The 137431-nt window shown below is 37.9% G+C and overlaps 2 protein-coding genes across 2 annotated transcripts; one reads left to right on the top strand and one right to left on the bottom strand.

The window, feature by feature from the left end:
• Nucleotides 1-18615: 18615 nt before the first annotated feature.
• LOC306876370 (DNA-binding protein SATB2-like) lies at nt 18616-65027 on the top strand (the record flags this gene model as incomplete). Its single annotated transcript, XM_079427474.1, is given in 15 exon segments — nt 18616-18689; nt 18691-18738; nt 20292-20479; nt 29331-29546; nt 33686-33868; nt 41303-41429; nt 42493-42616; nt 43318-43420; nt 44541-44582; nt 44695-45272; nt 46099-46311; nt 50781-50867; nt 51677-51829; nt 54324-54518; nt 60326-65027. Coding segments are annotated over 15 exon segments (2952 nt in total). The 3' UTR covers nt 60947-65027.
• Nucleotides 65028-118657: 53630 nt separating this feature from the next.
• LOC306876367 (inactive phospholipase C-like protein 1) lies at nt 118658-136489 on the bottom strand. Its single transcript, XM_079427470.1, has 7 exons — nt 135872-136489; nt 133041-134732; nt 127505-127867; nt 124219-124422; nt 122800-122875; nt 121125-121234; nt 118658-120112 (listed from the first exon to the last, which is right to left on the bottom strand). The coding sequence occupies exons 1-7, from the start codon at nt 136436-136438 to the stop codon at nt 119945-119947; spliced, it is 3180 nt and encodes a 1059-aa protein (XP_079283596.1). The 5' UTR covers nt 136439-136489; the 3' UTR covers nt 118658-119944.
• Nucleotides 136490-137431: the final 942 nt, after the last annotated feature.

The following is a 137431-nucleotide window of genomic DNA, read 5'->3' as shown; positions in this document are numbered from 1 at the left end:
CCGCTCACCAAACCTGCATTTGTTTGATCTAAAATACAGCAAAAGCATTAATATTGTGAAATATTTTTACTATTTAAAATAACTGCTTTCTATTTGAATATATTTTAAAATGTCATTTATTCCTGTGATCAAAGCAACATTTTCAGCATCATTACTCCAGTCGTCAGTGTCACATGATCCTTCAGAAATCAATCCAATATGGGGGGGGGCAGAAATTAATACTTTTATTTAGCAAGGATGCTTTAAATTGATCAAACGTTATGATAACGATAATTATAATGTTACTAAAGATTTCTAGTTCAGATACATGCTGCACTTCTGAACTTTCTATTAATCAAAGAAATCTGTTAAAATGTTTTCAATATAATAATATTAAATATTTTTTGAGCAGCAAATCGTCATATTAGAATGATTTCTGAAAGATCACGTGACACTGAAGACTGGAGTAATGATGCTAAAAATTCAGCTGTGAAATCAAAGGAATAAATGACATTTTAAAATATATTCAAATAGAAAAGTTATTTTAAGTAGTAAAAATATTTCAAAATTGTACTGTTTTGCTGTACTTTGGATCAAATAAATGCAGTTTTGGTGAGCAGAAGGGACTTCTTTAAAAAAAACATTAAAAATCTCACTGTTCAAAAACTTCTGACTGGTAGTGTATATTATATTGTTATTAAATTATTGTTAAATATTATTTGTATATGTATTGTATGACTATATATATATACACACACACACACACACACACACACACACACACACAAAATATGATACCTTGTACGTATTAATGACTTTATGACATTTCTATTATGTATTTTTTTTGTATAGTGTGTGTAGAAATGCGCATATATATATATATATATATATATATATATATATATATAAATTACATTATTTATAAATGATAAAGTTTCATGACGTGAAGGCAATCCTACATTTGTTTCTCAGAACTCCAACATATTTAGAACAGAGTTATTAATGCCCACATTATAGGATGCATTAATTACAGCTCATTACAGATCAAAGGCTTTTGCTGTCTTTAATCATGCAGTGGAATCCCACCCAGCTTCATAAGACCTACTGTGCTTGTGAATGCCTTGTGTGCATGTGACCTTTTGGTAAGGAATAAACTCCATATACTGATCACTCCATATGGAGATTGATGTGTGTGTGTTTGCTAATCAGTGTCATGTTTGCTGATAATACAGTGTGTGTGTTGACATTCAGAGTTGAATGCGTGTCTGCTTGTCTGACACTGAGTTCACCCGTTACCGTAGTGGTTATGACCTCTGACTGCACTGCAGGTGGTTTTACTTACGCTGCGCTGGAGGCACCGTTGCGCTGAGTCAGGCCTGAGCCCTGCTCTACGTGTCCGGGGCGAGAGAACGGGTGGTCGCCCTTCTTGGGGAGGTCGTCTGTCAGGGTGTAGCCTGGAACTATTAGAGGAATCTGTTTGTATGACTGTTTTACAGTGTGGTTTTACATGTTGTGAATTTCCCTCTGTGTATCTGTGAGGCTGTGTGTGAACACTGTACACATGTTTGTTAGACGGAGTGACAAGGATGAAGAGAATCCGTTTGAATGTAAAGGACAGTCAAAGCAAATGTGTATACGAGTGTTATGAGCATTTGTAATTAAAGGGATGAAATAAGGCGTTTCCTTGAGGGTCTTGTAAGCAGGATAAAATGTGTACGCTTGGAGTATATGGGGGGTCTCTCTCAAACATCTCCTTAGCATCTGCTCTGTAGAGTCATTCACCCACAACTCCAAGCCACAAACTTCTCCATTTACCCTGCTATTTACCCTGCTTTAGGTTTCCTTCAAATCATTCTCAACCAAGACTTGTGCCGCTCTTCCTCTGTTTTTCCTCTCAACTGGCCTCCGGAATAGATTTTCGGCATTCCATTTGGCTGACTGCTCTCGCTGTACAGTATATTTGTATTGAACTCCCACAAATATTAATACTTAAGAAGAGGGAGTTTCTACTGGTGGTCCACCGCAGGGTTGACATAGCAGTCGCTTGAATCTGGTCTCAGTCTGACTGATTTAATAACCGCTCATGTTGTTCACTTTCTTGTCATTTAGCTGTGGTCTTCAGCAAATATAACTTCAGGCGTAGGTGCAGCAACAGACAGAGCTATAATCTTGTTCACCCCTTGTCCTCTGTATCAACAAACAAATTAAACACTTTACTTGGCAGTTCTGTAAAAGATGAGTTCATCACAAAAAAATACAATTCAGTCATCATGTACTCCTCCTGATGTTATTCAATACCAGTATGATTATGCTTTCTCTCACACAAAACAAAAAAGTGAACATTTCTACTGGTCGCTTAATAGAAAGGGGACAGAGGATTTAACTTTAAAAATGGCACAAAAGCTCTGTAAGCATATACAAGTCCTTCTCAAAAAATTAGCATATTGTGATAAAGTTCATTATTTTCTGTAATGTACTGATAAACATTAGACTTTCATATATTTTAGATTCATTACAACACAACTGAAGTAGTTCAAGCCTTTTATTGTTTTAATATTGATGATTTTGGCATACAGCTCATGAAAGATCTCAAAAAATTAGCATATCATGAAAAGGTTCTCTAAACGAGCTATTAACCTAATCATCTGAATCAACTAATTAACTCTAAACACCTGCAAAAGATTCCTGAGGCTTTTAAAAACTCCCAGCCTGGTTCATTACTCAAAACCGCAATCATGGGTAAGACTGCTGACCTGACTGCTGTCCAGAAGGCCATCATTGACACCCTCAAGCAAGAGGGTAAGACACAGAAAGAAATTTCTGAACGAATAGGCTGTTCCCAGAGTGCTGTATCAAGGCACCTCAGTGGGAAGTCTGTGGGAAGGAAAAAGTGTGGCAGAAAACGCAGCACAACGAGAAGAGGTGACCGGACCCTGAGGAAGATTGTGGAGAAGGACCGATTCCAGACCTTGGGGGACCTGCGGAAGCAGTGGACTGGGTCTGGAGTAGAAACATCCAGAGCCACCGTGTACAGGCGTGTGCAGGAAATGGGCTACAGGTGCCGCATTCCCCAGGTCAAGCCACTTTTGAACCAGAAACAGCGGCAGAAGCGCCTGACCTGGGCTACAGAGAAGCAGCACTGGACTGTTGCTCAGTGGTCCAAAGTACTTTTTTCGGATGAAAGCAAATTTTGCATGTCATTCGGAAATCAAGGTGCCAGAGTCTGGAGGAAGACTGGGGAGAGGGAAATGCCTGAAGTCCAGTGTCAAGTACCCACAGTCAGTGATGCTGGTGTTGGTCCACTGTGTTTTATCAAGGGCAGGGTCAATGCAGCTAGCTATCAGGAGATTTTGGAGCACTTCATGCTTCCATCTGCTGAAAAGCTTTATGGAGATGAAGATTTCATTTTTCAGCACGACCTGGCACCTGCTCACAGTGCCAAAACCACTGGTAAATGGTTTACTGACCATGGCATTACTGTGCTCAATTGGCCTGCCAACTCTCCTGACCTGAACCCCATAGAGAATCTGTGGGATATTGTGAAGAGAAAGTTGAGAGACGCAAGACCCAACACTCTGGATGAGCTTAAGGCCGCTATCGAAGCATCCTGGGCCTCCATAACACCTCAGCAGTGCCACAGGCTGATTGCCTCCATGCCACGCCGCATTGAAGCAGTCATTTCTGCAAAAGGATTCCCGACCAAGTATTGAGTGCATAACTGAACATAATTATTTGAAGGTTGACTTTTTTTGTATTAAAAACACTTTTCTTTTATTGGTCGGATGAAATGTGCTAATTTTTTGAGATCGGAATTTTGGGTTTTCATGAGCTGTATGCCAAAATCATCAATATTAAAACAATAAAAGGCTTGAACTACTTCAGTTGTGTTGTAATGAATCTAAAATATATGAAAGTCTAATGTTATCAGTACATTACAGAAAATAATGAACTTTATCACAATATGCAAATTTTTTGAGAAGGACCTGTAAAAATGTCCCATGTGTGTTCTTAAGTAGGCCTATGAGAAACACTTCAATATTTATTGTAAGAAAATCTTGATATTCGTCCATCTCTCCTCAGTACGATAATGGGAGAATTTAGCGATATCTGGTTCTTTAACAAATGATTCTTTTTTAGTGAATGAACCATACACTAATCGGACTGCTTCAGAATGATCCGGGCACAAATGTTAACAGCCGTTAACAGGGCAAGATTAGGCCTATAGGTGAATTACGACACACGAAATTGGAAGTTTTGAAGAATATAGAATATTTTTGAAAGTTGCGTCCTCGTTTATTTGAACGAAAACAGCAACCATCACATTCTATAGTTCCTCCTGTGTTACACGGAAGAAAAGCAGTCGAACAGGTGGTTTAGAGAAGCTTTGTTAATTAATTGATGGTCGAATGGTTGGTTTAATCTGTCCTAATATTTTATAACAGACACATGAGCCACAATAGTTTCCTCATGAGGGCAGCGTTCTCTTTACAATGGTAATGCAGGAAGCATCTGTCACACATAGTTGGGAACTTGGGATGTGTGCCACCGAGTGAGATGAGGTCTGGGAACACGCCTGAACACTGCTTTTGGGAACACTTTCTGAACAGATTCTTGAGGTTCAAAACAATCCTGTCAGGCCGTAGATTTTAATGGCACAATTGCAGAGACTTCCTATAGCTGTGCTGGGTCACAGCCACTGGCTTACCCTGAGTTTGCTGTATCTCTTGTAAATGATTTATCGTTTATAATTGTTTCATTTTTAATCATTTTGCTCTTTTTTGTTTTGTTTTGTTTGAACCACGATAAGGATGTGTTTAATTTACATGGGCTAATTTATTTTCATTCATTCATTCATTCATTCATTCATTCATTCATTTTAATGGCACAATTCCTGGCTGTGCTGGGTCTAAGCATTTCCACTTACTCTGACTTTGCTATATGTCTAAGGGGTGGTGATGGCGCAGTGGATAAGACACATGCCTTTGGTGTGAGAGACCCGGGTTCGAATCCACTGCGAGACACCAATGTGTCCCTGAGCAAGACACTTAACCCCTAGTTGCTCCAGAGGCGTGTGACCTCTGACATATATAGCAATTGTAAGTCGCTTTGGATAAAAGCGTCAGCTAAATGTAAATGTAAATGTCTTGTTAATAATTGTATATTTTTAGTTGGTTCAGTTTAATTTTTATCATTTTTGAGTCTCAGACAGGAAAAAGATTATTTCAATTTGAATGGAGATTATCTGCATTATATGCAGATTATAGTTTGAATTTTATAAATCCCATTTAACTTAAAATCTGTATTATTATTAAAAAATAAATTATTAGGGGTTTTAATAATAAACCTGCATTCATTGTTGTTATTAAGTATTATTATTAGATTTAAATAACATGGATTCTTTAGACAATTTATATATTTGCAAAAAAAAGTATTTATATGTTTTATAGCCTATAGTTTGTATTTTTGTGGTGCCTTGGGATGCCATGTACTCTACATCCTATGGTATGTGAATGCATCAGTCAGTACTATGGTAGGCCTATATTCAAAATTTCATCTAATACTTTACTGTACCATAGTACAGCCACCGTATGTTTTCCCAAGGGTTCAGCTATTACAATAACAATCTGTGTCATGTTTAACTGCTTGTGGTTATCAGTTCTCCAACAACATACAGAAAACACATAGTGTGGAAAAGCAGGGTATCCAAAATAGCAGTATTTGATGGACAAATCCAGCTATTTTGTGGCCGGAAGCCTGAAGTGAACAAAAGGCAGCACTTGTGTAGAATAATACATGTCAGTTGTCTTCAGCCCACTGCTGCTTTGAAGGCGGCCACGCATGGCCAGCACCATCCCACGGCGCGGGGAGCCTGTGTGCGCTGTGCTACTATATAAAAGACTGTCGATTCAAAGGCAAAAAGCCTCAACTATTTAACAGCGAGTTGTGGGCTCTAATTATGGGAAACGCAGGCAGGAAAAAGTGGCTTGGGGTTTTTCAGTCCGTCTGTTTGTGAGGACGAGATGCTGTTTATTGAAATATTTTCAGAGCTAAACATAGACAACTGTCATTATGGACGGCCTCCTCAGAATGTTTCAAATATACTGCATCCCTATTTCACCGGCTAATGTGACGCTGTGGGGACTGAAACTGGACTTCAGCATCCACATCCTCAGGAAGAGGAGGTAGAGTCGTGTGAAGCCAGAGACAAAAACAGCGCTCCGACCACTGTCCTTGATTAAAAGGACTCTGACTGCATTTGACGCAAGGTTAAGCAAAGCATTTGTTGCCTCCAGGCACATACGGGCTACTGTACAGAAATTTACAGGGTCATGTTGTACTAATATCCCATAATGGTTTGCGTTCAACTGGAACCGAGTGAGGCACTCTGTCCCATTTTACCTCCCTCAGCTTTTATCACCAGTGACATGGTTTTGAAGTAATATGTAAATACCACGGTACATGAATATGGTAATCATTCATTGCCATATTATATACAAAATGAGCACTGGTAACACTATTTGATACCATCAGTGTACCATGGTATTCCACAGTATTTTTTTTGTAAGAGTAGGTTGCCCGTGCATGAGTTGGTGGAGTTACCCATTTTTGAAATTCAAAAACTCCCACAAGATCTGCAGGATTTTTAAAAATGAGGTCAAATGTATGTATGTGAAAGTACAGTAAGTGTGTATTAGAGATGCTTGAGGACTGGAGTGCTGAAAGCAGTCTTTGTGTGGGTGTGGAGTCCATTCTAAACCCTCCCCGCAGCCGCGGTGCCCGGGCCCTGTGGTGGCGGATCACAGTTAATAACTTTGTGGTTGGCTGTCAAGAGCACTTAGCCTGATGCTGGGCAGGCAGGACCTACGAACAGAGCTTCCTCTGGCCGATTGAGCGTGTGTGTGTGTGTGTGTATGACCATGTATACACCGGTATCTTGACCTTAAAGCAGAGGAGAAAAAACTTACATCTGAAGGTGTTGAGATGATTCTGTATTTTCTTTTTGAGTTTAGGATGCTTTTATAGGAGTTTTTGACGACTGTTACTGATTTGTATGCTAGCATTTTGCATTTCCTGAAGCAGGCTACAGTTACTGGCTGTTTTACAACATTATGATACAAATATGAATAGAGTCAAATCAGTGTCCAAAACTCAAAAAAAAAAAATTATAAAAATCTATTAGCTGATTTACCTTAATATTAATTAACCAGTACGTGAAAACCTTATTGAGTGATACAGTGAAAATAGGATATGTAATTTCGTTATAAAGTACTGTAAAATGTATGGGTCACCAAATAATTTACAGTTTAAATCTATATAATACTCAACAGGAAAATGTTTTACAGTAAATTGTTTTACTGTAAAAAATTACATAGTTTTGTTTTTAATCAGTTAAATTGGGGTGTTTTTTGAAATATTGTTTTATGTAGTTATTTAAGTTTATTTTTTGTTTTTTATTATTATTATTATTTATTTGTATTATTATTATTATTTTTTTATTATTTTTTTACAGTGCTGGTACCTGTATTCTAAAGCAATCAGAAAAAGCAGACAATAGCATAAAATGCAAAATGCTAACTAGCTGTTCTATTGTGTCTCTCGCCAGTGTGAGCTGATACTTTACACGGACCTCCCAATGAGGAAAACCTGACTCAAATGGCTTTTATTTTGTAGTCAAACAAAGCAAGCTATATATACGCTGTCTGTTTGGGATTCAAAGTCCAGCTCATCCTCAAGTGTGTAGATTAGATAAAGACACGTATAGATACCCGGCCTTCAGCTGTTTGCTCGGCCCCATTCCTAATAGCATCTGATCCTGGTACAGATAACATGGGGACTTCTTTGTATTGAAAAAAGCTAGACATTATCTGTACAGTTGCTTAGGTTTGGGAAGCACATTGACAGTCACAACAATAACACAGTACTATGTTGCTATTTCAAATATAGAATTTAGCATGAGTGAAAATGTGTGATTGAGCAAGTGTTCCCTAAATAGCTTTTGGACTGCCATTTCATGGGTCTAAGAAAAGCACAATATTTTTGTCTCATCGATCATAGCTCATTGATCCCTTCCACACCTTTCCGCAGCCCCTTTTCCCAGATCGCTTCATTGGTTACTGCTGCATAGGCTGTCAGTCAGCATGCTCCAGGGCTCCTGTATCAGACTCCCTTGGGTGGAGGCTGGAAAAAGTTCCCTACAGTCAGGCCAACAAATTAGATCCCAATCAGTTAGAAAGCCCCAAACACTGCTTCTAGCCAGACCCCCAAGCCTGCAAACACAAGCCACCTTGCAGCTCTGATTCCACCTAGAGCTGCACAAAGCAGAGACAGCTTTGGCCTTGTCCCTGACAAGACCCCTGAGCTCACCACCATTCCCTTTTCCTCTCCCCACTCACTCTTCCTGAAAGAAACCAGGTGCTACAGAGGCTGAAATAGTGTTGGCTGTTCTTCTCCTTTCACCCCTGGAACTGGTACGCCATTTCCCACTACTTGGATCATTTGCACTATCACCTTTCCACTTGATTTTTCAACTTCTTGCTTTCCAGTTTCAAACCGACAGGCTTTATTTGTAAGTCACTTAAGAGACGTCAAAATTGCACAGTGCAAATTAGAATGTAGAAAAGGTTCAGCTGGGTTTATCGAATAGGCAATTATTTACAACAACTCCAGGTTATGAGGACATGATGTTTTGTCTGTAGAATAACCAGCTTAAAAATGGCATATGGATACATTTTGCAACTAGAAATCAAAATGCAAAATTAAAATGTTTCATATTTGTCCAGACTAACTCTGGATTGTTTTCTGTCAACTTGCGTTACCCCCAATTTTAACATTTGGTAAAATTTTTGGTAACACTTTTGGTTTTCTCTCAATAAACTCTTAATTACTGCTTATTGATATTAAGTAAGGTAGTTGCTGTAGTAGTTCTGTTTAGATATTGGGTAGAGTTAAAAGATTAGAGAATATGAATTTTCTAGAATGGATCTAGAATGGATCTAGAATATGGTCATGCTGAATAAGGCATTAATATGTGCTTTATAAGCACTAATACACAGATAATATGCTAGTAAAATGCAAATAGGTAATAGGAAATGTGTTCCCTAATCTAAAATGTTACCAAAAATTGAATGCAGTCCTTTTTTTCAGAATCTACTTAGCAACTATAACAACAACTTTGTCACTTGAGTTGTTGTGCAAGTTATTTATGAACCATATTTGGCTACATTTATTGTAACTAGTGAACACTGTCTCTATAAATGATTGTGACAGGTTTTCACATGCAAAGGCTGAACAATACAATGTAATTGATTACAAATTTGGCAGTTAGTTGAACCAATTTTTTTTTTCAAACTACATGCCATATTGTTAATTGATACTGTTTCAGTGAGAATGGACAAATATATCAACAGATGTGTGTCTGAACAAATGAATAAGGTGAATTGTCAGATATGGTTAGTTAAAAGCTTGTAGTTGCACGACACTGGCCAAAAACTGGAGCCAGGTTCATGTTCCTTACTTTTCCTTATTGCCACTCTGAGATTATATTTGTCATTTGCTGGAACATAACCAAGTTTTTGACACTTCCAAATGTTTAATTCTGCATGTCTTGCATAAGAAACCATTACATTTTCCTTTGACAATACTTGTGTTACAGAGTATAAAAATCCAAGTTATTATTCAGTGCCATCACTCAGATAATTCATTTCATTAGACAGATTGTGCTGAACCGAAGTCAAGCAGTTTGCATAACCATTAATGTACTTGCTGTTGGACCCCACCCTTCATCTGAGAGTCTTTATCCTCTAAATAGTTTGAAGGCTATTAAGTTAATTAATGGCACATGGAGAATGAGGATCACCCAGAATCTCAGTCTCATGCAGTTTTCATCCCATTGTTTTCTGTACACTCTATTTTTTTTCTTTTCTCAGTTCTTCAGACAAGTCCAGTACCCTAAATACCTCTGTTCCCAATCCAGGCAGATCCAATGGTCAAGTATTACTCATTCAGAGATTCCATTCCTTTTAAATATGCCTCTGGCTCCACCTTCCCTCCTCTTGCTGCTCAATCCTGCCAACATCTTTTTCTCTAATGAACTGTGGGTATGCAGTCATTGTCCAAGAGCTGAGTGTAAAATGCCTTGGGAGCGAAACTGACATGGGGACAAGCCAATACATGGCAAGAGGGCACTGCTAGGAAGTGAAGTTATCTCACGTGGTCCATGAGATGGAGTATCGAAGAAGAGGAAAGTGTCAAGAATGTGAGAGGCTAAGCAAGGAAAGGGGGGTTAACATCAGGGGGGAGGGTGCTAAACTGGTCTGGTTTGCTCTCTGATGAATATATCTGTATGTGATTATTTTGACAGCATTTATAAACCCATAAGGCCTGGCCCCAGTTCCTGCTCTTGTTGATTTAAACCACTGAGCCCCATAAATAATGGCTGATTAAGTGGCTGCGCCAGCTCTCTTAGCCCAATTTACCGCTGCCTGGGTCTAAGTGCTGCGGCCCTAAATGTGTTCTGCATTAGTATTACTGAAGAGGACTGGGAATGCGGGCGACTGGTCCCATGAGCTGGAGGAAGCTCTCAATGAAAGAGAGCATCTTTCAATAATCATTTGAGCAGACCTAAACTGTGCCTTGATTCAAAGGAAACATGGCAGAGATATACTTATGTCATAAACAGTCATAAATATGTCACGCTAAGTAAACTCATTAATTACAGAAGTCTGATATTTTTAGATGAAAATACATGTACATTCGCTCTAACTGCTCTGTTTATGCCAGTCACTTTTTACACTGTGTATCAACAACCCAGCTGCCATTTTTTTCAATTATTTTTTTTTTTTACTTAATGTTAACCATTAAAATACTGTATTTTAACACACCTTGTTAAACATAATAGCAGCTCTCAAAATGAATATCCATTTTTTTCTAACTGTACATTAAAATGTAGTGATGCCTTTTCACTTGAATCATTAAAAATATATAGTGATTTATAGGGATATATCACTATATATCATTATAATATATCATTATAGTGATTTATTTGTAATTTATTTAGATGTAATAGTATGGAATTTAATTAATTATCTGCCATTTATTGGGTTCATGCCATAACATAATTATGTAATTATTATTATAATTACACAATTATCTGCCAATCAGTATTAAATTAATTTTAATGTAAAAGACTTTGTGTATTGTATAAACACTCCAAATTTCTCTACTTTCTACCATGCATAATAATAATAATTATTATTATTAATAATTATAAAATAAAGTGTAAGAGCAGCTCCTGACATGTTTTCTTTAAAGTAATACATAATAATTGTTGAAATATTAAGGGTCATAAGCTTAATATATACAATTTTAAGATGGTCTATATATTCCTTGTTTATTTCAGCTTAGTTTTACTCACAATTTTACAGCAGACTTTGAATACTACGGTTGCCCACTGAAGTGTGAGAGCTCCCTCCAGCTGTCAGTTATCCTGTTCAACAGTGCAACGACTTGGTGAGCAGTCTTTCTGACAAGGGAAGTAGGCGCAATAGTGGTAAGTGTACTTTGAAATTTCATTTCCCCCTCTTTAGTGGGATAACATTTCACCACTTTAGATTAGCCACCCCAGGTCCCATCAACACATTTAAGAGGGTGACCTCCACCTTCCCCCTCTGTGGCGCACAGTGAGACGTCTGAGATGACGGCGCTGTGTTAACCTGGCCAAGGGCAGCATAGCAATAACAAACACAGGATCACAGAACCAGTGTGACCCCTGACCTCACAGCCCTTGCCCAACACCACATAGATTATTATCAAGAAGAACGGCTTCAAAGACCCAAACAAGACAGGAGGACAGAGATAGTCACACATTAGGAAGTATTTTTATATATTGTTTTATTTTCATCACAATAAGCATATAATAGTCAGTTTTGAATATTTTTTATGAAATATCATTTGCTTAAATCATTTGTTGATTTCAAGCAAACATAGCCATCCTTTTCAACTTTTAATCTTAAATTACTGTTTTAGGACAGTGGTGGAAAAGGTCTCTTTAGTAACGCGAAGCATTGACTAATGCTACATATCCATTTTGACTTTCAAAATAATGCAAAATGAAGGATACTCTGTGGTTTGCAGCCAAATACTGTAGCTGTTTTCTTCAAATCTGTGATACTTTGCATTAAAACATGTCTCTTGTGCATGCCACTGAGTCATAATTGTAAATGAACTGAAATGTAGACTACAAACATGTCACAGAGAAAGAGGAGGATCAAATTTTGTGGTGCTGCTCCAAGCCGAGTCTGACAGACTGCTCTAGTCCAGAGCTCTCAGACCTGATTGAGGTTTTAATAAGTAAGAGTAATATGACCTGGCTCCAGTCCCCGTTTCTCTCTTTCTTTTTCTCTTTGTATTTTCTCTGTCCTTTCACTCAGTGTTTTAGTGCATCAGAAACACACAAATCTATTCCAGCTTTGGGAAACTTCACAGAGCCAGTGACGATTTAGAACTGAGAAGGTGGATCAGTGATGTGGAATAGTGCTCACTGCTATAATCCTCCCTACTTTAACAAACACATCAACTCACGTCGCGGTCACATTCGACAAAAAACCCAGTTCATCTAATTCTGACCTCCTTTGGCGTAACTCTTCATTTTATTGAAGTTTGTCAAGAATAAACCATCAGTTTCCTACCGAAAGCAAACTGTAAATCAGACTCTTTGACAGGCGACAAGCCAATCAAAGAAATTAGCTGGCAATGGCTCGGTTCTTCATTGGTGAGTGACAGTAAATGATTCACACTAAGTGTCATAGTTCCGCCCCGAGCCGTGAAACCAAACTTGTGCAGGCCACTTGCTTTCATTGATTGACTAGGCCGTTCTTCTGCCAAACTGCTGTTGGCGAAGGCTGTGAAAGACAGAAAAGCCAGATGGCCTGATGAAGAGTGTCCAGAGTCATCTGCCCTTACGTTAACAAGTGGTGAGTAAAAAGGGTAAGACCATTTCATTTGATATCTATCAGTTTGCATGTTTGCCTGAGGATATCTGGTTAAATGTTTCGGAAGCATTCACCATTTCATTAATTGTAAAGCCCAAATTTACAAGTGGGATTTGCTGATCGATGCAACAGTGTATTGCTTTGAACTCAAGGGTGTGTTTAAGATGTGTGGCTGATTGTGTTTGTGGGCCTGATTCCTTAGGAGTTTGTTTATTGTCCTGGTCACTAAAGAAAGTGGACTTTGGTCCCTATTAAGCTAGTGACGGCACAAATGGTATCAGCATCAGTAGCTGTAGACTACTCCTATCCGTCCTGTCCATCACCTAAGTCCCTGAGACGAACCTTTGATAAGAGCCCATTCTCCTTGAGTGTGGTGAATGTGTCTGTGTAAATGTTGATCCTTTGTCTAGACATCTACTGGCTTGCCTGTTCTCATGCTCCCTGTGGTTTTCCTGGAGATGCAGAGGAATGATCCACTTGTCTTAAGATGACTCTCAGGTTGGATTGTTGGGGCGTAAAGGATATTGTCAGGGAGGGGAAAAGGATGGATGGGCCACTGAAATGAAATCATTGCTAAATCTTGTAGAATTTGGTGGGATCAGTTTTAAGCTGCTTCAAATGTTGGTCACAGTTTTTTTTTTTTCATAATGTGCTGTTTAAATTTATTCATTCATTCATTCTCACACAAACACACACACACACACAAATACATAAATAAATATATCCCTATTAGCAAAGTATTTAAAAGAGAATATTGTTGCATTGATTATGCCTTTGTAACATGCATTGAAAATCAAATAAATACATTGATTTTGTCAGTAAAATTCCAAATTCATTGTAATGTTGGTTATAATTTTGTGTTTTCAATTAGAATGTAATTTTATTAAATATATTGCCTGAGGGTTTTTTTTTGCCACTTTTTTCAATTATTTACAAATACAATTATTATTATTTTTATTTTATTTTTAAAGGGAAGGTGCACATGTATTAACATAAGCACGTGTACATCATGTAAATGCGCCAGATTTAACCATACAGGCTAATTTTCATCTGCATTACCTATTAGTTGCAACACATATGGCATTAGCAAATGGCATCTATAAAGTATTAAATTCGGAAGAATGAAATAGGCTGACATTTCAATCAACTACTTGTTAATATTCGTATAAAACATTTGTACATGAGTATTTATCATACTCAAAAAGCATCCGTATTTAAGATCTACTTCATAAAACATTTCCTTTTTGAGCAAGGGTTGTTAGATCGACAAAAAACATCTACATTGCACACCCACAGCCATAGCCCTTGACTTTATATGTTCCCCTATAGTCCAGTAACTGTGCTGTGATTCTTACCTTCAGCACAGACTTGCGACGTCCCTTGACGAGGTTCCTTATCAGCTGAACTTGACTAAATTCATTAGGAACAGCACTGCGCGAGTTATGCGGTGGGTCAAAAACTCATCTTGCCCGACAGACGTCCTGCTTTTCATGTTAAGTGGGCAGATCACATTCTTAAGGGCCCCTCCTCCGCTTTCAAACGCGGGATCAATTTCTTTTTACTCTGTTTATGTTATGATTTGTAAATCTTACCAGAACTGGACCATGAGGCACAAGGGGGAACTCATACACAGCCTAATGAAGTATTTACAGATCATTCCATCTGTCAAATACTTTTGCCCAATGACATAGTGCAGAGTGCTCAAGCTTAACAACTCGCATTTGCTTTCCAAGCCCCTATGAATGTCTCAGGACGGGGATTTCATTACAGGTAAATACTAATTCGAGGACCTGCAGAATCCGTAGCTTTTACTTTTTGAGGGTGTTTTGCGGGGGTTTAAGATTGCAGTATTTTATTTATTTTTTTGCTTTTTTAAAGAACTTCATCCTAGATCCCAGTGCTTTCAAATAGTCTATTTCGTGTTCGTTTCAATTTATTGTAATTAATTTAATAAATGTTAATTTAGGTATTTTTACAGTTAATTTAGGCTATAATAATAATATACAATAATAATAACCTATTACTACTATTGAATTTTTTTTCTCCTAAAATCTTGTGAAAGATGCAGACATGATGGTGGAACCATTACAACGGGGGGGATCGTGACCTCTGAGTGGAAGTAATTAGTGCCCTTCCTATTAGAGTTTCGTTTACAAAACAGATGGGTCTAACATATATTTGAGGTGTTATTTTGTTTTCTACCAAATTCTAGTTGGATACGTAGCATTATAATATAGCAATATTATCATGACTTTTATTTTCGTTCAGGCCAAATAGCTAATATAACGAAAAGAAACCAATTAAAGACTTGTATTGCACCAGAAGATAGATTTCGAATTCTAATAAGGCCAAGTACTATTGTTATTTCGGAAATTTAGACAATAAAATAGGCTATTATTGATTATGAATTAATTTTATTAGTAAGACATAATACAGATTTGATCAATCTCAGTGCTCAGCTAATGAAAGGGCTGTATAATAACACTGTAGCGACTGCCATAAGATGCAATGAAACATACAAAGTTCTCCCTTAATTTAGGCCTGTCACGTGGCATGCACGTGCATTGTAAAGGCGATGTAACGATTCTCGAAAATGGTGCACATTTTCTTTCCAATAATCAACATGCATCAATTTTTAATCTTGCATCAATTGTAGTCTTGTACGCTGAAAGCAAAACTATTACATTTTAAATGTTCTGAGACTATGCATTCTTGATTTAGGCTTTTAGTAGGCTAGTAGTAACAGTAATAGTAGTAGTATTGAGGAGGAATAAATGTGGAATGATAACGGATAAAATATGCTTTTATTATGTAGTACCATTTTTAATGTAAACAGTAGCCTACAGTTGGTTAAACACGATGCGCATTGATTTACATAGACAACAGAATTAATATTTATTAAAGAATCTGTGTAGTGAAAAGAATAAAATAAGCACAATTATTTTGCTGATTGTCTCTATAGCCTACTGGCTTCTTATTTTACTAGTCTATTGTCTGAAAACAATTGATCAGAATCTGTTTATGGGTTAAACAAACGTTCTTCATTCAAGTTCGTTTACTACATTAATTTCGCAAAATGTGTTTGAACGTTATGTTAACAAAACTTGTGCGCTTTCTTCCATATTTGATCATCACCATTCGTCACCTTTGAGGATTGTAGTTTACCTGAGTTTCCATCTACACTATTTAGGTGGATTATCCGTTTCTGCATATGTTTATTGGCTGTATAAATTAAGCATGCATTCATTGTTGAATCTCCCAACACTCACCCCTGTGTATAAGCATAAAAGATCTCACTCAATACAATACGATTCAATACAACTACACTTGCACTGGAATCACGGTATTTGGAGGTGTAGTTTTGATTCTGGCCCCTAGACGATGCTATTTCCACATTTACTACTTCTAGATCAGTCAGTGTAATCACAGCAATGAACTGGAGGCACGATCCCCTTTTCAACACAGATATAACTCATACAAAACGACTAACATTTGTGATTCGAGATTATGCTGATGTTAGCTTTTGTCAGGTGAAGTTTGTGTAAATCCTGTGTAAATTCACGTTTTCATACATGGTGATTTGCGAAAACTGATAGGCTACTTTATTTTTTATATATATATATATATATATATATATATAGCCTATATATATATCTATATACAAATTGTTACAGTTTTTTCTTAATTGATTTAAAATGAGACTTTCACTGTCGATCTGCATTAACTAGCCTTAAACCTGTGTATATTTTACGACTTCCCCAGTCGTTTTAATTAATTATATTACTGGGACGTTATAGAACGAAAATAGTATATCAGACAGTTTTCATTAATGGCCCCATATTTTCAAAAATAAATGGTTAAATCTGTGATCTGTTCATTACAGTGAATACAGCCCAACGCGTTGCAAACCGCCACGTAATTATTGTCTGTATTTACAGATTCGTCGGGGAAATGGCATCTTTTCAATTATTTACTTTCTCAAACTGAATCGTTTTCTTGTTTCTGAAGTCTCGGGCATATATATTTGTAATTGTTTCACGGTTTGACTCTTTCTGCTTGAATGTTGTTTTGACTCCAAGTAGTCAGCTAATTTTAGATCCCAAGTTACCCAAGAAATGGAAAAGAGAGAGCTCATGGGGACCGTAAGAAAGATGCTAAAAAGGGTTCCAAAACCAGAGCTCAATAATTTAGTTATGCTCAAGACACCAAGCTTTTGCATGCAAGAAGTTAACATTAATTAGAGAAACATATTCTACGACAAATATACCACAGTAATGTTCATTCACATTTGGTTAAAGAGTGTGTCCATGTTCTTCTACGGGAAGCAATAGCAATTTATGATTGTTTTTGTAATATTTATACAAAATCAAATTAGTATGAATATTTACAGAGCATAATTGATATTGTTAAATTATTTGGATATTTTAACCAATATAATGTAAAAAATATAATATAATACAATTTAAAACAGAAACACTGAAACTGTACTAAGTTTATATATGGGTCAGATAATAGGTAATTATATTTTCTAGCATAGTGACAGTTTTGTATAGCCTATTACGCCTTCATAATAATCTATCTATCTATCTATCTATCTATCTATCTATCTATCTATCTATCTATCTATCTATCTATCTATCTATCTATCTATCTATCTATCTATCTATCTATCTATCTATCTATCTATCTATCTATCTATCTATCTATTCATTCATTCATTCATTCATTCAGTTCATGCTCTAGTTTATTTACTCATCTGTAAATCTGCAGTTATGTGGCCCATGCGATAAAATATTACATTTCTCACGGAAGTCATATTTACGGAACACAGCAGAGTTTCACTTTACATTCAAATACCAACAGAAACTCTATTCACCTGCAGAGAAAGCAAGACAAATTGCGCGCTCTCTGATTTCAGGGTAGGCTATAAGATGTATATGATTTTTATTGAACATGTAAGATATAACGAACAACGATCTAATAATTTTGGATTAAAATATTTACCCAGATATTTAGGTTATAATTTTGGTGATAATTATGATTGTTTGTCTCCATATTACAAAGGCTTAAAATGTGCGGTTTTTCAAAAAAGAACGAGACATGGATAATCACATTATTATTATTATTATTGTTATTGTTATTATTATTATTATTATTAATGTTTAACTTTTGTTTTCTGTTTTCCTATGTAGGTTATTATAAAGACATGCTATCTAACGAATTAATTGTATTTTTAACCATAATGTTACATTTGATTAGTTGTGAAAGTAAAAAAGTATGCTGTTGAAACAAGCAAAACTTTAGCTGATGGGAACATTCTTGTAGATGTTTTCATACTCTCATTGACCACCAACTTGTATGCCACTATACATCAAAATAGGAATTCGCCTAAGTTTACACGAAATTAACAGGCATCATGCTGTACTGCATATTTTATTTCATAGTTTAAGAAGTGACATCCTACTAATATATGCTTTGTGTGGCTTCATTCAGACCAGCGGACCACCAGAATTTCAAGTTCCACATTTATAGCACTGCATTATTTAGTTCCTATTAACAACACAATTCCATTTTGCATTTTACCTGTCACGCAACGCTGCAACACCATCATCATCGTGATCATTATCTTGTATTATAACATTGACGAATGAGGTTGGAGAATCAGCCAGCGTTCGCTCACACACCCCAGAGTGTCTCAAAGCAGCAGAGCAGCCAACAGCACACACCATTGTGCAGTTAATGAGTTCTCATTAAACCATCACAAAGGTAAGTGTGTTTTTTTGTACAAACATATGAATAATGCCTGTAAATCTGAATGTCTGCATGCATTTTAATCTTCATGTGATGCAGCTTATATGTAGCTATAAAGACTGTCAAACTAAGGCCATAGTTGTAGAAATGACCTAACCGTTGTGAATGATCTGTTTAGGAACTATATTGTCGAGAACGAGTGTTCAGGTTCAGATTTGACAGCTTGAATGTTGTGAAAGCATATAATGACAGAGAGACCCTAAATCCTTGGGCTTCGACATGCACCATGCTCTTTTTTTCCCTGTGGTCCAGTATTGCTCGTTCTCTTGGACACCACCGCTTCCAGTGCACATTACAAACCGTTTCACAGTCTAGAAGATTTTCAGTCTTTATAGTTTACGACTTGTTGAGATTGTGTCATTTGTGCTGTTGTGAGTTGTCCTCTCGACTTAATACCACCAAAGATGAGTCTGTCACTTCCAATTTGCTATGATAGAGCAATCTACCATTAGAAGGTGATTCCGTTAAAACAATAAGAACTCCGCTATCGACACAGAAACTAAATTAGCTTCATTTTAAGTAGTCGGTGTTCACGTGAAAGTGCCTCATCCATCATTTCCAAAAAAGACTTTTCCATTATCCGTTTTAACATTAAGCCACAAATCCAGCCGTGCAGTTTTCCCCCTGCACAAGAATGCACGTTGCATGCTTTCTGTTCTCATCTTTAACTTCTGTAGTGCAGATCAGTCATCATGTCTATGTCACTTCATTGGGTTAACAAGTGAACATTTAGCCTATAAGACAGCGATGCATTCAGATCGAGTAAAATGCATTGAAAAGAGATGCCGGTGTGCAATTGAGCTGAAACAGCTATTCAATAGAAATGCAAGCTATATTGAGGTAAAATTATAGCTATAGCTTTTGAAATGGATGTCAACACAGACCGCACCAAAAATAGCCTATTTTAAAAAAATATTGTTAAGAAGCTAAACAGAAGTTCAGCTAAATCGCTGTATTGATAACTTATACATGGAATGCATTAATTACTTACCTTGGACAGCCCCGTCCCTCCCTCCCTCCCTGTCACACTTCCACGTTTGCTCTCCAGTCCTCATCCCCTCCCACTCCCCACTCCTCTCTCGGCTCTCCGTCAGTCCGCGCGCCGCGCAAGGGAGAGATTGAAAGTGACACACTCACATTGTTGCTCTTGAGATTTTACGCCGCTGTAATAGGTAATGTCCGCATCTCACAAAGCAGATACTTGACGTCTGTTTTATCTTGGGTTCTCTTTGAGTGCATGCAGCAACATAGATGGACGTTTTCAGATTTTGATGCTTTCTTTGCGCCCGCTGCTGAGGTTTTCAGTTCTGCCACGGACACTCGTGACTCAAACTCGCGGTAAACGGTGAGCAAGATTCTGTACTGCCGGAGAGATTGCCGTCGGTCGCTTCTGGGAACTTCTCGGATCTCTGTGCTGTGTTCAATCTCGTGCACTGTCCTCTCTCTCTTTCTTTCTCTCTCGCGCGCTCTCTCTCTTCATGCTGTCTATCTCCTGCTACCTGTACCCCTCAGCTCGGAGTCTCTCAGTTCCAGTGGCTCAGTCACAGCGCACAGTGCACGGAGCCCAAGTGTCCAACACCGAACCCGACCGTATTCAGTCCTCCGCGAGGCAGCGAGAAGCCCAGCCCTGGATTCAATACTTTTAATCAATGGACAGAGCCCTCTCAACGGCCAACCGAGGTACCGACACGCCATAAGCAGTAAGTGCCACAGAAAATAACTTTAGTCTTCTTTCATCAGATGCTTCCCACTTTCATGTTAACTGCTACTGTAACAGCAGGTTCCTTTTGGAACTAAGTAGCATTTCAAACCGAAGTAACTATTTTGAATACAGATGAACATAAATGCTGTGTTTGAAGATAAGAGGTAAATTCGTTGAGGCCTACATTTATAAAGAAAATAAATGTAGGCCCATTAAGCAGTTTAGAAGGCCAGGGATGTTTTATATATTACTTCTCCTTAAGACACGTGTAGCGCCTTTCTCACGTTATTTTCTTTTTTAAAAAGTAAATAATGTTGCTTAAAGTTATAAAACTTAGCTTTGATATTGACTGACGTTGAAGAAGTAAAACGCAGCGGACGAGAGAAAGACTTTTGTCAATGGAAGGTTTCTATTTTTTGATAGGCTATTCACAAGAATATTCATGCTTTTATTAAACAGCCCAATAATAGGCCTAACGTTTAAGATATGTTTCTGTATTAGTTTAATATGAAAAATAACTGCAATACACGAATTATAGCATCGTGCAATTATGTTTTATTAAGTTCAGAACAAGAGCACCAGAGTCATGCACCTTGTGCATTGGCGATCGTGTGGAATTTTTTAACAATGACCTTTTCTTTGAAGAATATAACAATTTGTATATTCAGTTAAAGTTAAACCATTCATTTAATAAACCTGTCGAGATTGTCTGATGAATTAATACTGTTTTACTGACGAGAGTGTTTATAGCGTTTTGAGCCCTTGAGGTGGAAGTGGTTTAAAAAACAAAAAGATTTTAAGCTTTTTTCTAATTACATTTTTTACCAATAAAAAAAAATATTAGACGTTCTGAAAGCATTTTTAATGGGAAATCCTGTTTTTACTCCAGCCCCAACAAGATTAGGCCTCAAGTTTAGCTTCACACGTGTGTGACTTTTATGTCTGTGGTCTCTTCGCCCTCAAGTCGTGTGTGTGTGTGTGTGTGTGTGTGTGAGAGTGTGTGTGTGTGTGAGTGAGTGTGAGTGTGTGTGTGAGAGTGTGAGAAATTGGCATTTTCAGACTTTTTTTTTTTGAGAGCCTAATTTTTCTTCTATGAGAGGACTCTGAGACTCAGTTTCGAAAATGTTATGTTCGTTGTGTTATTTTGTAAAATAAATGAAAGAACACCAAAACAAAAACAAAGCTATTACTCTGTTCAATGTGTCAAATAATTTTTATCCTTGAGAAATTGACGCTCATGGTTTGTTTACCCGCAATCCTTTTTTTTTCGTTTAACAATATTGTTATATTGCATTGCTATTTTTTTCAGTTTTTTAAGAAGGTTGTCACATGTGGTAGTACACATTAAAAGTATAGACAATATTTAATGGTTTATGTTTTGTAAAACCCCGTACTTTTTGTTTTAAGTAGGCTATCTCAAGTTGTTAAACAACTGCTGATTGAGTTTTTATTTTTTATGAGGAGAAGCAGCCTTTAAAAGGGGAACCTGAAGCAAAAGATCGGGCATGATATTATGATCGCTTTATTTAACAAAAAATACTGTTACTCTCTTGTGTTTCGATTAAATTAAAACGGATTAAAATCGATTAAATTACATTTAGCATTTATTTAATTTGTTATTACTATTATTATATTATTATTTTAAGTGAGTCTGGAAACTCTATAAAACAGTAATTTAGGAGTAAAATCTAACACAGATTACACAGACATGCAGAACATAATAAATCAGAATAAGACAACCTGACAATGCATTTTTATAAGCATCTGTAATTTCAAGATATTTAAATTTCCTAAGTTACTCATAATTGCAATGCGACGAAATAAACCTGTGATCTGCGTCTGCTTAGCAGGTAGTCTGAATCATTTGGGCGCAGAAGTAGGCTAAAAGTCAAAGACTTCATGTCACTGTTTTTCCAGAACGCACAATATTCCTCTTTAAGAGTACAAATCTTTGAAGTGAAAGAGAGTGAGCACTTTTCCTTACGGAACCCGTGGATTTCTCTTTAATAAAAGGATGATGGAGGTAAACTAAATCGTCTTTGGTTGAAGCCAAAAAAAAAAAAAACACTATGAAATGAAATCGCTATCCCACTGTTATCGAAAACAATACATATTACATGCAAATGGAACCACAGTCCAGAAGACAGTTGTACTCTTATTAGACTCTGAACTCTGAAGTAAATAGTTAAATTAAAGAACTAAAAAACACATGCCGAGTGCACATGATTTGTTATTATATTACATGCGATATTTTTCCCCTGTCAGTTCAAACTCTGAATTATGTATACATAACTTTAAAACTTTACAGCAATGTATTTGAAGAGTCACTCACAAAATCATGCCTGTGCAAGAGGGAGGTATGGTTGCTATATAGCTGCCATCAGCGGTAGAGATCATTCTGTTTCTTTTTAAAGTTACATTGATGTATCCATGATTCCTTTGCACAAACTTGGCCCCCATAGCCAGCGGAGACGTTGTCTTAACCAGGACCAAAAGGAAAAACAAAACGTTAATTAGTCTCCGTAACAGAGAGGCTATATACGTCTCAGTAATTTTGCAATAGATGGAAGCCTCTGAGGATACTTTAATCTCGCGCTTTGGGGAGCCCATCAAAATGGATCAATTCCAGCATTTATTCACGGCATGTTTTCTCCAGCCCTACCTTCAGGGACTTCAGGGAGAGTTCAGCGCCAGATTCTTTTTACTTTCGTCTATACTTACAATACCTGTTAATTATTTTGTCGTTATATCTGTATGGAAGGCGGATACAGATTTTAGGTGCCTAGAAATGACAAAATAAAATAAATAAATAAATAAATAACCTTCACGCAGCGAGAAACCCCATGAGCCTATTTCAATATAGCAGTCTTGTTACTTTTATAAACAGTCTACTTCATAATACTGATATTTGACGCAATTTCAGTAAAGCATTAGCCTTTTATTATGCAAATACTTAAAACGTCATTCTTCCGCTGGAAGATATAGTCCCTGACCGATTAAACCGGCCTATAGGTTCTGAGCAGTGATTCACAGATGCACATTTGTGAGGTTAACAGGTGTTTGTGTCATTGCTGTTTTTATATTATGTGTCTTAGCAGGATTGGAACACTATACCGGCCGACCAGCTCACTGGACCAGAAATATTCGCTTAGTAAAATAGGCCTAATATTAATTCGCCGCAAATAGCTCGTCAAGGCCTATGGATTTCGAATTTTGTGACATTAGAATTTGGCAAATTTATAATTTTTTAAACAATATTATTATTATTATTTAAATAAATAACCACACCTTTTTCTCTTCAGTAGGCTAGATTTATTTTTCAAAGTCTGTTTCTGGATTGCATACATCAAGTCTTGGCTAAAACGAAAGCTATTATTTCCATCATTATTGCACATGGAAAGATACTGTTCATGCAGTTCATTTCTCATTATGTGGATAAGTTGTCACAGTTAAAGCTGATATTAAGCAGCCTATCAGCTAACTTTTTAGTTTAATAAACAGTGATTTTTTTTTGTAAAATTCAAACTGTAAAACCATAATAATAATAAAAAAAAAATTCTCAAAACAGCAAAAGTGTTATTGTTTTGGCCAGCAAATATTGTGTTTAATATTGTAAGAACATTTTTTGTTTTTATTAGTTTTTTAAACATATGAGGGCTTGAAATTTATTACAGCCTTGTAGTTCTGAGGGCACAGTTCAGCCTTTCACATAAAATCTGTCATTATGTAGGCTATTGACTCTTACTTGAATATGCAAGCGTGGTTTTATTGGTATCGAAAGCTATCTGAAAGTTTAGTTTGGAGGATAGAATTCACAAAAATATTCTAATTTAGATGGGTTCTGAACTAGGTGTTTAAAACCTTATAAAACCACTGCTAGAAAAGTCACACGTTTTTGTAGCTTTTTTTTTTTTTTACTCAAAACCTTACTGAGATTTAATCCCTATGACTACTTTCCTGCATGACAGCTAGCCCCTATATATATATATATATATATATATATATATATATATATATATATTATCAAACCATTTAACACTACATACCTAAATTCAGACCGCAGTCACCGACTCTGTGTGTATGTGTTCATGTGTGTTTTATAGCCCTGCTCAGTGTAGTCTACCATGTGTGATTTTTGTGAGTCAATGTGTGGTCCCTGGAAGTGTCAGTGCAGTGAGCCTGCTCTGTGGTTTCCGTGTGTTGAGTGTTTGTGTACACTTGTGTTTGTCCGTTTTTGTCTATGTGCGAGTCAGAGAGCAAGGGATTTAGGGAGAACATAATAAACTGCTACTCACTCTTTATCTTTTACTGTCTAAGATGTTTATTAGCAAACTAAACGTGCTTCCCGGAAGATCTTTCGAACCCTCTCTTCGTATCTGAATTGACATATTCTCCACACATGTCCAGTAAATTTGCAAACACTCACATTATGCCGACTATATTTGTCACTTTCTCAATTCTGTAATATCTTATGAACACTTATTCCTTTCTATTTGACATGACATGACTTTATTGCTAATGTATATGTCTCATTGCCTTAATGTCAAGGGTTTATTTAGTTTCATATAATCATTGGAGATTTTGTATGTATACATATATATATATATATATATATATATATATATATAATGTATATATTTACACATACATCCAAGGAAGTCCCAGTATCGAGCTTGTCGTACTGTAATCATCTGTCTTGGTTACAGTTTGATCTGCCATCAAATTCATGGGTGATAAGGTGCTATCTATGTATTCTTCCCTTCCCAACGCACACACCTGTGAGACACAGAGGGGCCTTCAATACGATTCCCTCAACCATCTTCACCTGCTTTATCTGTACCCTGACTGAGCCGATGTTTTAATAACCCTGCAATAAATGAGTATCACAGCCCTATTCCCTGGTCAATAAGGTTAACGCCTTAACATGTTGTCAACACAAAGATACCATGATACCACCAGGTTCTGAACAACACACAGCTTTATCTCATTGCTCATTTGCATGCGTGTCCCTATTAGTTGTTATTAACTGTTGTCGGGTAAAGGACTTTTATTACTCTGAGTTTGAAACGAGCAAGAAATTGGACACTCTTGTCCTGCCAAACAGCCTTTTCTATACCTAATTTGTGAAATTGCTTTTTATGTCATCTTTGTAGTCAACGTTTCTCCTTCTCTTTTCCCAACCTTCTGCCTTTTTTTTTCTCAGTGTCTCTCAGTATCGTTCTCTTCTCTGTGTATACTGACTGACAGTGTGAGTATAGTCAGATCAGCAGTGTGTCGTTTACTGCCCTCAGTTTCCTGTGTGTGGTACAACTGGCAGAGGCCACTCTCATTGCCAAAGAAAAGAGAGCAATGTGGAGGGGAGAGGAGGCTTAGCAGAAAACATATATCGCATGCTTAGGAGAGAGTCTCTGCAGTGTGGTCGTCGTAGTTTGGAAATTTGAGTCTCATGGGATCGGAGTTCTGTTCCACTCCCTCGTCTGGCTTCTCTCATCTACCCCTAAACATAACAGTCATTAGTTATGTTTGTAATGTGTGGCTGCAAGCATTACAAATAAAAATGGAACGGTGTATCTGGTTGTGAATACCTATTGGTACAACTCTCCAATGTAAGGTGCTGTGTATCTTTCAGTTCCATGTTGTGTCTCATTTGTCAAGTGGGCTGGTTAGAATGTATGCTTTTTATTAGCATAGCTATAAAATAGCTGTACTATTTTAAATGCTATAACCTGTATTTCATAGTTCTTCCTATTATTAATCGCCTTACTGTAAGAGATTTCTTAATCTTGAATCAAGATCTTGCTTTCATTTTTTATCTTCATAATCTTTGTTGATTATTCTTGATAAGACTTCTTGATTTGACATTTATCTCTATTTCTAATTGATGTTGAACAGTTGGAAGGACATGGATTAAACAAGTCCAATCACACTTTTATGATGACTGTAAATTACATTAAACTCTGTCATCATTTACATAACTTCATGTTGTTCCAAACTTGCATGATTTTTCCTTCTGTGGAGTATAAAAAAAGAATAAAACAACAACATTGACATTTTCAATATATCCTCTTTTGTGTTCTACAAAAGAAGAGAGTAAATAAACAATGACAATACATTTTGGGGTAAACTCTCCCATTGATAACCTAATGTTATTCAACTGATGATTTTAAATTGAAATTACAGTGGCAGTATTAATTCTTTTATTAATAACTGTCCCATTTCTGCTTTATAATCTTCTAATGGTTCGTTTTAATTTAGAAATAAATGAATTAGTCATTCAGTCATTTTTTTCCAGTCTATTGATGAAATAGAGGAATACACTCTCTGATGATAAAGCTTTGATGAAGCCGGCTCGCCATTAGCTCAGCAAAATCTGGATGAGATCTTGTGGTGCTGAATTACAGAGCTTTTACCAGCATAATCACACAATCTCTTTCACCTCGCATTTAAGTTCATGAATTCCAAAACCTTGAATCACAGTAGTTTGTTGCAAAAGTATCCAAAGTAGTGTATCATAACTGTTAGTGTACCTCTTCCCTAGGCTTGTATTGATTTGTTACAGCAGGTGTGTATTGACCAGAAGAAACTTTTACAAAACCGTCTTTTCATAGCCACTGCCATCTTCATACATGAGTGACGGGCAGACACACTGGAACTGGTTTTATCTCCCCATCAAATATTTGCTGGGGTGGAGGAGGATCAGAAAGATAGAGAGAGAGCGAGAGATATTGGCATAGAGATGGGAGAAGCGATTCAGACAAGGTCTTGATTGGGATCGGAAGACTCATTAAAATCAGGCAGGTTTGGACCTGTGAAGCCCAGTAAAGGAGGGAACAAAGACAACTCATCAGTGCCAGATGAACTAACACCGATAAAAGATTTTAAGGGGTGGTAATACAGTGCGACTTGCAGGCAAACGGATGAAAAGCTCTCAGCGTCACTTATGGCAATGAATGCATCAAGTACAATGGCCATTGTGTCCGTTTGCGGTTTCATCCGTCAGATTTCTCGCTCTGTTCCGTTCAAGTATATGAAACATCTCAAGACACTTTTTGTGAAGAGATTTTATTTTACCCCTGGGACTGCAAATCTAATGGGCATGCCCGCATCGTAGACGAGCTGTTAATTAAAAGCAGATCTGTTCGCCTCATACAGTTAAACTGGATCACAGTGATTTTACACATAGCAGTGGGTTATGTCTGTTATATTTTAGGACCTTATCCTGTTATTGTTACTGAAGTGCAGTATTTTCAAACTTTTTGAAAATTATGACATGACGAGCACAAGAGAAATTAGAAATAATAGCTGCATGTACACTGAGGGAATATCACTTTTAATTGGAAAGCTGTGTTTAATGGGTGCTATTAATTTTGTATATACATGCGAGTGTATTTTCATAAGCATGCATGTCCATTGGTGTAGTGTATTGTTCACACTTGAGCTCTATTAAACTGTCTCAAATGGCTCTGTAAATCTTTTTCCTCTGTCTGTGTGTGTGTGTGTGTGTGTGTGTGTAAGTACAGTGTGGACCATCAGTTCTTGTTCCCTCAGCAGCACACTAACACATTTCTTTCCATTCAAATGTTCTTAAAGTGTTTTTCCTCCCACCCGCTTATTAAACTCTAAAAAATTCAGACACTTGATTTCTGGACCCGCATTAGGTTTTTAATCACGCAAAGGCTAATGTTTTTAATTTATTATTCATTTTGAAAATTTAGCTCCAGCTTGTAATTCTCTTTGGACTTTTTTATGTTCCATGATGATGTTTTTCTCATCAGTGCCAGAGAAAAGAATAATGTTTTCTGCATAACCATTGTGAAAAGAATAGCAGAGAGGGTGGACACTGAAATCTATCTATCTATCTATCTATCTATCTATCTATCTATCTATCTATCTATCTATCTATCTATCTATCTATCTATCTATCTATCTATCTATCTATCTATCTATCTATCTATCTATCTATCTATCTATCTATCTATCTATCTATCTATCTATCTATCTATCTATCTATCTATCTATCCATCCACCCAGAATCCCTCTGTATTTAGGAAGTAATATGCAAATCAAAGCACTCCAGTGGGGAGTGTGTTCCTAGTCTTTAACTTCTGGCATGGGCTCAATACATCCTGGCACTGACTCTGATGGACATTACCAATATTAAAGGTTTGGCTGAAAAACAAAGACCCCTAAAAGTTGTCCCCATGGAGTACAATGTGCGTTCAGAAATACTATATTTGCACGCATGCGCACACAGATATCATTTGAACAACTTAAAATAACTTAATAATTCCCGAAAACATTTTGAGCATCTTTACTGTCGTATTTGCCTTGAGGTCTGTCATTTTGGCTACACACACACATTTAAATTCACATACATATTAGTTTACATTCCCCAGACGCTGGAGCAGAACGAGACACTGGGCCTCTGCATTTTTGTTTGCTGATAGTGTTGATAAGATGCCAGCATCCTCTTAAACAATTCTCTGTATTTTAGGACATAGAGTTTGATGTGATTGTGTTGTTGTCTGTTATTGTTCGGTTTGTGTAAGAGTCAGCAACAGTGAACCTTTGATTTGAGAGAATGATTATGATTTAGACAGGCCAGAATTTAGAGAGATGCATTATTTTATAAAATATTTTTTTTAACTATAGCAAGAGATTTAAAAACAAATAGGCCTAAAACAATGTGCTGTTATGTATTATGTCGTGATATGATTTAGTCCCATTTTTTTTTCCAACTCATTATTTTTGTTATTGAATATACAAGTAATGATGTTCATATGAAAGTATATGCATTGATATTCGCTGAGATTTCATTAGGTCTCTGTCTCCCCCTCTCTTTGTCTCAGGTCCTTATCCTCTGGCTGGTATTCCCCCGGTAGTGTGGAGGGGGATGGAGCGTGGCGGAGGAGAGAGCCCTCGTTTACGGGAGAGCCCCGAGCGACGTGGGAGCAGCAGTCCTGATATCGGCGGCCCCCCACCAAAGATGGGCCGTCTGGAGCTCAATGGCAGTCCCACAGGTCACCGCAGTCGCCACAATGGGGCCCCACAGAGACCTCTCAGCGGTAAGACACTCATAACCTTTACTGTCCCTACATTTATATTATGTATATGTTTTTTCCCTCTTTCATTAGTTGTATGGTGGAGAAAGACCGCACACTAGCACCGCAGCTTAATGTGCCTAGAACACAAATTCTAACCACTACACCACTGCTTCAACAAATATATTGTTCTTTAATCAGTGAGATAATTGTCAAAGCTTAAAAAGTGAATAAATATCAAAACTACATATCTAGATATGCATTTAGCCTGGTGCTTAATTTTATCTGACATTATTAAAAGAGCTGCCAATAGTGCAAGATTTAATCAATTTAATCCCATACTCCACTGTTGTTCTGCTCAGAGGAGTGTTGTGGCCTCTATAAGCTCAGTGAATTAAGTAGAAGCACATAGACCTGATTTATTCTCCTTGGCCAGTTATTGACTGCAACAGTAGTGTGTGTCAGAAGGGGGGGTCATATTGATTACAGTGACCCCAACGCATTGCCACATACAGTGGTGTGGTTGCAGCTGTGATTACTGAATGGCTTTAAATGTGTCTTTACACATGGGTAGTTGACACATAACATGGACATGAACTTTTTTAATTCAGCATCAAGGTTTTCATAACAAAAAGACAAGTCAGATATTGAAAATAATTTAGACAAGCTTATTTGTTTGGTGTTCAAGTAGAGACTTGCATTTATTAAGCATCATACTACTTTAAAAAAAAAAAATCGGCGCAAAATTATCAACGAGTATCTCAAGATGTTTTTACTTTTAATCAAAGGTCATTTAATAGTCCTTTATTATATATATATATATATATATATATATATATATATATATACACACACACACAATAAATTTGTACTGTCAAACAATTAATCGCGATTAATCGCATCCAAAATAAAATATTTTGTTCACATAATATATGTGTGTGTGCTGTGTATATTTATTATGCTTATATAAATACACACACATGCATGTATATATTCAAGAATAATATGTTACGTTTAGATATTAAATATATTTATATATGATATAAATTATATGAATATAAATATATACATGTAAATATTTTCAAAATGTATGCTGTATGTGTGTGTATTTATATATACATATTAAATTTACACAATAGACATATATTATGTAAACAAAAACGTTTATTTTGGATGCGATTAATCGCAATTAATCATTTGACAGCACTAATATATATATATGTATGTACGTATATACACACACACACACACACACACACACACACACACACACATATATGTATGTATGTATGTGTATATATATATATATATATATATAAACAATAAATGAAGGGTCATGTGACTGGAATAATAGCAGCTGAATAAATTATATTTTAAAATATATTAGAATAGAAAAAAATTCTGTTAAATTGTAATAATATTTCAAAATATTAATGATTTTACTTTATTTTGATCAAATAAATGCAGCTTTGGTGAGCATAAGAGACCCCTTTCGGTAATTAAATTGAATAATTATATAATCATACCCCAATGGTAGTGTGTGTTTGTTTGTTTGTTTGTTTGTGTGTGTGTGTGTGTGTGTGTATTGTAAGCATAGTTTTAGATGTATAGCAAACCATACTACAGGATACTGCTGTTACTGCTTCAAATATGTAAATTACCCATGTACAGTTAACATGATATTGTCCTGACAATAAAGCAGTTATACATTGTTAACAAACAAAACATACAGTCTGTGTCCAGTACCACGCAGCCTCAGTAAAAGTGTTATATGTCTCACATTGGGCCAAAATGTCACCAAGGTCAAGCTGTAATTCACCTTGACAGTGAACAATGTGTGTAGCTAATCAATAAGTCACATATCAGATATAGATTAGATATTTTTAGAGGCCAAAATGCTAACAATACTTTCTGTGTGTTTGTTCGTGATTGTGTGTATGTGTGAGTATCTGACTGTACATCTCTGAGGCAGATTTGATTTGACACAATATCTTAGTCAAACTTTTCTTTAAAATGTTCTGGAATAGGTAGTAGAGGAAATTAGTGGGGCTCTCTCTTCCTGAGCACTGGCAGATAGGCCAAATTGTTAGTTTTAATAAGAGGTTGTCTTGAAACAGTCTTTTCCAAACCACAATGGAACACTAAAGTGTGGGCCACACACGAAACAGACATGGATTCAAAATCACTCAGACACATGCCTGCAATGCTAAAAATCATTAAAAAAATGTTATCTTTTGTCTTGTCCAGCTAAAGTATCTAAAACAAGAAAAGGCATTAAAACTGGTTATCAGAAAATATAAGTTTGTGTTTTAATGAAGTTTGTGTTTTATCCCATCAGCAAATTATTTTAAAATAATTTGCCAATGGAATAATCTTTATGTAATAATGTTAATTCTAAAATTTTATCTTTATACTTTCTTCTTTATTCTATTTTTTTAAAAAATCTAATGCATTAAATGTATCTTATTTTAAGGCTGTTTAGTTTTCTTTCTGGGAATCAAGACAAAAATTTGAATTTTTTTTGTTTATTTTTGTTGTTGTTGTTGTTGCTTGCAGTATGTTCTTTACTGATATATTTAAAAATATTTGAATATTTAATGTTGTTGCTTTAGTCAACTGCAGAGTCACACCTTTATATAAAGTTTAAAGCAAACGATTGATTATGATAACAGATATGCTTACAAGTTTATAACAAATGACACCCTTCAAAATTGATGCAAAACTCTAAATAAAATGTTCAGGCATTAACGCACATTAAAACAGATAATTAAATAGACTCAAAGACTTACTCAGAGTGAGCGTTGCACAAAAATGAAACACTGACACACACACACATAAATGAGTCGGACTCAGGCTTCACACACGTGCTGTTATCTTATGATGAAACCGTGCTCATACAGGGTACAGGGATGAGCCCATGGGAGCTAGCGGAAGAAAGAGTGAGAGAAAGAGAGAGGGGGACTGCTGGGAGCTGCTGTGTGTTGACAGTTATATTTCCCTGTTGGGGGAAATTCACTTACTTGAATTGGCACCGGCCCCTGGCCTGTAATTCACTCCATAAGAGCATTCTGAACTGGAAGCCAGGGTGATTAATGGAAAGGAAATAGAAATATAGGAATTGACTGATTAAACCAAGGGGCTCGGGGAACTGTGCGTGAATGTATATGTATTTGCAAGGAAGTGTGTGTGTGTGTGTGTAAATTAGGAGAGAGTTTTGTACTGCTCTGCTCTTATTAGTACATCTGGGATTTTACCTAATGCTTTCAGCCTATAATTTCTAAGGGATATTAATTAATAGTCAGAGGGCTTTTGAGCACTTCAGGGAAATTGAAAAAACCAACGCATAGGTTAGGCCTAGATTAACCAGAGGAAACTTGGGTGGGATGTGTGTTTTTCAGGCATCATTAGGTACCGCGTACTATTTCTCAACAAGCTGTGAATGACTATGCATCTTGACATCCCATTAAAAGACGGGACTCTGTACCCACTGAATCACTTGCCAACATATTTTACGGGTTAATCATAAATGTTTTTAACTAAAATGTTAACAAAATCAACACTACTAAAATAATGTGTTAAGTTACAGCGCAATGAGCCGTAACCTCAAACACTGAAGGCAGAAGGGTTTGCATATCCGTTGGAGGCTCATGCAACTAATTTTATTAAGTGACCCTGCTGTTAGCACGCAGTCCGTTGACTTGAGGAGATATCAGCTCAGCTGCCCTGACAAAGTGAAGGGAGGCACCATAAAAAAATGATAACTTTAATCAAGCATAATGGAGCTGGTTTGATGGTTGGTTTGATACACAATCTGAACGGCTTGTTCATGTTGACTATTTGCATTGGGCTGGGAAACTTGAGACAAGGGATTGACCCTGGCCACCTTATTCAAATGCAAGTAATGAACCTATTAATCATTAATGATTTCGAATGAAAACACTTCTCTTGCGAGCTATATTATTCAAAATAATGCCACGCTTTAGTTGCAAATGAGATTTATACAGGAATATTTTTTAAAAACTGTATAGAAATGAGTCACATTTGTAGAATATCAGCTCAGTCACTGGACTTTATTTTTAGCGAATATTAAGTAATTCAGCTCTTCTCTCTTGACCATTGTTTTGCTAATGTTTTCTATGCCGTGCTGCTCTCCTGTATTGCAGGTCTGATGATACCAGTCTTCTGCGTGGTGGAGCAGGTGGATGGAGGGATGATATCAGATGGAGAGAGCCGGGAGGAACATGCCGAGTTCGTGCTGGTCAGGAAAGACATCCTCTTTACTCAGCTGGTTGAGACTGCACTTCTGGCCCTTGGCTACTCCCACAGTTCTGCAGCCCAGGCACATGGTGAGTTCAACATTGGCCCAGACTCAGAGTGTATGTTCAAAACAGTTGATGAATTTACATATTCAATTAAAGTTAATAAAATAAAATATAATAAAGAAAAATAATTGCTAGAACTTGACCTTCCATTTCCAGTGTGAAAAATTTGAACAATAGCAGGTATTTCAACATTTTATCGGGAAAAAAGGCCTCTTGAGTGTATAACTTTCATGACTTTTTCCCAACACACTTAAGTACACTTTTAAAACTTTTAAAACAGTGCACTGTATAATGATGTCAAATTAAAACATTTACTTTAAAGCACATTTACAAATGAAGCCAATTGAACCATATTTCAAAGACAATAGAAGTAATTTTAAAATTACATATAAAAAGTAATTCAGTTTAATTTGCAAAATATCAATTTAAATAGAAATGAAATGCAATTAAGTATCCGAAAACATTAAATTTATTTCCCACTTAAGTATACTAAAATTAGCATCTTTTCGCAAATTTCATTCATATAGCTCATAATAATGTATTCTACTTGAAATCCCAATGTTTAGAAATAAAAATAAATCTAGAATGCTGTAAAAATTTGTTCATTGCTAGTTTGTGATGCCTAATGCATTAATTAATTTTAATGAAATTAACTTATGAAAATGCAAAATAATCTTATTTATTTCTGATATAACTGGATGCCATGCAATTGCATTAATCTTAGTAATCATTACATAATAAATACTCTTTCGGTTATATATCAGGCAGTATGCACTGTGTGCTGTATATATTGCACAGTATGCAGTAAGCAATTTGCTAGTACACAATTCCTCACAGTTCAGAGCGATTAGAGTGGCATGGAGTGCAGAGAGGAGGTCCGGGTGTTGAGATGTTGACAGGAAGATATACTGAATGTGTCTGAGAACACTGAGGAGAAAGGGCATTTGTTCAACATAACTGAATCACAGACAGTCTGAAAATCTCATTAAACAAGAACAAAGGAAATGGCGAGGCAAAGAATGCGGTACTTTCACGTCACCAAAAGATTTGTGTGTAGAACTGTATTTGTGCATATGTGGTAACTGTGGGAATGCATGTTTGTGTCTGCTCGAAGTCTTTGTGCTCGCATAGTACGCGTTCATTTTCTGTGTGTGTTTGTGTGTGTATATGGAGAATGTTTATGAGTGTGTGGGCCAAAGAAGCAATATAATGCTTTACTTTATTGTTGTACACATGATTGTCATCTCCCAGAAGATTGAGAGTTTACTTGTATTCTGTGAAGTATGAAGAAAATTTAAAACAGTCATTACTTCATGTTGATCCGCGGTAACAAAAGACATCACGATTTACTTGTATAAATATGTAGGTTGAGCATTTGGCATTTTTTATGTAATGTTTGTAGTCACAGTTCACGCTCGGTACGTATGACTAGAATAGAGTTTTTTGTGCGATTTGATGGTGCTGTAGTTTATTGAAAGCATTGTCAGAAAACAGAGCGAAAATTGAAGGCCACATTTCAACCTTTAATTAAATGATCATTTAAGTCAGGCTGATGAAATGTCTGCTACGTTTTTGTAGTGATTGTAGTTTTTAAAATTAAATGCTGCGTGGTTGTGTTTGTGTGTGACTGCAGCTTGTTATTCATCAAAAATAATGGTAAATAAGCATCCTTTCTCTTTTTTTGACAACTAAATATACGTAGTAGAAAAACATGAGTCACTCGTAGGTCAACAGCGTGCCTTTAAATTCACTCGAAGCACCCTTTAGAGATTCCTTTGAAGAGCCAAAAACAGATCAATATGTTACCCACACAGCGACTCGAGTCATTTGTGTAACCTCCAAAAATACCGTTCTATGCTATAAAATTAAACAAGTATGCAAATTGATAGAAGCGGCATTATGATTGGAAAGGCAAAATAGTCCTGTCTGGCCCACACAATGGCGCCACATCTGTTAGGAAGTCCCAGACGCTACTCCCCTAAACACAGAAACACAAGCGGTCACCTCTGTACGGTCGTAAAACAATATCAAAAGGACACAGAGGAGGACAGGACAGCAGTGGAAAACAAACTGTTTATAACCCACACACCCTCACAGTGATCAGTTCAGATGAGGCCAGATAAAATAAAAGCAAGGGGATACGGCTAAAATCATGCTCCCACACTCGCACTGACACATAGATTCTCTCATTGAGGAGAACTGCACTGACTTCAGTTTATTCCTAAAATGAGCAGAGAATGAGTGATAGAATGAGAGAGAGAGAGAACTCTCCTCTCAAATGAATACTTTTTGTTTTTAAAGTAAGCGTTTATGTTAAATGAATAATTTCTGGCTTAAATTATACATTTTTTCCTCTGCGGTTCACAACCAAAATTACACAGAGTCCCATCTATTTTCTCCCTGTTTGAATTGTGTCCTGCATAGCTCTCTCATAGTGGTATATTTAAGCTCCTCTCCCAGCACCGCTGCCTTTCTTTAATTAGCCTGACCAGTAATTAACTGGAAGATATTGTTTATTTCAATTATAAGGGTCTGAGTACTTTTATAGAATCGTATGGACAGACCTGTACTTTAAGGCTTCAGACAATTAACAGTGGTGACGGATTACAGCACGAGTGCATTGTTGTGCTGCCACGTTCGGCATGCAGCCACGGCGGGTCGAACTGGGGCAGTTTGATGAAAATACGCTCTGCTGCCTGATAGAGGCTGAACAGTCCCTTCACATAATTTGAGCAATGACAGGTAACTAATTCCAACCTGTAGTGGGAACATATATGAGTAGCAACATGTGCAGATGATGTAATGATTATCTGCCTTATACTTATAGGGATAAATCACACAAAAATTAAGATTCGGATATCATTTACCTTATGTGGGTCCAAACCTGTGTGCTTTTTTCTGTGAAAAATTGCAGGAGAGTTTCCAAAGAATATTCACGCTTCTCTTTTTCATACATTGACTGTTCATTTCAACTACTGTCATGCTTCAGAAACAACTAAATTAATAAAATTTTACCACAAACTAACCTAGCTGCAAAATGGAAAAACATAACAGTGAGTAAATAATGACAGAAATTCTATTTCTTACTGTTTTGGTTTAAAATGCAATTTAAATACTACCTCTGTCCTCAACAAAACCTTAGATTTTTGACCAAAGCCCGTTAGCTTTCCATCTGCCATCTGACACACCTGGCAGCCTATCAGAAGCAAGTCAGTTTTGTCACTGTTATTGCCAGGGGTCGTCAATGCTCTGTATTGTTTGGTCATTTATGACAGCCCAGTCTTTCCCATACAAACTTTTATATTATGGTTAAACTTCAAAATAAAATTAATCTGTCCAATCTATAATCTGGAGCATAGTATAGGGCACACACTTTTTAACACACTGTTTCATCATGGCCCCCCAAAAGGTCATTTATGAATCTATAATATTTCCACCAAAATACTGATATCTTAAAATATATAAGATGCTTATATTATGATATTATAGTGAAACCATAATACAGTGCATTCTGGAAGGACAGATTATTTCACAGGCCTGCCTTTCCTATTTGATTTATTAAATCTATATAGATACATTATTAATGATTTGTTGTAATAGTCTGTAGTCTTCACGACTCATATAGTGGGGCGTCCCTTCAGAAAAGCAAACATTCGGACTTCAGTGCATCTATCCAGTCTAGCTCTGAAGAATAGCGTATGTGTGCTAGGGAACATTTTCAGACTGTGTGTGAGGTTGCGTTTTTGTGTACGAGTGTGTATGGATGGATACACATAAGCTTTAGCCAAGCCACCAGCCGACCACATGAAAGCCCAGCACTGGGAGGAGGAATTTTAATGTGGCAATGGGAACAATGGTTTGTACTGGGGGAGGAAAATGACAAGGAACAGAGTCTTTCCAAGTTCAAAATGATTCATTAATGACATTACCACAGGCTCTGTAAGATGCTAGCTCATACTGTAAATAGGAATACATTTAACTGCTTTTTATTAGAACGGAGCTCTTTGCTTTTTTTCAGATTGGTTGCAGTGAGCTGTCTAACACTGAACATGTGAATTGGGTGACCACACTGACATTCAACTCTTACAGCAATTTAATTAATCACTGCTTAACTTAAAGTGCATTAATAGCATCTCAGTTCAGTCTTAATTGATGCTGCTGCTCAAAGTGGGAATATTCAAGAAGTCTGTGGTGGGAATACATTTAGCATTGCACAATGAGACAAAACAGCAATGTCCCTCAAAAATCAAAGCAAAACCAGTAATATAAACACAGACTTGAAAAAGGAGGACAGATCTAAAGGGGGGCGTGGCACAATCACACAAATTGTCTTCATCTGTCTGACTTGCCTCTACCCTTTAACTCACTGTCTGGAGAATACATCTCCACAAATACCTTTAGAACAAAGACAAGAGGCCTGTATATCAGAGGATAGTTCACTGTAGTTTCAAGGGTCACCAGCAGGGTCGGCCTCTCTTGTAGTGGTTGTCTGAGACCCCGACGCACTGGGGATGCACAAAATAATTTATAATAAGTAAATAAATATTATAATATATTATATTCAAAATAATATTATAAGTAACACAAGGGAGCACAATCGACAAACTTAGACCTTTCCCCAAGTAATCATTAAATTCTCCTGATAACATAAAAGTAGCAAAGACCTGACAATTTGCTTACATTTGACAGAAAAGATGAAAAAAAAAAATCATACACTGAGGCTGTTTTAGCTTACCGTTTAATGCTTAAAGCACTTTTGCATGGCAAAAACAGCATCTGTTAAAGCATAATTTGTGTCACGCTTTCTCAAGAATAATATAGGGAAGAAATTCAGGCGCTGCTGATGAGAAGTACAGGAGGTAGGACAAATCTAGTTTGTATATTTGTATATAGTTTGTATATAGTTATTAAATATAGTTTTGTCTATAATTATTATTTATATATTTATTTTAGATTTATATATTGAGGTGTTTTTATATTTTTATATGACCTATTTAATTGTAGTTTTATTTATACTTTTTTTATTTTGTATCATATTGCTGGGTTTTTTTTTTGCATTCTTTTATTTTTCTTTATCTGTTTTTACATAGTTCTACTTCAATTAATTACCTTTATTTTTGTACCATATTTCTTGAACAAATTTTTCAATGCTATTCTTTATTTGCAATTGTTGTTTATTTACACTTAATCTGTTAGACTGAAGCATGCAGTAATATATAGTATGATGCACTTGAAAGATACAACGTTGCAGTGACTCTGTCTATTATTTTATATTAAGAGTATTTTATAAACCAATGAGGCCCATGTTCATAATCTAGGGGCCTAAGGCTCCGCAAAAATACACTGGCCTTGTTTAGATTCTGACACTGATAAGCTCCCACATAAGGACCAATCAGCCAATAGTGGAAGAAAACAGTGGAACGGGTCACACAGAATGTCTTGTTATCTTCTCTCTAGTCAAAACACAAACACTGAACTGAGAGAAACAATGGAGCCCTTGCTAATTTGCAAAAGCAGATTCTGTCTAAAACTAACTCATTCAATCAGGCTTTAGTGGCAGCAGTGGCATGGCAGTACAGTGTCTGGATGGAGGTAAGTAATCCATCGACATGTCTGTGTGTGATTGAGCAGCTGGAGCTCTTCAGATGACACAAACAGCCTAAAGCACAAAAAAAGACAAAAGAGAGCAAAAGAGAGCGAGAGAGGCAAGCTGGGCAGCGTCTGGGTCTCATTTAGTGGATTGTAATGTGATTAGCATTGTTTAGTTTTCACAGCTTCAGTCAGTCCCTCCTAAGACCATGGGAAATACTTTTGTGTGAGAGTTTGTGTTATGTATCTCTTCATGGCACACCCTTCGTTTTTGGTCAGGTTCGCTTCCTGTTGTCGGATGTGTTGTATACATTTGCGTAAGGGATGTACAATGACTGCACATGCACATGAGCAGTGCATGTTGAAAAGTGTTTATGGACGTGTGCAGTGTTTGGAAGACGGTTAATAATGCAAAGAGCACAGGGTCCGGTTTACATGTACGGCGCATCTTGACAATGATTGCGACATCTGGAAATAAATAGAGCGGAGGGCATAATAGATTCAGCTAATTCATTTTTAATAGCACAGTGTGGTTCTTGGAAAAAACTAATTATGGCACCCTCAGTAGATGACACTGCTGCTTAGCTTTTATCCTGATCTGTAAGCTTATTCAAGTTCAGCATATTTAAAAGAAATACCACCACGCAACTTTAAAGAGATAGTTCACCCTAAAATGAAAAGTGTACTTTGTAAAATTAAATTAAGTGTCCTGTTAGATCTATAACAGCATATATAAGAAGAGAATTTACCGTTAACCAATTTACAGTTTTTTCCTGTAACATTTTTACAGGAAAAAACATTCACAATTTGGAATGACACGAGTAAATGACAGCAGACTTGTGATATTTGGGTGAACTATCCCTTTTAAATAGGAAACAATGCAAGCCCCTTCACCCGAGTCAGTGCAGGCGGCCTTAGTTACCTGGAGTATTTACAAAGCAATCGGACGGCTTCGTTCAGAAATATGGCTTTGTCTCACAGTGACACCCCGATTACAGATTACTCCTCAGCCATAAATGCTCGTCTCTTCCTTTGCAAGACGAGAGGCATTTATAACAGTCAATTTGGGTTAATCATACAATCATTGACCAGTGTTTATGATGGCCCATTAATGGAGGGGGAGATTGGGGGTGGACGTAATTGTCAGAGGCAGCGATGCGCTAGACAAGCGCCTGCTTTCTATATATATTCCTTGGCTGTAAAAGAGCCATCGGCGCCCCTGCGACCCGCAGTTATTGGTGCGGCCCTCAGTATGTGTGTTAGGTGCTTCTTCCTGACCTGATAAGTATTTAATAGATAAAGCCTTATCATTGGTGCTATTGTTCCTTGCTGTCTGCTTTTATAGCACAAGATGAAGCACTGCAGAAAATTAGTAGTAAGGAAACAAAATGTATGATTTCCAAAATGTTTGATGCAATAACCCACAGGTACTGTAAATAATTTCGTAAATGATAAATATATGATTCGTTTCCCACTACGCTTCCTTGTCACTTAAGAACTATGCGTATAATTATGTATTTCACCATATGCTGTAAATTACGTTGGTCTGCCACCTACCTCAATCCCCTCTTTCCAATCACACAATGTTCTTTTCTCACTGTCTTTCAATCATTATGTTTGTGTGCCCTCTAATGTTGATTTTTACTGTAAGTGGATGCTGGTGTGGTGATGTAATGTGCCAGGTTTGGTTCTGGTTTGGTGGAACTCAATGGAGTGGAGCCCCTCCTAACTTATTCTTTTATTGAGATTTCATTACAGCCATCATTGACATGAGGCCATCTCTGATGATGTCATGGAAATATGCTACACAAATTTGCAGCACAATGAGATCAAGTGGGGTTAATCCAACCCCCCGCTTCCTTTTCACAGGCATCATTAAGGTGGGCCGCTGGAACCCCCTGCCCATCCATTACCTGACAGATGCTCCAGAGGCAACCGTTGCTGATATGTTGCTGGATGTTTACCACATGGTCACGCTACGCATCCAGCTACAGAGGTAAGAGACCATGGAGCATTCTCAAAAATAACAGTACTTCAGTAGTTTCTTGGTTCAGAAGAGAATTCTCTGCATATCAATAACCTTTAATGTTTATATGCTTTATGGGGATCATTTCAAATAACTAAATAATATATAAAACATATGTTTATATTTTTAACAACAACAACAACTATTATTATTATTATTATTACTTAATTAAATAAAATAATTAAAAGTCCAATTTTAGGTTTAAATAACCAGCACAAACAAAAACAGATTATTATCATGAATAAATGAATGAAAGAATGAATGAATAAATAAATAAATAAAATAAATGTTAGATGTTGAACAGGTTATCTTGTGGTATCATATTGTAAACCCCTTATAATTGAAAAATGTAAGTTATTTAAGAGTGAAGTGTAAAGTACATTATTTAAGTTTATTTACATATATATTTTGTTTTTATTTTTATTTATTTTTTTATTCTCTGCTGATAGGTACAGTGTTTGTGACATTAAGTGAAATCACTTAAATTTTTAAATTTTTCTAATTTTGTCTGCAAACTATGGGAAAATGACATACTGGTTAATTTATTAATAAATAATTATTGATTTTTATATTTTGAAATACATCATAATATAATATTAAATAATTATAAAAACTAATAATAATATTTATTAATTGCATTGAGGAAATACTTACAAAAGTTTCCCTTTTATTTTGCTCCATTACAAATGACGAGATAATTAAGGGATTATTTTGCTTATGTCAATGATAGAGAGTTGAGCAAGCCTCTAAAGCCCTGTGCATACATAAGAGCTTTTTACCTGCACTTCTCATTGAGCTCTTTCATGCCCAATGATTGCAGTTTACTCTTGAATGCTGAGGAGATAAACATAGGCTCCAAATGAGAAGATTGTAGTCTTTGTGTAGTCGTGTACCATCTAGCTTTGTTTTCCTGTGTTTCCATGGTGATACAATTGTTGACCTGGCCTGCTGCAGGAGAGTTTATTGATTAGGAAATGAAGATGGTTACTGTAGAGTAATGGTGGGATGAGTAAAAATTATTTTATGGATACAGCTTTGCTAAACTGGAGGACCTTCCATCAGAGCAGTGGAATCACGCTACAGTACGCAACGCCCTCAAAGAACTGCTCAAAGAGATGAACCAGAGCACACTGGCCAAAGAATGTCCACTCTCCCAGGTACAGCTGCTACCCACTCAGTTTTTTTTCAAATCCAACACACATAAATTTGACATTTAAGATGATAAGTAAAACATGTACTGCTGGTGCAACTCTTCCAAAACTAACAACATAATACTTAGCAGAATAACATAATGAAAATGTTGGACTCAGTATTGCATTATGCTTGCAGATGTTCCAATCAATGGTGTCAGTGCATGCTTAATGTAGCCTAAATTGTCTTAGCATGTTTCATTCATCAATATGAAATTTACTCAAAAATTCCCCACATTCATGGGCCATTTCTAAAACCCAGAAATTACTTCACCATGAGAGAGAGTATGCATGTGTGTGTATCTATGTGGGTGTGCATCCGCGATCCTTGCTGTGCTCATTTCTAAGTAAGCAAGCAATCTTGGAGATTTATGTATCTGTGCATGCTGTGTTTAAGTGGAACTCTGTGTGGGTGTTGATCCTCATATCAATTGTTTGCATATGTGTGTGGCTCTTCGTCTCTACTTGTGTCACTGCGGCTCGAAGCTTGTCGCGGCGTTCGCTATCCGCCTTGCCTGGGTGGCTTTCCACAGTAATGTGTTTTATAGACCATTTATCATTGCAATTTTAAGATCTTGACCATGTGTGTTTATTTCCGTTATCCTCTGTCATTATTCTCATTTTTTTTCCTTTTTATTGACCTCTCTCGTTTCTTCGACTTTTTCCAGAGTATGATCTCCTCAATAGTGAATAGCTCCTACTATGCTAACGTCTCAACTGCCAAATGCCAAGAGTTTGGTCGCTGGTACAAGAAGTACAAAAAAATTAAAGGTAAGGCTTGTACTGATGTCTTTTTGGTTGTATTTTTACTCTGTTCAACCAAAATCAATTAAAAAAATCTAATCAATTCTTCATCAGTTATTTGATGCCATCTTAAATCAAGTGGAAAAAAGATTAAAATGCTAACCTGAAATTATCACAGTAGTCTGGTCAGGAAAGCATAGCTGTGGTCAAACTCGCATACTGTCCTGAGTAGGTATTACACTTGATGAAGAACTTGTTCTATACAGCATGAATGTGTGTAATGTCAATGAAATCTGGATGTGCAACATCTGCCATGTTATCATTGTCATGTGATTTTTAGCATAAGTTGCGTCGCTTCACTGCGACTGCCAACTATTTTCCTGTGGCCTTGAAGGATAGTAAAGTGTCCACTGAATGCACACTTCAGAAGTAGGTCACCAGCCGTTTTATGAATACTGTGAATTCAGATAAACTGCTTATATTATACTGTTTTTTTTTTTCATCTACTATATACCAGGTAACTAGGCATATTCTGATGCAGGGAATGTGTTTTTTGTAGCATGTGATGAGGTATTCAGGGTCATGACCTTTGTGCTACATTTTATACATTATCTCTTAATGACTCCTCTTACATAGGATGAGGTAACTTAAGCCTCCTTGCGGCCTAATAGAAACCACTGTTCCTTCCCCAAAAATGCTGCAGGGGGTCTCCCAGTGGCAGGTTCTGCAAGGAGTCGTCTCACAGCTCCGCTGTTTAAGCCTCTTAGCATCCAAATGCCTGTGACAATTTTCCTCCTCTCATTGCCCCTTCAAAAAGTGAAATAATTACACAGCAGGACAGATCAAAGTGGGGGCTAAACCCCAAGTGCAGTGAGAGAGCGAACGCAAACAAAGAATAAAGCGATCCTCGGCACGCTGACAGAGTAAGTGGTGTTGAGTTACACCGAGCCTCCTCCATTAGTTCTGCTCCTTGCCTCCCAGAGCTAAACACACAGCCCGCATTGCCAGATGTGTGTGCCAGTGCAGAGAGACCCCATTGGATGACTCGCGTGTCAGTCACACAGTTGTAAACCAAAGTTGTAAAACTTTCTATTCATGAAAGAACATTGTTGTTTTGTCATTTACCAGTTCCTTGTGTCTGTTTCAGGGGATTATTTGTGGCAAGGACGGGAGAGCTCGGAAATCAAGGGTAGGCATCTACTTTGTGATGTTTATTTGGGTAAAGAGCTGTCTTTGATTTGTCAACTAGAACACCAGAGAGTTTGTTCTAGTGCCTCATACGCATCTCCATCCCTCCGCAGTTGAAAGGGACAGTCTCACTGACTTCTGTGTATTAGCCCAGCGTCCGCCACCTCACCTGGTTGGTCTGGCGCAGCTCAGTCTGTTGAACAGTGGCGGCTCTCTGGTGAAAGGCGGCTCTGGAGAACCTCAGAATTCAGCCCAGTCTCAGCCTCCATCTCAAGGACAGCCGCAAGCTCCATCATCTCACGGACAGCTCCATCACAGTCCTCCACTACGGGCTCAGGTGCCTCCTCCACCTCCGCCAGCCGCCCTGCAACCTCTTTTGGCACCTGGAGGACTGCTCTCACCCCAGCTCAGTCCACAGCTGGTCAGGCAGCAGTTAGCCATGGCTCATCTTATCAACCAGCAGCTGGCCGTCAGCCGCCTCCTGCATCAGCACCCGCAGGCTCTTAACCAGCAGTTTCTCAATCACCCACCCATTCCGCGGCCTAGCAAGTCTGGTGGTCCTGGAGAGCCCGGGTCCAACCCCTCGGCTGCAGAAGTCTCCTCTGATATATACCAGCTGGTGCGGGATGAGCTGAAAAGAGCCAGTGTCTCGCAGGCAGTGTTCGCTCGAGTTGCCTTCAACCGTACACAGGTACAGTACAGACTGCAATTTATTCTGAATTTGTAATACCATTTAAAATGGTCATATAACGGAAATAGTGACAGATCTTTTCTACTTCATTGTGACTTACATCCAAGTGAAATGTTTTATAAAAAAAGAAAATAAAAATTTGTTACAAGCTTGCATTAAGCTCCATCCGATAGCAATTGAAAGTTGTTGTTTTTTTAAATAAAACATATACATGGATGAATTGTTTAATAAATTTAATAAATTGTTCGATAAAATCAATAGCATGCATTGAGAAATAGACAGGGTGAATTTACATTTCATACTGAATTGAAAGATTATTAATTTGCCATACAATTCCAATGCATAATTTTTAAAACCAAACTAAAGATTTTTTAAAGACCAAATACAAAGTACACATATATTGAGAAGTATATCAAATGTCAACAAAAAAGCTAAAAAATATCATAACATAATATCTATAAGATTTATCACCAAGCCCTAGTAACTATCACAAACACAGACCAAATATACAAATCAGACCATATACAAATCAGAACTAAGCAAGTTTAATTTGGCACTGAACAAAACAAAAGGGAATAATGAAGGTGTCAATGAGTTTTCAGATCTGTGAGTCGCGTTAAGCATGTCACTCTGGTGTCCAGAAGTTGGAGTCACTACAGGCCTAAATTATGTCTAATTACATCCAACATAGTGCACAGTCAGTTAAAGAGTGGGTGGAGACTTACATGGTGCAGGTGAAGTAATAGGATAGATGTGTTGCAAGAAAATTAGCCCTCCACAAGACGCTTTCTCTGTGTTTACTTGTGTGTTTATGTGTGTACACCAGGGCCTGTTATCGGAGATCTTGCGAAAAGAGGAAGACCCACGCTCAGCCTCTCAGTCCCTGCTAGTGAACCTCAAAGCAATGCAGAACTTCCTGAACTTACCTGAGAGTGAGAGAGACCGAATTTACCAGGAAGAGCGAGAGCGCAGCATGAACCCCCCTGTGAGTCTTCCCCCAAGCACAAACTCCAGCCCTGGTGGCGCCCGCATTTCTCAGGTACCCCACTTTCCCACCGTTGACTAGGTTCAGCCTCCTACACATCTCTTTTCCCCTGTTGCGTCTGTGTTTGTATGTTTGACTGGGTGTAGAAATACCTGAAAGCTTGTGTTGTGTCTGATTCTGAATTGTTTATCTATAGGCCTATGAGATTGCTTTTGTTTCTGTCTGGATTCATGTGATCTGTTTACTTGTTTTGTTTGGCTTACACTTTGTTGTTTTCTTTGTATCAGGCTGTTATAAAGCTTAAAAAAATGTTAGTAAAACTTTAGTAAAAAAAAAAAAAAACACTGAAGTTTAGTAAAGGCTGGAATATGCTACATGACTTTTAAAAACTGAACATATTTTAAAACATTAGGCATCACAAATTTGCCGACTTTGTAAATATGTACATACACTAAGCAACTGAGGATCAAACACTGCCAGACTTTCAAGTCATTCTGAACCCAACAAACTCACGCAGAGACATGCGCCTCTGATAGGAGATGCATGACAAATTAAAACAATGCATTCTAAAATTAGCATTAGCATTGACTCTTTGCGATTGTAACACTGGGGGAAAATATCTGGGTAAAAGTCATGTAGTGTCTTCCAACATAAAGCCAGACAACAAAGGTCAAATGGACTACGAAACCAGTCATAAGGGTCAATTTTTCGCAATTGAGATTTATACATCATATGAGAGCTAAATAAATAAGCTTTCCATTGATGTATGGTTTGTTTGGATAGGACAATATTTGTTTATATAATAACTTATATTATAATATAAATTCTTAGCAATCCATAAAAATGGAAAAAATGGTGCTGATGATGGCAGCTATTGTGCGTTGCTCTTCAGTGTTTGTACTGTTTTTGTTTGTTTTTCCTGTTTTTTGTTTTTCAAATACGATCAGTTTTACCAGGGATAATCTGCTGAACATTCAGCAGAACACACCACAAAATCTTTTACCACATTTTGATTTTTCGGACGTTTTGCTGGACATTGTAGTTGGCAGAGCCGTAGCTCTGGTCAAACACTACAGGAGGCACAGGCGGCGGGGGAAGAGAGCTGGCGCGCTCGTGAAGCTTCGTCAGCGCGGATTTCGAACGGTGTTGCCTAGCATCCATCTGGCGAATCTCCGCTCTCTACCCAACAAAACGGACAAACTCCTTCTGCTCTCCCGGACAAACAAGGACTTTTCTAACTCTGCTGCTCTGTGTTTCACGGAAACCTGGCTGAATGGCAACATACCGGACAGCGTGCTACATCTGCCTAATTACCAGCTGATCAGAGCAGATCGGGACGCGGAATCAACAGGGAAATCGCGCGGCGGCGGGACGTGCTTTTACATCAATGAGAGGTGGTGTACAGATGTAACTGTGTTAAAGAAGATGTGCTGTTCAGATCTAGAAACACTCTTCATTAACTGCAAGCCGTTCTATTCGCCTCGGGAGTTCTGCTCGTTCATTCCCGTGAGTGTCTACATTCCACCGCAAGAGCACGTGAGCACAGCTTTACAGAAACTCGCTGATATGATCACAGAGAGTGAGCAACAACACCCGGACTCTATCTTAATCATTCTCGGGGACTTTAATAAAGCAAATCTCTCCCGCGAACTGCCAAAATACAGACAGCACATCACATGTCCCACCAGAGACAGTAATATATTGGATCACTGTTACACAACGATAAAGGACGCATATCACTCTGTTCCACAAGCAGCTTTAGGACTCTCTGATCACTATTTGGTTCATCTTATACCATCCTACAGGCAGAAACTTAAGTCTGCAAAGCCTGTATTAAGATCTGTTACAAGATGGACTAATGAAACAGAGCGGGATCTACAAGCCTGTTTCGACCTCACTGATTGGTCTGTTTTTGAAGCTGCTGCCATCGATCTGGACGAGCTCACAGAAACTGTAACATCATATATCAGTTTCTGTGAGGATATGTGCATTCCTAACAGGACTCATATAATCTACAACAATGACAAACCATGGTTCACTGCAAAACTCAGACAGCTCCGTCAGGCCAAAGAAGATGCTTACAGAAAGGGGGATAAAGTCTTGTATAAACAGGCCAAATACACACTGGAAAAGGAGATCAGAGTGGCAAAGAGGAATTATTGTGACAAGCTCAGGAAAAAATTATATTCCAGTGATCCTGCTTCAGTGTGGATAGGAATGAAGGATATCACCAGTTACAAGACAACGTCCCCCAGTACTGTGGAGAATCAACACCTGGCAGACGATTTGAATAAGTTCTTTTGTCGTTTTGAAAGATCACCCCACACCCGCCCTGAACACCTCTCCACACAACCATTCACACCTCCAGCAACCCCTCTCTCCCCCACACCTACGATTCAAATCAGCGAAGAAGATGTGTGCCAGGTCTTCAGGAAGAACAAAAGAAGGAAAGCACCAGGCCCAGACGGTGTGTCACCAGCCTACCTAAAAACCTGTGCTGATCAGCTAGCCCCCATCTTCACACAGATCTTCAACAGATCACTGGAGCTGTGTGAAGTCCCCTCATGCTTCAAACGCACCACCATCATCCCCGTCCCAAAGAAGCCCAAAATTACTGGACTTAATGACTACAGACCTGTGGCCCTAATGTCTGTAGCCATGAAATCATTCGAAAGACTGGTTTTGGATCATCTGAAGGACATCACTGGACCCTTACTGGACCCCCTGCAGTTTGCCTACAGAGCAAACAGGTCTGTGGATGATGCAGTCAACATGGGACTGCACTTCACCCTGCAAAATTTGGACAGACCAGGGACTTATGTGAGGATCCTGTTTGTGGACTTCAGCTCTGCTTTTAACACCATCATCACGGAAACCCTTCAGAATAAACTAACCCAGCTCTCCGTCCCCACCTCCGTCTGCCAATGGATCAACAGCTTCCTGACAGACAGACAGCCAGCAGTTAGTAAAGCTTGGTAGATTCACATCCAGCACTCAAACCATCAGCACTGGAGCTCCTCAGGGCTGCGTACTCTCCCCACTGCTCTTCTCCCTCTACAACAATGACTGCACATCTAAAGACCCCTCTGTCAAGCTCCTGAAGTTTGCAGACGACACCACACTGATCGGCCTCATCCAGGACGGTGACGAGTCTGCTTACAGACAGGAGGTTAAGGAGCTGGCTGTCTGGTGCAGTCTTAACAACCTGGAGTTTAATACGCTCAAAACTGTGAAGATGATAGTGGACTTCAGGAGAAACCCCCCTGCTCTCCCCCCACTCACCATAATGAACAGCACTGTGACTGCAGTGGAGTCATTCAGATTCCTGGGCACCACCATCTCTCAGGACCTGAAGTGGGATATTCACATTGTCAGGAAGGCCCAGCAGAGGTTGTACTTTCTTCGCCAACTGAGGAAGTTCAACCTGCCACAGGAGCTGCTGAAACAGTTCTACTCTGCCATCACTGAATCCATCCCCTGCACTTCTATAATTGTCTGGGTCAGCTCAGCTATCAAATCTGACCTCAGAAGGTAGAGTGGACATAAATCTGACCGGAGAGTAGTCCGGACTGCTGAGCGAATCATTGGTACAACCCTCCCCACTCTCCAAGAACTGTACTTATCCAGAGTGAGCAAAAGGGCTGGTAAAATCACTCTGGACCCCTCACACCCAGCACACTCCCTCTTTGAACTGTTACCGTCTGGTCGACGCTACAGAGCTCTGTGCACCAGAACAACCAGACACAGGAACAGTTTCTTCCCTCAGGCAATCCATCTCATGAACACACAACAATAAATGTGGAACACACAATTATAATACACTATCCATTCACCACACTAACTAATTTTATCTTTATTTTCTCATTTCTAATTTGCACATACTTGACCTGTACATACATAGTTGTCTATATTATATATTGTGTTTTTGCTTCTTTGTACATTGCCTTTTGGTTAATTGTTGTTATTCTTTTATTATCTGTGTCCTGTCCTGTTGCTGTCTTTCTGTTGCACTGTGGAGCTTATGTCACTACAACAAATTCCTTGTATGTGTAAACATACTTGGCCAATAAAGCTCATTCTGATTCTGATAATATTACTAATCAAAAATTAAGTTTTGATATATTTACAGTAGTACATTTACAAAATATCTTCATGAATCATGATCTTTACTTAATGTACTTTGCTTTTGGCATAAAAGAAAAATCAATAATTTTGACCCATACAATGTACTTTTGGCTATTGCTACAAAATATACCCCAGCAACTTAAGACTGGTTTTGTGGTCCAGGGTCACAAATGTTTAGCTCCTATGACATCTTTAGCTAAAATGCACAGTGTTACGCTATTATTCTTGTTTGATGACATCTCTTTGAATATTAATACATATTGGCTCTGACAACAACAATACGGATAACTCACTAAAACAATCACACTGCCTTTCAAGACAGTGCCCTCTAAGGGTCAAAGCTCAAATTTGATTGGTACTTTCTTATTGCTAACTTCACACCATACCTCCCAATGCAGAAAGTGTGGGAGCGCACCATCGATGAACAGTTAACCCCTGACGCGTGGGCATCTATTTGGAAGAATAAGACCAAAATCACAAACTCGGTGAGGATTACATTAACACTCACTATTTCCTCATAGAGTGTACCTCATCCGAGACCTCCAAGATCTGTAGTGATCAACTGTACGCACAAATTCCCCATTTTACAAATAAAAGCCAAGCTATGACAGAAGGTCAAATTTATAATGTTTATATTGAATATGCATGTTTGTACATGTTTGAGATTAAATGGTGCACACCCATTAAAACGTCACGTCAACAAGTTCTTGCTCCTGATTTTCTAAAATGACAAAAGCAGAAAAGCATGGTTCTGCTCTTGTCATGGCATGTTTATATTAAATGACCTGGAACCTGGTGCGTGGACTTTCTAGAATGCTTGTAGGGATCATGTGAATACAAAGTCAAGGCCATTGTGAATGAACCCATGCAGATAATAAAAATCTTTTTGATATGAGAACAAAGTTCTCATTCTTTGGTCTTAGGGAATGTGGTTGTGTATTATCATTACTATTATGTCTGTATATGTTTATCTCACAATCGTTTTTACTGGGGAATGTGAGATTACTTGCCTGTGCCTGCAGGGCAACTTCAAACACTGAATAAGAAAACACACCACTCTAAAATCAATACACCATACTTCAAACATGTACTACAAAGAGTTTACTAACTGGATGCTTTAATGATTTATCTGCTAAAATCTCAGTACATTGCAGGTACAAACAAGGGTCTAAAATGTCATCCATGAACGTTATATCATATTGTACTCTCTCTATCAATTATGAATATTTATCTATGAATATTTATTTATAATATGTCTTTGTTGCTTTTACCTTTGACCACTGGACCCACTCAGTCCAAAATGTCTGGTCCTAACCCTGACCTTCCTCTGAAACTGGAGTCGCTGGTTAACATCACCTCAGCCATTTATGATGAAATCCAGCAGGAGATGAAACGGGCAAAAGTGTCTCAGGCACTTTTCGCCAAGGTGGCAGCCAACAAGAGCCAAGTAAGAATTTATTTTTTTCATTATATTTAATAATCTTGGACGTTCCCATCGTTTCACATAACATAAAGCCAAAACTAAAGTACAAAAACTAAAAATTCTAAACTAGAGTTTGCATTTTATTTCAATGTACAGGAGAATTTAAACAACTTGGTATTTTCATATGATAATTGTTAATACATTTTTCTAAAAGTTCATATTTAATGCATCTAAGAAGTGTACACTACCTGTTAAAAATAAGGTTGTTCATGTGTGGTGCTTTCAGGTTTTTCAGCTTAAATGGGCTTTTATGGCTTCTTTAGAGACCCTTTTATTATATAAAAAAATTATTAAATACAAATAAATAATTATGAGTTATTAAATATATATATATATATATTCTTAGGTGCTGGAAATATTAAGGGATAGGATATTTAAACATATTGTGATTTATTTTATTCTGAAAAGATGTTAAGATTATACTTAGCTTGCATATTCTTTCTTCAGTCAGTGTAGGGGAAGTAACGGTGTCCGTATGAGCAGACTGTTATATCTGATTCTGGCGCGTCTCTGCAGTTGATAAACAAAAACATCAACATCAACAGATAGCCTGATAAATGCCTTCCATTTATTCATCTCTGACTTACCATTCCAGATCCTGCTAAAGGATCTCACTCTCTTTCAGTGCCTTTGTCAATCTCTCCCGTCCCATGAGTCATGGCTTATGTTGTGATACAGATGTGCATCCAGTGAATCATAGATTGATCTGATTTCCTTCCTCATACCTTTTATATTGACACTTGTTCCCAGACAACTATATAAAGAATGCATAATATTGTGATTAAAAGTATACGTCACAGAAGTGTACTAGTCAATGTTTTTGAGGCCTTGAAAAACTCTTAAACATTTTCTAACTGAAGTAAACAGCCATAGTAGCATTTATAAAAAACACATTACAGTAATCTACTTTTGGATTTTGAAATATTTTATACGTTTTATGCATATTCATAAAGTTAACCAGAGTCCAAAAGTAACACTTGGCAAATGCTAAACAGGCAAATAAAAAGGACTTGCTTAGCAACTGTAGCAATGTTTGAAGCAATTTCATATTCTGATTTATATATATATTTATATATATATATATATATTGCAGTTCGCCAAATTATTAATTTCTTAATCATTTTAGAATGATTTAATGATAGACTGGAGTAATGGCTGTGAGAGATTCAGCTTTGCCATCACAGAAATACATTACTAAAATGCATTATAATAGAAAACTTTTTTTATTGTAATAATATTTCAGAATATATATCTATATCTATCTATAGATATAGCTTGATACATAGATATAAATATTATTATTTTTATATGTGTGTGATATAATAATAAAAAAATGAAATAATAATAAAACATTTTTGGCACCCTTTTCTTTTTCAATAAGAGAAATCTTTTCACTCTTTTCTTTTCCATATATGTGTATATGGATGGTAAAATTGCCCAATTCACCTGCCATTGACAGGTATAGGAAAAAAGTTCATTTTGGACCCAGGCCACATTGTGTTGGTGCAAAGAACAACAACAATCCCATTCTTTAACACAAACTGGAAAAGCATGGCATTAATTTCAGAGTGTAGATAAAGAATTTTTTTTAAAAGCTTTTGGACCATTTGTTTGTCTCTGTCTCATTTAGATGAAAGAGGGCTAATTGATTTAGTCAAATATGATCCCACTCCCAGCTGCGCCTAATTCTTACCATGTAATAGCCTGAGAGAGCTTCAGTCTCTGCTGCTTGCTTTACTGAGGAGCTCTGTGTTATTGAGGCATGGCTTTGCAGGTGTGGCCACCTCATCTAGAGGCATGTGTTAGGGGCGTCTTCGCATGTTTGCGTGTATGAGATGTGTCAGCAAAGTGCTGCTCTGGTGGTGTGTGTATATATATATATGAGAGTGTGTGTGTGTGTGTGTGTGTGACAGATGTGGTTAGGTCTCACAGGTCTGGGGTCGGGTGGGGGGGGTCACGGCTGAACGCGCCCATCTGCTGCAGCTGGCCAGGAGGAGCTGAGGGAGAAGGAAAGAGAGAGAGAGATGCTCAGGTCATTAACAATGTGTGCTGGAAGTGATTGGCTGCACACAACAGCTGGTGTCAAAGACTGGCCCAGTCTAGCAGATAATCAAATCTTCCTAATCTCCCAGCATTTCACTCTCTCTTTCACACACTCTCCGCTCTCTCAGTGCACTTGTGATGCTTTGTGGTGCTAGTTGTTTACTGTAAACTTTACAGTCTTAAAATAAACATATTCAAGGAGTGAGTTGTTTCACATCCCATTCTCACCTTTTTCAAATGTCCCCCTGTTAAAGTGACATAAATGCCCCAAAAAGAGAAAAAAGACTCTATAGTGGTGCTTTAGTGGGTAATCCACTAAGAAGGCAAGATGTATGTTGTTATTATTTACTGATATTGTTGGAAAAATTCCTTCACCAAATCGAAATGTGTAATGAACCCATATCCCTTCTACAAGGGATGGCTGTGTGAGCTGCTTCGCTGGAAAGAGAGTCCCAGCCCGGAGAACAGGACTCTCTGGGAGAACCTGTGTACTATCCGGAGGTTTCTGAGCCTTCCACAGGCGGACAGGGATCTGGTGTATGAGGAAGAGTCCCGCCATCACCACAGTGAACGGCTGCACACTGTACTACACTTGCCCACTGACCCTCAGGTGAGTTTATGAAACAATTGCATACAAATATTTGTTCCGAAAGAAAGCAATTTAATGTGATGTTTGCAGTGCAGGATGGAAATGAAATGAAATGTTCCTTGATTCCTCTCAGTCCAGAAAGACCAATTATTAAATATTAAGTTTTACTTTCTCTAAATTAGAAGTCCACATTTATGTCAAAAGCTGTGTTCAGAAAATTAATTTATAACAATCACAACCTGATATTTCAGAATATTTTGTGATTCTAACAAAGTGTAAAGCAGGATTTGCATAGAGTTTGCTGGAACAACCTGAATGAGTTTCTTCTGTTGAATACAAAAGAAGATATTTTGAAGAATGTTGGTGCCCAAACAGTTGATGGAAGCCATTGACATCCATAATATGGGGGGTGGGGGGGTGGGGGGGGGGGATAACTATGGAAGTCAAGGGCTACCATCAACTGTATGGGCACCAACATTCTTCAAAATATTTTATTTTGTATTCAACAGAAGAAAGAAACTCATACAGGTTGGGAACAAGTGGAGGGTGAGTAAGTGAAAACAGAATTTACATTTTTGGGTGAACAATCCCTTTAAAGCCACAGCGTCAAAAAAAAGGCCCTGGAAAATACAAAGAAGGCTGACCCTGATGAAGAATGGTCCAGTAAAATGTCACTTACCTATTTTATTTTTTTATTATTTTATTATTTTTAATAATTTCTATTTCTGTTTTTGTCCATTAAAAAGATCTGTTTAATTCTAAGAGGTAAAGTGGTTTGTACAAGAAACCTTGATTAACATTAAAAGTAAAAATTTATAATTTGACTGCTAAGTGTATAAGACTTAAAGGAAAGAGGAAAAACAATTTTGGGGTTCTGCGTAAATGTTTTAAGCATAATTCTCTTTAGATCATGTGTGTTCATTGTGTACACTTCTTTGAGGCTTCAGTTTTAATATCAGCATCATTTATGCAGCATTCCTGCCAACATCTAATAACCCAGCACACCCCAACCTCTTTAATGACACACACACACACACACACACACACACAGAGAGAATTCCAAATAACACACTACTGATTAAATGGACTTTCCCCGATGCCAGCCAGGGTCATTATGGTAAAGACTGTGGACACACACTTTTCCAGTATTACCATAGACATGCATTCATACACAGTACACACACACACACACACACACACACACACATCTACACACTAATACTGATATGTAAATACATGCACACACAAACGGCATACACATAAATCTACAAACACTTGGATCAATGCTTTCCACCTTCTTTTAACCTACTCTTCTTTCTCACCCTGCCAGTAAAGCATTGCGGTTTAATTCACTCACAATGATTGCTGTTTATTAACATTTATTAACTTAAGTTGAGCAGCCGTATTAAGATTGAGTACTAACAAATGGAGACAGAGTGGCTCTCTGTTACTGTCTTAGCCCATTATGTCTCTTTCTCTCTCGCTCGCTTTCTCTTTTATGTCAGTGGAATAAACAGTCTGTTGGCAGCGTGTGTGTGTGTGTGTATGTGTGTGCGTGTGTGTGTGTGTGTGTGTGTAAATATACTCATTTATGTGTTTTGGGCGCAGAAGGAAATGCCCCATTAGGACACACCCTGACAGACAGTGCCACCACAGCCCTGATATTAATAATTACGGGAAGAGAAGGAACACACACACACACACACACACAGAGACACACATATATGCACATACACACATACACACGCATAATGACTCAAGAGGCTTCACTACAGTAAGTCTCTTTAGTAAATCTACACTGGCTTTGACCATGAACTCTTGCACGACATTGATCATAAAACCATACGTTGAAGATAGTCAGTAGATTTACTAAAGCAACATGTTGCTAAAAGTATAATTATGTACAAGGAACTTTTTCTGTTGTTTATTTTTATTATGTATATATCACATATATAGCATTGTTGTATTCATATTCATATTGTATTATTATTATTATTATATATAATTGAAACAAGATTATGTAATATTAAAATATTACATTATAATATAAATTATAACATACATTTTAATTGTATGGGTTTTTTATGTGATGTAATATTTTGGTGTTTTTTGAGACTTTTATTGACAGTGAATCTATATTACATAAAAAAATGTTGAAAATTCTATATAAATAATATAAATATCATATTAAATATATCAAATATTATATAAATACAAATACATTGTATAAACATTATATTAAATATGATATACTATAACATGTCTAACATAATTAAAAAATAATACACAAATACAATAAAATACATAAATGACAAGATATTGTGCTGTCAACATGAAAATGCCATACATGAGCATGTATGTGGTTGTTTGTGAATTTGTGTCCTTGTTGTTGTTGTTTTTTTTTTTTTTTTTGGGTAGTAGTAATAGTAATGAGGCACCCTCCTCAAATCAAAATACCCAGAAGCCCCTTCGGCTCCAGCCTGCCTGCCACCACAGCGCATGCATCCCAGCTGCTCATGCAGACATGAGCATGTTAATTAATGAACACATGCAGCACATACATGTATACAGTTTTTTTTAAGCCAATACCACCTCAGTGTGACCAACAGAATTCACTGATGTTTTACTTGACCCTTACAAGATCATCAAGCATTTATATTTACATTTACATTTAGTCATTTGGCAGACGCTTTTATCCAAAGCGACTTACAATTGGGGACTCAAAAAACCAGCACAAGTCCTGTAACTTGTCAATGTCAAAATTGACAAGAAATGTCAAAACAAAATAAAGCAAAATCTTGTATTAAGTCTTGTTATTACCCATTTAGAACAGATTTAGATCTGAAGATAAATTTGTTTATTTATATAGAGCATAAATCATGAGTATAAATATTGATCTAAAGCAGTTTTATAGAGAATGTTTGATTTAAAAAAAAAAAAAAAAATTGGGGGGTGACTTTTGCAGACTCCTTTGCACCCATTGCAGCCCCCCCCCATTTCCGGATCCAATTTTAAAGATCATGAATCATGCCACTGCCGTGTGTAATTTTTTTGGTACTTTTAACTTTTTTTTTTAATTCTAATGGTTTTAACCACTCCGTGACATGTCCATGTGAGTCCCTGGGTGCAGCTTGCCCCACCTTAGGGATACACTCACACTAACGCACTCTAGATAGCTGACCCGGTCCCACGTCGTCTTCACGCTGTTTCTGCAATGCATGTGTATCGTCTTAAGTGCCTCCCTTTGCTCATTTGGCAAGACATTTCTTATGAATAATTTCTCCTTTGTTTTTGCTAAATTGGATGCTGCAGTGTGCACTGGAGTGCCCTCTAGACCCTGCCATGTGGATTGGTACCCCGACTGAGTGCTAGGGTAAAAGGAGTACAACAATTGTAAGATAAAGTTTAAAATATAAAATAAAGTCACAATTGTGCCATTTAAAGTTACACCGTGAGATGTCACATTTACTAAAAATGTCAATTTTGAGATCAAATTAAATGAACTTTTTTTTAGGCAGTAACGTGCTTCCATACTAGGAATAGGGAATAATGCTTGAGTAAATTTATTTTAATTTTGTGGATTGCCTAAACTACACATTCTGAAACAAATATGAAGACACACACATACACATACATGACTCACCCATTCCTGAGGTATTGCAGTATGGCAAAGAAAAATTATGATGCACATGATAATTGGAGGAGGTGAAGTCATGCACAAGCAAACCAACAGGAAAGTGTCTTTCTCATCATTACATATTTATCTGCCTGTTAATGGCGTCTCCAGTGGCAACACAGCCCCCCCCTTAATCCTGCCTCTGTCCCCACGAGGGCCGGTCCTCATTAAGAATCAACTGAATTTTTTATGTTCTATAATTCTTTCATACTTCTTCACCATAATTTGCCTTGATTTGTGTTTAAAGTGGAAAAAATATACTTTTTCTTAATGCAATGAACTCACAGACTCGTCCCAGCTTGGAATTAGAAAAGAAGGAAGCGATGGGAGATGAATATTGAAAAAAAAGAAAGGCGTGCAGGGAAAAATGGCCCTGTGTCCAAATGTGACTCCTGTGGTTGAGAAGACGTTGTTTAAGAACTGAGTAGGTGAATGAATTGGATGGTGGCGGATTCGGAGGTTGGCTTTATAGCTAAAGCAGGGTTTTGAAATGGAGTCACTCCTCTGGCTTGGCAGAAAAGCTCTTCATTAACGTCCACCATTAGAGCGCAGGAACAGGCATTTTAGACTCTTTACTCTGAATGGGCTGCTGGAGGACTCTGAATTTGAAAATATTTGATAGGATGCCAAGGCAACGGTATGTAAATGCGCAATGACGTTATTTAATGTTTGTGTTGTGCATTTTGGAGTGTACTGTATATATGTCTTTGGAACGTACCTAAATTGTTCCCAGAATTTCATAAAATAATATACACAACAAGCAAACATATACAGGATGAATGAGTTTGTGAATGTGTGTGTGGTCTCTTTAGCTAAGCTAACGGGTATTTTGAGCTGTTATGCCTTGTGGTCAATCTAATTATTCACCATCTTCAAACTTCTTTGACATTTCTTTTTCTCGTCCTTTTTTGTGGCCTCTGTTTGTTTCTCTGAGACATGGAAAGTAATACATTATGGAGAAACAGAGAAGAAAAAGAACAAACCTACACACTTCCTGTAAAGCGCCAGCCCAAAACAGCCCCCACAAGTGAAATCGGAGCAATTTCATGGTCTGGCCTGCCCTCAATATTATTTAAAAAATACCCTGTTATTATTTAGGGAATAGAGAGAGAGCAGGAGAGAGACAGCGAGAGAGGCGCATGACTATTATCTTTATGTAGGTCCTTTAATTTTAATGCACCGCAGATTTATAGCTTAGCATTCCAGTGTGGAGGCACTGGGCACCCCACCCTGGTCATAAACTCAGCAGGACAGCGCCACAGACTTCGATAGCTCAGCTGTGACACACTACACCTTCTCTTGTATCAGAGCTCGCCAGATACCTCTTTTTCCCTCTCGCTAAATATCGGCTATTTACTCCTAATCCTATTTTACCACTGTTTTATACTCTGTCCCCCCAGTCCCCCTGCCCTGTTTTGGCACGCACACTAGAAAAAAATGGCAGATTTATTGAGAAACATATGGAGGGTCTGGGAACCTCTGTAAAAACAATAGTGTAGCTCTTTTAGTCTTCTAACTTGTTGGAAAACACTAACGATTACACTGTGTTTGTACAAGACAATAGCATATACAAAGTCAAAAGTGTCATTTCTTGCTGTCTGTGCTTTTGCTTTACTTTTACTGTTAAATTTAGCAGTCACTAGTCTGTGCTAACTGGGATGGAATTTATCCCTGTCAAAATGACAGATGAAACCAACTTGCCGCTCTACTTCAAATGGTTGTTTCAAAACACATCTCTTCATTACAGATTCTTTTGATGTAATTTATTTTGGTTTTGGTGTGTATTTGTTGAGCTTCTTCCTCTGTTGAATTTTATGCGGTCGATGTGTCAGCTCAGATGCTGTTAGTCGCCTTGATGGTCTCAAAACATGATGCAATGACAAGATATTTAATCTTGTGGAATTGTGTGTACAATATACATAGTTAAACAATCATAGCCCAGAGCAGTCTGGTTGGATTTTTACCAGAGTTGATCACATACTCAAGTGCACAGAGGACATTAACTCCAAGAGACATTCATTGAAAGGACACTTTGAACTTTTTAGCAGTTTTTCAATTATTCCATACTGCTGACGTTTGTTTATAAGTTTAGGTAAGAGATCACTTAATAATAATAAGAGCCCAATTAATAACTCTTCAACTTTCCCACCAGGCACTTCACAGACAGCCCATGCAGCCACTGAAGGACCACTCACCCATCCGAGAAGAACCTGTTCTCAGTTCTGGAGCTGAAGAGAACCCCCAGGCTAACGCAAGTTCAGGCAACAGTGGAGGGGTTAGCAATGTCACAAAAAAACCTCGCTCCCGCACCAAGATCTCTCTGGAGGCTCTAGGCATCTTACAGAGCTTCATCCAAGATGTGGGCCTTTACCCTGACCAGGAAGCAATCCACACCCTTTCAGCTCAATTAGATCTGCCCAAACATACCATTGTCAAGTTCTTCCAGAACCAGCGTTATCACGTGAAGCATCATGGTCGACTGAAAGAGCTTGGATCTGAGGGCGGCGGGGTAGACGTATCTGAATATCGCGATGAGGAGCTGCTGTCCAGTTCGGAGGATGCAGAATCCAGTGAAGATGGTCACGAGGAGATCTACAGTGGGCATGAAAGCACACCAGCTGGAGCAGCCAACTCAGTTTCAACTCCAGCTGTTTCTTCAGGCCTGGATGAGAATAAAGACAAAGGCCTGCCTCTGGGATCAGCCAGACCCAGCTCCCTGCCCCCATGTGGTTCATCCCCAAGTCCCAGAGATCAAGCAGAATATCAGAGATAAAGCAGTCTCAACAAAGACTATACTGTAGGTGGGGAAAGGCAAGGAGTTAGCACTTACAACTATTCTGTAGTGGAGGAGAGACAGCTTAGAAACTTACTGACAAAGACACAGTGTCCACTGAGGACCTGTAAAAGGCAAACCAAACCAGACAAGATCTGCATTTTGATTAAGGTGACATGTAAAGTTCTGGTGTAGAAAGATGAGTTGTGATCTACTCCTGGCCTCTTACCTCACAAGTTACTTACAGGGATGGCATGGTACAGAAGCAATCCCTATGGCGTGCTACAAGGAAAGAATTTGTTTGGCTGGGAAGCATTCGTTTTCTAGATGTAAATCATCAAATTAAGGCAAGATAGCTGCCTCAACCCCAACATGTCACAAGCATTCAAACTTGCATGCAAATAATTTCAAGAAGGCCAGTCTTTCACTGAGTGTTTCATTTCTAATCTGAGGGAAAGGGTCTCTCGCAAAATACCACTATCCATGCCCCCTCTTTATCTCTACAGGGTTAAAATGGCAGGGACAGTGCTTTAGATGAGCCAATGATCTCCTATAGGACACCAACAACTTCACTCCTGTCCAATCAGGGAGCCTAATGGGCGGCTGTGGCTGTCCTCATCTTCCCCTCCATGATGGGGCATTCTGGCGGTCGCCAACTGAGGGCCGCGCTTGACTGCTAAAGCGGTCGGTTGGGTTGGAGGTACAGATGAGATCTTGGGTGTACACATCAGCCCAGCCCAGGAACCCTACTATAAACACATGTGGTGTGCTGAAAGGTCCACAGTTAGCCCAGTGGCGCTTTTGAAGACCACGCCATCCTTCCCACAACCAGCCACAAGCATCATTCCAAGCAGTCCCACACGGTTCAAGAAATCACTCCTTTACCCCCACCACCCATGCACACCCAATACAGACTGTGCACAACATCCCAATCCGTCACTCCTGTCCAGTGGTTGAAGGTTTGCTTTATACAGATATGTTTAGACCACGTAGGTTTAATTCCAGTTTTGCTCTCTCTACACTTAAAAGACAGTGAGAATAAAACATAATTGGCGGGAGGACTGACTGATACGGACAGAAGGACACTGGTGAGGGTGCAGTCTAACTGTATCTGCCTCTTCTAGTGGAAAAGAGCGAAGCATTTCCAGCAACTGTGCTTGCGTGGAAGTGCGGTAGTTCTTCTCTCTTCCGTCACCTCCCACAGCTTTCTCTTTTACTGACTGATGCCCACAATGTCCTGATTTGACCACACTTACCCACACCCTACTCCACAGCACTATTTATTGCTATCTTCACCCTCAATTATTATTGTTGTTATTGTTATTATTGTTATTATGGATGTTCTTGCTGTTATTTTTAGTTCTATTTTCATGGTCTAATATCAGCTTTAGGCTTGCAGCAGATGTTTTGGTAATGAGAGACGTTGTGAAAGAAAGAAACACTGCCAAAACAGAGAGGAACGAATTGGAAGCAGTTACTGAAGTTACTGAGTGAATCATGTGATATGTACTGCCAATTCTATCAGCATTATGTACTTTTCCAAAGAGAACAGCACTTGGCAGATGAGGTGGTGAATATTAAAACAATAGTAATTAAACTAATCATTGGAATTTATATGATCTTTTTGTGCATACGATGACAATCCTTCTTTTGAGCCAGTCAGAACTCAGCAAGCATGAACTACGCATTCTGATTGAAACTTTGATCAGCGTAACTTGAGGCAACATGGCCACCTGTTGCAAATCATCCATGACGCCGTGGCAACACTTGGATCCAGGGTTCTGATTTGTTTTTGAGAATCAGCTGCTACTTGCTCTTTCACAGATAATAGACAAAATATTGTTGTTAACCTTATGCTAACCCTTAAACTATTTTTGTTTCAAACGAGTGATAATCGTGGTCTATGTCCATGTTTTGTCTACTACAAATGGAAATGTTTTATTTAGAATCTTTAATGTGCAAAATGCTGATGTGGTTTTTATGATTCCTTTGAGCATCCTGACTCTTTTACATTGGCACAGTGTCCACACCTGCACATGCCTATGACTAATGCATTCCAGCTGGACAGTAGTTAAAAATGGGGATACACATATTTTTCTCAGAAGGTATAGAAGATGGCATTCCAATCACAAGGTATACAACCTTGAGAAGTTGTTCTCTAGTACATCGATCATTTGTACCTGGTTATGATTTCATTGTGGTCATGCTGCATTTCTCACAAATATTCAAGTAAAGACCAGACTCTGGCTCTCTAATAAGATGTGCAGGTGGCAAAAGAGCCTGGTGTGCTTCATACCTAGTAACTGTTGACACTTAGACAGCCTTAGACTATGATGTGCTTCTCTGCTGTTCACCTCTACAGAGAGATTGAATTCTTCTAACCATTTGTCTGTCCAATTCATCCATCTGCATCATTGCCTCATTTCAATTTCACACTTGCTGTTTGCTTGATTGCTCCCTGGTCTGCATTTAAATCTGAACTTTATGATCAATCATAGACGATTATACAGACCTGATGTATCTCCCTGTCTTTCATCGTTGCTCCCCTAAAAATCTTAAATTACTATAAGCAACCTAAAAATCTGTGATTATGTGATTTTTCTTAATGATCACTGAGAACAATCTACAGTCTTTTAGGTTATTTCACCCTCTTACTACTCATTTAAAACCTTTAAAGTTAGTTACATTTACGTATCATCTTCAAATGTTAGAAGTTGCTTATCATATGTTCCATTTGATAATGGAAAGAGCTACTGAATGACGAGATACACCATCTCCACTATGAATTCTTGAATACCTGCAGGTTTTGCAAAAGGACTTTATTAACATGGTAGTGATTGCCTGCTTGATCTACACCTTACTTAAGTCTGTCAATCATCTGCCACTTTTGGAGGCCTGCACCGCCCTTTTGTAACACTCTGAGCATCTTCTCCAAATCTCGCCACCCCGCAGAGTCTAGATCAGCTGGAGACAAGCACTTCTGATGAGTCCGTCCCTATACACCTCCCAAATTACCCTCATAAATGATGAAAGCATGTGCACGCATGTGTCTGTGTGTCCTAGACTGGTGTTTAACCTACCATGGGGGTGGCTTACCACTCAGCGGGAGCGAACAACGTCGCACTTCTTCTCTTCCATCACCTCCTCCTCTCCGTCAGTGGCAAGAGTGACGCTGAGGAGAAACAAAGAAGATTCCAAGAGTCCCTGATGAGCACTAGGTCAAGGTCACTGCCCAATTATCAATGTCTTTCATTTTCATTCTGTCTTTTCAGTTCTCTCCACCATCCTCTCTGTTCCCTCATTTTCTCGTTCACCAGGTGGGAAAGTAATCGTTGTCTCCCATGCTGTGGTGTCGAGGTTAAGTGGAGGTGATCATGTCTCCTTGTGGAGAGGCTAGTTCCTTGAGAGGCAGCAGACTCCTGGAGAGGCATGTCTGAGAAGTGTTGCGATTAAAACAAAGGCTTGGTTTGACTCATTTGTTTCGTATCTGGTCATCTACAAAGCCACTATCACATTAGGCTGACTTTTAGAGATTTGAATGGAAAAACTGAAGCTCTCCAAGGCCACTTTCTTGTATTTACACACACTATTTAGATAATTCGATCAGGACGATCTGAACTTTAACTCTCCAAGTGTTTATAATTTATTGCTTTGATATGAAATTTACAGGTACACAAGAATGTCCCAAACAAAACAAAAAAAGGATCATAATAATTTTCAATACCCCATAAATTTCAGAGGAAAGATGTTCTTGCTTGTCTTGCTAGTGCATTTGTTTTTCATACAGTGCCTCTGAACTAAGCACAATGCTCCAGTTCTTTGCTTCGGAGATGACAAAATTAGATGATCTCATAATTTTCCTTGGTTTTCATCGTTTTTGAACACATAAACGCCTACAATGTGAATCAGGATTGCCACTCCTGAATTGGTACTTTCCTTGTCAATCGAATGCATTGTCATTATCACTAAGTGATAATTAACTTATGTGCATCATTTGGCTTCTTTGTTTGTATGACAATGTTTTGTTTTGTTTTTTATTTTGTTTTTCAAATGCTGTTGTTTAAATAAAGTGCATTCAAGGAAATGGAACTATTGCGTGTGGGTTTGTTCTACCTGCAGACTGTTGACTAAACTGGGTGGTCCGCAAGTCAAATCGCTTTATCCTTAGTCCACATTATGGTCACATAAGTTAAAAGAAAGCGGTGACTAATGCACAATGCTATGTTGTATTGAGCAGAGGGATTAGAAGTGGAGACAAATGAGTGGAAAGAAACAAAATACAGTTTCACTTGTACATTAAAGTAATCAAACAAACCATAACAGGAAAAAAAATTACTGGAAATGACAATGTAGCATTTCGTGCTTATCCATTAAGGAGAATTTGAATAAATAAATCACTTGATACTGCAATCTGGTGAGTAATGAAAAATATTCGAGCATATTGCTTCAATGTCTATCTGAAGTGTCTCTATAAATCAGACTTGCACAAGTAAATTCCTTAGAATCTGACATTATTCAAAATATCCATTTTGTCCCAACTGAAAACAAACCTGACTTTCATTTCAACACAATAAACAAGAACTACACTGAGGAAAAGTTTCCTGCATCAATAATTCCACGCCTTATTGCATTTTACAACCTGATTGCTGCAGGCTTCTTTGCATTAATTCCATTGTGTGCTCTCTTGGGCTTATTGTGGGTTATGAAATGCACATTTGCATACAAGTGATAAACTTCTACTGACATTAACTCTGCTGAATTGCCTCAGCATATATGACAATTTTTGTTATCATTTATTATTCTGTGCAAAGATAAGGATTGCTTTAATGATGTGAAACCCCATCAGTCACTTGACCGCATGTAGCCCTCAGTACTAAACCCACCGCCGAACTCCGAGTCCTCTCTGGCAACCTGCCAGGCTTAACTCCTTTCCATGGTTCCCCTTCTCTCTAGAACAGCTTGCAGTGGTGTCCTCTGGTTTTCATTCCACACCAGCCCTCCAATCTCCTAAATTGAACTTATTATTCGCTCAATTGGCTTGCTTTAACCCTTTCTCCCCCTCCAGGTCCAGGCCTGTATGTCATTAGCCAGAGGATTTTTCGGTCACAACGAGAGCGTCAGGAGCTGGAGGGGTATAGCTATAAACCCGTGGTCCCTGGCAGGATTTCCAGTTGCATCCCCTGGAAGAGAGTCAGCGCTCATTCTATGAGTGCAGTGGAGCCAGACCACCCAGAGAGGGATGTGTGGCCCAGTTTGTTTTCTGGCTGATGAGTTTTAGTCCCAGCTGATAGCTTTGGCGACCTGGATGTCTGTCTCTGTCTCTGTCTCTGTCTCTCTCTCTCTCTCTCTCTCTCTCTCTCTCTCTCTCTTATTCATTCTCTGTCTCTTCCTCTCTGACGTCAGCTAAAATCTGTATGAAACATTTTAATAGCCGTCTGTGTCCGCTCTTTATCACATATCAATAGGACAGGGTTCTATAACTGTGTAGATATCATCCAATGCCAAATGATAAGAATATAAAGTGCAGCTTTAGAGGTGTCAGATAAGTCATATAAGAAAATGCACAAAAATGAACCCAAGCACCTGCTCTTTTGCTTGAACACTGGAGTTCTCAAATACCACATCCCTCAATCAAAAGAATGCTACACATATTTGGGGGGGGGGGGGGGGGGGGGGGGGGGGTGCATTATGGGAAAAAAACCCACTAAATACATATATCACATTCATTGTTCATTATTATTTGAAAAATTATATAAAATATGAGTACAATGAATAGTAAGATATACACCCTGCATGCATAATGTCTACAGAATTACGGAATAAATTCAGATCACAGAATATCCATTATATTTTTGTATTTTTGTAGACTGCTGTGTCATAATCTGAATGAATGTTGTTTTGTTTTGTTTGGTTTTTTTCACTGCATTGTATTAACCCTTAGGAAAATTAACCATAGTTTTATTACAGTAAAAGTGTAGTAACAATGATTTTTTGATGTAAAGATTACAATTTGTATAACCACAGTTTTACTACAAATACCATGGTTAAACTATGGTTAGTGTAGCCAAATGATGGTTCATTTGTGGTTACCATGGTGTAACCATAGTAACTGTTTTTTTTTTGTTGTTTTATTGTAGTAAAACCATGGTTAATTTTCATAAGGGAAGGTATAATCTTAAAAAACTCACTTTGAGTGGTCACTTTGCATGTCTGTTCCGACAGTCTCTTCCTGTGTAAGAAGACGGTTATTGGACAGAATAAGCTGATAGTAGCGATGATGTTCTGCAACATCCTGCAACTGATGAAGCCACATAGACAAGCAATGAAATGTATTTAACAAATGAAAAAGACTGAGATGAATGTCTACGAAAAACTAATCTAAAGAACACTCATATGAACACTGTTTGGAGGGATCACAGCAACTTATTCAGTTTGACAGGTGAATATGATAATCAGGTCAGGGGCTCTGGGTAAGTGGGCATCACTTGGGCATGAGTGAAGCACGCATCCCTGAATAAATGCTGGCCCACCAAAGCACCATCTAAAATTTCTAACACTGTGCTGTCTGTTTGTAATTATCAAACCACAAAAGAAGTGCGTGTGAGGAAACTCAAGGGGCCCATGTGGCCAAGGGCTTTAAGCGGACACAATAAAAGGCATCATTGTTTCTGTGGGAAAGGTTTAGATGTCGCACTCCATGTGACGGAGAGCTGTGAGGTCGTGGCTATATGCGGTTTCCCTGTGTTGCTTTGTGTTTACATCAGTGTGTCTGCGAGCAGGTCTGTGTGTGGCCTTTTTGACAAATACTTTGATTCTGTTTGTTGTATCAGCCCTCGTTAATGCTTTTTAAATTGTGCCAGGGACTCGTATTTCCTGATTAAGTGACAAAAACATCCTGGAAAACAATGGTTTGCAACGCTATGGGATTGCATGACATCAAATACACATCTAGCCTCGGTTCGGCTCTGGAGATTTATGCACTTTTGATGTTGTGTGTCTTAGATGGGAACTGAGCTGTTAGACACAGAATGGAGGGTGATGGACAGAGAACAGATGAACTGAGATTGACAGCTCTCTGCCAGGGGAGAGGGGGCAGCTGCCAGGGCACTGCTGCTGGGGTATTAGGGCCTGATGGCACAGTGATTAGGGGCCATTAGAGGTGAGAGAGAGGGGGCGGCACAGGACGCAGGTGCACCAATGCCTGTTATTACCCAGAATTCAGCGGGGTGAAGCACAAACACACACCTGTGGTCTCCCGTTGGCACGCTCGCTACCCACCCCCCTAATCTCACTCCCGCATATTAATACACACACTGATAAACACACTAATACCCCAGAGCACGCTTTCATATGAGCGGCTTCTTCCTCTGAAACCGTTTGGCTGATCTTTCACATTTTACATCTCTAAAACAGATTTTCTGACACATTTATAAATACAGTTTTTCATATGCATTGCTTTTCAAATTAATATTTATATTAGGGATGCACCGATACCACTTTTTCCAGTACTCGCTCGATAACGACACTTTTATTTTTGGTACTTGCCGATACCGAGTACCGATACCAATATTTTCATTGCACTTGTACATTTTTTAAATATTGGGTACAGAAACTAAAAGAATATGTATAATGTTAATTGGTTAACTTAATTTATGAAATAGATACAGTCAAACCAAAATTTATTCAAACACCTTTAAAATTTCTCACATTATCATGGTTTATTTGCTATAGTTTAGAAAATGGTAATACAATATGAAAAGAACTGTGTCTGAACAAATTCAGCTTGATAATGTCAGATAACTTTGATAGAAAGGTACATAATGGATTTCAATCAACCAAAAATTATTCAGACAGCTGTTAGTATGACAATATTAACACAACTATCAATACTCTGTCTGGCCACCCTTAGCCTTAATGTCAGCCTGTGGTCTCCTGGGCATGCTGTAAACCAGGTTCATGCAAACCTGAACTTCAGTTTTTTTTTCCCAGACTCGGTCTGAATAATTTTTTGTCCCAAATTTGTATCAATTTTACTACTAGTCCACTGTATGAAGAATTTTTGGTTAAAATATGTCATGGTTTACTTTATTTTGGTTTGACTGTATAATATCTTTGGTTATTTTCACACTTAATTATGCCCATTAAAATGTATTTTACAAGTTTTTGTTACTTTCACTGTGGTACATCATCTTGAGTTTAATAGCATTAGAGCTGCTCCATTGCAGCGGCTCAGTACTGTAATTACACGTTTTGCTGTAATAATGCAGGGAACCACTCGTTATAAATCTCCTATGATATTTTCAGAAATAAAAGTTGCTTTTTTTCATCTGAAACGTGCTGCAATTTATATTCCAAAGCCACTCATATAATGCATAATCACTCATTAAGCAAGCAAAACGCGCAACGCGCGCACGTTTTTGTACTGGTCCAGAATGAGAGGGACAAGTACAGAACATAGCGCAGGCTGTTAGTTTCACTTTCGCCAGCATGTCGTGTATGCTTATGGTTGAAAATAAATGATGGTTTATAGTGAATACCCCTATAAATTGTCTTATATTTACGATTTAGTTTTAAGCCAGATGATGCGTGTGCCAAGTAAGCTAACATCAATAAAGATCACACAACAGAAGTGCACCGGTATCAGTGCATCAGTGCACTTTTTTGCCCCTTAAAATGAAAGTCAGTTGGGGACAAAAAAAAAGACATTTTACAAAATGTGTTTCCGCAGAGTAAAAACAAAAGCCGTACAGGTTTGGAAAGAAATTTTAACAGAAATTTTAATTTTTGAATAAACTTTGCCTTTAACAATGGATATTAAAATTAACAAAAAGATCTCTGAAGCAGGAACAAGTGTCAGAGAAGCTCAGTGGAGTTCCTGCTCATCATTTGAGTGAGAGATTGAGGATGGGAGGAAATGTGAGCTGTCATGATGACGTCCCGAGGGAGATCGGGCTAAAGCAGGGCATCTGTCGCTGGCCCATATCAGACTGTCATACAAAGACACTAATGCACCAAACAACAACATTCACATGAGCACAACCCAATCAGCTCTCATGAACAAACATTCAATTACCTCAACCGAGCATGAAAATCAGAACTGTCTCCGTTTGATTGGTGCCCCTAATTAGCTTGACAGCAAAAATAGAAATGGCTTCTGACAAACACAAGAATACTTTTATTCTGTGTTTCTTGTATTGTATAGATATTGAATCTGACCTCAAAAGCAGGGATCTGATGGGATACCTTGTTTACTAAATACGATATTAAGCTTTGGTGGGTTTATGGAGTCTGCACAGGAGGGAAAGGTACCTGTGGCAAAAAAAATAAAAAAAATAAAATAACAACAAGGGCTGCAGTGAGTTTGATTTGTCTGATTTAATCAGAATACCCATCAAACACAATATTCAATATAAGAGGCCAAACAGCTGCTGCAATTAAAAATGTATAATGCGCCACATTTCTCTAAATCCCGGAATAACTAATCTCCTCTGTAACATGAAAAAAACATGAGAGGAAATGTAATGATTTCATCCATCAAAAACCTGAACAAACACACCAACTCACACATTAGACAGTCACATATCTGTGAGTTTTCCTGCGCTACCCACTTTCCACTCAGTTTTACAGGTGATAAAGTCTTTTAACTTTTCAGAATATGCAGTTTTCCTGTAATTCAAAAAGATACAGTATTAAAAATGATTGCAAAAAATATACATTGATATAGTAAGACCATTGCAATATTTTGATTAGTTTATAGTCAACATTAAATGAGGGTGACTTAAATAAAATATTTTAAAAAAGACAACTTAATAGCAATGTTAGTTAAAAGCATCGTAAAACAAGGCTTTATGATTTTAGATTTAGCAAAACAAGTTGCTATTAAAACTGCAGAATTAAATATGAACCACTTTTAAAATGCATAACATCAGTGAAAATACAATACAATAAATTGACCCTTTATTAGTCACATTTATGACAAATGTATGCTCGGTGTAATCGTTAAGATGCAAAGAGATGATTGATTTGATTGATTAAAATATTTTTATATACTTTTCCAATAGTGGACAAAAAGTGGATTTACCCAAAGGGAGGTTTTGTTAAACTAACCTAAATTCTATAGTTGTTTTTATAATAACTATAATCCCTATCTATACAGTTGCTAAGTAAACTAAGAAGAAGAAGAAAGAGGACAGTATGTCTGGCTAGATCTTAGATATTAGCAAATTGGTTACTGATTAGATAGTTCAGACAGTATGAGTGTTTGGAAAAACTATTTTTGCAACTCTGTTTGGTGCCATTAGTGGCATAGAATTTAGGCCAACATTTTTCAGCTTTAAGAAAAATCTGAAAATGAAATGCCTACCCACATAAAACATAAAACCCTTTTGTTAAACATTCATGTCTTTTCATCAGATTAGTTTATGAACCTGTCCCAAGTTAAAATCAATAGAAATACTGTATATGTGAATGGCACTGATAAAGGAATGCATTTCACAGGATCCTTAAGATGCCATCACAGTCGCCTCTCATGCCCAAAGGCGACCAGGGCATGATGACAGGTGTGCAGAGCAGGCCTGCCCGAGGGGGTCCCGGGGGTGAAGTGCCTCCACCCCATCTATAGCTGATGCTTTCTGACAGTCTTATGGAGTCAGAGTTGCAAAATTTATCACAGTTCAAAACATAGAACTTTGTCACCATTTCTTTTTGACATTTGTGTTATTGGCAAAAAAATAAATATTGAAATGTCAAATATATCAAATTCCTAAAAAATGAAACTTAAAAAATAATAATTCTAAATATTATTAAAAACTATAAAAAGAATGAAAAAAGAGAATACTGTTCAGTTTGAGAAAGCGTGAAAGATAAACACTTCTCCCCGTTTAGCTTACAGTAGTTCCTATCAGCACACCTTCAAACAAGCAAAGCTACAATAAGTATATAGTATCAAAACAATGAGCTGTCCATTAACATGTAATTCTCTCAATGGATTTCCATACACCCCCTCTAATATCCTCCTTATGCAGTGACACATCATCCATGAATGATTGACCCACTCAGACGTGACATTGGCAAGTGCTGGACTCACTTCAGACATTAACCACAGTACCAGACGTGACTGCGCAGCCCATCTCCCCGTCACTGATTGTCCCTTTACTGTTTACCTTATTAAAGCCTGACTGATGGCTGACATTCTTTTATCTATCAGAGTGTTTTTCCATAGACTGATATTATACTTAATATGTTCTTTTGTAGCCAAAGTAAGGAGAATATTGTAAAGATTTACTATGCAAAAATCACGATACCAAGAACTAAAGTGTGACCACATAATGCGTGAACACATAATTAGGGCAGCGCTTGGTTGCTTGAAATCTGTTAATGGTTACTATTAACACATTTGTGGTAAAGGTATATGATGAGGGACAAAATAGAACTCGCCAAGCACCAAATCGGAGTAAAAGATAATAAGCTTTGATCAGTGAAATAATAGCGTTCCTGGTGCAAGTGTGATATTGCTTAATATAACATCTCAATAAACAAGAAGTTAACATTAAGTATCGTACATTTTACACATAATATTGTCAGTTACTTTGTCTTTTTATGCTCCGTATTTTAGAACAAAACACTTCAATGAATGATTCTCTCTGAAAAAAAAAAAAAATGTTTTATTTCTGAATGAATCTGAGTTTTTGAACTGCTGAGTAAAAATCGATGTTTGAGTAAAAATAATTAAATGATTTACTTAAGAGAGTCACTTGATTTGTTTCTGAATGAGTTTGTGTTTTTGAACAAATCCGTTGAGTGAATGATGCAATGATTCACGCATAATTACAGTCACTTGTTTCATTCCTGAATGCATCAGTGTTCTGTAGTGAATAATTCAATGACTCGCTCATAAAGACTCATAAAGTCACTCATAACGTCACTTGTTGCCACCTACTGGCATGGCAATGTAACTTGCAGAAAGAGTCATATTTGCATATAATATTGCTTGTTAAGCTTTTGAATAATCTAAGATTCTAGCTATCATGCATCAGGCCATGTGGTCAACTTGTCTTTACACTACATGCACAGATCCACACAAAATATTTGAACCCTCTTTTGTATACGTGTGCCGCACATGCTTGTCACATTACCACACAATCCCACGCTAATGTAACTTCACACACATTATTCAATATTCATCAGCAAGCTGTCACATAATACACTTCTTCAGCCAACTCAATCACCCTACGCTGGTTAACATCTGACAGAGCAGACCAACCCCAAAAGCCCACCATGTCTCCGATCCCCCCCTCCCGCTAACCCAGCCACTGTGGAATGGAGTTTTTTTTGGAGGGGCTCTATGTATAGCTGTCTCAAACATTGCCCGTGAGGCCACATTCTGTGGACACTTGTGGCGGATGGTGCCGTTTACAATCTGTGGGCTCCAGTGATTGTTGGTCAGGAACGTCTGTGTAAAAAATAGGAAATAATGATGGGCTTTGTGCTTATTGTGCCTCTTCATGGTATTAAAGGTCAGCACTGAATGCCGAGCAAAAGACACAGAGCTCATAAACAGGGCTCAGAATAGCCCGAGTTCAGTAAGCGGAGCGAAGGGCGGCCCTCCCTGATACAAAGCTCTGTTTAAAAAAAGAGGGGTGAAAAATGAAGGTTTGCATGGATGCTGTTTAAGTCACATTCACTTAATTATTTTAAGTTACTGTTTTAAAATTTCAAGTTGCCATGACATAAAAACTACCATCATGTAACAATAACCAACTGAAACGTTAAATTATGTCAGATTAAAAGAGATGTATGCAAACTGCTTCCTGTGTGTACATACTTTTCAAGTGTTTGATATAATGAACTTCACATTTCTTTGAGTGATGTGCAAAGAACCTGTTTTCTAAAAATCATCACATCACATTAACACAAAACAACTTGAGATGCCATGCCACACACAGAACTCAATTTTCAATAGAGGAACAAATTCAACACAACAAGATAAAGTAACTGAGACTACAAAATAATAAATAAATAATTTAAAAAACTTTGCAAATAAAACTGTCAAATATTACCACATAAGAAACCACATAAATGACCGATGCCCCAGGGCATGCTGGGAAGAGGGTGAATGGGACTGAACCACAAAAACATTTTCAGTATATGCCTATTTGAGGAAGAAAAACATCCAGCTAACTTGATGTGCTTGTTAGTTTGGCTTAAAAATGTTATTGTCTTTATGTCTTTGAGTCTTTATAAGTCTTTATAACAGAAGAGACTGTATTGTAACAAAAAAAAGTTGTATTGAAGTGCTAATACAGCTAAACTAGAAAACTACAAAATTCTTTGACTAAAAAATTAAATCAGCCATGCAAACTATGCAAGCATCATGAGGTATGCAAATACTGTACATAACACTATACACATTATATTATAAGCTAGGTTCAAATGCAATACTCAGTTTAATAATAAATGGGGTCATGCTATCTGTGCATCAAGGGCTTTTTATTTTTATTTATTTATTTTTTATTTATTTTTTTGAGGAGAGAAAACAAAACACCTGTTTTTTCTTTAGTCATTTGTATGATTTGTTGTACCTGCCTAACATTTGTATGAATGACATAAGTTATAAGTAATATAATATATAAGTTCATATATATGAAAGGGGGTTCTGTCTTTTTTCTTATCCAAAGATTTAGCCATGATCACCCCCAGAACTGTCAAAACTTGTGAAAGACAAGTAAGCTTCAGTTTAACAGTGAGTAATTCTATTAATGATAATGCTTTGGTGTTGATAAAGAGGCACATGAGCCTTACTGATTGGGCACTGATAGGTACCTATGACAAAAACATTATGAAACATATGTGAATCAATATGTAACATTTTCTCACACCAGTCTCTGCTCTCATTGCACTCTCCTCCCCTTAAGTAGTGATTAATGAGTTCCCAGGCTGGTATGTATGAGAAACACGGCTGATTTCTGACCCCTCAGTAGTTAATGGCTAAATGTCAGTCATTAAGACAATCAATGCAGTTGGTATTAACTTCCCACTCTCTGTATAGGTTACATAAAGATGCCCAAAGGAATCATGGAGATCTTCCATCATGGAAAAAAAGAGAATGATACCCGGAGAAGAGAGCTACAAGATATGTTCATACTACGATTCAGTGTGAGATATTTTGAATTTGTACACTAATTTAAGTCTTGCGTACATGCTGTGTGTGTGTGTGTGTGTGTGTGTGTGTGTGTGCAATCGTGCGTGTGGGCATTGTCTTTGCATTACCCAGTGTGGGCGGCTGTATTAGCTCACCTGTGCAGCACAATGCCTCATGTCTCCACGGTCACACTCAATTAGCCGCCACTGAGAGCGTGCAGGGCTGCCTCTCTTGTTTGCTGCCATTGGCTGATGGCCCCGGTGATAGCATTGAGCTGCTGTCTCCTCTCCAGCCCCAGCATGCAGTGTTCTGTCTGCAGATGGCTACGATGATAGCATTCACAGCTGCACCAGGACACTTTCATCTGCTGCACATCTCCCAGATGCCAGGCACAAGCAAGTAAGGGCATGAACTGTATCCGGCCACCCACTGCCTTACTATGACCTGTCCAAAGCAGAGGTCACACAGGTTAGGGTTGCTTGAAATAGCCGCAATAGGGGGAAGATCAAATTTGGTCACAATGTAAACAGTGCTAACTAGGGCTAATCAACAGAAGAGTGATAGGAAAGAATCCTCTTCTAATATACTGTAAAGCACCAGGATTTGCCTCTAGTACTTACGGTTTATGCCTCATCCAAAGTTTCGAAGGGTATCATTTATCCACTGTGAAATTTAAATTGTTTTGTATTTTGCTTTTTGGATATTTTAAGTCTGACCATAACTAAACTTTACCATATTTTTTACTTGATACTTAATCAGAGCAGACAATTTAACTGGTATAAGGTATCTTAAGAATACATTGCTAAGAGAAAAGGCTGAAAAGAGTGTTTTTCCCTAAATAAAATTGTCATGGATTTAAATGCAAATGCTTCCTCTCATATGTTATTAATTTATTGTGTCTTAACGGCTTATGATGTGAAATACAATATAATATTAAATTGCCTATATAAATATTGTTGGCACTAAAACCTAGTCAGCATTAGTGTTTAGATACAGTACATTGAGCTGTGATGCTCATTTTGGAGACACAGGTTTAAATTCAGGATGTGATTTTTCTTTGCCTTTTCTGGTGTAGTGAATAAAAATGGTTTAGAATTTACATTGAATTAGTTTGAATAAAAAGTTTCTAGTAAATATCATACATAATCAGAAAGAAACAGCATGTAACACATTGTAATGAAATGAAATTTTGTAGTAAAACATAGTCCACTAAACTTTGCTTTATTTACAATCTATACAAAATATTTTACAGTGCAAAAAACTGTGAAAATGCTACAGTAAAAACCTGTTAAATGGTTAACGGTAAATTCCTGTAAAATTTACAGGGAAACCCCGTAAACTGACGTTCCCAGAAATCCCTGAGTAGCATTTCAAATTTAGTTTGAATTTGATGTTTTTTCTTTGAAAAACTATGTTTCTTCTTAGTTTTTTCTTATCAGTTATGTTTATTAGGGTTGTATGTTACATCTAATGTTGTTAAATTAATGTTTATTGCATATTTCAGTTAGAGTCTCGCCATGATGCTGTTTAGTGCTTGTGTGAATGACACTGTGCACCTTCTTTATATGTTATTATTTAAAAGCTGCTTGTGATGGGCTTTGGTTCATCATGTGACTTTCTCATCACCACCTGCATTTGGTGGTTATCAGTGTATTTCAAAGGTACAAAACAGATTTCAGTACTTCAATAGGTTGCTATATTAACATTATATCAGTTAATGAAATTACGGTATTTCACTGTAAATTTAAGTTAAAACCGTAAAATCTAAAATGTTGTTACAGTATTTTTTACGGTAGAATTCTGGCAACCACAGCTGCTGGTTTTTTACCGTAAATTTTGCAGAATTGTTTTTTACAGTGTAGTAAATTGGTCAGAAAAGTAACTTGCATTATCAACAGTTGAGGGTAATGATTCTTCTCACTTACACCTCAAGTGTGTGTGTGTTAATGATGAATCTGACTCCACACTTGAGTGGCACTGGATGGCTTTTAAGGGCAACGACCTTCTCCCTAATAGATGACCACTCAAACAGTCATCACTCACCCAACACACATCATTATCTGTGAATGAATCATTGGTTTATTCATTAAGGACACTTTCACCAGGGATGAGGTGACAAATTCAGCCAAAGGTCACCACTGTCTCTCATGACTGACTTCTATTCTGCATCATCTGGTCAAGTTGACATCTTACACTTGCATCTTTAATCGTTAGGTGGTGTGGCATATAGACAAAGCTTAAGGCTGATAACTGGAAGGTTGCTGGATTAGACAATGCAAAAAATAAGCTATATGAGCTATTATAACCAACAAGACATTTAACTACAAGAAAATTGTAAGAGTGCTTACTAGTGGGGCGAAATAATTGTAACTATATACGTTTAAGGAATTGAATTGTTCATTTCTATTTTATGCCAACATATAGTACATATGTTCCAGCAAAGTTCATATATATATATATGTTTTTTTTTTGTTTGTTTGTTTTTTTCTTCCTTTAACCATGAATCTGCTCACTAGTTGAATGCCACAGTTTTCTCTAAACCTGTTTTAGAATGGCCTTTACTGTGAAAAGTTCTGTTACAAACTGAAAACGTTTCTCTTATATTCTAATACTGGGTAGAAAAAAGATACAGTGTGAACTTCACACAAAGTAAATATTTTCCAGTTAATATTTCAATCATTTATTTTGGATTTAGTACAATGACAAATAGAAGTTAATCATTTAATTTTGTAAACATGGTGTCTTTATAATATCACTATTTTGTCCACACAAAAATGAAAAATGAAAATATGTTGCATATTTAGTTGTTCTTTGTGTGAAAAATTATTATATAGTGCTTTATCCAATACAGATTGTGTACGGTTAAATAGTGTTTTTTGTTTTCAAAATCCACTTGTCTCAAAATCAGAGCACACTTAATGTCTCAGAGCCAGTCCTTCAAAACATTTCAGTTCTGTTGTTCGACTCTTTCGCCTGTTCAAGCTGCTGATAAATTCTTATCAGCACTTTACTGGAGGTGCTTATCTGGATGGCTTTTTTAGTCCCATGGGTCTGTGATGCCCACCCTCCAGGGCCACATCCTCACTCCACTGCCTCCCCAGAGCCCCTCTTGCGTTGTCCAAATCTGTAATTGTGGTCTAATGGCCGTGTTTGAAGCCGATCTAGCACATAAACAGGCGAAGGAAGTCCTTAGAGCCTTAATCACTCAGTCCCTCCCTCTCTTGCTCTCTCTCTCTTACGTCTCCCCTCCTCCTTCTTCTCGTCTCTCATTCTCTGGTTCAGCCGATCAGGCCCCTGCTTCCCAGACAACTGCAAACAATTAGGCAAATTAGTGGCTCCGCCATCACCATCAAGAGGCCTGCTTGTTTATATCTTAATTGAAGCGAATGTCAAAACAGTCAAGGTTTGAAAGAAACAAGATGCGTCCATGAGATGAAATTCAAACTGCCAGAGAGCCCAAATATTAAGAGTGTTTGTTTAATAGCGTGCGACCAACTGGGAAAAAGAAGGATATAAGAGAAAAAAAGAGAGGCAGAGAGAGAAAGAGAAAGAGAGAGAGAGAGAGAGAGAGAGAGGGTAGGTATAAAGAATACATATGGGGAAAATACATGCAGACATTTTCCACATCTGTATATAAGATTTATTTTATCTGTTTAACCCTTCTGCCCTCTCTTTTCTGTATATGTGTATTCGTTCTCTGTCTGAGGGATCCGTACAGATGCACACAGTCATTGTAAAAGCTTTTCGCTAAATAGAGAGAAAAAAAAATATGCACTATTCATCGGGCTCGTCCCCTCCCCCTCCTCCTGTACAATACATAAATAAACAGGAATGACCTGATTGAGATGTAAAAGGCAGGGACTCAGCTCTGGGAGCCATTCGTTAGAATGATGCATTAACCATAGTGTTCTCAGCAGGGCCAATGGCATTATGCACACTAAACAGGGATCGCTTAAACTAATAGGCCTTTCCCATTACTACATATTCATTCTGGAGGAACAAAAGCGCTTGTGCTTTTTCTTGTTTACTTGTGGATTGTTGTGCTGATAAGTGACTTTGCCACCTACTAGTGATCTGCCTTAAGCAGCACCTTTGCAGCTACACTCGGCTTCCTCAACTGCAGAACTTCTCTGTGAGTAACAGAGTACAGCAGTTTCCTCGTATACATGAAACACATGCAATGGCACAATTCAGAGTCACTATAAACATAACTAAAAATCGCAAAAATTATAAGCAGATGTGATGGCAAAAGCAAGTACCTTCAACATTGAGCTTCTTAAAAAAATAAGACTGACATGTTGTAGCAATGCTGATAGAATAGTATTATAACAACAGCAACTATCTGTTTTTACAGCAGTGTATACAATACACAATAAAGCAGGAATCTAAAACTCAAATGCCAAACTCATAAACAATAAAGTTATTACTTCAATTATATGCAAGAGGCTTGTTATATTATATATGTAAAAGTATAAAAACAATATATATAAAAGTTGTGTACAAACTATTTGTCACGCTTTGCGGGGAGCAAGGAGAACACAGGCGACGAGGAGAACAATCAACATGACATTTAATGTAGACATCGACCAGGAAACATAGAATACAGGGGTGAGACAATTAATACCGGAACTCAGAATAACGGACAGACAGGTACTTAAATACTACTCAAACTAAACAATATAACTAAACACAGCTGGAAAGAAATTAACCAATAACGAACAGGAACTACCAAATAAGGACAGGACAGGAACACACATATAACAGAACTCCCTCCTCCCGGAAGGCGCGTCCCGCGCTGTAACAGTTCCACGGGGAAGGGGGGGGTGGGCGCGCTGGAGGCCGGTGCAGGACAGGAACACAGAGGAGGCCTCCAGGGTGGATCAGGCAGACCCGGGCGGCCATGGCGGGTCAGGAGACTCGGGAGGCCATGGCAGTGCAGGCAGAACAGGAGGCCATGGCGGTGCAGGCAGAACAGGAGGCCATGGCGGGACCCCTTGGCCCGGCCACTACAGCCGGAACCCCCCCCCCCCCCCCCTAAATTTCTTTAGGGAAACTTACGGGTTAAAAACTGGGTTAAAAACAGCGACAGAGGCCCTCTCAGGGTTGTCCATGGGAACTTGAGGCCTCCTTCGGGCTGCTTCTCCAGAAACGCTTCTGTAGAGGCAACTGGAGAAGCAGGCGGCTTGGGAATTGGCCTCCATGGCCATTACAAGAGAAGCGGTCCACTTCCTCTCAGGAACCCCAACAGACATGACAGGACCGACAAGAATTGTTCCCATGGACAATATTTCTGCCGACATGACTTGACTCAGGTCTGGGGCTAGAGCCTTCACTGGAGCGAGCTCTGGGGCTGGAGCCGACACTGGAGCGAGCTCTCGAGGACAGTCACTAGAGGGCGCTCTGGAGCCCACAACATCCCCTCATACACCACCAGTATTCCTAGGGGCACATGTGAGGTGGAAGGCAGGCTTGAGTGAGCCGTGGACGGCGGCGGACAGGACCTCGGAATCGCAGACGGCGACAGACATGACTTCCAATGAATAGACAGCGGCGGGAGTGGCAGCTGACAGACCTGACTTCACATCGGCCGGCTGACTTGACTGAGGAGCAGCCAGTGGGCTTGGCGACGGGCTGGTTCTGGCTCGGGCTCGGGCTCGGGCTCGGACACTCCCCAGACACCGGAAAACTCCTTCCCTTCAACTTAGTCCAGTGGTGTCTGGGAGGTCCACAGGACGATGGTGGTTTTCCCCGAGGCAGAACAGAGTGTTGATGGTAGCATCGTCCAGCGCCGTCGCAGTGGCGAGCCCACAGAACTCCTCGGTGTAATCGAAAAAGGGGAGATCTCTGTGGGATAGGGCGGCGAATCTTACGGCAGCTTCCATGCCGCAGGAGAAAAACAGGGAAACAAAAACTTATTTTAAAACGAAACAAAAACACGGGGAAAAAGCGCCGCTCACTTCTTGTTTTGGGGGTTCCGGTATTCTGTCCTTCTTCGTGGGGAGCAAGGAGAATGCAGGAGACGAGGAGAAAAATCAACATGACGTTTAATGTAGACATCGACCAGGAAACATGGAATACAGGGGTGAAACAATCAATACTGGAACTCAGAATAACGGACAGACAGGAACTTAAATACTACTCAAACTAAACAAGATAACTAAACACAGCTGGAAAGAAATTAACCAATAATGAGCAGGAACTACCAAATAAGGACAGGACAGGAACACAACGGGAACACACGAGACACTATTGTTCAAATGTTTGGGCTCATTAAGATTGTTTAGGGGGCATTTATTTGATAAAAAATACAAATAAAAATATTATTTATGTGGCTTTTTTAGGGAAACATATATGAATAGCCTATAATAAATAATATAATAATATTAGTATTATTCATATTATATTATAATAATATTAATAATATTATAATATTATTAAATAATAAATGAGTTAAAGTAAAAATAAATATATTTTTTTAAATGCAATTTATTCTGGTGAACAATTACTTTAGTGTCTTTAGTGTCACATGATCCCTCATCTTTCCAATATACTGATTTTATACTCAAGAAACCTTTCTTATTATTATCAATAATATGTATTATCAAGTTTTTTTTTAGAAACATTTTCCGGATTCTGTGATGAACAGAAAGTTTAAAAGAACAGCCTTTATGTGAAATGTATTTGTTTTTTATTTGCAACAATATAAAGGTACTGTAAGTTTAATTACTTTATTAATTCATTTTTTAATATCATATATCATAATTTTAAATTTGTTATAATTAATTTTTTATAATTATTTCTAATTATTTCAATAATTTAAAATGGTTTTGTGGGCCAGATTTAAGAATAAATTATTATCACTTGAAAGGTCTCATATTTTCACAGGTCTCATAAAGTTGTAATAATTTATTCGCAAAATTTGGCCTGCTGGCATTCTAATCAAAATAACAAGAACAAGCTAACAAACAAAAAAAGAAAGAAAGACAAGACAAAAAACGCTTAATTTTTATGTTTGCCTTTCATAAAAAACACAGCCTTTAAGGGAATATAATCCAGATACTACTAGCGATACTGATTGTTGTGTTCAGTAGGTAGATGGATGTTTATGGAGCAGGTGAGCTCAGAAGTTTGGCTCCAGCATTAGGGGCCCAGACAGACATATAGACTCTACCTATCAGGCACCGGTCTGCACAGAGCCCACGAGTATCAGCGCTCTAATTGGATCAGTGGCACGAATGTGATTACCGCTGGCGTATTTATTTACATAATAATTATTATTGCCAGCCCTGTGGTGCCAGAGGATGTGGAGGGGGAGGGCCAGAAATACGGCTGATCTCTGTCTGTGTGTGTGTGTGTGTGTGTATGCGAGAGGTCGTCGTACGTGCCTCCCCCTTCAGTGCAGAGCTGATATGATGGCATTATTCTATTAGTGCTCCAGTGTGAAGTTTGAAATGAGCTCTGATTGGATTAGTTAACGGTGAGGACTAGATAGTGCGGAATGAGGTTAGCGGCAGCACATGCTCCGGCGGCCGTAATTAGGAGTCTGTCCAGGGAGAACGTTTGGAAGTGTGCCAACATGCATCAATGACTCCTCCTACCGCAAATACAAATATTAGATTATGGTCGAATGTATTTAAAGCGTGTTATTTACTATTGTTATTTATTGCTTATCTGTTCCAGTCAGTACATACCAACATATCTATCCATACATTCACATTCCTAGCAAGCTGTCTGTGTATCAGTCCATTGATCTGTCCATCCATCCATTCCTCATTGTGTCTTGAAGTGTCATTGTTTGCTAATTCAGTTCTGTTGAGTGTAGTTAAAGAGTTTAGTAAGCATGTAATGGTGTTTAATCACAGTGTTCCTCAAACAGCCCATTACAGCAGTGTTGAGTGGCAGCATTACATGGCGCCTGCGGGGTCTGAACAAACCACCTTTTGTTAATAAGGCTCCATTAATCAGAGCCATTACAGAAGCCACTGGACCACAGGGCCATGATAAATATCCTCCAAACAGAAACAATTTACCAACCCTGTCTAAACAAACCTCTATTGTGTGTGTGTGTGTGTGCGCACAACAATACATGTGGCAATTGTTCCCGTGTTGTTCCATGATTTGTCCCTCCCTATGAATATACTAATTACCCTACATTCCCCTAAAAATAGGGGAACACACCGACTGTCCGTTAATGTGCCTATGAGGCAGAACAATGCTTCGCTGGCATGTGTGCGTGTGTGTTTGTGTATGTGTGAACAGTGATCGGCACAAGGCGGAACAGGAACCACGCACTCTGGCTAAAGTGACCCTAAGGAGCAGTTGAGGTTGAATGTTGGAGGGCTGCCTGTGGGCCGACGTGTCTGCAGACGCGGCCGTGTCTCATTCAGGGCCGAGCGTATGCTGTTCCCTGTCATTACCGCAACTCCTCCAGGACCAAACACTGTCCACCCAAACCAGGACTAATAGATTATGTGAAAAATGCAGCCTGCCCTTAATGGTTTGATCCCTGTATTCACGTAAATTCACGCATTTTTGACAAATAGATTAATTTATTTACAATGCAAAATTTCATAATGTAGAAAAAATTGTAACTTTTTACTATTTTAAGTTCTTTCAAATTAAAGGTTCAATTTGTTAACCTAATGTAGGTTAATGTTAATTTAAATATACTAACATACATTTTTTACATTTTAAATAGTACAAATGAACTTTAGTTCATTTATCATACACAAACATGAATTAACAATGAACAATAGACAACCTTTAATTATTCCTTAATAACTAATGCGTTAACTAAAGTTAACAACTAACCCTAACCTTATTGTAATGTGTTACCAACAAATTTGAATTATATATAATACTATAGAAAACTATAAAGACTTTTTCAGTTTGACAATTCTTAACATTGATATAGACTAGCAAAACAGTAGCTCTGATTTGAAGAACCATCTACTGTATATATTACTCTGTGATATATAATATGATATATGAAATTCTATATTCAACAATTGAGTTTCAGAACAGCACAAAGTCATTTGTGTTTATTTCACCTCCAAAAGATTTCCATTGAAAGATCAACTGCTAAATAATTATTCAACCTTGTCTTTCAGTGAAACGAACAGATACTTATCTAAACCAAATAAAATCCTTTTGGAGCTATTCAAAGCCCATAAACATATTTAAGCTGTTCCATAATTAATGGCCAATGTGGTGGTTGAGTTTTTGACCGTTGTGTTAACATATATAATGCATATTTAAGTTTCAAGTATGATCTAAAACATTTCTCCTCTGCTCAGGATGGCTTTGTCCTCCTGCTCGTCCCCGTTGCCTTGTTTTTGTCCTTCTTGCTATGATGGAGAATCATTTGTTGTGTCAACTCCACTTTTCCTCTATTCCTTTTCCTCATTAGTGACATTCTGTTCATTTTGGTATCCCACATTCTCGACCACCATCCCTTCTCCTCCTTCCCCTGCCTTTTCTCCCTCTCTCTTTCTGCAGAGTGTCTAATTCCAGAGCTGGGATCTTCACAACAGATAACAGCGCTAATTTCATTAATTATAAACCAATATGTTACTGGAAGCCTCCGGAGACTCCTGGCCAACACTGGCATCTGGTCCGCAGTGCGGGGGGGAACTGAAGAGGTTAGACAAGAGAGTAGACAAGGAGTGAGAAAAGAAAGAGAAAGGTAGAGGGATTAGAGAGCGCTGTCCTTGTCATTAGTGGATGAGAGAGGCCGACTATGAGATCACATCCCCATTCTTTGTCTAGAGTGGCGTATGGTTGATATTATGGTTGGTCTTTTCACCATAAAACCATAAAAACCAACTCAGAACAGCTCATTGTCTGAGAGTATCCACAGACTAAATATCAGGGTTCAAACCAAAAAACGGTTGTGAAGTTTCTGAAATGCTGAAGGCACTTATTCTTAAAACCCATTAACCATGGTTAAACTGCACGTCTAGACGGACGGACGGATCGATAGATCGATAGATAGATCAATAGATCGATAGATAGATAGATAGATAGATCCAGGAACGGACGCAAAGCAATTCTTGATGAGATGTGCACACTAACAGGTGTGTCCCTCACGGTTTGCTGCACACAACAGCACCCAATCAGTCGCGCTTCACGTCCACACAACAGCATTGTGGGAGATAAATAAATAAAGGAGCCCCTCGAGTCTTGGACATTAATAGCAATTGTGTGTGTGTAAACTGCTTCACATCGTCCTCTCCAGTCACAGCTGCCCCGTAATCACTGTTGGGCCATGCAGCTGATGAGATGTGTGTGAAACAGAGAGAGAGAGAAAGACAGCATATGGGACGGAGCCATGTCAGTTGGTGAAGTTTGAATAGCGCTGAAAAAAATTATTTCAAATCTGACAACATCTTGGGAGCAGCACATCTGGCCCACTCACCATCAAATGATTTTCCCACCTGCTTTCAGTTAGGCAAATTATGATACAGCACAATGAGGGTGCGAGGAAAGCAGGCAAGATGGAGACTGGAGAAAGAGAGAGAGGACGGAACATCAGAGGGCGAAAAATGTGGCCATTGATGGTGAGAACTGAGACACTGTGACCTTGGAGGTTGAAGATGATGACATGACATGATGGCCACACCAAGCCACTAACAAGCAGTCTGTGCAGAGCAAGCGCCAGAGTGACTATAATCTGTAGTTCCAACATTCATTAACTACCTCTCAATCTACCACCATCCTGCCAGGAGCAGGGATAATTGTAACGCTCAATAAATGTAACTTTGGTATTACCTTAATTAGCAATGCACTCACAGTGACACAGTTTTAAGGTCATAATTTTACTTACAGTAGATCAAGTCATAGATCTTTTTAAACAGCGCATTTCTTGCAAATAGAAAAATGCATTATTTTTGTCTGAATGTATGATTGAATGTCTCTAGGCAAGCAACTATGACAACACCATCACGTGCCTTAAGTGTTAATATTAAAGTATGGACGAGAAACTACTGTTGTATTTCACTGAAGATTGTTAGGCATTTAAGAGATGGTTTACATTTTATTGTAAGATGTATTTTCAGTACATTTGTTTGTCTAGATTGCTGTGTGTTTATTTAAATTTGACTGAGGATATGCATTTTGTATCAATTAACAACATGTACTGTACACATCAAATAATTATAAAAAAGTCAAATTTTAAAGCTTTAAGCTAAAGTTTTTTTTTTTTCATTTTATACATGTGAGTATAGGATGAACAATTACTTTTATGACCTTTTATGAAATATAGGGTCTTACAAAGGGAGGGGGTCTATGCAAACCATCACAGTTTCATCACAGGTGTTCAATGCTTGTTAATCATAAGGCAGTAAAATGGTTACTTTGTAATGTTTATAAAAATCATGCCATCTCAGCCAAATTATTTATATTACTTTTCATCCATTAGGCCTAATTGTATTAATATGAAACCAACTTTAAAAAAAGTTTGGGATCAGTAAGATTAATGCTTTTGAAAAAAGACTCTTGACGGCTGCATTTATTTGATTAAAAATACAGAAAAACAGTAATATTGTGAACTATTATTAAACTGTTTTCTAAATTTAACAATGTAATTTATTCCTGTGATGAGCAGATATGAAATATGAATAGGATTTTACAAAGGGACAAGATCCATGGGAACCATCAGCGTTTCATCACAGGTGTGCAATGCTTGTTGGTTCTAATTAACAACGAAATGGCTCCTTTGTAATGTTCACAAAAATCACACTATTATTCATATCCATTTTCAATTTTCAGTAAGCCTAATTTTATTAGACTGAAACCAAACAATGTGTTAATTTTGCTCATACCAGAAAGCCAAATTCTGTCAGGACCTTTTCATTTACAAAATATAAAAAAGATTTACAAGCATAAAAGCAAAGAGAGCATTAAACATGATGAGTTGAGGGAATGTCACGCAATGAACACAAAGCCTCTAATAGTAATAAAACAGGCATGGCAGTTGTGTGTGTACTGCCCCTAGAGATTATTAAGAAAATTTCAGAGGAACCCTTCTCAAATCCAAAACAGAACTTTTCTCGTTTCATGTCATAATAATTGTGCTGGTTGTTTCATGATTGACCGTTTTGATTTAGTTGCTAAAACACTACATATGTCTTTACATCAAATGAGAGAAAAGTTTTGTATTTGCATTGTTCTTTCAAATTAATATTGTTTATATTGTGAATTACTTTATGCATGTGCTAGTTCCATTTATGACCATTTCAGCTAAGCTCAAAACAAATATTTCCATTTACGCATTGCCTGCATCACTATAGATTTGAGTGAGTGTATAATGTCTCAATGACTGTAAATTATCTTTTGCAATCATAGAGACAGGACACTATTGCACATCATTTTTCATGCTTTACATTTTTTTATTCCACTGTGAAAACACACATGTATATTTCTACTAATCGTAAAAGTATGCTATATTACTGCTATAGAAACAGACCTACTAAATAACTTTTGAGTGTTGTTCTAACTGACGACCCCTGCTGATCATCTTACGAAAGGTTTTAGTTTTGCAGGGTGATGAACCAGTGGGGATGAAACTCAAAGACAGCAGTCATGTGCCCTTTGGACTGCTGGATAATCCCTCGTCATAAACATCTCCATTTAACCCACACCCACCGACACACATGCACACACACACACACATACACACACAGATAGATTGCAAGATAGATAACATTTTTGAAAGGGATCAATAATCAGCAGCTTATCACATCTTAAATGATAAAAATACTGATTGCTGAATAAATGCAACCTAAGCTTCTTATTTGAATAAATACAAGACATTTTAGGACAATCACATGCAAACCACACAAAAACAAGGGGATATCATAATCTATTGACAGATATTCACACATGAGCTTGCTGTTTGCGGTAATGAGTCAAAAGGAGTTGCATAGAGCGGGTCTGGCGTGCCAGTATAGTGTTTCATGGGACACCGGGGCTCTCTGAATATGTTTGTGTGTGCCACGCTGTTTGTCAGAAGGTACCACATGTTATTTGGTTGTTGTGAAGGGTGTGTGTTTGTGTGTAATATTTACCCCTAGATTGACTCTGTAACCTAAACATCTCAAATTTTTGATGGCAACATTATGTTTTTAATCTCATGCACATAGTTCTATTACAACATTTAAATGCGTATACAGAAATATCCACTCACATACGTAGTACACTACTGTCCAAAGTTTGAGGTCAGTCAATTTTTTTAATGCTTTTAAAAGAAGTCTCTTATAGTCAAAAAGCTGCATTTATTTGATCAAAAATTCAAAACAAACAGTCATAAAATTTTAAATGACTGTTTTCTATATTTTAAAATGTAATTAATTCATATGATGGAAAAGCTCTATTTTCAGCAGCAGTCTTCACTGCCATATGATCCTTTTGAAATCTGTTGGTCTTCAAGAAACATTTTTATAATTATGCTAATAATGCTTGTGCTGCTTAATATTTTTGTTCAGACCATTGATACATTTTTTTCAAGAACAGCATTTATTTGAAATAGAAAGTTTTTCTAACGTGTTGACTAAAAACACTGATTTCTTTCAAAAAGAAAGTTTAAAATTTTTATTCCATTTTTTTTTCCATTTAAAGAAATATGGGGAAAACTGATTTTATACCGATTTATTTAGGCTAATTCCTATTTTCCACTAATCATATTTCTGTCATACACACCAAGGTTATTATTGCAAATAAAAACTATTTTAAAGACTAAAATATTATATTTGCAGAAAAAAAACACTTTACCTAAACAAAAACTATGTAAACAAAAACTAAATAAAATTAAAATGAATAACTTTTTTCGAATTTCGCATTTTCAGTGCTGATTGGTCTGATTAAATAAGTCTACCGAGCCCAACTTCTGATTATCAGTGTATCCTGTCCGAGTAGACCTCTAACATAAATTGGGCCAGACAGTTGAGGTTGTGGGAGGTTTGGTGGTTTCCAGGGTGGGCCAAGTTCATGATTAGGTGGGCCAGGCCCTGTGGAGCCAGACCTAGTGTAGCGTGTGTCATCATGGGCAGATGGAACAAATTGTGATGTGATGCAATGTTGAAATCTAAAACTATAAAACTAAATAATAACCAAATTTAGTCATTTTCACAAAAAAAGGAAACAAAATAAAAACTAAGCACTTTTAAAACAAACTAATAGGCTACTAAAGTAGAATTGAAACTCTAAATTCTTAAAACTATAATAACCTTCACCCAAGCCACCACTGGTTAATCATGTCCGTCTTTTTCGCTCTCTCCTATATTTTATGTTTATGCTTTGTTTGTATGTCTCAGCGCAGAAATATTTCCCTGGAATCGACAGTGTTTGTAATGTAGGGCAGCAACACCCAATTATTACCCCAAGAGGAGCCTTCTATTTAGGTTTATTCTATGGCTGCTAAATTTATCCAGGCATGCCTTGATGCTGGCCGAGCCAAAAGCCTGACTTTACAGTTCAAAGATCCTGCACCCTTACACATTCCTCTCTGCCCATAATGGAGGACTCGAGCTTGCCAAAGGATGCACTGACTCCAACAATCAGCGCGGCGCAGATGACTGTACGAACTGAGCTAAAACAACTGATTTGTATCACAACAATACTGTTTGATCAGCTGCTGCTCATTTTAAATGGTTGCAGCTGAAATTTAAATAAATATTGCAGATGAAAGGTGTTCTAACTACAACTTGGGTCGCAGCAGAATGTCCGTCACTGTAAAGAACACCAGTGTGACCCAAACCAAGTTTGCTCTTTATTGTTAAATGCTTGAGAGGAAACATACTTGCTGTCAAAGAGCTTGACAAAGCGGAACCAAATAAACCCTTGTTTAGTGTTGTTGGCGGTCACCATATCCTAAATAATGCAAAACACCTTGATGAGCGAGGCTTTATCGCTGGAAATAGAGGACAGGACATTAGCACACACACGGAAAGAAGCGGAGAGGGATGAGTCAAGAAATGTATCATTTGGGCTTAAAATGCACTCATTCCTGGCTCATGAATAATTTGGCAACACAACACTAATTTTGCATTAGACCACAGGTTCACAGCTCAGAAACACTCTCGCCAACTCTCCAGGGCTGTTTACCCATGTGTCGGTATTTTTCCCGCCTTTTTCCCAGTTAGTAATGCGTTTTCCACTGGATGTACCTCAAAGTGGCCTATATATTCACCTCGAGGAGCTTTTGGTATAAAAGCATTACTAACTGAAAAAAGGGCAAAAATACCAATGCACAGCTAAACAGCTCAGCGGCAGGGAATGGCGACGATGCTCTGCAGGTCTCCGAGCGACCGTACGGGGAGTCCCGGTTGCATCAGTTGGCGCTCAGACAGTACGGCTTCTTGCTGTGCCACTATTAGTGCAGCCTCCACCGGTTTAATATTTAATTGCGCTGATGGACTGCATCTGTGCTGCTCTGTGATGCAAACATTATTATACATACTAAGTGGCTTAATTGTAATTAGAGCTGAAAATTTAATTAAACCCAACAATAAAAGAGACCGTAGCTAGTTTTTCATTCGCTTTTCCTCACTCAGTCCCTAATGCCTTGATTTAGTTAACTCTTTCCCCTCTCCGTAGGGAATATATATTTCTCTTTTATACGACATGCAGTCATTTTTTATTTGCCACATCTTTAACATGTAAGAAACTGGTTTAAAACATGCTAGCTGATTTAGCTTGAGCATGAATGGCAATGCTGAATGTATTTTAGCTCTGTGCAGGTGCTGGATATTATGGACCACTGGTGCAGTAATATGCATTAGCAATATGACACTTAGCCAATGGCAAACATGTTTAAAGACTCTTAACAAAGAAACAGTGAAAGATATTAAGCAAAGAAAAAATTGCTGTCAATTAATTTATACTTTAAACAAATAATCATTTAAATATTAATAAAAAAAAGTATAACTACTTGAATTTTTCCAATTGAATTATTTTTTAAAACAATCATATTGCACTACATTGTTTCTTAAACACTCTCATGGCAATTCATAATGTTTAAATGCTAAAAGAAAAAAGTGATAATGGCAGGTACAATCTTTATCATTTTCTAGTGTTTAATTATTTATTAATTTATTTATTTTCAGATCACAAACATGGTACGGTTTAGGGTTTGGCCTTTATGGTAATATTTAGGTTTGGGTTGTATGTTTTTATATGAACTAAGTCTTTTTCTTAAGATTTCATCATACTACACCCTATTACATCCTATGACTCAAGAAACCTTTTCTTTTTTTTTTCTTTTTTTCTAAAACAGACATTTGTTTATATTACCACACAGGCGTACACTTTTAGTCATATCATTACAAACAAACAAATAAATAAATAAATACCATTTAATAAATCAATAAATTTTGCCCTCATTACATACATTATTATTTTATCCTTAAAAGTGAACAGAAAACAATTCTGAGTTTAAGGACAATATTTTTTCTGTTTCACAGGTTTAACAAAGCAAAGTCTTTCCAAGTACACCAGAGTGAATCATTGTGTTAGAAGATGGTCTTAGTTTCCAGTAGAGCAGGATCTTACTCACTGACCAGACAACGTATTTGCTTATTTAGTCATAAATTCAAAATGACAGCCATGCACGTGAACACCATTAGGGTTGCATTTTGCATCTTCGCAAATAAATAGACACTCTTCTCTACCAAACCCATTCCTACTTCTTTATTTACTCACAAACACTGGTGGCCTCCCCCTCCCGTCTGTTGCGTTGTATTATTTATTGGATGTTCGGCGTGTTAGCAGGGCTGCTGGTGGGCCGGGCAGTAAACAGCACGGTGTTAGGCAACATGATTTTGCACTCTGCTAGCAGACCCTGAGAGACTGATCAGGGCCAAGCAAGGCGACAAGCTGCCAAACGTCAAGTCTCTCTCTCGTAGCCGGCCTGACAGCCACAAATAAAGGCTGTTCTATTAAAAAGCGGCTGCCAAATGAGACTCAGCAGCATAGATCTCTTAAGGTTAGATAAAAATGTGTCAAAGGCTCTTGCTGTATTTGGATCGATATCAATGAGTGGTTACTTCAATCTACCCATGGGCATTTGTGAAAGAATACGTGTGTATGTATGTGCCTCTTTCCTGCCATATGTTTGTTTGTCTCTCTGTAAGTCTGTGTCTCATCAATCAGGAAGCCTTCAGTCACTCAACACGAGAATCAAAGTTACACATTTCAGCCCCACTAGGATAAACATGCAGCATTACACTGAGGATAAAAAGGACACATGCATGTCATCGATTATCTGTGAGACTAAACTCCATTTCTTGCTGTATAAAAAAGGATTAGGCTACAGTAAATTTTTTCTGACTAAATAAGAGAAAATCAGAGGCAAACAATGAATTTATATGGGAGAACAAAAACACGTTCCAGATTTTCCATTGTCCAGTTGGTTACAGGTCATCAGGACTGCACAGATACAACACTAAATTCACTTGCTTTATTCTTTACAAGTAGTGAAGCTTCAAACTATATATTTTTAATCAAATGTAAAATAAATAATTAAATAATTCTTATTTTTGTGCCTTTTTTACACTCACCCAAGCACCTACTATTTTTTTTTTTTCAAATGGAACTTAAAGGGATAGTTCACCCAAAAATTTTAATTTTGTCATTAATTACTCACCCTCATGTCGTTCCAAACCTGTAAGACCTTCGTTCATCTTCAGAACACAAATTAAGATATTTTTGATGAAATCTGAGAGCTCTCTGACCCTCCGTAGACTGCAACACAACTGCAATGTTCCCAGGTCCAGAAAAGTAGCAAGGACATCGGTAAAATAATCCATGTGACATCGGGGTTTAACCGTAATTTTACAGTTTTCACAGTTGTGTTACTGTATGCAGGGCCTGAGAGCTCTCGGATTTCATCAAAAATATCTTAATTTGTGTTGCAAAGATCGAAGGTCTTACGGGTTTGGAATGACATGAGGGTGAGTAATTAATGACAAAATTTTAATTTTTGGGTGAACTATCCCTTTAAAAGTTTTGCAGCTTTCTCAATCACACCCTGAACATTCTTCAGACAAACTGGTAGCCTCGCCCCCAAAGTCACCTCATTGGTTGAGGCAGAAGTTGCCATGTCAAGTCATTTAAACAAACTGGGCAATTTTCTAAAAGTGCTGTAGACTTTATGCTCTTTGGGAAGTAAACCCAAATGTTTAGAGTTGTTTATGCATATTAATGTACGATTGAATAAAGTATTTTAACTGAGAAAATTACACACATCAGCTTTAACTTTATCAGCCTACTATTGTGTAGTATATCAAAAAGCAGTGTTGTTCTGTGACTGTGTTTGAGTGACTCAAGCCCTGCTCTAGTCTGCCCATACATTGTTTTAATAGTTTTATGCCCATCATAAAACATATTATTATTGCCACATGATAGTGTCTCAAATTGTGTTTAAGGTCAAATAGCCAAACCCATATTTGTGTGTATTGGATACCAAAGGCCTGCACACAGGTCAATGCAAAAGAGGAAGACATTTCAAAATATAAATTGATGAGTTTCCCAAATACTTCCCCAATCTGCCATTGTTCACCAATAGGTAATTCTACCAAAAATCGGTTGAGACAATGTCGCTATATGTGAGATTTTACTACCTTATTTTCTGAAAGACTCAAACAGAAAGCTTAGGAAACAAGCACAGAGTTTGTGTCCAAAATAACAGATAAAGCTGGATCATTTGGCTTGAATGTGCCATTTTGAGAGTTAGGAATGGTGGGAGAGCCGCTTATGACTGGCACAGGGTATCCGGGCAGCACATCTGTTTGCAAGCTGTGGCATCATGAACCTCTCCTGACTGTGTTTGCACGGCATTAACCTGGACCAAGAGAGAACAACAATGTAATAGAAACTCAAAGAGGTTAGTTCACCTCAACTACTCAAAGAGATCCATCACTAAAGCCCGGTTTTCTCCCTTCCTCCATCTTCAAAACATATATTTTCTTTGTTTTGCATTTTCCTATGGTGAACCAGAGTTCCACAGAGGTTTGCAGTTTAGATACAAGGGAAGGGATTGTTCCTGTCTCAACCATAAATGTGCATTCAACCCATCATCCCAGTCACCATCCTCCCCACCATTATACACCATCAGCAGATAGAAAAACAGATTTACACACACAGAAACTTAAAGTTGTGGGGGGTCTGGCCCACAGACAGTTTGAGAAGGCGGTAGGATGCGGTTGGGTGTCACCAGGTTGTCATTAGTTCAGCATCTGTTCCCATAACACATTCCACCACGTGACTCAATGGTGTGGGGGCGTCACATTTACTGGGCTCTTAATTAAACTGCGCAGGCAATCAGCACGGACACCCTCCACCACCAGGACCCTAGGGGCCGCACCTAAAAGGTGATGGCCGTCTCTTTATATCTGCTTATTGCTTCTAAATTGTTCCCATTTCCTCTTGCTTGGTTGACTTTTGATACTAGTTTAAAGCTCATTCAATTAGCAATGGTACGTGCACTTGCAAAACAACTGCATGAGTATGTACACAGCAGATGAGAATTAGGGCTCAAATTCCCAGCAGACCCTTTTTTCCTTTTGGGAAAAGTGCCTTTTGTATAAAGTAGAGCTGAATTATCTTGATTTATCTATGGACATAATATATTCCAGGTTTAAACTACATAAAACCAGGATCAATTGAGGTTAATCTTCATTTTACATCTTTACGTTGATGAAGGTCTTGTGTGGAGCAACTAGCATGCACTTTTGAGTAGCAAGGCTATTTTCTACACATTTGGTGCAGCTTTATGTTTAATATTCTCTGATTTACTGTGATTTTTGCTGGATCAAACATACCATAGGCATGGTTTGCCACAGAGAAACGTTAAAATAGCATGCTTTAAATGTGGTTTCCCATCATGCAAAAGGGTGTGATTGGTTTTGTTCATTTTAATACATTTGGACTCATAGTCTCTGTGGTTTTAATGTTGTTTTTTATTGTACTCCATGTGGAAAGCCTACTGATTGTACCCCATTAATTTAGAGTGCCTGTAATGAGTAGCTGTATTGTAGCTGGTCGCTCTTGCTGTGGTCACTAATTACCAAACATTTTAATGAGGGTGTGCTGTTTCGGAGTGGTGTCAATGATATATTTATGATTTTAGATACAGTATATGGAGGCATGCAACAAATGTCGATAGGTTTAAAATTAAACACGTCAAAAGGACTAATCTTGTCAGTTGGTCAGAAAGAGAGTTTAATGTAATGCCTTTAGAATCTTGTCTGAACATAACCTTGTGTGCAGATGACCACAATACTGGCAGGGCAATATAGTGATTTGTTATGTATTTTTGTGTGTGCATGTCTGCTTATACTTAAATACCAGCTACTTATGAAGGGTGAACTCAGGCATTGTGTGTGTTTTTTTGTCTAAAACAAACCTCCAAACCACACAAGGGTTCCATAAGGGGATATTTATCTTACTGGTCACACTGGGTTCAACCCACTACACAAGAGTACAAAATGTTTTGAAGATATAGTATATTAAATGACCTCTAATGCCTTTACTGAGATCTGCCCACCTTGGTAACTGTTGACAAGCCATGCAAAAAGTTTAATAGGAATTGATTTAAATAGGAATTGTGACTTTTTAATTGCGAAAAGTTTTTTTTTTTTTTTTTACTTTTTTAATTAATTTTATTTATTTATTTATTTATTTATTTATTTATTTATTTATTTATTTATTTATTTATTTTTTGCCATTCTGAGGAAGTCGGAATTGTGACATATACTCTTGCAATTATGAGAAGAAATTCATTTTTAATTTTGTGGCAGAAAAAATTATAAAACAAATTGAGTTTGCAAGATATAAACTCAGAACTCTGAGGGGGGAAAGTCAGAATTGTGAGATATAAATTAAGAATTGTGAGATATAAACTAGGAATTGCAAGAAAATAGGTTTACACCTCACAGTTCTGAGAAAAACATTGTGAGATATAAACTTAGAATTGTAGGGGGGGGGGGGGGGGTGATGAGATAGAATGTCTCAAATACCTTTTTATTTTATTTTTTGATACTATGGAGGAAACAAACTTCCAAAGAAACATTGATCACAGTAAACTGAAAAGCGAAAGGCACAATGAGATTATTACAAATGATAACATTAAGAGATCAGTGAGTAACAGTAACATGATCTGAATCAATATGTAAATGATAAGTTAGTCACTTTAAAATTACATTGGAACAAATATAAATCTTTTATATAGAATAAGGATGACAGTTTAATCTATAGCATGCACTTCTCAACATTTATATAAAGATCTGGAATGTGGAAAATTAGCACTTGTATCCTCTCAAAAAATGTCAGATCAAAATATTAGATCATTTCTGTAAAATTGTGTTTAAAACCATTCAAAAACACAGATCAGCTTTGAAATATAAAACACCTTTCAGAAAATGTTGGACAACAACAGTGATGGAGGTGGGATTGGTCAGTAACGGTTTAAGGATTTGAGTGGTCACTAAACTAAGAGTTTCTTGTCATTGATTGGATATTGCCATAGTAACACAGTTCAGCTGGCAAAGGTCGAATGAAAACATCCATTGGCTTTCCACGTTGGGTGAATGAGGGAAGCCAGAGACACCCAGTACCACATGCCACTGGGGTATATGTACAGTTTAGCCACAGTCCTCACCACTGGTGGAAATGGTTTTCCCATCAGTAATATAGTGAGCAATAATATAGTGCCTGTGTTCCACAGAGCCTGAACACCCTGTGGTTTGACTGCAAACCTGTTGCACCATATAACCACAGAAACATTCAATTAGAATTGATTCAGAAGGGCACATGCAGTGTCATTCGTCTAAATAATAAATGCAGCGGCTATGTATTAATTTAACTCAATCTACGCAAAAAATCAATTAGTGGGATTCAAACCGCATAATACACAGAAATGCATAATGTCAATTTATTTTAATAGGACTGTGATGGACAATGTTTTAACTGTCCCGAAGTGCAATCAAAGGTCAGCTTGTTAAAGGTGCACTAACAGTCCCACCTAGCTTAAGTTAATGAGAACAAAGTATGACTTTGGAAAAGGATTTTTATTAGATATACTGGGTGTAAAATCGTGTTTAAAAAATGCTGATAGCATTTGTAGCTCCTCAATGTTTATTGGGTGTTCAAAGTTTACCTGTATGTAACAAGTGGCCGGTTAGTGCATGTTTGGTTTTATTACCATATGGAGCAACGTAATGAAGCACATCTCACTTAATAAACATCCTGTTTTATTGGCAGTGTTGGTGACTGGCATTTTGACCTCTGTCATCCAGTGATAACAGCATCAAAACAATTCCAGCAAATACTTGTCTAATGCCTGATGATCTTCAATCAATAAAGCAAACACACTTTGTCAAATCGATATAACAAATATACCGCTCTCATCGATGTTTTTAGGTGCCCGGCTGCCTATTTAATGCACCAGCATTAAATCACTTCCTTGTGCACGTAGACAACATAATAAATGTATTTTATGTATTTTTACAACACTGTTTCTACATCTTGTGTGTACTTCATATATCTACTGCAAACATTTGTTGAGTCTCCATTACAGTATGGGATCATGGAATGCTATGATTGATAAATGATTACTGGGATATCATATTTTTAGGGCCTGCAATTTCATAAAGTGTAAATTATTATGGTCAGGCTGTAAAAAAAAGCATCTTTTGGATGTCCATTTTCATCAGGTGCCACCATAATGATCAAGTCGAGGTCAGACGCTGTGTCTTTGGAATAGGCAAATCAATATACAAATCTACTTCCGCAAATGTCTTTCGCATTGAATTAAACATGTTTCTACGTAATGTAACTGCTCCAGTCCCCATATAGAAGCGGGCAATGAGGTATCATAATCGTTAAGTGCATTATTAAGACAAACCACGTCACCTGTTATTATACATGTCATATATAATTGAATAAACAATGGCCAGACCTCCCTCATAGTCCTCAATTAGCCATTTGTTTTAGCATGAAAGTCAATGAGGAAACGAGGCAATGAAAATTGATGGCTTCGCAGTGCGGTGCCTGTTGGGCTACCTGCCTGTTGTTTAATTCTCTATTAAAGCTGTAATGTGTGGGAGAGCATCATGTGCATTATCTGCCCCATCTATTGATGACAGTCCTACCAATAAAACAATGCTCTCATTAAGACGGAGAGCCAGCCCAATCTTTTACCGCTGCTTTTTTACGACGACTGTAAACCTAACGAGCGCTTTACGGCATTATTGTTTTTAAACAGACCCTGAAAAGAGGTAATGCTAAAGGTGAACTGAATATTTTATGGATGTCATTTTTTAGATGATGGGGTAAGAAAGCTCATTCTCACGCTAGGACTGTCAAAAAGTGCTGATGAGTTGTGCTTTTAATGATTTTAATGACCTCTTAAAGCGATCAAGGACATGCTATGCTGCCTGATGAGGAACAGCGTTTAATCCACCCCCACCGTATACAGGGCTTAACAAACATTAACGCCCAACCTCTGTCCTCACCTGCCATGGCCTTGGGTCTGATGGTCATAAAACAGTGGGACTGATGACAGAGCTCAAACGGGGACATCACAAATAAAGTTACTGCAATATGTGGCCGAAATAACGTTCACGATTAATGCCTTTATCATTAGAGCCTCTCATATAAATCCACTATCAAATGCCATTTTGCAATTGACCTGATCTTCAAAGCGAGGATGGAAATTAAATATCAATTAAGGACTGGATTTATTGGCCTGTGGGTCTGTCATGAAGACACAGAATTATTTATCAATGTTTACTGTCAAATATGATAACTGCATTTATTAATTGGTCACTTTCGTCCACGATTGAGTGATTTATTGGTCTCATATTCAAAAGGAATAAATTAGCTAACGCAAATAGCCGCATATTAAAATTCACATGAATAAATCACCAGCATCAGTGATCAAAAGCTGAATTCATAAGGAATGTATTAATTGCTATTAAGTTATTCATAACCATTTCAATTATAAAAGGCAAATTAAAAGCAACCGATATTCATGCGAGAATGAGTGGAACAACAGCCAAAGACAGGCGAGCAGGTGAGCCGATGAATGGATGAGCAGAGAGATAAAGTGAAATAGCACGCAGATAGGAGAGATAGAGGTTGGCCATCAGACCGCATAAACCCAGAAGCATTCATCCATTTAACAGCTGCTCACAGCTTTACACATTTGCTGTTTTCTTAGAGACCTAGTGCAAAGGCCATCATTAATGGCTGTGGTTATCTTCATCGCTCTGTTCCTCATCATCCTCCTACAATAGCTTATCTGCAAGGATCAGAACAAGTATTTATGACATCATAAAACTCCCATGAGACCTCCCCCTCTTCACCAGCATTTTACACGCACACACACTTTCCATTTGTTGAGTTTACTTGAATTGTTTATGGAAACCACTTTACCTTGGCTCGTTCAAGTCGCAAGAGTTAATTTATTTTTGCCTTGTTTACTCGAAACACAAGGTCCATAGTATAAGATACACAACTAAATTAAGTTAAGCATCAAGTCGAGGCAATCATTTTTCATAAACTTTTGCAGCGCATGAGATTTTCCTGTACCACACATGAATTTTCCTCTCTTTCGCTCTTAGACACAACAACGAGCTTGCTCAAGCTTACAAACACTGATTTCAAAACTTCTCTAATGCAAAACTTACAATCAAGTTTCTTCTTGTGGCACTGGGGTGGAGTTGTTGTATCCATGAAAAAATGCCGGATCACCTGATTCGCTCACCTTTTACACTATGATTATACAGACAGACAGGTTCCTTAGATGGTCTTGAAAAAAGTGGCACATTTGGATTATGACACAATACGTGCATCCTCTCTCAAACACATATTTTGCAGCTGGGAGTGAACTGTGACTGCTTAAAAAGATTTAGAGCCACACAAGCATCTCTGTCATGCTTGCATTAATTAAAGAATGATATAGTGCTGTCGCTCTCGCCCTCCACCAAACTCAGCACTCACGCTTCACTATGAAACAGTACATTTAGACCCCAAAATTAAAATTCTCTCATCATTTACTCATCCGTAGGTCATTCCAAACCTGTATGGTTTTTAACTGTTTTTAACGTTTTTTTCTTGCTTAATAATGAAAGTCGGTGAGATCCAAAACAACGTGGGACTAAATTTCACTGTATGGACATTTTTCTAAACGAGTAAATTATTTGAGAATTTTTGGAATTTTGAATCTCTTTAAAATATTGTGTCCAGCAAAATACATCTCAAAAATGCAAAAATATACATATACACTACCAATTGGATTTTTTTTATGCTGTTGATACTATTTTCTATTTTAATATATTTCAAAATATAATTCTTCTTGTGATGGCAAAGCTGGATTTCATATGATCCTTAACCATTCTAATATGCTGATTTGTTGCTCAAGGAACATTTCTCATTATTATCAATGTTGAAAAACTGTTGAAAAATATTTAGCCGTTTAATATTTTTGTGGAAACAAACAAAAAAAGATTAAAAAAATAATAACAACAATACTTTCATTCAAAATCAAAGTCGACGAAGGCATTTATAAAGTTTCCAAAAAATACTGTACATTGAAATTTTTATTCATCAAAGAATCTTAAAAAATGTCAAGCACAAATATTAAGCAGCAAAAACTGTTTTCAACATTGATCATATTTATAATCATAATAATTATTATTAATATATAATGATAATACATTATTAATAATTGAACAGCAATTGAGCATTTTAGAATGATTTATAAAGGATCATGTGCCACTGAAAAAGGAAGTAATGTTAGCTAAAAATTCATCTTTGTGATCACGGGAATAAAGTTTCATATTATGTATGTTATATTATTTTACACTATGATATTTTATACAATATATTCAAATAGAGATTTACATATTCAATTATAAAAACATTTCATAATATTACTGTTTTTACTGTATTTTTAATCAAATAAATGCAGCCCTGGTGAGCATAAAAGACTTCTATCAAAAATATTATTAATATATTGACTATCAATACTCCATATATTAAGTTTTTCCAAATATGATAAGCAAACGTGAGTGTCAGTGGGAATGAGTTTTTCCCTGTGGGCACCGAGCGAATCGTGTCTACTCTTTATGTGGTCAGAAAGATCTATTCTGTGTCTTGTGTCCTTGGTGAGCCCTGCTCTGTCCACTGTTTATGACCTCAGCTGTCCCAGAGAGCAGGCGCCTGTGTGGGGCCAGCGTGAACTCGGCGTGGTCACTATGGCCCACAGCGCCTGCCCTGCCCCTCTGAGACCAGACAATCAGGGGCCACTGGTCATTGTCACCAGGGCGTGTAGACCGCACAGGCCCGGGAGGCACATGCCTGAGGAAAAAACAGCTCGCCGCCATCATTTCTTCACAACTTCACTTGATCCCAACCTATTTCTTGTCGAACAAAAGATAATTATTTTTTTGTCAAAGTTGCGTGAAATGTTCCGCCTGCCCAATTACGTGCGGCCACTGATTTGATTTTTTTCACTGTCTTCTCTTCCCTTCTCCTCAACCCTGCTGTAATCATGGGGATTGTGTTGTTTACATGGAGGCAGAAGCTCTTGGATGAGTGTTCAGGATGTTCGCTCAACTCTGTAATGGAGTGAAACTGGAAAAGCTAGGCTGGATTTTGAGAGGCTGGAGGTTTTTTTAAAGGAAGTGCATCATTACGGCGACTGCACACTCCCAGTGCCTAACCGCAGACTCCAGATCAGCTCTCTGTGCGATGTTTTCGTGCATGGTTGTTGTAACCAGGGTAACCAAACTGGCCTAGGGTCAGTGTAACAGGTTGGGGTTTGCTTTAGTGTGGAGCATCCGTGGTTTCTGTGGCGTTCTGATTATGGTCGCAAAGTGTCACCTTCAATGCCTTTCCCACTTTCTCTCATGAGCCACACATGCAGACCAACCCAAACACACACTGCTGAAACACTTTCACAAGACATTTGTGTACTCATAAAAATGCATTCCAAAAGGTTCCCCTATACTTAAGATAGCAATTACTGCTGCTATTTTACATGGATACAGAGTGTATTTTGATTAGTCTATAATTTGACGCGTTGCTGTTCTTGCGTGGCTGTGACAGGCCTGAGAGATAATAGAAAACTACAGGACCCACACTGGGTTTCTCTCATTGTAACTTTACTTAAATATGAACCCCCCTGAAGAAAATTGCATTTATCGAAACGTGTGATTTCCTGTTCATCACACTGAAATAAACCTAACAAATTCACATTAATGAAGGCTACCATTCAAAAGCTTTTATCTGTAATATTTTATAATAGCACAATTTTGATCGATGAAGTCAGCAGAAACAAGGTTTTGCAGACACTCAAAGCAGGTGGCAGAGAGTAATTTCAGACTCCGTTTCACCTCTTTTCTTTCTCTGTATTAAACACACACACATATGCAGCTCCGTCAGTGGTGTGTGTCTGTCAAGGCTGGTTTCCTGAGCAGTGCTCGGCACTGCTGATGGATCCTTCACAGTACAACACCTCACACTCTGCCAGTAAAAATAGCCGCAGACTCATACACACGAACACACACACAGTCTGTAACCCACACAAATTTGCATGCACCTCTACATGTCCATGTTGGGTCAGTGTCCAAACCAGGGACAAAAACATTCAACTCAAACCCAAACTGCTTGAATATATAAAGTGGGGAACAAAATGCAGATGCAAAATGTCTTTTTTTTTCACCTTTCACAAATTATGTGATCAACATATGAGAATAATCCAAAAGTAAAATGTAAATAATGTACATAACACTTAATAATTTTACATTAGTAGATAGATAGATAGATAGATAGATAGATAGATAGATAGATAGATAGATAGATAGATAGATAGATAGATAGATAGACTAAAAATGAAATCTTATATAAAAATCACTTATTAATAATTAAATATACATTCTACTATATACACATACAAACAATTTTGAAAATGTATATAAAAAGTGATCTAATTTACCCAAACATTTAATATAGCAACTATTATATAATCCAATTTAAACGAGTACATTTTAATCTATAAATTGGTGCATCTTAGTTTTAAATACTCCACCACGCAGTACTAGAGTTTTTAATATTGTGTTAAGGACTCTTTAGGTAAGTCTCTAGCTCCCTCTAGAGGTTACAAACAAAACAGCTATAATACAGAGCGCTGACTGATCCAGACCTCATAACTTATACCTCTAAGACTTGGATGTGAGGCTTTGATAAACCAAACGAGATCTCATCTGTTTGCTGTTTATGCTGTTGTGTACTCAGTTTGCTAAGATTACAGCGCTCCCCATCCACCCACCAACGGCCCAATACAAACACACAATTCACTTCACACATATAATTACTATTGTCTTTCTTGGTTATGATAAACTAGAGCCTTGAACTTGTAAACAGGCGAGCCTTCTCTGAAGTGTGCAGCACATAAATGAAAGACTTCCAACAGGGTGGCAAAGACCAGGATCAAAAGACGACAGGATCTAGTGGTGATATTAATCACTTCAAGACATTCTGCTATACAAAGGTAATAGCAAAGTGCTGTTATACAAATATTTGAGTGTGTAGTCATACATAAGCAGAAAACATGGTGTAGCCATGCATTCAACAAAAAAAACAGGAGATCCTCATACAGAGCTTTGTGGAATCCCATGGCAATAAGCACTAACAACGGAACATACACAGTAAGCAAACTGTATACACATAAACACACTATTCGTGTTTGTATTATGACAGATCTCGACAGTGCCTGATGCAGGGGGGGTTTTTTTGTTTCGTTTTTTTGGTCTTTCGGTCCACTCCCTTTCTCCAGTGTCAGTCTGATTCAAATCAAGAAAAGCTTTATTAGCATGACGGCACTGCCAGCCCGGTGAGGTCACTCTAAATAGCTCCAAATAATGGTCAAAGGCAGAACAAACATAAGCTGCTCTCAGTCAGCCATTCACATAGCCTTTTCATTAGAGGCCTGTGTCAGTCTTTCGGAGAAGCACTCCAAGGCTGAGCGGACAGTAAGGGTTAATGCGTTTCCTAACTGAGAATCTGTGAGGATCAGATCTAAGAAAGATGTCCCAGTCTCATGAATCAAGTAAATCACGTAATCCAACCTACTGTTACACCACTGAAGTCTAAGTTTAGGCCTGGAAAATTCTGCTGTGGCACACAAAGGGTTAACTCAGAGCGCTTGATTAAGGCACATGGGATTGGGTAGCACAGAGTAGGTTAATGCAGTCTTCCTGAATGAGACACTGGTGTGAGCAGTGTGGCGTGCAGCGCTACACAAACATATGAACATGAACTGCTTCCTTATCTGCATCTCTATCTGTGTGATCAGGGAAGGGGGAGAGAGAGGGATGGAACGAATGACACATCCATAGGCCTTCACCCCTCTAACACAGGGTTCTGTTACCAATGAGAGGAGGCACAGCAAAGCAGACTGAGTGGTAGCGGATATGTGTGTGCGTCTGTTTAAAAGCATACAGTACATGAATACAGCAATAAAAGTGCATTAAAGGGAATGGGAGTGAGTCTATGCTTGTTTGTGATCTATGTATTCTCTCCCCAGTGGTGACATGTTCTCCATGTCGACCTTGATCACAGTGCAACTGGGTCAAAGTATGGATAAAGTATACTGTATATGCTTGTGAGACAAGAAAGGAATATTTCAGGTTTAATACAATTTAAGCTAAGTCGACAGCGTATGAGGTATGATTAGTCCAAAATTTTATTTAAACTCTTCCCTCATTTCCTTTAAAAAAAAAAAAAAAAAAAAGCAAAATTGAAGGTTGCAATGAAGAATTAACAATGAAAGTGAATGGGGGCAATTGCTAAGATTTAAAATGTAAAGCTTTTTTATAAAAAGCACTCACATTAATTATTCTGTTAAAACATGTTTAATTTTTAGACATAAAGCTGTATAAAAGATCTTTACAGTTGATTTTGTGTTTATGGCTTTGTGTTGTCGAAGCAAAAAACTGTTAAATTGGATATAACTTTACGCAGAACAGGTTATTAATCAAAGGTAAGAAAGAAAGAAAGAAAGAAAGAAAGAAAGAAAGAAAGAAAGAAAGAAAGAAAGAAAGAAAGAAAGAAAGAAAGAAAGAAAGAAAGAAAGAAAGAAAAAGAAAGAATAGTTCTGTTTTTATTTATTTAAAAAAAATAATACTTCTATTCAGCAAGGATTCAATAAATTGATTAAAAAAAAGTGGCAGTAAAAGACAATTTTATCAAATATACCATATAAAATAAATGCCATACAAATAAATTTGATCTTTCTGTTTACTCAAAGAATCCCAAAAGAAAATGTGTCATGGTTTCCACAAAAACATTAAGCACAACAGTGTTTCTTCAGCAAATCTGAATGATTTCTGTAGGGTCATGTGACACCGAATCCTAGAGTAATGGCTTCAGAAAATTCAGCTTTGCCATTACAGGAATAAATTACTGTAAAACATTACTGCATTTTTAATGAAATATAATGCTGCCTTGGTGAGCATAAAATACATTAAAATCTTACCAACCCCAAACTTTTGAACGGTAGTGTAATTTTTACCATTATGCCACAAATGCTGTTGATTAATCTTCACTTACTGATCCCAAAATATTCCTTTAAGATTCAGAATTTTGTTGGCCTTGTGTAAAACATAATGACTCCCAAACTATCCTCTAACCACAATTCAAATCACAAAAGGATACAAGAATGTAAATAAAAGATGACCACTGAATAAATAGAATCATTGTTAGAAGAGGAAGAACAAAAAAAATGGAGCACAAAAGCTTGGGGTAGATGAAGAGGACACAATATGAAGAAGGTAGAGACAAATAATATAAGAAAACATTGGTAAAGGGAGAAAGATAGAGAGACAGAAAAAGAGAGAGAGGAAGAGACACATGTGTTATTTATTTCCCGGGTAAACAGAATTCAAGGCAGACATAATCAATAGGAAACTCCAGATTGTAAATAGGCAGCTCTAATAGCCTAAACACTGGGCACTATGGTTACACAGGCACATCAGCAGTCGTTAACATCGGGAGAGACCAGCCGGGCAGCCGACCCTTATTTACCAATAAAGAGCTCTGATGATAAGATAAACATATAGGAGACAGAAGCGAGGGAGGAGAGGGAGGGGGCAAAGGAGAAAGGGCAGAGCTTTCATCCTCTATTTGGGGCTGCAGAAGGGAGCTATAGGAGCAAGGAGGCCCATGTCAGAAGCCATCAGGGTGATAGTGTGCGATGACCCGGCGACCCCACAAGCAGTGGCTCACATCTGGATACATGCAGTGCACACACGATGCTCGTAGACCCCTGTATGGTTGCTGACTGGGCTGACTGCATTAAGACCAGAGCCCAGCGCTGTTGGTGGTCAAACTGTTGTCAGGAATCTGCTAGGGAAGGTGTCTGTCTCAGCCAAACAACACACACGGTGATTAAATGGAAAATCCAAACAGATAGACAGCATGTTTTATAATCAAAACAGCCTGGAATCCATGCACTATTATGCCATATTTCAGGATAAATACATGTTGAGCGCTATCGACGGCTATGTATTTACAATGGAAGCCTATGTTGCAAACATTGGTTGACTTTCCTGCATTTTATGTGCATTTGATGCATCATTCCTGTTATGCAGAACCTTCAGAACTTGTAAACAACAAATATACATGTGTTGTATTTTAATTAGTCAAATAATTAATCGCGATTAATCACATCCAAAATAAAAGTTAATTAAGAACTCATCATTTAAATTGGACTTTTTTTTATGTATTAATTATAAGCGGATTACTTAGACAACAGGACATAATTAATAGTAAATAAAGTGTTAAAGTTCATTAATGTATGGTGAGGGATGGAGAGTTGGCTTGCGTACTTGATCATTTAAATTTCATGTGATATTTTTTTATTTATTCTGTAATTTTATTTAAATTTTATTTTATTCTATTAATTTGATTTATTTTAGAGGATGGAATGTTAATACCATTTAAACCAGTTAATTGTTCAAAACCAAAATTCATAAATTGAATTGATGAATTTATACAATTAATACTTACTGATGGATGGATGGATGGATGATAGATGGACGGACGGACGGACAGATAGAAATATTTTTTTTTAATTAGAGAGAGAAACAGAAATAAAAAATAAATAAAAAATTTCTTTAAAAATTGCTAGTTTTCTGTGTTGTTCATGCACAGCCCAATTAATAAAATTCATTCAAATTAATTGAATGATCACTTAGTCTTTTACCAAAAGATGCTTAATTAAATATTAAATTACTTTAATATTTTATTCAATATATTTGAAAAGATGAATATGAAAATATTCTGCACAGTAGGAAAGGACCCACATACATATTTTTTTTCAAAGTTGAAAATGATTTTTTTTGTGGCAATCCACACTGTATTTAACCCGGACTATTCCTTTTAAGAGACAAGAATGAGTAAATTAATGGATTCCGACCGAAGGACGAGAAAACACTAGATGTTGGGAGCAGGTCAAAGGGACACTGACTGGGTCTGGCCCAGTCATTTGTCTCTGTATAGACTGTTGACTGCAACCATTAATTGCTGGTGTTGTGTTTGTTCAACCCGCCACTTATTTTGCCCTTCGTGCCGTGGAATGCAGGGCTGTGCTGCAGTGAGAGAGAGGGAGAATGCAGCCACGTCTGAGGGGATGAAGATGAAGAGAGGAACGGTGGTGAAGAGGTAATGACAGGGCCATGAAAAGCCAGTGTTTAGCAGGCTAACCGCACGAGGCAGTGCTCCTTAACACCAGACACTCCGTCTGCTCGCAACCCAAACCAGTCGGTCCGAGGTTACACTCGCACCTGAGTGTGTATGTTTGTCTGTGTTCCGACAACATGTTGCATTACTAATAACCTTACAACTGCTTTCAAAACGAATGTGATTTTTGAGTTCCTAGTTATGTTTTATTTACAGATTTTACATTTTCTTATAAGGCAAATGAGAGGATTACTGCCATACAGTAAAAACTAAAACATTATTGTGGAATATTCAATGAATGATATTTCTTGTGTAACACTTGAGGAGACATCTAAAGGAAGATAAGTAGGATACTTAAGACTAGATTTGTTCTTCCTTTAATATAATTTCTGTCTGAGAGAAACAGCTGAGGAAAACAATTATTTCCTATGCAAGTCCTCAGAAATGATTTACAGACAATTTGTAACGAATATTCAGTTGCCAATTTAAAGATTGCGAAACATGCCAAGAGCAAAACAGCTGAGAAGTGTGTGGCTTTCCAGTCTAAGCACTCGTTTGTCCTCCCATTTTTGAAATCACTTTCATTTTACCTTAAGAACACATAAGCGAGCCACTTTCCATATTTTTTTCACTCTATCAGTCTTTGTAAGGTAAAATGGAGACATGGAGCTAAAAGCTCCAGTAGGAGAGTGATCTACTAAACAATTCAACACAGTGCGGGCGCAGCAGGAGGCCTCTGTCATTCACTCCACTGTGCCTGTGTCTATGTTCAGCCGTGTATGTGTTGTACGGTTTCAAATGCCTCTGTACACCTCAATAAATAGGCCTTTGAAAAGCAATAATCAGCAAATGACCTCTATTTATATAAACATACAGAATAAAACTAAAACACTTCCTGACCCAGTGTTGAATTTTGTCACACTACTCAAAAAAAAAAAAAAACGTTTTACATTAATTGTAATTGCAGTTGTATGAAGGACTATATGGTATGTTCAGTATAGCATACTAGCATACCAGTATTATATCTGCAGTTTGCAGTATGTACAGTGAGCAACAATTTTCTGCATGCACAGAATAGCCGAAAATGTGCGGTATACATTGCAGAACGCACAAATGATTGTATCCCACAATGCAAAGCATCTGATTTGGCCATTCAGTTTCCTTGTGATAGATAAACCAGAATTAACAATGATTTTTTTTAATAATAAATTTAGAATATTTTTTTTAAATATATAATTTAATTGCACATTTAGAATTATAGATAATGAATTTAAATTTTAAATAATTATACATTTATAACTTATAAACAATCTCTTTTGCGACTCAGTAAATCAGTCTGCCAAAAGTTTATATTTATTTACCCAAATGCGGATTTAAAAAATACAAAATGACCTCATTTATGTCAAAAAATATCTGTCTGCATTGTAGAAACATGCCAAAGTGCTTATACCTACATAGAGATCTGCGGTTCTATTGCATTGTACAGAGAAATGTCATAGCAATGTAGTAAGCCCTGCCAATTATCCAAACCTCTCCATGTGTCTCTCAAAACGTCCTGTGTTTAGAATGAAAAGTGCTGGCTGGCCCCTCTCCCACGTATTCGCTGACTGCTCCGATACAACATCATGTACACATAAACATTCATATTTCCCCCCGAACACATACACACACACATAAACACAGTATGGCAGTTATATTTGGGTGCTTCACATTGTCCAGACGGCACACTGTCAGAGAGTGAAATGAATGGCTGTTTATATTAGAGCCTTGGTTTAATGAATTAACCAGCATGAGGGCCATGTCAAATCAGGGGCTCATACAGAACAGACACCCTGCGCCGAGCCCCTTTACCTCTCCTTGCTCTCCCTGCAGACAGTAGCGTACAGTGATTGCGTCCTCTGGGACCGGCGAAAACAAGATGCCCAAACGCCCCTTCGAGGATTTGCCTTCATTTAGAAGAAGGCATCTGGCAAAGTGTCGCCCCACTCTTAGCCCCATCACTACCGCAGTTTTCTGACTCTCCCTCTCTCTGTTTGCTTGTTCGCGTGCCTCCATTTTTCAGAAATTGGCACATTTAAACAAATTTATACAAGCAGTGGGAGTCCCAAGACTGGCTCTATTATTTGAACAAATTTTAAGGTGTTCTCCATTGCCTACCCTCTTCTTCTCTCCTTCTTTCTTAGTGGACTTTGCCTCACTAATGTGATTTATACCCCTTCCTTCAGTAACTTGTCTTCTTCACTTGTCTTCTCTCCATAAAAGTCCATGATAAATATCCCTGGTTGGGGTGTGTGTGCGTAGTGGATGTTGTGGTTGTGACAGACGGCCATAGGAAGCACAACTTCACCCATTGCCTGAAGACAGACAGGAGCAAACAGATGGAGAGAGAACAGAAGGGACTCACCAGAAAGGAGAGATGTTTCAGAGAAGAGAGTGTGAAGTTTTTGGAAACTTTGGAAATCATTTAGGTCACGTTTTAGTCTAGATTTTATATTCTCTGAAGAAAATGTGAGTGGCGCTGGGATATTCAAAACTCACCGCCAAGATAGGTTGATACGGCTTTGCTAGGTGGTTGTTAGTTTGTCCAAGTCAAAAAAATCCTACTGTCTGCTATTCTCATCTCTCTATATGGCTCAAATCACTCCTGTAATGCAAGCAGGCAAACATCACCTCTCCTCAATAAGCCATGCAAAATTGTACTAAGCAAGTTTTTTTCTGGCAAGAACATATACATAAAAGTTTCATCTGAAAAAAAAAAAATATTACATTTAAAGTGCTCAGGATCTGTAGAATTCAAACATTTTAGTGAAGCATCCATGTTTTTCTCTAGCATCAACACACTTGTGTACCAAATGCATCTCCAGCGTTTACGCTCTCCAGCGTCTTGAGCATTTATCTAAATGACCGATAATAGCCAGTTACTACATTTAAATCTCTCTGTTCAGTCTCCTTTGTTTTCCTGTTCAGTTTCTCTCTATATTCCTGCCCTTTCTTTCCGCCTCTGCAGACTCCTGCAGGGCCTGGCTTCCTCAGTCCTGTTGGGCTTTGTGTGGTCCAGGCTAGCATGTGTGTGTGTTTGGGAGGGGGCTGAGATTGCTGTAATTACCCAATCATACCTGTTCATTAAGCGCACAGTTGGACCCTCGCTCATAAGCATTTAGAAACCAATTGAAGCAACGCGGGCCATTAACAACTCCTGCATTATAAAAGACGGAGAGCGGGGAAGAAAGAACGAAGAGGAGTCACCATAATGATGAAAGATAAATGGCAGAAAGACATTGTGTGCTAATCACACAGGCCTCTTCTTTATCCCAGCAAGTGATGCTGAAATGCAAAAGAGAGAAAAAAAGATGGTACTACACAGAGGAAAGAAGGAAGATAAGGAACAGTATGGAGAAAAAGACAAGAAACAAGACGAGAACAGTGGCGGAGAGGAGAGGAGAGGAGAGGAGAGGAGAGGAGAGGAGAGGAGAGGAGAGGAGAGGAGAGGAGAGTCAGAAACAACAACAGAGTAACTGAGACTCGAGAAGTAACAGAAGTGAAAGGCCAGAAGAGAAGAAAAGGTAAATGACTTTGACAGAAGGATAATGAATCATGAGGAAGAAAGCTGAAGTGTGTGAATGAGAGTGATTATGATACAATGGCTCTCAGTGTGTCGTCTGATTGCACAGGTATCCTCTCATCAGTAGGGGGTGGTGCTCAGTCCACAAGGCTCACTCTCACACATACAGTATGATACTGAGAGACAATTACACATACCAAACAACTCAACTCTGCCTTACGCTTAAACAATAGGCAATGATTTCAGATCATCAGGCATCGTCTCTCTGCTTCAAAAGCTGAAGGAGGAAATGTAGCTCTTGAGGCTGACTGCTGTTTTATAGAGGTCAAAGCTTGACCCATCAGTCAGCTCTCAACTTCACATACAGTAATACAGAATATTGTTAGATGCCTGGGTTAGGACTAAATTAGCTATACATTACATCATTTCTTATATTTTTTCATAATATATAAATAATGTTTCTGTTTGAAATAAATTTTTACAGTGTAAAGGCAGTGTAATTTAATTTAAAAATAAACCATAAATATCTATTAAGGGGGTAAAAATCTGTCATTATTTACTCACCCTCATGCTGTTCCAAACCTTTATGACGTCTGTGAATCACAAAATAAGAAATTCTGAAGCTTTCAATGCTTAGAAAAGCATGTAAAACCTAAAATTAGCCATATCAAATGGATGCCATTTTGCAAGTTTGTAAACACATACCATACAATAACTGTGCGCCATTATTAATGGAAATGGATCCTGATGTAGGCCTTCACTTATTCAAGGTGTGGCAATGTCAGATTTGTGAAAAAAATCATTCTTTTAAGACAAATCTTTTAAATGATTCAGTTGACTTGTTTTAAAAAACTGGTCTGAAAGATTCGTTCATCAGTTAGTTCTTAAATCCTGATTTAATCTGGTCGCAAGGTAAAGATTATCAATGTATAATTTATAGCATCAGTTATTTTTAGTAATCATTACATTATTTCCTAAAATATGATTTTCCTAATATATGATTTTAATGGGCCTTTTCTACCTTTATGAGGAACATCCCTCTTCTTAGTCGTGTGTATATTTGATTTATATCAATTCAATTAAAAGCAAATGAGTGAATGTCTTTAAAGTGTCTAAATTTAAATAGGCCAAGAATAAAATATAATGCTCGATGTTAGATACCATAATTCATATTTTGCATTTTCATCCTGATACCTGGTTCATTTCTGAGATTCTAATTAAGATTCTGTAACATGTCAGATCATTCATATTTCCTAGTGTAATTCTGCCAAACCCAGATCACAGTGTGTTAAATGTGTCACAATTGAATGTTACTCATGGTGAAGTCCAGGACATTTCCAAACCTGTCCAAACCTGAAACACATCATGAAGTCAAGAGTGCATTTTTAGTCCCTTTCTATATCTATTGCATTGGTTCAAAACTTTAAGTACTTGGGGATAGATGTTTTTCCTTCCCTGCAGGAAATCGTCTAAAAAAAACTATAATGGTATTCTAGCCAAAGTATCCTCAAATTTGGAAAATTGGTCTCGTCTTCCTACTTCTTTCCAGGCCCATATATCGGTGATTAAAATGAATGTTCTCTCACGTATTAATTTCTTTTCTTCCATGATTCCTCTCGCTCCACCGGTTGGCTACTGGAATAAACTAGATGCATATGTTTCACGGTATATATGGGATGGGAAATGTCCTCATATTAAATTTACTACCTTACAACGATGTAGATTACATGGAGGTCTTTCTTTCCCTAATTTTAGACTGTATGCTCAGGACTTTTCCCTTCATTGTCCGCAATGGACTCATAATAAAGTAAACACTCTGGGAGATATCTATGATGATAGTGGTTTAAAATCCTTCCAGAATCTTAAAACTCAATAAAATCTGCCAGGCACCTCCTTTTTTTTATGTATTAGATCGGCCCTACGGGCATATGGGGTGCCTTGGAACTCTCAACTGCCTGTTCACCCTTTGCACAAACTAATCCTTCCTTCTGAGGAATCTCCCTCCTCTGCTTCAGTCATCTAGAGCACCATTCTTCTTGAGCATCCATACAACCCTTTTTCTATTACAACTGTTTGGGCTAAGGATCTTAATGAGGATGTGCATGGTTTATGCACCAGGCTGATACCAAGAGCTGATAAAATGTAAAAACTGTAACTTGAATGCAATGTAAGCCGCTTTGGATAAAAGCGTCTGCTAAATGCATAAATGTAAATGTAAATATTTATTTTCTGATCAGGTATGGGGTGTGTTTAAATTGTCTTCTAAAAACCCTAATCACCAAATGATTCATTGGAAATTGCTGCATAGGGTTTACTTGACTCCAAATGAAACGTTTTTATATGAATCTATCGTCTTCTCCTAAGTGTAATCTCTGTTCCCAATGAGTTTTAGGCACGTTTTTGCATTTTTTTTTGGGAGTGCCCCTCTCTCTCACCTTTTTGGACTCGGTTCTCACAGGACCTATCATATTTGTTGGGTACTGAGATATGTTTGACTCCACGCCATTTTTTCATGAATGACTTTTGGGACTTCACCTTGTCCGTCCAACAAAGATCTTTACTGTTAACGTGAAAACTGTAAATTCACTGCATTCAGCTTTTAATGTTGTGTCTTTTCTAAAATCTTTGTAAAAAATTATTTTATCGTTATTTGTTTAGCTACTAATATTAATTAATGTGTTTATTATTATTTATTTATTTTCTAAGTCTACCAAGGGGTGGGTTTTAAATTTGTACAGTTGCTTTTTGTTTTGTACTACTGTTCCAAAAAATAAAACTCAAACAGTTGTTAAAAAAAAAATGAATTTTTACATTCAAAACAGCTTAAACTGAAAGGACAGTTATGAATGGAATCAGATTTATATGGAGTAAAACTAGGCAGCTAATAATGTGCTGTAGCTCAGAGAGGAAGCGCAACATGCTGGAAAGAAACTTTACATGACAAACTTTTCAATCACGCCTCATCAGTCCTCCTGTACCATCTTTAATACAGCTCAGATAATGGCGTTGGTAATTGGTCACAGCGCGCTAGATTGGGAGGAAACATACCGCGCTATTGTGCTCGTCCCTTTTGTTGTGGTTAAAAAGAGGGGAAAAATAAGATGCAATTTAGACACTTTTAAGAGGTGATCATTTCTCGCGCTTTTTTTCCTCTTCTCTGCCAAAATCATAGTGAAATTGCTGCCTCAGGAAGACTGTAATTAAACTCAAAGTGGCTCTCCTCTGAGGCGTACGCCAGGCTAAAATTAACAGGGCCCTATTAGTGTTGGGAAGCACAGCGCCATCGTTGGTGAGCGCCTTTGGCAAAAGAAACGTCCCGGCGATGTGACTTGCTGTGAGAATCCTGACAAAAACACGAAGAGCTCCAGCTGCTAATGGCGAGCTGTTTTAACACTAGCTGTGTCAAGGCTTTGATTGCTCTCACCGCTGTTAAGTAAAAGTCACGCCGAAGAAATCAAGTGTTACTTAAACTTTTCTTCAAGGTTTAAATGAACTGTGCTGCTTAAGATACTGTACATCAATACAAACACATCTATACCTCTCAAAAATAGTTCTGAGACATTAAAGCACAAATAAACTTCTCTGAAGATCTAAGGTTTATGGTAAACATTAAAATGGATGTTTCAAAAAAATGTTTTGACCGCACTCTGGCCATTATAGAACATCAGATAGTGTCTTAAAAGTGAAAAATGTCTTTGTAGCTGCACTCTGACTCTCATGGCCTCGGGCGGGATCAGAGGGCAGATCTGCGCATGCTCTTGACACAAACCAAAAGCAGGCAGATGTTCGCTGCATTAGAGGCTGTCAGCCTGTCATTTCACCTGTCCGCCTGGCACAATGTCACATCTTCTTACATCTGTTCCTGTGGGGCGCGTGTCTATAAAAACCCAGTGCTCTGTGTAATGGGCAGAGAATCCACAGCCATGCGTTGGGTCACAATCAGAGCACTTAGAATTAGATTTTTTTTTAGCAACCACTTGGGAAAAAATATATACATTTTTAATTGTGACAAAGACAAATAAATAAATAAAAACATCACTGATTGGATAAACTTAAAAATAGTAAAGATAAATTAACTAACAACAAGAGAATGGTCACCTACCAGAGAATGGTGTGGATATTCATTTCTCACTGTAATTCTATGTCACTGTCTCCACCAAGAGGTAATTTTGCTAACAACAGGATACAGTTGGTCATATAGACCAAAAGGCGTTTCCCTGTTGATAGCAGCCAACCTATATGAGAAAGAATAGGCTATATTGATGATGATGATAATAACAATAATAATATTAAATATAGTGGTGGGGAAATACTTAAAGTGCACTGCATTTAGGCAAAACTAGACTGTATCGGTTCATCTTAGTTTAAATTAATCTTGGTTCATGCATCATAAGTGCAAAGGTACATTTTAAGTGTCCACATTTCACAGTTAAAATGATCCATCCAATATTGAGAAAAAAATATGGAAGCAATAAAACGTGTAAAAAGCATTTCTACATTTACTAAGCTAAAGTAAGCTTTAATTCTTACTTTTTGACTGATTAACTGATTAGTTTTAGAGGTTGTTTGTATGACAGAATCCTGAAAGAGTCAAAACATTACATTCAGAAGCAGCAGATTTTATAGTTGTTTTACATTAGTTGCTTATAGAAGTAACATAAAACATATCCACACTACTCTAAATAGTATGGATATGCATATTACCAGTTAGTAAAAAGCATAAGGCTTTAGGTCAAATAGCATGTTGCAGTGACTAAGGGGAAGTCGTGGCCTAATGGTTAGAGAGTCGGACTCGTAATCGAAAGGTTGCGGGTTCGAGTCCCCGGCCGGCAGGGATTGTAGGTGGGGGGAGTGAATGTCCAGAGCTCTCTCCACCCTCAATACCACGACTGAGGTGCCCTTGAGCAAGGCACCGAACCCCCAACTGCTCCCCGGGCGCTGCAGCATGGCTGCCCACTGCTCCGGGTGTGTGTTCACGGTGTGTGTGTGTGTGTGTGTGTGTGTGTGTGTGCATTTGTTCACTACTCACTGCTGTGTGTGTGCACTTGGATGGGTTAAACGCAGAGCACCAATTTCGAGTATGGGTCACCATACTTGACAATACGTCACGACTTTTACTTTTTTTTTCTCTAATGAGAAATATGAGGTCAGTTACACTTTACACTGAAATGGATTTCATTAGATACATGCATACGTTTGTGGAAGATCATTTTAATTGGCTTGTTTGTTCAGTATGACAAACAAAAAAGGATATATTTAAAGCCATGAAGACCTGAGAATATATATAATTTGATCTTGGGAGATCAAAATTAAATAGCAATAAGTAAAAATAACGATTTTTTTTTTTTGTGGTTTGTTTGTTTCTTGAAAATGTAATTGTGTTTTGAAATTTGAGTTAAGTTATTGCATATATTAATAAAGCACAAATACTTAAAATTCTTGATTTGATGCTATACTGCAATTAAGTCAAAATAAGCCTCTGGTACACAGAAGTACAATATTTGAATAAATGCAATATTTGATATATAGATGCAATATTAATGCAATAATAATAGATGCAATATTTGAATAAATAATTACAGTAGGCTTAACAGGCATGAGATAACTGTAATAATCCTGATTTTAAAGACATGAAACAACGCCACCTGCTGGTTACTTTGAATATTTTCCCATGGTCATTATTGATAGCTACTGTTTCCCCACAAAATAATGTTAAGTAGACTGGATAAGCGTCCTATTAAGCTCCAGCAGTACTGATAAGACACAACATTTACGGTTAACAGAAGAGACGGCAGTCAGTAAAAGATAGCTTTATTTAGTCTGGGGCACATCTGTGTTACATCAACTTGTTAATGTTATAAAATACAAACCATTTCAAAATAAAAGCAATGTAGCTTTGAAGTTTACTTTGTTTAACGCACACTTGTCACCTTTAATAAATACTCTTCATTTATACAAGGACAACACCTGCTAACAAGAATGCGACAAAACAATACATTTCATTTTTTAGAGTCAGAAGAAAGGCAGACACAACAAACGCATGGTAACCACACATGGGAAAAAGCAGAAACTACAAATTAGGACAGCTGGATTAATGCTCCTCATTAAACTAGTCATTATGTTTAACGTCAAACAGCAGAGTAATATTGCACCGTCTGAGATGTGGACCACTGCCTAATGCTGCAAGAATCAATAGACCGGTCCGAATGGATTGCTCTGTTTAGTTTAAAGTGCACCTCAATGGGGTTCATTTTGCTCGTCATTGACCCTTACGGACAGTGACACATTGTATTTGTATCCGATTGCTCATAAGAGTACTTGTCTAAAGTGAGACAACTCACTTCACATGTCTGATTGGTCTCAAGAGCCATCTCAACTGGAACGGAAAGCTAATACTGTAAATGGGTATTCATTATTTAGATTTTGGCCCCAAGACAGGTACACGGATCCTCTGGGTTACAAGTCCAGGGGCCAGAGGAACAAGGGTTACGTGTTACTAGCGCACAGACGCGCTATAAATGGGGCATTTAAAGATAATAATATACAATTCTCATATCATTTACAAAACATTTTTGTTCACTCTTTAGCAAACGATTTGTTTTTAAGCAACACTTTAGGAATCAGTACACATTCAGTTCAGAAATGAACAAGCACAAAAACCGTCACAGAACAGGCATGAATCGCTCGCCCTTCAGTCAAAAACAGAGAATTGGAAAAGAACGATGGCACAGACAAAAGAAGAGAAAAGTAAATACATAAAAAGTACAGAGTAAAAGACAGAAAACGGGACATTTGCTCATGTGGAAACGTTATGCCTTTTCTCATCCCATTCATTATCGATTTCTACATATTCACTGTTGTGAATATGTTCATAAAATAAAATGGCTGACATCAACCAACAGTAAATGTTTCGTTTAAAAACAACTGCCCAAATCGATCAGGCATCAGACTGGTCACATTCAGAACATGTACCACTGAAACATCTCCCACACATTTACATTAGCACCCTTGCACACGTACGTTCACATACGCACACAATGTACCAACACTTCTACTTGTCTACCATAAGAAAAATTTTATATATATATATATATATATATATATATATATATATATATATATATATATATATATATATATATATATATATATATATATATATATATATATATATATATATATATATATATATATATATATATATATATATATATATATATATATATATATATATATATATATATATATTTATTTTTAATTTTTTTTTCACATATCTAATTTCTGTTACTCTGTAAACATGAAAAGGTGCAAACTTCAAAAACTAGTCTACTGTAAGTGTTTTTGACGGCAGCAGACAAAATACTGCCAAAGTTTTCCTTGTCTATCATACCACTGTCAAATGTTACACAATGAAGTTGTAAAACAGTTTATACTTTAGATTATCTACTTTAGTCCTCTCAGTGCTTAAAGCTGTTTAAAATAGTTAGTTATTTTTTAAATCAAACAGCCGGCAGCAATTATAGCCATGTTTAGTAGCATGTTTGTCTTTATGACCCAAAAAAAAAAAAAAAAAGTCACGATGACCATGCCAGCGGACTCATTGGAAGCCTTCATCCAATCAAGCCAAGGAATCCGTGTTAATAGAAGTAAAGTCACTTCTCACCCAAACTGTAGTTCATTATTTTGTAACATTGTTCCAATCCCAGGTGTTGAACTCTGATCGCATTACATGGTTATGTGGTACTTGTTGTCCCATTGAGTAACTGGCTCAGTTAACACAGTTAGGGAGCACTGAGCAGTATTTTAACAAAGCCTTCCTGAGTTCATTCTGCATTGTTAATGAGCCGAAGACGATCCGTGTCACTGGAAGATGAGGATATGGTTGCCTCCAAAGGAGAGGCACCAGTTATATCCCATACACTTTGGACTGGATAGGGCTTAGGGGCAGAAACGGTGCTGTCCTGCTGGTGGGCATCACCTGTCAGTCAATTTGAGTGATAGCACAGATGAAAATACAGCCCTGAAGATGATGCAGACTAATGTCAGACCTTCTAAAAGCATTTCTGAGATGTGCTAACCTAAACAAACCTCACGCTTTGGTGGTTTTGTCATGAACTAGGGGAAAAACTATACGTCTTCTGTGTTCAACATTAGTTGCAGTTTTAGATCTATACATTTTTTTTTTCTGCTCAAAAGCGAGTTTGTGAACTGCAAGTAGTTCAACACTAAAGTCCTCTTAAATATTGCAGGAACGTTTTTCATTCCAGCGAAATCTACATTGTTGACATCAGTCATTTAATAATCGCTGAGGAATCCGCTTTAATTCCTTGTACGTCCTTCATTCAGTATGTCTTGATAAGAACATTCCTTATTTTGTCCTCAAATAACATCTGGTCAATGCTGAGCTAGAACAAACACCCATGTCAATGAAGGACAAATGTCCCGACTAGCATCTGTCCATCTGAGACACCTATACCTCTGTCTTTCTGTCTGTTCAACCATTCATTCACCTATGAATAAATGCTCTCTCAATGCTTATGCGTGTCCCTGGGGCTCAGATTCGACCATTGCCATGGCTACTGCCACGTCTGGAGGACAGTCCGTGAGGGGTGTAGTGACCGTCAGAGGTCAAGATCAGGCCGGATGCCTCACAGGCCAAAGCCAGCTGCCTCAACGTATCCAAAGCATCTAACTTAGCACTCCGCAGGAGGTCACACTGACCCTAAAAAGAGAGAGGCATGAATTACATGAACAGGGTTGGTTATGAAGTTATATTATACATCAGTTAGCTCTGGTGCATGAATTTGATTAGGTTCACAGTCTGTGCTTTAGCAGTGGGATTTTTCAGTGACTTAGGCAGGTTACATATTTACACCAGTAGGTGGCGACAAGTGACAATCTTTTTGAGTGAATCATTGCATCACTGAATCATTCATTCAAACTGATTTGTTCAAAAGCACTGATTTGTGAATGATTCTTTGAATCATGAATGATTCAGTCAGTAACTGAATCATTCATATGTCAATAAACCAACCTCTCCATTTCATAAATCTTATTTTCTTAGATTTTACTGTGAACAATTCATCTGTGTATACAAAAAGTAAGATTTTTAATCAAAATGTTAGAACTCTAATTCCTGCCATAATTATTTTCTTTTGCAATATTTTGTTACACTTGTATGTACTTTACTGCAAAGTATTTCATATACAAGTCACAGCAGCACAAATTTGCCCGTTGGAAAATGATCATAAAAACAGATTTTTTTTTTAACAAAAACATTTTACAAGTGGACCTCGGTAGGAAAAACAAATTAATTAAAAACATATGTCCTCTTTAAAAGGACAGATGTATTGACTAAAGCTCTAAAAAAATACAGCAACTATTAATAATAGCCAAACAAGACTTTGAAGAGACTTTTTTCATAGCTTTTATGGCAATGTCTCTTGTTTAGTCCCAAGTGTAAAGTAAATGCTGTTGCATAATCTTTTAACCCATAAACTGCATAAACATCAAATGGAAATGAAACATGAATTTCCAATTGACTAAAACCTACTCTGCTCATTTCAAAAGTCCACCGCACACATGCTACATTTATAAGGTCAAACTACTTTGCAAGATAGAATTTCAAAACAACAGAAGTCTTTCTCCTTTTCGTCTAAAAGCAGAGTGAAAACATTATCCAAAAATGTTTCAAGGCTATTTGAGGGAGGGAAAGAGAAGCTCACGCTATTTACCTTCAGCACAGTGATGTTCCAAGCGAAACTTTCCACAGCTTTACTTTGTTTACGGCCTTTGAGATTTTCCTTTTCTCCCAACCTGGGCAGGTCTTCATGAAACATCATTCCTAAGAGGACATATAACAGAAAACAAACACATACGTGTATAATTTTATCTTTTTTTTTCCACTGGCTTGAGATTTTCAAAAAGCCATTTATGGTGTAAACACGCTTCTGCAGGGACTGAGCTGCCAAATAATGGATGATATGTACTCGTTCATCCTCTGGTTAGATAATATAGTGCTTCCCGTGATGAATCTTGGCATGGCCTCTGTAAGCTGCCCTTTCATTCCTAATCTGCTCACTCTTATTTCATCAATATACCCTCATAAGGACATAAGAACACAGTATTTTGACCTAAGGGCCTCGGATGTGTGTAATTGGGGGTAAAAAATATTTGTGTGAGAGATAATGAGGCTAGAATCAGACAGCGAGGATATCCTAGTACATGCAGAAAGCATTTAATGATCTTGTCATATCCATTCCTAAAGATTTTACAGTTGTAACTGTATCACTGCAGTATTTTGGTAGTTTCCATGGTAAAACTGTAATTTATTGAGCTATCATAATTTAAAGTACTTCAACAACAGTCAAGCTACACTGAAAAAAAGTAGTTACAGTGGCTGTATTACAAGCTACTAAAAATAGTAACAAAATACAATTTTCAATTAAACTTATGTATTCTTACTACTACTATTAATATTATAATAATATTTTAATATAATTTTAATTTAGTAATAGATAATTGATCATTTTTAGCATAAACATTGAGGGGTTTTTAATTAATTCATGTCAATTAGGGTGACAGATCATACTTAGACTAGGCACTTTTTTGAAAAAACACCCAAATTTTAAAAACTGGGGTCGCAAACACAGTGATAAAAAGCACCATTTTCTACATTAAATATAAAAAGGAAGACAGAAAGCTCCATGCAGAGACTGTGAATGATTACTTTAAATGGTGAATCGTTTATTTACATGACACCGCCAGAATGAAGAGTCACAAAAAAGAATCAGACTTCCCAAAGCTACATTCTTTGAATATTGCGTCAACTAACTTGGTTATAAAGCTGCGCGTCCAATACAATTTCACATAACAGTGGTGTTGTGGTTTGTCAAGCTACAAAAACAAATACGCGTTGGAAAAACATTTGTAGCTTGTTACTGAAAAAGCTACACAGAGCCATTGATAGTAGGGTGAAAAGTGTGTGACGTTTCAAGGGACCCCCAGTGGTGGGAGACCCACTGCAATTTTGCCAAAGGGGCCCCCATAAGATAAACCGTACCAGTGACTCGATTTATTATGAACAGCCCTGCTGTCACACTACAAGAAAATGCACTTAAGAACATCACCAGTATAAGTACCTCATCAACACTGGATACTGTGTAGACTTACATCATTTCAAAACAACTCTGTGAAGGTATTTTCAGCACCTTTCAGGATAAAAGGCAATGTTTCAAAGTGTTGATAGCGGACTGTGTGTGCTGTGGATAACAGGATCTACTTTGAATGCAAATTTGAAAAATCTGTGAATTGTTTCTCAAGATTTTCTCACATCCTCTAGGACCTGACTAAAACATCATTCGGTGGAAAGAAAATACAAAGATGATTCATCCTCACTCCTCTACTCACCTTCCTTCTGCACTTGTGCGATTCTCTCATGCACTCCGTCTGCATTTTCTATCAGCTGTTTGTTGGCAGAGATAATCTGAAGAATGATCCAAACAGGAACTATATTATGATCTGCTCATATATTTGAATAAGATTTTTTTCAGCCAAGACACACTCCACTGATCAAAAATGATAGTAAAGACATTTACAATGTTACAAAAGCTGTCTAGTTCAAATATATATATATATACACCATTCTTTTGAATTGTCTATTCATCAAAAAAAAAAAAAATTTTTTTTTTTAAATATATATATATTGCTAAACAGCATTAGCAGCACAACTGTTTTCAACACTCATAAGTTTCTTGAGCACCAAATCAGCATATTTGAGAATTCATGTCATGCATGTCAGCATATTTGAGAATGCCATTACTGGATTAAATTACATTTAAAAATAAGCAGTTATTTTAAAATGTAATACTTCATAAGATTATTGTTTTACTGCATTAAAACATAAATGCAGTCTTGGTGAGCACAAGAAACCTCTTTCAAAAACATGAAAACAGTTCATCAATCCCAAAACTATTCAACAGCATTGTACACCAATTGTATGAATATGGCTAAAAATGTGAACCCAAAGGACTAATTTCCTCAAAAAAATAACCCTGCTGATGTCACGTCTCCCAAATGAATGAGAAACTGCTCCTAATTTTGCATGAAATTCTTCTAAGATTTATCCAAACTAAATTATATATTATTCATTCATTCATTTCATAGGTCTATATACTTTTACTCCATGTAAACTTCTCTCATTTCTGACATAAAAATACTCAAACATTACACATCTGAGAACTCTATGAACTATGAAAAAGAGATCTTTAAGCAATACAATTTTGAGAAGACCCTTGCTGCCCTCTCTCACAGTGCAGATATTTATAAAATGTAGTCCTGCCAGTCAGTGCTGTCTGACTCTCTGGGTCTTAAACACAACAGGACCCAGAGTCAACCCACAGAGAGAGACAGAGAATGAGGGAACCTACAAAAGGAGAGGAGGAGGATGGTGACTAAAGCTTGAAATGTCTTACTCACGCCGATGTGCCTGTTCTTAATCCCACACACATACACGTGGGATGGATAAAAAGACAAATGCCATTATAATGGCAGGTAATGCAGCTTATATTTGCAGCAGTGAAATGCCATGTTTTAAGAATTGCTTTGTCAACATAAAGAGAGAGGTCTCTCTAGCCTAACATTTAGGAAAGGGTTTTATCTGCACATTTGTGATGCCTGGGAAATTTAGCATAAGCATAAAGTTGGTCTATTATAGTCTATGAAACAGAACCACGACAACCCGACAGAAAAACAAATGGCAATGATGCATGACATTAAAATAAATATGTGATTTAAACATCATAATGGGCATAAATGGGAATCTCTTACCGTGTCATAACCATTTAGCAGTTTACGAGTGGCATCAGTCAAGTTGCCCACAGGTTCCAGGCATGGGTAACCTTCCTTCAGAGTGAGTGTGGCACTTGGGGGCCCATCTGGACTCTGCAGCCTCGTGGCTAAGCTCTGGATGCACTGCTTCACTGTGGCCATCGGGGGGAGCCCACACTGCTCTTTAAAAGCCACTGTGGCGCTCTGAAGACAGAGAAAAACATGACCACACAGGCACACACTTGGTTAACACAAATATTTCAATAAGCCCAAGAGAGAGAGAAAAAAGTAAGTTACATGACAATACAAAAATGTCATGTTAATAAACAAAAGAAACAAAATGTGCATTTTTTGTCTCTTGTGCTCAATGTATTAATTTGATTTTTTTTTAAAACACAGTAAAACAAATATTGTGGAATATTACTACAATTACATAAAATAACATTAAAAATTAAAATAATCGTTATACAAAACAAAACATTATATTATACGCTTTTGATCAATTTTATGTAACCTTGCTAAACGTAATAATTTCTTATAATATTCTTTTTAAAAAATGGACCCCAAACTTTTAAATAGTATAGTACAGAGTACTCTAAAAGCATACGATCACAACTGCAAGATCACGACAAAAAAATAATAAAAAGCTAAGAGAAAACTTGAAAAATGGTGACATTTATATTGTTTGACACTGACTGTACTATGTAAAGCTACTCTCACGAGGCAGAGCCAAAATAATGACTTCTTTCCTTTATACAGACAGATAAACCTGTGCAATTTAACAGCTTTCTATGTCTGCATGACTGTCAAAGGCCTCAGCTAATCACATTTCAGCTTTTTATCATACATTACCCTTCATTACATTGTGGCAGATAGAGAGCCCGTTTCTATTTTCCACCTTACAGAATCACACACCCACAACCGTGATTAACAAAGTCATTTGGAGATGTACGTGTGTGTTAAGGGGGCTTCATGTGGGTGATTAGTCTGTATAGCTGTGTTTATTTGTATGAGAAAGAAGTCTATAGGGTATGCTGTGAATAAAGTGGACATTGGCTCAGATATATTATACAAGAAAATGGAATGGAAATAAAAGAAAAAGGGACCAGTGTGTACAGTGACCCCATGAAGTATTTGGACACTGAAAATGTATAAATGTCACTGCATTAGATAAAAAGAAAAATCAAACCAAATGGCTTTCAATTCAAAGAAAGATAAGAATGCATTTGGGCTAAATTTAATTAAACAAACAAAGTCTGTTACCTGTGGTGTGTGAGGTAACAGATTCATAATTCTACTAAAAAGGACCATTGGATCAGATGGTTAACAGAAATTGCAAAGATAAGACTAAAATAAATAGTTTTTGGGGCTGCTGTCTGGTTGTGTGTTTATTTCTGAGATCAGCAGGTTTTGTGAACACCGTAATTATGGATAAGGAGCAACTTCTCTTCCTCAACACTGCGGTGGCAAGTGATCCTGGCCCTGTCACCTGACCCCACAGATACTCAACCCTCTATCCCTCCTCCCCTTACCGTCACCCATAAATCATACCTTAACTTCAGAGTCTAGGTCAGCAGAACTGTTGTGTTTTTGCTTGGTTTAATTTCAAGGGCTTGCTTGAGAATTTAGATCAACACACTGAGATGCCAGAAATGTGTGTTTACATCAGTTCAGTTGAACCCCTGAAATGGCAAGTGAACCGAGGTTTGCGTTTACAATGAATGGCCGTACTCCAGTGAGGAGGTGTCTGGTTTTTACATGTTCAGAACGGAGACTTGCAACTTCATGTCATCTGATTATTAAAAGTCTGTATCAAAGCATTGCTATTGCTAGTGAGGTTGAATCTTCAGGTGAGATGTGAATCTTCACATCTTAGGATGTGAAGCTATTACTTATGTGTACACTGCAAGCAAATGTTTAATGGAAAAAAAACAAATATATTCATCCACCTAATGTCTCACTATTATATTTGTTTTCAGTGCCTGACACTGCCATGTTATTAGTGAGCAAGACCTATTTACAAACAGCACCAATTATCTGCACGACCCACTGAACAGCACTAATAGCACTGATGAAAAGCTACTTAATTGTTTTGTTCACTATTTCCAAACCATTATATTTAGACAGCTCTGACTGGGAGAGACCGCCGTCAATCTAGATGGTTACTAATGTGGCCTCATCCAAATCACAAATACATCCATTTAAAATGAAACACATTAGTAAAAGCTGAACCCATAGAATATGATGGAAGGAATATAAAATATTTAGAAATACAATCAAATATTTAATTATAAAATGTTTAGAAATTATTCCAATAAAATTAACTAATAAATTTACTATTTATTTAGCTTTTAGATTATAGGTTTCTATGCAGTGCACTGGTAACTTTTGAAAACTTATCAGGATGCTAATCCCCAGCACAGCCCCAAGCATTAAGCGATAAACCTTACATTTTTGACAGGAATGAAAACAAGGCTGTGACGGATAGAAGTACAGTGGGTCCAATGGGCTGTACTGTTATTAAACAACATACCGATAGTTCAGCTGATGAAACGTCTTTCTAAATAACTTTCAACGGAATAATAACTTCATAAAAGAGTTTAGAAAGTTGTGAGGACCTTTATACAGTCTGTGATTTCGCAAAGAGTGTAAGTCTATCTCTCACAGTGTTGTTTTCATCTGCGTTAAATTCAACAGTGTCTAGCCTGATTAAGGTCTATAGTTCACCCAAAAAATGAAAATTTACTCAACCTCATGTCATTCCAAACCCACAAGACACAAATTAAGATATTTTATGAAACATGAGCGGTTTCTGTCTCTCGTTTGGAAGTACAGGCATGCGAGCCTAATTTGAATCTGTTCGTTTTATGAAGCAAGCATATCTCTTCATAAAACTTGGATTAAACCGCTTGAATCTTATGGATTCATTTTACAATGCCTTTATGACCTTTCTGGATCCTTGGATCAGTCTGTCTTTGAAGAATAACCTTGAAGAATAATAAGAAGTCTTATGGGTTTGAAACAACATGAGGGTGAATAATTTTTTTTTTTGGGTGAACTATCCCCCTATTACCAGCAAGATTGCCTTGATCATCCAGCATCACATGGAAAAAAACCATGCTGGCTGACCAGCACCAAACCGCACTAATCTACATAAACCAACCTAAACCAGAATGGAAATTCCTACATGTGTGACCTGGTCTTTTCAGCAGGGTGTGGCTGCTAAGTAGTGAAGAAGTCAAATTGCTAGTTTTACTGTTGTCTGAACACGCACAACCTCCCTTACCAGTGCATCCTCTCGCAGGTCTGTAGCTTCTCGCAGAGGTCCGCTGGCTGGGCGGAAATTGTCATCCAGCACTTTGATTCCCGTGTTACGCAGAGTGACATACTCTCGTCCACGCCGTGCTCCTCTCCTGACAGACAGACCTCGTCTCTGGGCCTTTCCCCCACCTCTGCGGTTAGTGATGGCGATGTGTACAAACAGGCTGGCGTGGGGCAAAAGGTCTCCAGCGAGGCCCAGCAGGGGCACATTGCGGTAACCAGGCTGTAGACACTCAAAAGCGATGGTGTACTGGCCAATGAAGTCATCACCTATATAATCATCATCCAGAACTACGAAACGCAGCAGGGCTAGTTCAGGCATGTTCACCTGAAAAGAGAAAACAGTGAATGTAATTTTAGGCTCTTCAGGTGTGCAACATTCTACAGATGCAGCTGCAAGGAGAATTTAATATCTAGTGTGTGTAAACAGATACTTAACACATGAGCAGATATTCTGAAATATGAAGCATGCAAAATTTAGTGTAGACCACTGAGCCAAACGTGCCACTGTAACACCACAGAATATGGTAGTTAAAAGGTGCATAAAGCGCATTCCAACAGTCTCATCTTTTTAAATATGGAAATGTTTAGCATGCACACACTATCACCTAGACATCTGGCTATGTAGGACAAACACCCACATTAATAAATGAGGACACAATTTAACAAAATCATAGGCCTACATCTTGCACACCATGAATAACTGCGGGACTGTTACAGGCTGAACCAACTTACAAAAATGATTGCGTAACTATTGTTAGAGATTCACATAACCAATAAGCATACTCGCACAGTAACAAGTACATTGAAAATAACAAATGGTACCTGAGAGCAATATCACTTAAATTACTAATCTGTGCATCTCCAAAAGAAGACGTATCGTTATCGAGAGGGGTGCGTGTAAGCATATTCATGATATGTAGATGTATGTATACACAGCATGTACTAACACACACACACACAACAAGTGAACACAAAAGAGTTGTGTCACACTGAATATGCATATTCATACTAAGAAAAAGAAAAACAGAAAATCTGGCAGGAAAACAGACAACAAAGAAAAAATGCCTCAGCTGGCAGCAGACACCCACGCAGACGCCTGGACACAACTCATGCAAGAGAAAATAGTTCAAGACAGGTATGCAGCATCTCAGAGAACCTGCTTCAAGCTTCTGTACATGGACAAATTTAGTGAACTCTACAGACAAAACTGTTCTATGATATTCCCATGTTTTTGGACATGGTAATACCATGTTAAGACAATGGCTGTATGTTGCTGTAATAGCATAAGGGTCCCAAATAAATATTGTAAATACAATGGTACATAAATAATTAGTACAGAAAGGAACATACACACATCTAGGTATGACAAATACATGTATACTCTACAGAAACATTAAATAAACTCCATTATATAGAGTTATATAGCAAATCTCAACTGCTGAATTGCTAGCATCATTGCAAAATGCAAGAGTATTAATACATTTTCACCCAACTTTAATCTGTGAATGGGCATGAAGTTATTAAAATGTTATCAAACAACATCATGATTTTCTCTAAAGCTGCTTTGAAGCAAAGTAACAGATAAGTATGATTAGACTTGATATTGAGACTGGCATCATTAGGGGTACAGAGCTCTCAGATACTTATCTGTTTACTGAAAAAGGCCACAGGAAGAGATGTAAAAGCATTCTATCAGATCCCACCAGGGGATATGCATTTGCTCTTCTGTGTCTCTGTGTCTGTGTGCGTGTGCGTGTTAGCAAGACTCTGATAGGTGTACCACTCCCATGACTTATAATTGTATGACGTCCTTGAGCTCCAAGCAACAAGAGACAAACAAATGCAAACAACAAGAGGCACAATCCCCCAGGACAGAGTAAGTGTGTGTGAGAGAGATATATTTGTGATCTCACTGGATCATTCTCAAAACCTCCTCTTCAAATAACCATATGGCACAGTCTTTGGTTTAAATCACAATAGCAGGGATTTAAATTTATAAGCACTAAGGACAAGTCTCTAAATTTTTATCACTGCCTACTTGCAATACAATGTGTATGATGTAGAAACTCATCCAAAAGGCACATATCTTTATACAAAACATGGATGTACAGTGTCTGGAGATTCATATCGGAAGACTGTTGTTTTCTAGTCAGTGGTGCAGAGCATTTATTAGGGCTAAATATGACAAATGCAAAAACTGTGTGGGGTAAACAGGCAATAAATACAGAAGATGTATTTACTGCATATTCCTGTCAAAGTCTTCACTGTCATTCTAATAAAGAATATTTTCATTTTAAAGCCTCCAATTTCCTCTTGTTTCAGCATGAAATGCAAGGCATATGGAGCTTTGTTATAATCTGTCCTTGAAAAGTTGTATTTTTTGTGGCAAACAATATTAGCTGGTTTATATTTAACTAGGTCTTACAATACGAACAGTTCTGGCATGTAGTGTGACAATAGTGTGCTTGAACATCTCTCTGCTTGTTGATAGAAATTAGTATTCTTGACAGAAACATTTTTTAGCCTTCAAAAATTGCTCCTAACACAATTTCCTCAAAGCATACACTAACTCTCCTCAGGTGAACCTTGTAAAAATGTACTGATTGGTTTCAGCAGTCTTGCTTCACACCCAGAGTGCTGCATGTTTGTGTCCACTTCATTGCACTGGAAATCACAGGTAAAACAAACCCTCACCTGCACCAAGAAACTCTTAATTTGCATCTCGTGATTAAAGCAGTCTAAATTTGGCATGAAACTGTAATTAGGCCCTGCTAAAAGAAAGGTCACATCACAGAGGAAAAAAATAAAAAAATAAATAAAAATGTTGGAAGAAACTGACACCCACTTATAGAACAGTGTAATGAGGCATCTAGACTGTAGGTTTGAACTACAATCCAGGGCGAGAGCATTAGTGTTAGCAGGCCATTAAGTTTTGATGTAGACCTTCCCTAATTACAGATCTAAGAAGAGTTGTGTTGAGTTGCACACTCTTGCGTCATCCCAGTGCATCCATGAGGACAGACTGCATCCATTAACCTCATTCTGGTTGTGGATCACAGGTCAGTACTCTATACATTCATGTTATTTATGTATGTGACATTTGTGTTATAGTTTCCAGCTCAGGTTAGCGCATGCTACGAAATTAAAGCAAATGGAGCAATGAGTGAACCAGTGAGAGCTAACCTTTTATAAACTCGCTGCATTCTATCAGGATATGTTTATGTCTAACTACATTGAGAGAAAATCAGCATATCTTCAAAAAACATTGAAACTTTCGCAACAAATCTCAGAGTCTTGGATCAGCGCTAAGAGCAGAATTAGCTTTCAGCCATTTTGTTGTCCTCGGAAATCTATGTATGCAAAGCCCAGGCAGAGCCAATAATATTTGTGTTACAGAAACAGAATTCTGTCAATGGCATTTTCACCTAATGGTAAGCAAAATATAACAAGTTAGTTTGGAATCACCTTGTCATCATTACAATCTTCTAAGGGAGGTCAGTGAGTATGTGTTTTAGAATGATGGGCATAGCTGCGCTCAGTCGGAACTCTGTTAATATTGCATGCAGCAGGGAATCAATGTGAGACATGGCTCAGTTGCTGCTTCATGGACTGCAGCATTCTGATTAAGACATGAGAATGGACACTGCCCTCAAGACTGATACACACAGAGAAGCCTAGAATAACCTTGCACGTCACTGGCCACACCACAGAACAGAGGGTCAAAAACCCACAGGCAAGGTATCATGTAAAACGTCTCATGCCTCAAAGTTTTATACCGTCTTTTTCTATCTCAGAAAAACATCAAACTACAGACCAGAAGTCAATAATTTCCAGTTTGGGAGCTGTGTTCTAGTCATATTCTTATGCAGGACTGACCATTCACAAAGAGCTTCATTGACAGGCGATCTGACCAATCATAACACCAAATCCGCCATCGTGTCCGACAGCTACGGCTGTAAACTAATAATAAATAAAAATTTCTATTAATTAGATTGTGTTTTATTAAAAGGTGCATTAAAGGTGATTGTCTTCAGAAACATTTTTTGTTATGCTGGTTGAAAGTCTCCTCACATCCCGATAGCAATCATTAAGTTAAGTGGTCTAAATGTATTTATATGTATTTATATATTCTGTGGATGACGTAGGACCAAGAAATGTTCGTCCAATCAAAACGCTCATTCTGAGCAGTTTTATTGACTTTCCTACCTGCCTGTCAATATGTATTTGCATACCTCTGTGCACCTGGTTTGCGCAGACAGGATACGTCATCAGCACTTTCACATACGCTATGCAGACTAAGCGAGAATGGCAGGCAAACATCAACAACCTGATCTTCCTTCCTTGTATTGTAGTACTTTAACTAACTGTACTATAAAGTTTTCTTACCAGTGAATGACATATGATGTATTGTAGTAATGTTGTCTCTGGTCGTCTGATCTGTTCGCAGAGTTCCTCCTGTTCAGGAGGCGTGGCTTTGGACAGCGATTTGCAGGAAGGGTGAGACGTTCTCTTTCAGTGCTATCAGGCTAAAGTTAGCATTTTCCAAGATCTACTACTGCACCTTTAACATCTACACCTACCCCAACCCTAAACAATAATGCAAAAACAGTCATTTTTGTTGTACAGTGTGAAAAAATTACACTATACTGATGTGTGCATGCCCATGTAGGGGGAAAATATAAATAAGACATTAATAAAGACAGGAGGATAGATTAACTTCAGTGGACTTCGGTGAATAATGGTGTGTTCCACTGTTTAAATAAAATACTTTCTGATTTTCATTCATGTTCGTTTTGTGCTTTAAGTACATATGAAAAGATGATCTGTTCAGGTTAGCGCTTTAACTGAGGCAACACAGTGATCTGTCATTAAAGAGCCACAAAATAGTATTTAATGTTTAAATTTATTTAAAAATGACAAAATTTGAGAGCTGACAATCCTGAGACCTTGTACCAGAAGTAACCTGCTCTGTCTTGTCTGTCGGTGCGTTGTCAGTTTCCTCTTTAGTCTGCAATCTATTTTTTACTGCGTGAGAACATGTGTAATATTGAGAGTGGCATTGTTTGTCGGAGATAGCAACAGTAACTAAAGAGGGTGGCTCTTTGCGAAGGGTCAGTTGTCATACACAAAAACATTTCCTTAAAATGGACAGTTATGAATAATTATATCCAAAACAGTGATTTTATAATTGTTAAATAATTTACATTGAGTAGATGTAGAAAACATTTTTCTTTTAGATGTACTGCTGATCATTTGTTTTGTGTGTGTGCATTCATTTTTCATTCATTTTACCATGGTAAAAAAGTAGAAAGTAATGGCTATAGTACTGCTACTTCACAACCAATTTGAAAGTTACATGCAACTGCCACTAGGGGGCAAAATGCAAAAACCATATGCAAATTAGATGGTGGAAAGGTCGACTTTAGTTTCAATAAAGTGTTCCAACATCATATATGAAATAAATTAGATTTATATTCATGATGTTCTCACTCTCTCACCTGGAACTCAAAGGTCTCGTCAAATAGTGGGTCATCCTGGTTCTGGGCAGCAGTGCGAGTTCTCTGCTCTGTGCAGTCTGCAGGCACTCCGTGCAGCTCCAGCACCACATATGGGTCAATGACCTCACCTTTGGCACCAGAGCCTTGTGGCTTGGGTAGACTATGAGCACTAATAACCTTCACCCTGAGTGTTTGTGGTGGTACACCAGGCACGCAGCCTTGCGACTGGGCACTGAAGTAGGAAACCTCCTCTCGCATGACTGCTGGACGAAGAACATACCCACACCCACCATTCTGCATAAAACGGCCACGGGTCAGGTCTAGCATGGCACCTGGCGTCTGCTGGTTGAGTGCCACCAGTTGCACACCTCCTTTCCAGTAGCCTTGTGGGTTTGGGTTGCTAGAGTCTAGCCTAACAGAGCTGGGCCGCACACGAGTTAGACTGCGCTTGGTAAAGATCACCAGCTCTTCTGGGCTCTCACTGGCCAGGCGTCCTGCCTCTCCTTCCCCAAGAGAGCACAGGGTCCAGTAAGGGGGGTCAAGCTTCATAGGTGTACCTGGTGTAGATGGAGTGGAGGGGGGGGAATGCTGTTGGGATGGCTGTGCACTCGTCCGGTGAGCATAAAAGTTGCGACTTCCAGTACGAGCAACTGCGACAAGATCAGACAATTCACGCCGCAAGCAGAGGCGCCTTGGCTGTGGGGGCGGGGGAACAACAAGGACCACCCCCAGTTCCTCTTCCCCAGGGATAGTCATCCTTCTGCCAGCCAGAGGACCACCACCACCAATCTCCTCATCCTCCTCAGATACCTCTCCTTCAGAACCTTCCTCTTCGGGGGGCAGCTTCTTTCCGACAAGAAGCACCTTTCCCTTCAGCTGCTCTGGAGAGGGCAAAGTGGTTGCACGACCTCCCAGACTGACAGGCAGAGATTCAGGGGTATAGAGCTTGGGTCCAAAAACCTTTTTTAGGTGTTGTGCAAGAGTACGTTGCTGGGACGGTGAGCAACGCTGGCATAAATACAGCAGCAGAGGATACTGGGAGGTGAGAAACGCATACTTGTTGACTACTTCCAGGGCACTGCGCAGAGTAACAGAACCATGATGGTGGTGGTGATGATGGTGGTGGTGATGATGCTTTCCCTCTGTACCATGGTCTACACCCAATAGTGGCTCCCCTTCTGGCCCATCGGTAACCCCAAGCTCCAGACACCGACAGCCAGCCTGCAGTGCTCGAATGAGACCTCCAAGATCAGCTCGGCCGTGCACTTGGTCATCCAGCAGGTAGGAGCGGTAGGAGGCATTGATGAAATAATGAGATAGGGGCATCTTCATGTCCTGGCACACATTCTGGTGCTCAGGGTCTAATAACTGGCACTCAGCTGACTGTAGGTAGCGGGTAAAGCCATCCAAGCCCAGTAGACCTCGTTCACGCCCAGCTGCAGAGGGCTCAAAGCGGTGAAGAAGCTCCAAGCAGCCCTCAGTGGTGGCCAATGATAGGCCTTGTTCACTCTCTAGGAAAAGACGCAGGTCTTGGGCGTCAAGGCACTCTCGGTCTTTTGAGAGTTGCACTAGCAAGAAATAGACATCAGGTCGCGTACACAATTCACAGTAGGCCTCCTGGAATTCTTCCAGCGTAACATGAGAGGTTAGCTTCTCTTTGCTCCGCTGAATTTCCTTAAAGCGCAATCGCACCTGATAAAAAGAAAAAAAGAAAGTTGTATTAACGTTTTTAGTACACACATTTGTGTTGGCAGCACTTTTATGGATTGTTTTTTATGGATTTTATGGACCTTGTTTTTTCAAAGAGTGATTAAAAGAGGATTAATCTACAAACTATTATCATTGTGCTACTGCCCAAGGCACTTGCTCCAGGGGGAATGCCTTGCTTTGGATATTTAAGTATTTACTAAATGATAAACAAGAGAACATAAGGACTACTGTCAGGTGACGATTGGTTATTGATGACCAAGGCCTTGAGAGTTCTGCAGTCTACTGCAATTATCATCTGCTTATGATGTAAGCCTGTCTCATCAGTTTTTGTAGGTTTTGTTTCTTGAATAAGAAATGCTGGGGGGGTTGGTGATATTCTTCCTTGGAAAGAACTTTGAAACTTAATGAGCAATCGCAGTAATAACTATTACACAAACCAGAGGCAAATCAAATAAGCAGCTAGTGGCAGATAGTGATTTGAATCTTGAGACAAAATGTCATAAGGCAAACAAATTTAGGGACAGCAGCACTTCACAGGGCCTAGATCGTGTCCTGCATTTTTCAAGATTAGGATACAGCCAGGAGCAAAGTGAGTCATTCCTATACAGTCAGCTCCTCAATGCTTGCCCTTTTTGTCTTTACACGTCTCTCTAGACACATGAAGCAGATGCCTCACACCCGCTGTCACAAAGACTTGGGAGACTTGGCCCTGTGGCTTCTGTCTGTCCTCCTCCTGTCCCCAGCTGTCCAATCCACACACAAACACACATGGATGAAACTACTGTCACAGCTGCCAAATTGAAAACCAAACAATTGCTGTGCGCCTCAGCAGGGCTGGTTATCAAGTCAAGCTAAGTAATGATACAGATAGACGAGCTCTGGAACAACAATCATATTGCCTGTTCATATTTATGGCTCTTTCAGTGTTTGTTTTTCATTTCACAGTAGTATGATTCTTATTTTATTCGTCCTACATATAAACCGCTGCAGTATATGCGTTCCTGATTGCTTTCAATTTGGGGAGCCAGACTTTCAGTATTGCTTGGCTTTTTCTAAACCCATTTACTCATGAAATGCAAGATTTTGTGGTCAATAAATTGAATTATAAAAGAATGTCCTACCTTTGCTTCCCTAATGCCAGGGCAGAGTTTACAGATGGCGGCCACTGCTGTGTCCTCAGACACAATTCCGTGTCCATCTTCATCAACGAGAGCAAACTCTGCCGCCAACCAGTTCTGCCTCATCTTGCCTCCAATACTGCCTTCTCCCATCCCTCCATCCCCGCCACTCCCTCCACCAATGCAACCAGGGTGAGACAACAGGTACCGCAACCCTGTCACCCAGATGTTGGCCACATCAGCAGAAAGAGCAACCAGGTCCAGGGACTGATACTCATCACCGTGAATGATGGAGAAGGCTGCTTCTTCAGCAAGGTGATCCGATGGGCCATTGTGGAGAAAGGTCTCTGTGCTTTTCCCTGTACGGACCTCACGAATAGCAGAGATGTCAAGTCGAGCTCGGTCACCATCTTTCTTGGAGGGTTCCCAACGGAGGCAGGCCAGCTCAGGATCCAGAGTGTAGAATCTCGAGTAGATGCGCGAGTTGGGTCGCACCTTCTTTAGCTCGCAGCCACCCTGCATGAAGGCAAGGCAATCTGCAGCACTGCTCACCTTCTTTTCTGATGGCATACTGCTGAAGGAAACAGTTTTCTTTCTCCCACCACTGACTTTGGCCACTGAAGGATCCTTGGAAGAAAAAAAGAAGTAAAAATTAAACACTATGTGAACCACTAAGGAAGAAAACTTCTACACAGTGTCATTCTACACAGTGCTGTTCTAGTAAAACATCTTAGCAACAAAGCAAGATGGAAACTGGCTCATCAATTACAGAAAGCTCTTTGTGTTCAAGCATGTCTGTAGGTTTACGTCCAAACATGACATATGTTTCTACCTGAAACGACTTTTTGCACATAACCATTCAGGCACATTAATGGAGCTTCATATCATCCAAGGGAAATAAACTATGGTGCCCTTCCTCTGGCCTATTTTGAATAAATTAAACTAACCACATCCAACATTACATCACAGACCAGCAGCAGTTTTTTCTTTGTTATTCTTAATTCTGTATTTGTCATTAAATTATTGGTGTCTAGTTCATTTTACCTAGCAAAACCTAAAATCTTGGGCTTCATAAAGAAAAAATAATATCCTTTAGAAATATTCAGATTTGAACTAATTCCCAAATAAGATGATTCGGTAACATGTTGCTGAAAAGCTTATGTAGCAATTCAGCCATGCACGTTAACATTTTAAAAACAACCATTCATTTTCAAGCAGTTCACTCCAGAGATGCAGAATGATGAAATGATAAATTAAATTCCTTTTGGAGTAACAGAAAAAAGCAAAAGCTAAACAATGGCAGAATTAACCTTCACCTTGTCCGACCCACTGAAAGGAAAGGAGATAAAAAGGTTTCTGTTTGCTGGTGCTGGTGGTCTTGCTGGTTTAAATATATGTGCTTGCAGCACTGGTCTAAAGTATCTATGTCCTAATACCTAAAAATGAATCCACAACAAAGCCTCCTAAAGGAAACACATTATGTCATTGTAGTAGTTAGAATATGTAATCTGGGATTTCCAACCCAAGCCATTTGGCACTAATCAGACCGACTCTCATAACAGA

This window comes from Barbus barbus (genome assembly GCF_936440315.1).
Source record: "Barbus barbus genome assembly, chromosome: 10".
NCBI classification, from domain to species: domain Eukaryota; kingdom Metazoa; phylum Chordata; class Actinopteri; order Cypriniformes; family Cyprinidae; genus Barbus; species Barbus barbus.
Note: the sequence above shows the minus strand (reverse complement) of the source record. Positions and strands in the feature narration are given on the sequence as shown.

What these genes read in the sequence shown, in the direction of transcription:
- LOC306876367 (XM_079427470.1), bottom strand. Translation starts at nt 136,438, where the DNA reads ATGCCATCAGAAAAGAAGGTGAGCAGTGCTGCAGATTGCCTTGCCTTC. An exon ending in ACGAGACCTTTGAGTTCCAG is followed by an intron (nt 127,868 to 133,040) that starts GTGAGAGAGTGA and finishes TTCTCTTTTCAG; the next exon opens with GTGAACATGCCTGAACTAGC. An exon ending in TGCTAAATGGTTATGACACG is followed by an intron (nt 122,876 to 124,218) that starts GTAAGAGATTCC and finishes ATCATTCTTCAG; the next exon opens with ATTATCTCTGCCAACAAACA.